The sequence below is a fragment of the Aythya fuligula genome, chromosome Z (genome assembly GCF_009819795.1).
Source record: "Aythya fuligula isolate bAytFul2 chromosome Z, bAytFul2.pri, whole genome shotgun sequence".
Taxonomy (NCBI): Eukaryota; Metazoa; Chordata; class Aves; order Anseriformes; family Anatidae; genus Aythya; species Aythya fuligula.
The window spans coordinates 1-113,812 of NC_045593.1; the positions used below are offsets into that span (position 1 = coordinate 1).

The window sequence follows — 113,812 nt, forward strand, 5'->3', positions numbered from 1 at the left end:
CCATTTCCAGTGTTAGCATTTAAGATCTAGAAATCACTATTTCCTCCCTCTACAAAACAAAGGAAAAGCAAAAGGCAAATAAAGCCCCTCTTTCCTTTCACCATCACTATAAGAACATCTACTGCATCCTGTTGCACAGGAAAGCTCACCCATGAAACTTAATTTTCAAATTCCAAGCACGCACAACATGTTTTGTGACAGAAGGCAGAAATTTCATTCTTTTCCTTCGGAATCTAGGGAAGGACGACTGACCCAAGAAACGATGCAAAGTCTACTTCCTCTCCCACACCGAGGACAGAAACACTACACTTAGGTGAATTAAATAGCTGTACCAGAATATTAATAAATAATTGTGTCCATTTACCTTCATCCTGCCCCACGATATCCCTGCGTGTTTTCAGAAGATTGGTTCTCATTCCGGTTAGCTGATCTAGAAGACTGTGACAAGACATATCATATGCATTTCTGAATGCCCGTGGCTTCAAATCCTAGTTTTATAATAAAACAAGTAACTTTCAGTTAACCCGCGAGTTCTCACGCACAAAGAAATTGCTCTGTGGGCTGTACTACCGTTAACTACTAAAAAAAAAACAAAACAAAACAAAAAATTCCAAAACAACTTCAGACATTCTGAACGTATTCTGAAACAACTTTCTTTCCATCTCTCTGGAAAGAGCTTTCCTCCTATCTGTGACAAAGGAAAAAAAAAAAAAAAAAAAAGTTGTGATCGCGGGAGTCGTTACACAAAGCCACACTCTGTGAATTCACTACTACAGTTAAGATCATTTTTAGTCAAAAATACCTCGGCAGCAATGCTATCACTGCAAACATAGCGTTGCCAAAAAAAAAAAAAAAATTCAACTCAAGATATAGGAGAGGGCGAGCTAAAAGCACAAATAACATGACCGATGGAGGCTGCAACAACCACCTGGTAGATGGTTGTCCACAGCCCTCGGATTGCATGGTCGTCTTTCCTGACAAACGAATACTGGAAGAACAGAAAAGATACACCGTGTGTCCGCAAAAGCCTTCGGGGAGACTACTGAAAGGAAAACCAAACCAAAAAATAAGGAACAGCAAGTGGCGTATACGTCGTTTTGTTAACAGAGCACCACTAATGTACCAGGAATTTCCACATTCTTCGCCCCTCCTCTACCTTGAAAATGTCACCCAATTCTGTCAGTGTCTTCACCATCAGCATTTATTTATTTATTTCGTTTTTCACGTGGACATCCGAGGAAAACATTTCGAGTCCCTGTCATCGAGGAAGAAGAGGGGGGGGGGGGGAGGGGGGGGGGGAAAAAAAAGAGAGATGAGGGGGGAAGAAGCACTGCCATTCCTTTCCTCGGTAACGCGAGCAAAAAGCTCAGGCGCTCAGCAACAACGTGCTTTGAAAGATAAAACACAGAAGAAACTGCACGTTATTTAGTCTCAGCTACAGAGTCACGTGTATTTGTACCTGCTCATTTATTCATCTGCCAGTGTATTTTAGTACAAACGCTACAGAACATAGAAACCGCAAGGTTACTACTACCTTTTGTGACCGACGCGATCTTTGGCAGGAACAGCTATCGAAAAAGAACCAACAAAATCCCCTTCGTCGACAGCCATCCGAACCTTTATCGTCTAACAGCAGTCCTACAAACATCCCCTGGGATGCTCAACTCCTGAAACTTTCTGTTCAACTTGAGGCAGAACAAGCCCTTACCCTGGGCACCTTCACCCAGCTCTCCACTGCTAGCAGAGTAGCACCCTGATACTGTCCAGGACGCGCTGCAGCAGCCTACTCGCTTACGCGTATTTACTGCAGCCTGGTTCGAGACGCGCACAGAGGGACCCACGAAAAATCCACCCTTTCCTTCAGGGAAGTAAATACATACATACATACGGACGACACGGTAAGGAAGAAAAGCTGAACACACAGCATGCGGTCCTTTACCGTGGGGCAGATCCAGCATCAGCACGAGGAGCTTTGGGGCACGTGAGCGATCATCTACACCGGCCATCGCGACAAGCCAAACTCACGCACACAAGCCTCGACCTAAAAACACAGAACACACTAAGTTCCTTTATAGCTTATGGAAGTAACAACCAGCATCTTAGATGCAGTTGGATAGTTGGATTGCATCAGCTTAGGGACTGCCTCCTTCAAAACGCACAGGGGGGTGGGGAAACCAGTCTTGGAAACCTGTTGCCTAACAGGAAGGAGACTGTTGTCTTCTCCTCCATAGGTGACGTTCTTCCAAGCATCGTCCTGCTCCTGGATTTTACCAGCCGCGACGGGATGGTCCTACCGGCGTGAGTCGGGAACGCTTCCCACGGGGTTTCTGTGACACTGAAGTAAGTTTTCCGCAGGTACAAGTAACGCAGCACGAGACGGCAAGGAAGCTAAGGCACCGTCTGCAGCACAGCACGTGTGCGATATTGGGCCTGAGGGGACCAGTCAAAGCCTGCAGTAATCGCTGAACAGGTGGGCAAGCAGGGAGCCCTACGGGAAACAAAGCTCACGTTCTGCAAAGCTCTTTTCCCGTCAAGAAGACGGCCTTTTCTATTCAGCGCATTTACTGAACTTTAGGCTACTTCCCATTCGCTTTGGCAAGTTAGCCTTTGCGTAAGCCAAGAGGTTTTAAACTGCCAAGCACCACTGATGGTTCTTGTTCTCCAACAACAGGGAATTTCAATCAGGGCACTCGTTAACAGGAAAGCCTGGCTCTGTTTCACACAAATCACGTACCTAAACCACGGAGACAGGAGTCTGCAGGAAGAACTCTTTAAAAGGTGAACTTAAAGAGAAGGATACTACTCATTTTTCCACAACTTCTGCAAGGACTGCGGCAAAAAAAGGCTGAACCAGGGACGTCTCTATCATCATCCCCTCTAGAATTCAGCAACTCCATACAGTTATGGGGCAAATACCACAGCCGCAGCGCAAGACAAACAAAGACCTCGAAGGTCACGTTTCTGCCTGCGTACCGAGTTCCGCTGGGAAGACCCCCCACCTCTGGAAAGACCCCCAGCCGCTCAACTCCCAAGCAACGTTGCCACGGCCAGTGCTTACGCAGAGTTTTGCTCTCTCTCGCTGCTCAGTACAGGCCCAAGGCCTCCTTTATTGCACACAGTTCAAGCAAAACTCTTGGGACATAACCAATAGACAGACAGACAGACAGAAATTGCCTCTCACGTCTGTCCTCACTGACCGCAACCAGCGTCCTGGAAAGCCCCGCAAGCACCGGTCTATTCCTAGGACAACTCCGAAAGCTGAGGCGGGACAAAGTTTAGCCTCTCGTACCAAAGACTGAGCAACAGACAGAGCCTGACAGGCCAGTTCATTCTAGGTCTAAGAGGCTACTACGACTCGGCAGGCACTACGTGCCTTCCTTCCCTTTGCGCTTCCCAGCGCCGAGCAGCTCGCGCTTCCGCAAATTCAATGAAGCCTTGGAGCCGGGGCTGCAGGAAGCTTACGAGCACGCCTTGATTCCACCCCGAGGTCGCTGCGACTTACCTGGGCAGTCGGGACGGACGGGCTGCTCTCTCTCCTGAGAACCCTGCGACCGCAGCACGCCAGCTGCGGCTTTCCTCGCTTTACCCGGTGCGCCACCTTCGCTCGGCAACAAACCCCGCAGGGGTCCTAGCGGCGGGGAGCTGCTTCTGCCCCGGTGAACCGCAGCACAAGGAGAGAGCCGGCTGTCAGGACGCAGGGAGAGGAAAGCCTCCGAGGCGCGGCGCGGCGCGGCGCAGCCCAACGATCAAGCGCAGCGAGGACCCGCGCCCGGCCTCAACACCCCCCCGCCCCTCCCGGCCCGACGCTCCGAGGAGGCACCCCCGGAGGCTCTCGCTCGCCTCACCGCCGGCAACCGCGCTCGCCGCCAGCGGCAACCTGCGCCTCCCGGCGCGCACGGCCCGGCCCCGGCCCGGCCCCGGCCCGGCCGCGCAGCCCGGAGCCCACGTGGCCGCCCGGCAGCGCAGAACTACAGCTCCCAGCATGCCTCGGGACGGAGCACTCCAGCCAATCCAGAGGGGCGTCGGCCACGCGCACGCAACGGCACCTCCTCCTGCTGCCCTCTCTGCCCCCCCCCGCCGCCGCAGCCGCAGCCGCCCCCCTCTCCCCTGTCCCCTCTCCCCCAGCCCCTCTCGTGCTCCGAGCATCTCCAGCATTTCAGGAACTGGAACCCTGGAACCGCTGACGTCTGGCACGTGTCAGAAACGTGGCAGGAGACGTACTCTGCTGTCGCAAGGCACTTGCAAAGCCGGCCCGACAGCTGAAGCAGACTCACACAGTCCACCGAGCAACTCGGGGCCCCTGTTATAAATTAGACCACACAATTTACTGGTCTATTGAAATTATTTTATTAATCAAGTAAGCAGACACAAGCAAAACAGCGCTGGGCGGCTGGGGAGTCTCCGCTCCACCACAGCACGCACCTTCCCTTTCCAGGGTAGCTATTTTATAGCAGTCGAGTTCCAGCTTATCGAGACCTATTGAACTGGCTGAGGCTGCGCAGTTTATTGTTGAGAGGGGGGGTCGTTGTTCCTCTGCTGGTGTTCACACGTTGTGCTCGTATTCAGGTGGGGGTAATGAAGCGGCAGACAGGATGTCTGGTTTCACTCAAGGATGTGTATCCAATACTCCCTCCTGTTATCTGCTTGCTTTAATCCTCCCCTTTACCAAGGCCGTTAATTTGTACAACCTTATCTCTTCAGCAGTTTCTCCAAATTCCTCAAAGACAATGAACAAACCCCCCACTAATTTATCACAATCCCTCCTTTTTCTTTTTCTAACATATTTTGTTCATTGAATTTTTGCAATATTTGCTTGCTGAGCATTAAAGTTTCTGTGTCTTCCTTCTCCTGCTCAAGAAATTCATACTCAGCTACGCACGAGCATAAGATGAGCTGCCTCTAATCGGCTTTTCACAATTGCGATTACTCGATTGAATATACATGGTCCAAAAGTCAGTGCTAATATTAATAACAACAAGGGCCCCGCTATGGTTGATAGCAGGGTAGTAAGCCAAGGTGAGTAATTAAACCAGGATTCATACCAATTCTGACGAGCTTCATTTTCCTTTTTGCGTTTTTCTAATCCTTCCCTCAATTTAGTCATTGTATCTCTTACCACCCCAGTATGATCTGCATATACACAACATTCTTCACGTAGGGCTGCACACAGTCCTCCTTGTTGTAAGAAAATCAAATCCAACCCTCTACGGTTTTGGAGTACCACTTCGGATAATGACCTAACCGATTTTTCCAGAGCTGTTATTGATTGCTCTATACGGGCCAGATCCTCATCTACGGCAATGCGTAGAGAAGTAAATTCCTGGCTTTGTTTTATCAGGGAAGCAATTCCAGTTCCTGCACCTGCAGCCCCAAGGGCCATTAAAGTGGCTAAGGTGACAGCTGTAATAGGCTCCCTCTTTACCAGATGGTATTCAGCCACTGTGTGATAGGTATACATATACTCTTCAGTGTGGTATAGAATCCTTGGTATAATGACCACCTGTACACAAAAATCATGAGATATGCTAAACAATTTTAAAGATAGGCAAGGAGTGACTCCCAACAATGAACATACCCACCTAGTATTATTTGCAGGAATTAACCATTTGTGTGTTTGGTCCATTTTTTCAGTGGCATGGCATAGATCATTTTTATCTCTTGGAACTGTGCCGATACATCTACCTTTTCCTGTAACTTGAGTCAGAGTTATCCCGATTTCCTGACCCCAACTGCACTTGGAAGGATTTGACTCATTTGAATATTCAGGCCTCCCCATATCTCCTATAGCTTCATAATATGGGGGCTTAACGCTTACACATAGCCAGCATCCTTCAGTTATCTCAGGATTAGTTTGATTTAGTACCTGGAAACTAGCATTTATAACTTTCCACATACTACTCTCGGGTACAACCCCTTTCCTTTTTACAATGCTAGGAAGCAGTGTGGGAAAGGATAACTTTGTCGTCTTATTAGAAAACACTGTAGTAGGTTGTGCAGTCCCAGGTATCTTTACAGTCTGGGCAACCAAACCTTCCCCTAATAACTCTTTATTAGGCCCTACTACCTTGGATATCTCGGGTTTTTCCTTCTTTATTAATATGAGTCCTCCCCTGTCAGTTCCGTGTTCGTAAAATCTGACATTTTTCCTAGTACCCAGCTAGTATCGTCCGAGTTTGTTATATTTATATATAGAACCTTGCAAATTTCTTTATTTCCGTGGAAGGTTCCTGTATACCCTATACCATGCCCTCACCACCTGTAACGGGGATCCAATTGTCGGTTACAACTTTGCAGCCCATATCCCACTTGTAAGAATTTATCCCGACCAGCCCCAAGTGTGCAGTCTGTAGCAATGGTTTCACACCCCCGGTATGCACAATAATACACGTTCAGGCATTTACAGTACCCCCTTCCCAGGTTAGAACTTGGGCAGAAATAAAATCCCACATATTCCCAGCATCGGGGCCTCGAGCCCCCCCCGATGTTATCTGGGTTGCAATAACCTGTTGATCTTCGAATCGACTTAAAGTCCATTTAAAAGGTTGGTGGGGGTGGTGTTGAGTCGCTATGCAGGATGAAATCACTGCGAGAACCCCCAAATACCGATAGGAATGGCTGAGGCCCATGTCTTTCCCCACTTATTCACTCCTCTGCCTCACTCGTCAGTTGGGTTGCAGCCAACTACGAGGTTTTAGTTCTTCTCGGCAGCAGTAGTGTTCTTCAGGGGAGAGCCTCTACCTTAACCCACGGTACCTATCGAGTTCGTCACAATGTGAGCTTCAGGTCTTTGTTTCCTGGAGCGATCTCCCACATCTTGTCACAGGTGGGTCCTTTAACACGGCTGGCATGTGTCCATCCTTTCTCCGCAGTCCAAACGGCTGTTTCTGTAGTAAGCAAAACAACATAGGGGCCTTCCCCATCGTGGTGTTAAAAAGAGTCTCTTTCAAAGTCTTCATTAGAATTGAGGGTGATCAAGTGGCAATTCCAAGTCATAGGGCATACTATATAGCATTTCAAAAGGAGAAATTCCTACATCAGTTCCGGGCTGCATCCATATGTTTAACAGTGCAAGGGGGAAGCATTTTACCCAAGAAGCCTTAATTTCCAGCATAAGTTTTGTTAGTTGTTTCTTAATTTCACCATTCATTCGCTCTACCTTTCCAGAAAAGGAGGGGTGCCAGGGGCTGTGAAAATCCCACTCAATCTCTAAGGCCTGCTTTAATCCTTGCAGTAAAACTTTACACTCATTCAGTCACATGGTCAATTAGGACAAACAAGTAACTCAGTAAAGTCTACCTGTATACTTTGGAAAGGTCAAAGCCCTGGCTCCCGTCCCCCTCTAGATAGGTTACAGAAGACCTTTTTTATTTACCTTTTGACATATGGTACATCCTCTGCATGTGTGCTTCCCTGAAGTATATATTCCTACACAGACATGCTTTCTTAGAACAACATCACACATTGCTTGCACCTCCCAATGACTCTTCTGATGTAAAACAGTTAATATTTGCCTCATTATCACTTTATTCAGCATTTCTCTCCCATTGGGGAGTATCCATTTTCCTTAAAATGATCCACATATTTGTAATATTAATACCTCCTTGGGAGGTTGTAATTGCTCCAAAACCTTTTTTAGAATTTACCCAAATAGATAGGTGGCCCTGTAAACCCCTGAGGTAAAATTGTCCACCTATATTGTTGCTTCCACCCCCATTTCAGAGTCTTTCCAGTCAGAGGTGAATATACGTTTGCTCTCAGGGCCTGAGAGCACTTCATTAATAACACTGTTATTCCAGTCTAACAATTTACTATTTGAATGCCCAATTTAATCATCAAATCCCTTCCCAACAAGTTAGTTTCCGCCTTGGATACATACAATAATTGCCCCGTGATCATTTTATCCCCTGGTCTCAGCTTAGTATTCCCCAAAAGTGGCACTGTTATCCCAGTACCTTCTACCCCCATCACATTTAGGGTTTCATTAGATAATTTAATCCCTGAAGCTTTACAAGTCAGTAATGACTTAGCTGCCCCAGTGTATTGGGTTTGCTGGCAAGGTTCGGGGGGGGGGTGTGTGTGTGGGGGAGTGGGAAACTGCAGTGGCAGCCCCCGTGAGAAAAACCCAGAAACCTCCCCGTGGTAGGTAAGGGACAATTTCATCTGGCCCCAAAGAGGACCACTGCTGCCCAGAGCCAAGCCATGAGCAACACAGTCCGTGCCTCTGTGACAGCACATCCACGAAAACAAACAGACAAAGAAACGAACAAAACCCTGCTGCTCAACAGCAGTTGGGAGAGCGAGAAACCCCCCCGCAGACACCAAAGTCAGTGCAGAAGGAGGGGCAGGAGGCGCTCCAGGCGCTGGAGCTGAAGCCCCCCTGCGGCTGCTGGAGAGGCCCCTGGTGGAGCAGGCTGTTCCCCCCCTCCCCGATGCTTGGGAAACTGAACAAACATCACAGCAAATATGCAAATATACCAAAACTTCTAGACTGTTACTTAGATAATGCCTACATCACCTTTCCCTGCTCATTCAATTTCAAACAGCTCTGTTAAATACTACATGCCACACCTTTAACACCTTCAGCAACCCTTTTAACACTTCCTTTATCTTTCTCAAGCCCGTACTTTTCTAATACCAACACCAAAGGCTCAGTCAGAGTCCAACTTAATTCCATACCTTTTCCCTCCAAGATACTGAAACAACATATCAATCAATATACCATATTTCATCCCATTTTCCTTCTTTCCACAAAAACAACATTAACTGTAATATGGTGTTATAATTAATAGTTCCATTTAGGGGCCACTCCGCTCCATCCTCTAGTTTATAAAGTGGCCACCATTGATTACAATATTTGATAAGAGTTCTTTACTTTCTGTACCCTCTCACCCCACTATATCCCTCCAATGTGTTAGTATACACCCTAGGGGGCTTTTCCTCGGGGTTTCTTTGCTTTGAACATTTCCTATTGTTATCTACAGTGGTTAATATTCCACTGTTTTCCTAGAAGCTCTTTACTAGTCAATCCCAATCCCTCCAAAATTCACAATATATAGATACACAAATAAAATCAAACCACTGTAAATTAACTGCCTGTTGACAATTACACTGAGGACATTTAAACCTGATGAGCCAATAATATGCCTGGGCAAATTTTGTTCCCTTAGACATACACCTCAATGGCAGTTCTTATATTTACATATTTACATATTAACATATGAATAAAAGAATACTTTAACAAAAATGCCCGGGCTTTTATATATACAATATACAATGTACAGTTATTATTCCAGTTAGAATTATTCCTCAACACTTGCAAACACTATGCCAGTTGCCATTAAAGCTTGCTTACCGTCCTCCTGTCCTTTTCTTAAAATCTCGGACATCCCCGGAGTTAATGGGGATGGCCACATATTCCATTCCTGGCTGGGGTCCGCCCAATTACTATTTCTCGTAGGGGATATAATCCCTCCCTTAAAGCAGATTTCTGATTTCTTGCCCTGCTTCTGGTTACCGGCCCCTGTGTTTCATGATCCGATTCAAATTCTCCTGGATTAGCTAATTCGGGGAGTCCATTAAGGACAGGAGCCGTTGGTGCGGGTGGTGGAATATAGGGCGGGGGTGGTGTCGGGACTTCTAAGTCCTTTCTCTTTTTATCCCGCCCTCCTTTTTCTTTTAGAGGATATAGATGCATCCTCATATCTGAATTTATCCAGAGGTGCGCATACTCACTTTCTTCTAGACTAAAGGGTTCCTTTGAGTTTACATAAATATTGAGGCCTGACAAACCCAATCTTCAAAAGACCCAAATACAGGCCAGTAAAGGTGGTCTCCTCGAATCTGTTTACCATCCCAAACTTCAACACAATAATGTATCATTTTTACTTTATTCCTTCCCCGCCTAAAAGGGGAATCCTGCCAATTTTTAATCATTAATCCCGGGGTAACCTAACATCAGACGTTACCCCACCCATGGGACCAGAAGGCTTACTCTTCTTCTGTCCCATCTTCCAGAGTGCCCTCACACGCACACACACACGCTCCCCCTTTTCGTGGCCCAGTCCCTCGCGGGATGTGGGAACCGCACTACCGAGGGGTCCGCTCTCGCTTCGTCCGCAATTGGACGTCTCAGTTGTCACACTCTGGGAAACCCAACCCCAACCGAACGGAACACTGGCCTATACTTACCCACCCCGTGGGTCTTCGTTCGGGCTTCGTGCACAAAGGTTGCCTGGGGTTTACCGGTTTTATTTGCTTGTGTCTAATTTTGGGTTCGTCGGTGAAGGGTTTGAATGAAAGTAGTCCTAGCGAAGGCCGCTGAAATCAGCGGGGCGCCCCCTCCGAAGGTCTTTCAATCAGATTTGCCTTCATCCGAGTCACGGCACCAAATTGTTATAAATTAGACCACACAATTTACTGGTCTATTGAAATTATTTTATTAATCAAGTAAGCAGACACAAGCAAAACAGCGCTGGGCGGCTGGGGAGTCTCCGCTCCACCACAGCACGCACCTTCCCTTTCCAGGGTAGCTATTTTATAGCAGTCGAGTTCCAGCTTATCGAGACCTATTGAACTGGCTGAGGCTGCGCAGTTTATTGTTGAGAGGGGGGGTCGTTGTTCCTCTGCTGGTGTTCACACGTTGTGCTCGTATTCAGGTGGGGGTAATGAAGCGGCAGACAGGATGTCTGGTTTCACTCAAGGATGTGTATCCAATACTCCCTCCTGTTATCTGCTTGCTTTAATCCTCCCCTTTACCAAGGCCGTTAATTTGTACAACCTTATCTCTTCAGCAGTTTCTCCAAATTCCTCAAAGACAATGAACAAACCCCCCACTAATTTATCACAGCCCCCACTGCTGTCCACTCACCCTCATGCTTCGTTCAAGCTTCCGTGCCTACGCCCTGAGCTACAAGAAACAAAGAGAGAAGGTCACATCCACAATGGATACGCAAACAGTGCGGCACATGCAGAGGACTCAAACACAGAGACCAGAGCCAGACAAATAAAAAAAAAAAAACAAACAAACAAGCTGAAGTCCACAAATGCCACAAGGCCATGAATGCATAGCAGCCCCGGCAGGGGTAATGACAGACATACCCTTTGCAGATGAAAAAGGTGACCCTGCTCAGTCTCTTGGTAATACTGCACCAACGCGGTCAAGCCTCTTGTAGCACGTCATCAAGCTGGTTTTAGTCCTCTGGAGAGTTACACAAGTGGGTTGATTCATCTAGAGATTAAAATACAGATCAAACACAGGAGCGTATCATCCCACCATCCCAAAAAAAAAAAGCGAGCCAGCAACCTCTGCTACATATCCCTCTATGAAGTGAATTCCAAGCCCTTAGAATTCCAGAAATCCATAGACTCCAGCCTGCCTAGAGAACCCGGCAACTGACTGAAGGAAAAACAAAGCACTTACCCCCAAAGAGCAGCCCAGACAGAAGGAGCTCTCTGACAGCATACTTGGGGCTCATATACCTTTTGGTCCCACCCAGCACCCAAACCCGATCACCTGGGAAAGGGGAGGGGCAAAGCACATGAAAGTAGAAAGAGGAGGAGCAGCAGCTGTGGTTTATTTACTTATTTATAAGGCTTAGCTCAACAGCATGCAGAGGGCAGACAGGAGAACTGGGGTGTTTCTAGAAGCAACAATCCCCATGCTTTCGCTGCAGCTTTGAATATTGAAAGGACAACACAACCAAGCAAGTAACTGAAGCTTTTTCAGCTCGAATTAGCTCAAACTTTTATTTACGCAGAAAGAAAAATCTAGGAGCAGAACAGATTATACGCCAACAAAATCAATTCCGTTCCACTCGCAGCAAAAATCACTTACTTCAGCAGGCTATCTGAGAACCAAAAGGCTATGCTGATGGGTCAAAACACACTACAGGACACTGGGGCCGGGCCCTCCGCTGCACCCGCTTAAAACCCATCCCTACACTCACCAAGGTGCAACCCCAACCCGAACACAGACGCAGCATTTCAGCCTCAACACAGTTTCCAGAACTGCTGGAAAGCAAGCTTCATCCTCAGCGAGGCGTGCTCAGGCTGCACAGGAGGGGGCTTCGGGCACCTCTTTGCCTACCGAAGAAGACCGCCATCAGCACCTGCTTTGTTCCGATCCTAAAGGCTAACATCACAGCCCACGTCGCCTGGGACACCTCATAAACAGAAGAGAAAGCAGCCATACCGTTTTCAAGCCGTCCCTGCACGTGTCGCTCCTCGATGATCTGCAACCTCTTCTCAAATCCTCAACCGCTTCTGTGGAGAGCCTGCCATGGCACCTGCAAAGCAAGACCCTTCGCAGTCACCTCGTGCTACTTGGCAGTTCTGCTCCAATCCAGCTCACAAACAGCCCGCCCTTCCCGTGCTGCTCTTCAGAGTGCAGCTTGGCCCCTCTGAGCCTGTGCGACACACCTGTGAAACAAAAAGAAAAGCATAGGCTGAAGCAGCATCCAAAGCCACAGCACAGCTGGGACAGTTACTCTCATCTGCTCCCTAACCTCTGCTCCCTCACCTGCCCTCGAGGCAGATGCTTCCATCTGCTCTCTTAGGCCAGCTACAACACCCCTGAAATATAAACAGGATTTTTACTGTACTTTGTGCAGTTAAGTAACTGCAGTGACAACTGCACCCCTAAAGTACCTGCTACATCTGTTCATCGCTCACCTTGCCAAAAGCAGCTCCGGTCAAGTCCCGCGTTGTACACTGTGTTTCAGCTTTAACAAATGAAAACGGTCACAAGATAATCATTCAGCTGCCAGCATTAGCACCCATCCCTCAACAACACAAAGGGACCCCGTTTACAATATTATCATTTCAAAACAGCAGCCCCCATACCTCAGCACACCTCAGAAGTAGACCAAGCCAGTCACCGAGCTGCCTACGGAGCGCTGAACAGTTCCGGAAGGAGCTCTTTCCTGCGACAGGTTCCTCCAAAGGTTTACACTCTACTGGGGACAGGAGAGAAATCAAAATAAAAGTTTCAAAAACCCCTTATCTGTAAGCTTTCAAGATTCCACAGACCTCCTCCTCAAGCACACCGTTCAAGCACTATGCGAGCAGCTGCTCACAAGCAGCTCAACTCTTCCCCCCCACACGCACATCTGACAAACACCACAGAGATGACTGTGCCTGCTGCCCTTCAGTACGTGCGCAGAGGCAGACCAGATGTCTTCGCCAACACAGTCCGGACAATGTATTAGCACACCCATGCACTGCCACGTTAGCTGTCATCACTAACTGCCAGGCAGGACAGCTCCAGACCAAACACATACACACACAGCCACGCCACAAACACTACAAACAAAACACACAACACAAGGCGCAAGAAAAAGTGACCCCCGGAGGGAAGCCCTATGGCAACAGCAAGTCACAACAGGTGCTCTGCACCAGACCCAAGGAGAGACTCAAATGTCACGACACGCGACTGGAAGACACTGCCAGAACTGGGGTGATGGAGGCCTAAAAAGCCTTCCTTCAAGACAAGAGACCAGAAGGATGGGGACTGAAAACCCCATATGATTCAAAGATTGAAGCCGAAATTCCTTTAAGCGGTATATTCTTTATTGCAGCGCTGGATGCACGGGGGGATCTCTCCACCTATCGTGCATACCCAAAGCAGAAAGCAGTCTTGAATTTATACAATCAATCTATCAATATTCTACCGGCGCCTATACATATTCATTGCCTACCCCCGCCTTCCCTCGCTTCTCATGCTAATTAGCCTTTTGGCACCTTGCGCCTGAGTAGAGCCTCCCAAGAACTGTGGGCAGGGGCCTTTGGGACGTGGGCAGGGGTCTTTGGGAGGAAGACCCCGAGTCTTCCTCACATTGTACTTTTCACCTTTGGTCAGGAATCCACTGAGTTGGCATGTTTCTTAATCGCAAGAGCTGGCTGTTGCTAATTCTTCCCTTTGTTGTGTCTTTATAATGAATTCCAACGTCCAGTTTTGAGATTTATAGTCCTTACATTTGTTTCTCTGTCCGTCTGCCGCTTCCTTATCGTGAGTTCCGGTGTCTTGTTTCGAGATATACAGTCCTTGTCTGGGGACTGTCCTTGCCTCCCCAATACCTCCTTAATCACATAAGACGACGCTTAGGAAATCAATTCCCAAGCAAGAGCTCCTGATGCGGCCCAGATGACTTCCACAAGAGCGAGGATGGAAACAGATGCGATCTCAAACCGAATATGACGCACGAGACCTGAAACAGAACTGCACTTCAAGCAGCGACTGCAAGACAAGAAGTGCTCGGATCAGAGCCACGATGACAAAACAAGCACTGAGGCCCTTCAGCACCGCTACCAAGTCGCCTGTCTGGTCAGTCCAGTGTAAAAAGCTAGAAGGATATCAAGACCCGAGAAGCACAGAACAGACATTGCAGAAGCAACACTACAGGACAGACGAACAGAAGGAAACTGTCCTGCCTGGCGCACGCACTCACGCTACAAAATAATCCCGCTGCTTCTATTAGCCTGGTGACCCGGCCACAAGCAGCCTGAACGTGACCCAGCCTGAACCACCCTCGCAGCGGCACCAAGTATTTTCAGCCAGCTGGCTCCACGCTGCTCTGGCTCCCAGCTCCCATTAGCCACCCCAGATATGCAAATACCAGGTGCCCCCCAACTTAGCTCTCAGGTTGCTGCATGGTAAATTCCCTCCGCCTCAAGAAATACACAGGCACTGGTCGTCATCTTAGTCAATTGCCAGGCTCATCATCAGCTGCAAAAACAGAGTACCAGCATTCACTAGCATGCCGGTCATGATGCCCACCTTCTCCACAACGCTGACTACTGCTGATGCAACATACAACTATGCTCACCCGATCCTCTCCAAATCCAAGCTCCAACAGTGCAACCAGTATCATCCACACCACCTGGGAAAACAAAGGGATTAAATGATCGTTGCGTTCACAACACATCACCCAATGGTGGTTTTTTTGTTGTTGTTGTTTTTGTTATTGTTGTTTTTTGTGTGTGTGTTTCCTGTATTTATTTATTTTTTAGTCTGCTTTAGCTCAACGGCATGCAGAGTGCAGACAAGAAAACTGGGGTGTTTCTAGAAGCAACAATCCCCACGCTTTTGCCGTAGCTTTGAATATTAAAAGGACAATACGACCCAGCAAGTAACTGGAACTTTCTTACCTGGAATTAGCTCAAACTTTTCTTCACGTTGAAAGAAAAATCTAGGAGCAGAACAGATTATACACCAACAAAATTGAGTCCATTTCATCCCCAGAAAAAAAATCACATGCTCTCATCCCCTCCTGTACCTCAGCCGCTTGCCTACCCCACGTGGCACACGCTTCCATCTGTTCTCTTTACCCACTTATAGCACCTCTAAAAGGCAAACTGGAATTTTACTCTATTGGCTGTAGGAAAATAACTGCAGTGACAACCGCACCCCAAACTGAGCCAGCAGCCCCTACTAAACATCCCTCTACTACGTGAATTCCAAGCACTTAAAATCCAGAAATCCATAGACTCCAGCCTGCCTAAACAACCCTGCAACGGACAGAAGGAAAAACAAAGCACTGCCCCCAAAAGAGCAGCCCAGGCAGAAGGAGCTCTCTGATGGCATGCCTGGGGCTCATATAGCATTTAGCCCCGCCCAGCACCCAAACCCAATCACCTGGGAAAGGGGAGGGGCAAAGCACATGAAAGTAGGAAGAGAGCAAAAGGAGCAGCTGTGTTTTGTTTTGTTTTCCTTTCCTTTCCTTTGTTTTTTAAAATCTGTTTTATCTCAAAAACATTCAGAGAGCAGACAAGAGACCTGTGGTGTTTCTAGAAGCAAAAATCCCCTTTTGCTTTTGCTGCAGCTTTTAATGTTGAACTGATAACGGCACCAAGCAAGTAACTGAAACTTCTTCAACTGGAATTAGTTTAAACACGCTCACCGTCATCTGCAAACACAGAGAACCAGCATTCACTAGCCCTAACCCTAACCCCAACCCTCACCCTAAACTCTAACCCTAGCCCCAGCCCTAGTCCCTAAACCCAACCCTGGTTCCCGAGAACTTCATTTCCAGGCATGCTCTGGGCGCTCAACATGGCCTCCCGGAGGTCCGGAGTCCCAGAACTACATTGCCCGGCATGCTCCGGGCACCCAACATGGCCTCCCGGAAGTTCGGAGTCCCAGAACTACATCTCCCGGCATGCTCCGGGCAGTCAACACGGCCTACCGGAAGCCTGGTGCCGGAAAACTACACCTACCAGAATTCCCTGGACAGCCAGCACGGCCAATCAGAGGCCGAGTTTTCGAGAACTACATTTAACAGCACTCACTGTAACCCTAGCCCTTCCCGCCCTTACACAAAAAAGCCTCAAGCCCTATCCCTAAACATCCTCGAAACCCCTACGGACCTAACCCAAACTATTTACCACACTAAACCCCTGAAGTCCTATGCCTAAAACCCCTAACCCAATAAATTAAGACGCTCAAATCCCAAACCCGCAAAATTGAGATGCTCAAATCCCAAACCCAAAAAAATAGGACGCTCAAATCCCAAACCCCCTTCCAAAAAAGAAAAAGAAAAATCAAGAAAAAAAAAATCAAACAAAACAAAAACAACAAAAGGGGTAGATCTGGTGGCATCTGCCCTGTAACCCTGCAAAAATCACGAGGGACCTAGAACAACAAAGCAAACGCACAAAGTAACATTGACATCCTATCCATAAACGTGCTATAACAACTAATCACCTCCAAAGAGCTTCAAGCAATAAATGCACATACTACTAGATCGGTTTCCTCTAAAAGATCGTACCAGACCCTGACCCACCAAAAGAACCCTGCATGTAGCTAACAGAAGCATCAACAAAGCACTGACCCCAAAGAGCAGCCCGGGCAGAAGGAGCTCTCTGATGCCGTGCCTGGGGCTCCTATACCATTTGGCCCTGCCCAGCACCCAAACCCAATCACCTGGGAAAGGGGAGGGGGCAAACCACAAGAAAGAGAGCAGGAGCAGCAGCAGCTGTGTTCTTTTATTTATTTATGTATTTGTTTTTTTTGTGCCTATCCCTAGTTTACAGCATGCAGAGTGCAGACAAAAGAACTGGGGTGTTTCTAGAAGCAAAATTTACCGTATTTATGCCTCAGCTTTGAACATAGAAAGGACAATACAACCAAGAAAGTAAATGAAATATTTTCCACGGGAATTAGCTCAAACGTTAGTGTTAGGTCAGAGGTTGGACTCAATGATCTTGAGGTCTCTTCCAACCTAGAAGATCTGTGATTCTGTGTGATTTACATATGAAGAAAAATCTAGGAGCGTAGGAAATTACACATCAAAAAAAACAACGACGTAATAAGCAACGCGCATGCACGGCCCCACGGCCGCCTGCAGTACTCGTTTTCCACCAGCAGGAGGCGGCAGAGGGCGCCCCCGGGCCCCACCGCGCATGCGCCCCCCTCGGCCGCCTGCAGTACTCGTTCTCCACCAGCAGGTGGCGGCAGAGGGCGCCCCCGGGCCCTACCGCGCATGCGCGCCCCCCGGCCGCCTGCAATACCCGATTAAAACCAGCAGGTGGCGGCAGAGGGCGCCCGCGGGCGTCACCGCGCATGCGCGGCCCCCGGCCGCCTGCAGTACCCGAATACCACCAGCAGGTGGCGGCAGAGGGCGCCCGCGGGCGTCACCGCGCATGCGCGGCCCCCGGCCGCCTGCAGTACCCGAATACCACCAGCAGGTGGCGGCAGAGGGCGCCCGCCGGCGCCACCGCGCATGCGCGCCCCTCGGCCGCCTGCAGTACCCGAATAACACCAGCAGGTGGCGGCAGAGGGCGCCACCGGACCCCACAGCGCATGCGCGCCCCCCGGCCGCCTGCAGTACCCCCTTCCCACCAGCAGGTGCGGCAGAGGGCGCCACCGGACCCCACGGCGCATGCGCGCCCCCCGGCCGCCTGCAGTACTCGTTTTCCACCAGCAGGTGGCGGCAGAGGGAGCCCGCGGGCGTCACCGCGCGTTGCGCGCCCCCCGGCCGCCTGCAGTACTCGTTTTCCACCAGCAGATGGCGGCAGAGGGTGCCCACGGGCGTCATGCGGCATTCGTGGCGCCCGGCAGCCTGCAGTACTCGCTTCCCACCAGCAGGTGGCGGTAGAGGGCGCACGTGGGCGTCACCGCGCATGCGCGCCCCCCGGCTGCCTGCAGTACCCCTTTCCCACCAGCAGGTGGCGGCAGGGGGCGCCACCGGACCCCACCGCGCATGCGCGCCCCCCGGACGCCTGCAGTACTCGTTTTCCACCAGCAGGTGGCGGCAGAGGGCGCCCGCGGGAGTCACCGCGCTATGCGCGCCCCTCGGCCGCCTGCAGTACCCGAATAACAGCAGCAGGTGGCGGCAGAGGGCGCCCGCCGGTGCCACCGCGCATGCGCGCCCCTCGGCCGCCTGCAGTACTCGTTCTCCACCAGCAGGTGGCGGCAGAGGGCGCCCGCGGGAGGCCTTGTCGGGCGGATCACAGCTCGCCTACTGTGCCATTCGGAGCTTGTGGCTGTATTTTTTCCAACGTATTTGCTACCCACACCCCGCGGGGCAGCTTGTCTTACAAAGAATTCTCTCTGTTAATATTCTCTTTAAGGCGGGCACGAAGCATCCACTGCTCTTCTAAGCAAGCAACCTTCCTTCTGTGCTCCCTTCGGGATGCAGGACTATGTGCACTCAGATTTATTCCACTCAGTTTTCTTCCCCTTTTCATTGGCACAGTCTCCAAGGACGCCTGGCTTTCTTCTCACAGACTCGCGTCCGTTTCAGTGTAAGGCATCTTTTCCCTCCGCTGCTCTAATCCAAATTCAAATTATCCAGATAAAACAATAGCGAGGTAAGAGAGAACTGGCTGAGTTCAAGTCACCATCTTTCTGTAACTAATTTAGCAGACAGCTGTACCACATCAGAGGAGGAGGTTTAGATGCTAACCAGGTCAGGCACATCACGGTCAAGTGAGCGCCCCCGGAATCACTAAAGAAACTTAAGGAAGAATCTACTAGAAGAAAGCTGTCTCCTCTTACCACCACCTATTTAAAAGATAGTGTAGTACAGGCAGTTCTACGTGCATAAAACCACATACACACAGTATACCTGACCCAAGTAAATTCCCTCTGAGAAGTCCACCATTAAGCAAAAGAGGTGTATTGTGGTGACATACAGCTGCCGTGTAATGATCCTGAAGGGATGAATCGCCCTATGTATTCCAAGGTACTCCTGTGGTTTTTTTTTTGTTTTTTTTTTTTTTTTTTTTTTGGTTTATTTTTTGTTTTTTTTTTCCCCCCCAAGTACGTTCAACGGTACAGATAAGTACGTTCCCGCTAAGAAAAAGAGTTCAGAATTGTTTATAACGAGTTCGTTCCACGTGTCACTTTCTCACTTAACGTAATAATAAAGATACGCTGCTGCTTTTGGATTTCATTTCCTTCTTGAATCTCACTGGTGTAATTCCAATGGTCAAACAACCTCTTCCAGAAAGACCAGCCCACTGCTTCACAGGAGAAGGAAAAGATGTCTCACACGCTGGCTAGTACTAAAAAGAGTAATGGGAAGAGAAGTTCAGGCCATCAACGTAAGTATGTTTCCCTGCCTCTTCTGCTGGCTGGTCAAGTGGAATCCTCAGGACAGCCCCAGTACCTTGTCAAGAGCTTCTTAACGCCAGCACAACTTCAACCTGTCTTTTAAAAGAAAGCTGTTAAAGGAGCAGGAGACTGTTTTTAAATGAGAACAACCGAAAATAAAATTATCTGAAGAGCCACTTACTACTGGCATATTACCGTTTAAAAGGAAAATATTAATTACGTGCAGGTGCTCCAGTCTTCGTTGCATTTTCTGTGATTCACAACATTACCTTTGAACAAAAGAGTAAGAGGAACGGAAGGGAGGATATTAACTCGGGTAACCAAGGATTTGGTAAGCTGGAACTTGGTGTCTTTAACACTTTAGCCTTGGAGCAAAAATGTACACCCTGTACAGGCTGAGCTGACTGATGAGGCAGGTGCTCCAGGGTACGTGCTACCGGGAGGTAAGTAACAAACACATTCCGCAGCTATTACCAGAAGTGGGGTTTCAGGATATGCAGACTGGTTTCACAAAAAATATTAGCGGTCTGTTGGTGACAGACAATTCGAGGAATTCAGCGCTGCCCATTACAGACTCCTCAGATCAGCACTTAACGAGAATTAATAAAACGGTTTTTTTTTTTTTTTATATATATATATATATACACACACACACACACACACCCACCTATGTTCTAAAAAATGTATACAGTTAAAATATCAAATTAGTGATCCGGTAACAACACTGTTCAAAACCAATCTCTTTTGTATGAACATTAAAATAAATGCACACTTTTAAAAGCATTTCTTTTTAGTGCTTCCAAAGCACAGCGTGTGCCAAGGCAAGGCCACCTGAAGAATCTCCGTCCTCCTCACGGGATGAAAGAGAACTGAAGTCAGGGACCTGGGAAGCCTCAGGTGCGCTTTCATAATGTCTGCAGATTAAAACAGAAGAGAGTCTGAGGTAGATTGTTTAGTAACCACCAAGTGGTAACAGTCACAGGGCTGTCTTTAGCTTTCATTAACACAACAGCAGTTTCTTTACTCTCGATCTACGCTGAATCTCAAGTTTAAAGGCATGGCTAGCAGTTCTCGGGAACAAGGCCCTCGTCTCTGTGCTGGCAACATGCAATATTACCAGTGCAGGTGTTTCTGGGAGTTTTGTTTGTTTGTTTGTTTTTTTATTGGGGGGGGGGGGGGGGGGGGGGGGACACACAACAGATGGGATCTCTCCACAATGCAGACACTGTGTGCATTTGACAGTGCCCCATTTTAGTGCGATCCACTGCCTATTGCACGTAAAACGGCTAATGACAGTATTCAAGTGAGTAAATTCTCACCACCTGCAGGAGGGGCAGCAATGGTTATTTTTTTCAGCCTGTTGAGCAAAGAGCACCCTCCACAGGAAAAAAGCCACACCTTTCATAGCACGTCCTTAAGGTTACAGCCCAGCTTCTGCCGATAGAGGTTCGTAAAGTTAAAGCTCTGCTGCTTCTTCTCGGACTCTGACAGTAAGATCACTTGACCGCCAGGATGGCGAGGGCAACAGCTACGTCCTCTTCCACTCTTCTGCGGCACAGCAAACTCATTCCCGGTCCGTATTCCTCTGGCTGGTACACTATTATCTACCGTTCACCTGATTAACTCTGTTGGGTAGGCTGTTGAACTCTAGCTCCTCTAGCGTTCTCTCTAAGTGCTGTATTAAGACACGATTTTTAAACCTAGGGAAGTAATTTCATTTCTTCTTCCAAAAACAGCAGTTAAATAACTCAGTATTATTTTGCCACGACAAACAGTATTAGCAGAGGCTCTCTGTTTCCAGCATGGAAGAGCTTCCCTCATTTCTGACATCAGAATGGCAAATTTAATTTGATACAGCCACCTTTCCCCAACCCACGCAAATTCTGGGTCTTTCTTCCATAACCACCCGTATCTTTCTATTTCACACTTCAGCTCTAGGTAACGACCATTTACTTCAGAAAATACAACGGCAGTTTGACCGCTGAAACTGTAATAATTTAAGTATGTCAAAACAAAACACTTGTTTTGGAAAAGACTGAGATTTGCTATCATGAACAACGTTAGCGTTTAACTCCGAATCATTCGTATCTATACAAACCTTGCTCCTTCCCTTATAGCAAATTCAATGAAATACTTCTGAGTTTCCATCCGTCCTTGTACGTACCTCCTCAAGAAGAGAGAAGATTTTTTTCACGATCTTAAAGAAGAGATCCAAACAGATATTAGAAACAGATCTTGTAAATGCATTTTCAGTAAATCTCAACAGCCAAAGGAAAAACAACAAAGCCTAGAGTTTCCCATTTCTGCATACAGTAATGCACGTAAGAAAAAAAAGCCAGCATACCAATAATTTGAAGTGATATCGATTAGCTGATATTCAAATGTAACGCTGAATTTTGTTCTCCTAAAAGAGCAGTATCTAGAAACACCTGCCCTTGGAAAATGCAGACTAGGTTTAATCAGCAGAGAAGCCTTGCATCTCCACGAACACGCTGCCATGATCAGCAGTTAATAGAAACAAAGGGATACCGAGCCATGTTTCAACCTAGAGCTGTCATTTTTGAAAGCAGAGGTTTAAGATAACTACTCTTTACAAGATGACCGATCTATGTGGAGCATGAGCACGATTGTCTCGTATAAAGTTTAACAAAAAAAAAAAAAAAAGTAGCGCAAAAGAATGAACCGGACACCTCAGATGTGAAACAACAGTATTTTTTCATTGGTTTCTGTGTTTTCTTCTCTGAACCAACTATGAAAACACGAATGGTGCTGTGACTAAGCCTGCTTAAGAGTGCTGCAGTAAGGACGGTGAGGATATAAAGTTGGACTGTGAATACATGTACTTACTTTCTTGTTCTTCCACTACTTGTGCACGAGTAATCAAAAATCATTCCAAATCTGAGGTTTTATTTTCAAAACAGATCCTCATTTCAAGAAAAAGTCTGCTGTACCCCTAGCCTATTTTTAATACACTAATAAAGAACTTACTTCTTCCACGTTTGCGAACCTCTTTCACCACTCTGATTTTAATATTCCCTCCAACATTGTAGGTGTTATTTTAAATCAATTTGGCACAGATTCAGAAGTAGACTCCATCACTCGTTTTTGGTCATCTCCAGCCACGCCGTAATTTAGAGGCCCTCGAACAAGTGCATTGGTACCAGGTTTACGATCCAAGCCATCTTTGCATCATTTAAGCAATTGAACTCATCATGTAGAGAGTCTAAGTCACCAGGTGACATTTCATCCTCTCCCTTAACAGCTGGAACCGAAGAAGCCATTTGCACAGACAAGCCATCAATTTGCTTTTCCAGCAACTGACAGTTTTCTGCTTTCTTCTCTCCATTACCATCTTGGACAGTACTGATACCAGTGTCTGAAAATTAAGAAGGAGCTTAGTAGTGCATATAACTGCAGGATCAAAAAACACAGAAGGACGTTATTCTGCATCCCTTCTTGTTGAAAGTACTGTGGAGAGAGTTACTCAGCACTGTCAGATCACTTCAGTAGTTTTATTCACCCTTTGACGCAACCACAGGAATGCCTCCTTTTGGGCTGCTACCGTCTCATATGACTGTCGTGAAGTTATTTGCTGTATTCCCATTTCAGTGACTAAAGTAAACTAAAGTTTCCCCTCCTTCCCCCAGTTCCAGCAAATTTTTCTTTCGACTCTGCTGCAACAGGTGGGTAAATTACTATTTGTGAGAAATTTAAAAATTTTTTTTTTTTTTTTTTTTTTTACACACTTTCCTTCCCCACTTCTCCCTTCCCCACTATAGAATACACAAATGAGAATTAAAAGCTGAAATGAAATCCTTGCTACCGCCAAACCATCGTGGTGAAAGGTTTCAGCACTTTTTAGAAACAGCTCCAAATTATTGCTCATTCAGGACTTCGTTACCTATAGCAACAGCCTGTTTGTCTAAGCCGACCAAAGAAATTCAGTCCCAATTAACTCTAAAAAACTTACGTGTCCTTTTGAATTAACACAGAAAGCACGGAGACCTTTTTTTTTTTTCCTGCACACTATGTCCATTTATGACCACACAAGTTCCTGTACTACAACAACTCCAACATACTTTTATTTGTTGGCATGCCTTTGAGGTTCAGATATGGTGACGGAGATCCAGCAGCACAGGGTGGCCCTTTCCCACCAACATGGTTTGTCACAACAGTGACTGTGGCCGTCGCAATAGCGGCGACGTGCTACGCCTTCTCTCTTTAGTGATGCTGGAGTATTGGGCTCTCCAGGACGCTTGATCTTATTCTGAGGCCCAGCAACAAATTTATCTGCTTCATCTATCATCGTACCCTGAAAAGACTTTTTTTTTTTTTAAATATAAGTAAAAAACAATTGCTTCGTCAATTCACTACCAGAGTATTTGCCTCCGTGTTACAATTCAGTTACTTTTCAAATAGTGATACAGCAGATAGCAAGACTTCTCCTACCTTCTCATCCTGTTTGAACAGACTGCCAAGTGTATGAAGAAGCCTTTTTGGTTGATCTGGATCAATCTCCCGAAGGGGTGAAGGCATCATTTTCAACTACTCCTGATGATTTCCCCTTTGAGCAACAGGAACGCCGTGAAGGCAGTCTGCAGCAGAACAAGGTATCTAAATTTAGTCTACCTTAAGACTAAGGAAATACAAGCCTCGCATGCTTCCATTTCCAGTGTTAGCATTTAAGATCTAGAAATCACTATTTCCTCCCTCTACAAAACAAAGGAAAAGCAAAAGGCAAATAAAGCCCCTCTTTCCTTTCACCATCACTATAAGAACATCTACTGCATCCTGTTGCACAGGAAAGCTCACCCATGAAACTTAATTTTCAAATTCCAAGCACGCACAACATGTTTTGTGACAGAAGGCAGAAATTTCATTCTTTTCCTTCGGAATCTAGGGAAGGACGACTGACCCAAGAAACGATGCAAAGTCTACTTCCTCTCCCACACCGAGGACAGAAACACTACACTTAGGTGAATTAAATAGCTGTACCAGAATATTAATAAATAATTGTGTCCATTTACCTTCATCCTGCCCCACGATATCCCTGCGTGTTTTCAGAAGATTGGTTCTCATTCCGGTTAGCTGATCTAGAAGACTGTGACAAGACATATCATATGCATTTCTGAATGCCCGTGGCTTCAAATCCTAGTTTTATAATAAAACAAGTAACTTTCAGTTAACCCGCGAGTTCTCACGCACAAAGAAATTGCTCTGTGGGCTGTACTACCGTTAACTACTAAAAAAAAAACAAAACAAAACAAAAAATTCCAAAACAACTTCAGACATTCTGAACGTATTCTGAAACAACTTTCTTTCCATCTCTCTGGAAAGAGCTTTCCTCCTATCTGTGACAAAGGAAAAAAAAAAAAAAAAAAAGTTGTGATCGCGGGAGTCGTTACACAAAGCCACACTCTGTGAATTCACTACTACAGTTAAGATCATTTTTAGTCAGAAATACCTCGGCAGCAATGCTATCACTGCAAACATAGCGTTGCCAAAAAAAAAAAAAAATTCAACTCAAGATATAGGAGAGGGCGAGCTAAAAGCACAAATAACATGACCGATGGAGGCTGCAACAACCACCTGGTAGATGGTTGTCCACAGCCCTCGGATTGCATGGTCGTCTTTCCTGACAAACGAATACTGGAAGAACAGAAAAGATACACCGTGTGTCCGCAAAAGCCTTCGGGGAGACTACTGAAAGGAAAACCAAACCAAAAAATAAGGAACAGCAAGTGGCGTATACGTCAGTTTTGTTAACAGAGCACCACTAATGTACCAGGAATTTCCACATTCTTCGCCCCTCCTCTACCTTGAAAATGTCACCCAATTCTGTCAGTGTCTTCACCATCAGCATTTATTTATTTATTTCGTTTTTCACGTGGACATCCGAGGAAAACATTTCGAGTCCCTGTCATCGAGGAAGAAGAGGGGGGGGGGGGGGAAAAAAAAAAAAAAAGATGAGGGGGGAAGAAGCACTGCCATTCCTTTCCTCGGTAACGCGAGCAAAAAGCTCAGGCGCTCAGCAACAACGTGCTTTGAAAGATAAAACACAGAAGAAACTGCACGTTATTTAGTCTCAGCTACAGAGTCACGTGTATTTGTACCTGCTCATTTATTCATCTGCCAGTGTATTTTAGTACAAACGCTACAGAACATAGAAACCGCAAGGTTACTACTACCTTTTGTGACCGACGCGATCTTTGGCAGGAACAGCTATCGAAAAAGAACCAACAAAATCCCCTTCGTCGACAGCCATCCGAACCTTTATCGTCTAACAGCAGTCCTACAAACATCCCCTGGGATGCTCAACTCCTGAAACTTTCTGTTCAACTTGAGGCAGAACAAGCCCTTACCCTGGGCACCTTCACCCAGCTCTCCACTGCTAGCAGAGTAGCACCCTGATACTGTCCAGGACGCGCTGCAGCAGCCTACTCGCTTACGCGTATTTACTGCAGCCTGGTTCGAGACGCGCACAGAGGGACCCACGAAAAATCCACCCTTTCCTTCAGGGAAGTAAATACATACATACATACGGACGACACGGTAAGGAAGAAAAGCTGAACACACAGCATGCGGTCCTTTACCGTGGGGCAGATCCAGCATCAGCACGAGGAGCTTTGGGGCACGTGAGCGATCATCTACACCGGCCATCGCGACAAGCCAAACTCACGCACACAAGCCTCGACCTAAAAACACAGAACACACTAAGTTCCTTTATAGCTTATGGAAGTAACAACCAGCATCTTAGATGCAGTTGGATAGTTGGATTGCATCAGCTTAGGGACTGCCTCCTTCAAAACGCACAGGGGGGTGGGGAAACCAGTCTTGGAAACCTGTTGCCTAACAGGAAGGAGACTGTTGTCTTCTCCTCCATAGGTGACGTTCTTCCAAGCATCGTCCTGCTCCTGGATTTTACCAGCCGCGACGGGATGGTCCTACCGGCGTGAGTCGGGAACGCTTCCCACGGGGTTTCTGTGACACTGAAGTAAGTTTTCCGCAGGTACAAGTAACGCAGCACGAGACGGCAAGGAAGCTAAGGCACCGTCTGCAGCACAGCACGTGTGCGATATTGGGCCTGAGGGGACCAGTCAAAGCCTGCAGTAATCGCTGAACAGGTGGGCAAGCAGGGAGCCCTACGGGAAACAAAGCTCACGTTCTGCAAAGCTCTTTTCCCGTCAAGAAGACGGCCTTTTCTATTCAGCGCATTTACTGAACTTTAGGCTACTTCCCATTCGCTTTGGCAAGTTAGCCTTTGCGTAAGCCAAGAGGTTTTAAACTGCCAAGCACCACTGATGGTTCTTGTTCTCCAACAACAGGGAATTTCAATCAGGGCACTCGTTAACAGGAAAGCCTGGCTCTGTTTCACACAAATCACGTACCTAAACCACGGAGACAGGAGTCTGCAGGAAGAACTCTTTAAAAGGTGAACTTAAAGAGAAGGATACTACTCATTTTTCCACAACTTCTGCAAGGACTGCGGCAAAAAAAGGCTGAACCAGGGACGTCTCTATCATCATCCCCTCTAGAATTCAGCAACTCCATACAGTTATGGGGCAAATACCACAGCCGCAGCGCAAGACAAACAAAGACCTCGAAGGTCACGTTTCTGCCTGCGTACCGAGTTCCGCTGGGAAGACCCCCCACCTCTGGAAAGACCCCCAGCCGCTCAACTCCCAAGCAACGTTGCCACGGCCAGTGCTTACGCAGAGTTTTGCTCTCTCTCGCTGCTCAGTACAGGCCCAAGGCCTCCTTTATTGCACACAGTTCAAGCAAAACTCTTGGGACATAACCAATAGACAGACAGACAGACAGAAATTGCCTCTCACGTCTGTCCTCACTGACCGCAACCAGCGTCCTGGAAAGCCCCGCAAGCACCGGTCTATTCCTAGGACAACTCCGAAAGCTGAGGCGGGACAAAGTTTAGCCTCTCGTACCAAAGACTGAGCAACAGACAGAGCCTGACAGGCCAGTTCATTCTAGGTCTAAGAGGCTACTACGACTCGGCAGGCACTACGTGCCTTCCTTCCCTTTGCGCTTCCCAGCGCCGAGCAGCTCGCGCTTCCGCAAATTCAATGAAGCCTTGGAGCCGGGGCTGCAGGAAGCTTACGAGCACGCCTTGATTCCACCCCGAGGTCGCTGCGACTTACCTGGGCAGTCGGGACGGACGGGCTGCTCTCTCTCCTGAGAACCCTGCGACCGCAGCACGCCAGCTGCGGCTTTCCTCGCTTTACCCGGTGCGCCACCTTCGCTCGGCAACAAACCCCGCAGGGGTCCTAGCGGCGGGGAGCTGCTTCTGCCCCGGTGAACCGCAGCACAAGGAGAGAGCCGGCTGTCAGGACGCAGGGAGAGGAAAGCCTCCGAGGCGCGGCGCGGCGCGGCGCAGCCCAACGATCAAGCGCAGCGAGGACCCGCGCCCGGCCTCAACACCCCCCGCCCCTCCCGGCCCGACGCTCCGAGGAGGCACCCCCGGAGGCTCTCGCTCGCCTCACCGCCGGCAACCGCGCTCGCCGCCAGCGGCAACCTGCGCCGCCCGGCGCGCACGGCCCGGCCCCGGCCCGGCCCCGGCCCGGCCGCGCAGCCCGGAGCCCACGTGGCCGCCCGGCAGCGCAGAACTACAGCTCCCAGCATGCCTCGGGACGGAGCACTCCAGCCAATCCAGAGGGGCGTCGGCCACGCGCACGCAACGGCACCTCCTCCTGCTGCCCTCTCTGCCCCCCCCCGCCGCCGCAGCCGCAGCCGCCCCCCTCTCCCCTGTCCCCTCTCCCCCAGCCCCTCTCGTGCTCCGAGCATCTCCAGCATTTCAGGAACTGGAACCCTGGAACCGCTGACGTCTGGCACGTGTCAGAAACGTGGCAGGAGACGTACTCTGCTGTCGCAAGGCACTTGCAAAGCCGGCCCGACAGCTGAAGCAGACTCACACAGTCCACCGAGCAACTCGGGGCCCCTGTTATAAATTAGACCACACAATTTACTGGTCTATTGAAATTATTTTATTAATCAAGTAAGCAGACACAAGCAAAACAGCGCTGGGCGGCTGGGGAGTCTCCGCTCCACCACAGCACGCACCTTCCCTTTCCAGGGTAGCTATTTTATAGCAGTCGAGTTCCAGCTTATCGAGACCTATTGAACTGGCTGAGGCTGCGCAGTTTATTGTTGAGAGGGGGGGTCGTTGTTCCTCTGCTGGTGTTCACACGTTGTGCTCGTATTCAGGTGGGGGTAATGAAGCGGCAGACAGGATGTCTGGTTTCACTCAAGGATGTGTATCCAATACTCCCTCCTGTTATCTGCTTGCTTTAATCCTCCCCTTTACCAAGGCCGTTAATTTGTACAACCTTATCTCTTCAGCAGTTTCTCCAAATTCCTCAAAGACAATGAACAAACCCCCCACTAATTTATCACAATCCCTCCTTTTTCTTTTTCTAACATATTTTGTTCATTGAATTTTTGCAATATTTGCTTGCTGAGCATTAAAGTTTCTGTGTCTTCCTTCTCCTGCTCAAGAAATTCATACTCAGCTCGCACGAGCATAAGATGAGCTGCCTCTAATCGGCTTTTCACAATTGCGATTACTCGATTGAATATACATGGTCCAAAAGTCAGTGCTAATATTAATAACAACAAGGGCCCCGCTATGGTTGATAGCAGGGTAGTAAGCCAAGGTGAGTAATTAAACCAGGATTCATACCAATTCTGACGAGCTTCATTTTCCTTTTTGCGTTTTTCTAATCCTTCCCTCAATTTAGTCATTGTATCTCTTACCACCCCAGTATGATCTGCATATACACAACATTCTTCACGTAGGGCTGCACACAGTCCTCCTTGTTGTAAGAAAATCAAATCCAACCCTCTACGGTTTTGGAGTACCACTTCGGATAATGACCTAACCGATTTTTCCAGAGCTGTTATTGATTGCTCTATACGGGCCAGATCCTCATCTACGGCAATGCGTAGAGAAGTAAATTCCTGGCTTTGTTTTATCAGGGAAGCAATTCCAGTTCCTGCACCTGCAGCCCCAAGGGCCATTAAAGTGGCTAAGGTGACAGCTGTAATAGGCTCCCTCTTTACCAGATGGTATTCAGCCACTGTGTGATAGGTATACATATACTCTTCAGTGTGGTATAGAATCCTTGGTATAATGACCACCTGTACACAAAAATCATGAGATATGCTAAACAATTTTAAAGATAGGCAAGGAGTGACTCCCAACAATGAACATACCCACCTAGTATTATTTGCAGGAATTAACCATTTGTGTGTTTGGTCCATTTTTTCAGTGGCATGGCATAGATCATTTTTATCTCTTGGAACTGTGCCGATACATCTACCTTTTCCTGTAACTTGAGTCAGAGTTATCCCGATTTCCTGACCCCAACTGCACTTGGAAGGATTTGACTCATTTGAATATTCAGGCCTCCCCATATCTCCTATAGCTTCATAATATGGGGGCTTAACGCTTACACATAGCCAGCATCCTTCAGTTATCTCAGGATTAGTTTGATTTAGTACCTGGAAACTAGCATTTATAACTTTCCACATACTACTCTCGGGTACAACCCCTTTCCTTTTTACAATGCTAGGAAGCAGTGTGGGAAAGGATAACTTTGTCGTCTTATTAGAAAACACTGTAGTAGGTTGTGCAGTCCCAGGTATCTTTACAGTCTGGGCAACCAAACCTTCCCCTAATAACTCTTTATTAGGCCCTACTACCTTGGATATCTCGGGTTTTTCCTTCTTTATTAATATGAGTCCTCCCCTGTCAGTTCCGTGTTCGTAAAATCTGACATTTTTCCTAGTACCCAGCTAGTATCGTCCGAGTTTGTTATATTTATATATAGAACCTTGCAAATTTCTTTATTTCCGTGGAAGGTTCCTGTATACCCTATACCATGCCCTCACCACCTGTAACGGGGATCCAATTGTCGGTTACAACTTTGCAGCCCATATCCCACTTGTAAGAATTTATCCCGACCAGCCCCAAGTGTGCAGTCTGTAGCAATGGTTTCACACCCCCGGTATGCACAATAATACACGTTCAGGCATTTACAGTACCCCCTTCCCAGGTTAGAACTTGGGCAGAAATAAAATCCCACATATTCCCAGCATCGGGGCCTCGAGCCCCCCCCGATGTTATCTGGGTTGCAATAACCTGTTGATCTTCGAATCGACTTAAAGTCCATTTAAAAGGTTGGTGGGGGTGGTGTTGAGTCGCTATGCAGGATGAAATCACTGCGAGAACCCCCAAATACCGATAGGAATGGCTGAGGCCCATGTCTTTCCCCACTTATTCACTCCTCTGCCTCACTCGTCAGTTGGGTTGCAGCCAACTACGAGGTTTTAGTTCTTCTCGGCAGCAGTAGTGTTCTTCAGGGGAGAGCCTCTACCTTAACCCACGGTACCTATCGAGTTCGTCACAATGTGAGCTTCAGGTCTTTGTTTCCTGGAGCGATCTCCCACATCTTGTCACAGGTGGGTCCTTTAACACGGCTGGCATGTGTCCATCCTTTCTCCGCAGTCCAAACGGCTGTTTCTGTAGTAAGCAAAACAACATAGGGGCCTTCCCCATCGTGGTGTTAAAAAGAGTCTCTTTCAAAGTCTTCATTAGAATTGAGGGTGATCAAGTGGCAATTCCAAGTCATAGGGCATACTATATAGCATTTCAAAAGGAGAAATTCCTACATCAGTTCCGGGCTGCATCCATATGTTTAACAGTGCAAGGGGGAAGCATTTTACCCAAGAAGCCTTAATTTCCAGCATAAGTTTTGTTAGTTGTTTCTTAATTTCACCATTCATTCGCTCTACCTTTCCAGAAAAGGAGGGGTGCCAGGGGCTGTGAAAATCCCACTCAATCTCTAAGGCCTGCTTTAATCCTTGCAGTAAAACTTTACACTCATTCAGTCACATGGTCAATTAGGACAAACAAGTAACTCAGTAAAGTCTACCTGTATACTTTGGAAAGGTCAAAGCCCTGGCTCCCGTCCCCCTCTAGATAGGTTACAGAAGACCTTTTTTATTTACCTTTTGACATATGGTACATCCTCTGCATGTGTGCTTCCCTAAAGTATATATTCCTACACAGACATGCTTTCTTAGAACAACATCACACATTGCTTGCACCTCCCAATGACTCTTCTGATGTAAAACAGTTAATATTTGCCTCATTATCACTTTATTCAGCATTTCTCTCCCATTGGGGAGTATCCATTTTCCTTAAAATGATCCACATATTTGTAATATTAATACCTCCTTGGGAGGTTGTAATTGCTCCAAAACCTTTTTTAGAATTTACCCAAATAGATAGGTGGCCCTGTAAACCCCTGAGGTAAAATTGTCCACCTATATTGTTGCTTCCACCCCCATTTCAGAGTCTTTCCAGTCAGAGGTGAATATACGTTTGCTCTCAGGGCCTGAGAGCACTTCATTAATAACACTGTTATTCCAGTCTAACAATTTACTATTTGAATGCCCAATTTAATCATCAAATCCCTTCCCAACAAGTTAGTTTCCGCCTTGGATACATACAATAATTGCCCCGTGATCATTTTATCCCCTGGTCTCAGCTTAGTATTCCCCAAAAGTGGCACTGTTATCCCAGTACCTTCTACCCCCATCACATTTAGGGTTTCATTAGATAATTTAATCCCTGAAGCTTTACAAGTCAGTAATGACTTAGCTGCCCCAGTGTATTGGGTTTGCTGGCAAGGTTCGGGGGGGGGGGTGTGTGTGTGGGGGAGTGGGAAACTGCAGTGGCAGCCCCCGTGAGAAAAACCCAGAAACCTCCCCGTGGTAGGTAAGGGACAATTTCATCTGGCCCCAAAGAGGACCACTGCTGCCCAGAGCCAAGCCATGAGCAACACAGTCCGTGCCTCTGTGACAGCACATCCACGAAAACAAACAGACAAAGAAACGAACAAAACCCTGCTGCTCAACAGCAGTTGGGAGAGCGAGAAACCCCCCCGCAGACACCAAAGTCAGTGCAGAAGGAGGGGCAGGAGGCGCTCCAGGCGCTGGAGCTGAAGCCCCCCTGCGGCTGCTGGAGAGGCCCCTGGTGGAGCAGGCTGTTCCCCCCCTCCCCGATGCTTGGGAAACTGAACAAACATCACAGCAAATATGCAAATATACCAAAACTTCTAGACTGTTACTTAGATAATGCCTACATCACCTTTCCCTGCTCATTCAATTTCAAACAGCTCTGTTAAATACTACATGCCACACCTTTAACACCTTCAGCAACCCTTTTAACACTTCCTTTATCTTTCTCAAGCCCGTACTTTTCTAATACCAACACCAAAGGCTCAGTCAGAGTCCAACTTAATTCCATACCTTTTCCCTCCAAGATACTGAAACAACATATCAATCAATATACCATATTTCATCCCATTTTCCTTCTTTCCACAAAAACAACATTAACTGTAATATGGTGTTATAATTAATAGTTCCATTTAGGGGCCACTCCGCTCCATCCTCTAGTTTATAAAGTGGCCACCATTGATTACAATATTTGATAAGAGTTCTTTACTTTCTGTACCCTCTCACCCCACTATATCCCTCCAATGTGTTAGTATACACCCTAGGGGGCTTTTCCTCGGGGTTTCTTTGCTTTGAACATTTCCTATTGTTATCTACATTGGTTAATATTCCACTGTTTTCCTAGAAGCTCTTTACTAGTCAATCCCAATCCCTCCAAAATTCACAATATATAGATACACAAATAAAATCAAACCACTGTAAATTAACTGCCTGTTGACAATTACACTGAGGACATTTAAACCTGATGAGCCAATAATATGCCTGGGCAAATTTTGTTCCCTTAGACATACACCTCAATGGCAGTTCTTATATTTACATATTTACATATTAACATATGAATAAAAGAATACTTTAACAAAAATGCCCGGGCTTTTATATATACAATATACAATGTACAGTTATTATTCCAGTTAGAATTATTCCTCAACACTTGCAAACACTATGCCAGTTGCCATTAAAGCTTGCTTACCGTCCTCCTGTCCTTTTCTTAAAATCTCGGACATCCCCGGAGTTAATGGGGATGGCCACATATTCCATTCCTGGCTGGGGTCCGCCCAATTACTATTTCTCGTAGGGGATATAATCCCTCCCTTAAAGCAGATTTCTGATTTCTTGCCCTGCTTCTGGTTACCGGCCCCTGTGTTTCATGATCCGATTCAAATTCTCCTGGATTAGCTAATTCGGGGAGTCCATTAAGGACAGGAGCCGTTGGTGCGGGTGGTGGAATATAGGGCGGGGGTGGTGTCGGGACTTCTAAGTCCTTTCTCTTTTTATCCCGCCCTCCTTTTTCTTTTAGAGGATATAGATGCATCCTCATATCTGAATTTATCCAGAGGTGCGCATACTCACTTTCTTCTAGACTAAAGGGTTCCTTTGAGTTTACATAAATATTGAGGCCTGACAAACCCAATCTTCAAAAGACCCAAATACAGGCCAGTAAAGGTGGTCTCCTCGAATCTGTTTACCATCCCAAACTTCAACACAATAATGTATCATTTTTACTTTATTCCTTCCCCGCCTAAAAGGGGAATCCTGCCAATTTTTAATCATTAATCCCGGGGTAACCTAACATCAGACGTTACCCCACCCATGGGACCAGAAGGCTTACTCTTCTTCTGTCCCATCTTCCAGAGTGCCCTCACACGCACACACACACGCTCCCCCTTTTCGTGGCCCAGTCCCTCGCGGGATGTGGGAACCGCACTACCGAGGGGTCCGCTCTCGCTTCGTCCGCAATTGGACGTCTCAGTTGTCACACTCTGGGAAACCCAACCCCAACCGAACGGAACACTGGCCTATACTTACCCACCCCGTGGGTCTTCGTTCGGGCTTCGTGCACAAAGGTTGCCTGGGGTTTACCGGTTTTATTTGCTTGTGTCTAATTTTGGGTTCGTCGGTGAAGGGTTTGAATGAAAGTAGTCCTAGCGAAGGCCGCTGAAATCAGCGGGGCGCCCCCTCCGAAGGTCTTTCAATCAGATTTGCCTTCATCCGAGTCACGGCACCAAATTGTTATAAATTAGACCACACAATTTACTGGTCTATTGAAATTATTTTATTAATCAAGTAAGCAGACACAAGCAAAACAGCGCTGGGCGGCTGGGGAGTCTCCGCTCCACCACAGCACGCACCTTCCCTTTCCAGGGTAGCTATTTTATAGCAGTCGAGTTCCAGCTTATCGAGACCTATTGAACTGGCTGAGGCTGCGCAGTTTATTGTTGAGAGGGGGGGTCGTTGTTCCTCTGCTGGTGTTCACACGTTGTGCTCGTATTCAGGTGGGGGTAATGAAGCGGCAGACAGGATGTCTGGTTTCACTCAAGGATGTGTATCCAATACTCCCTCCTGTTATCTGCTTGCTTTAATCCTCCCCTTTACCAAGGCCGTTAATTTGTACAACCTTATCTCTTCAGCAGTTTCTCCAAATTCCTCAAAGACAATGAACAAACCCCCCACTAATTTATCACAGCCCCCACTGCTGTCCACTCACCCTCATGCTTCGTTCAAGCTTCCGTGCCTACGCCCTGAGCTACAAGAAACAAAGAGAGAAGGTCACATCCACAATGGATACGCAAACAGTGCGGCACATGCAGAGGACTCAAACACAGAGACCAGAGCCAGACAAATAAAACAAACAAACAAACAAACAAACTGAAGTCCACAAATGCCACAAGGCCATGAATGCATAGCAGCCCCGGCAGGGGTAATGGCAGACATACCCTTTGCAGATGAAAAAGGTGACCCTGCTCAGTCTCTTGGTAATACTGCACCAACGCGGTCAAGCCTCTTGTAGCACGTCATCAAGCTGGTTTTAGTCCTCTGGAGAGTTACACAAGTGGGTTGATTCATCTAGAGATTAAAATACAGATCAAACACAGGAGCGTATCATCCCACCATCCCCCAAAAAAAAGTGAGCCAGCAACCTCTGCTAAATATCCCTCTATGAAGTGAACTCCAAGCCCTTAGAATTCCAGAAATCCATAGACTCCAGCCTGCCTAGAGAACCCGGCAACTGACTGAAGGAAAAACAAAGCACTTACCCCCAAAGAGCAGCCCAGGCAGAAGGAGCTCTCTGACGGCATACTTGGGGCTCATATACCTTTTGGTCCCACCCAGCACCCAAACCCAATCACCTGGGAAAGGGGAGGGGCAAAGCACATGAAAGTAGAAAGAGGAGGAGCGGCAGCTGTGGTTTATTTACTTATTTATAAGGCTTAGCTCAACAGCATGCAGAGGGCAGACAGGAGAACTGGGGTGTTTCTAGAAGCAACAATCCCCATGCTTTCGCTGCAGCTTTGAATATTGAAAGGACAACACAACCAAGCAAGTAACTGAAGCTTTTTCAGCTCGAATTAGCTCAAACTTTTATTTACGCAGAAAGAAAAATCTAGGAGCAGAACAGATTATACGCCAACAAAATCAATTCCGTTCCACTCGCAGCAAAAATCACTTACTTCAGCAGGCTATCTGAGAACCAAAAGGCTATGCTGATGGGTCAAAACACACTACAGGACACTGGGGCCGGGCCCTCCGCTGCACCCACTTAAAACCCATCCCTACACTCACCAAGGTGCAACCCCAACCCGAACACAGACGCAGCATTTCAGCCTCAACACAGTTTCCAGAACTGCTGGAAAGCAAGCTTCATCCTCAGCGAGGCGTGCTCAGGCTGCACAGGAGGGGGCTTCGGGCACCTCTTTGCCTACCGAAGAAGACCGCCATCAGCACCTGCTTTGTTCCGATCCTAAAGGCTAACATCACAGCCCACGTCGCCTGGGACACCTGATAAACAGAAGAGAAAGCAGCCATACCGTTTTCAAGCCGTCCCTGCACGTGTCGCTCCTCGATGATCTGCAACCTCTTCTCAAATCCTCAACCGCTTCTGTGGAGAGCCTGCCATGGCACCTGCAAAGCAAGACCCTTCGCAGTCACCTCGTGCTACTTGGCAGTTCTGCTCCAATCCAGCTCACAAACAGCCCGCCCTTCCCGTGCTGCTCTTCAGAGTGCAGCTTGGCCCCTCTGAGCCTGTGCGACACACCTGTGAAACAAAAAGAAAAGCATAGGCTGAAGCAGCATCCAAAGCCACAGCACAGCTGGGACAGTTACTCTCATCTGCTCCCTAACCTCTGCTCCCTCACCTGCCCTCGAGGCAGATGCTTCCATCTGCTCTCTTAGGCCAGCTACAACACACCTCTGAAATATAAACAGGATTTTTACTGTACTTTGTGCAGTTAAGTAACTGCAGTGACAACTGCACCCCTAAAGTACCTGCTACATCTGTTCATCGCTCACCTTGCCAAAAGCAGCTCCGGTCAAGTCCCGCGTTGTACACTGTGTTTCAGCTTTAACAAATGAAAACGGTCACAAGATAATCATTCAGCTGCCAGCATTAGCACCCATCCCTCAACAACACAAAGGGACCCCGTTTACAATATTATCATTTCAAAACAGCAGCCCCCATACCTCAGCACACCTCAGAAGTAGACCAAGCCAGTCACCGAGCTGCCTACGGAGCGCTGAACAGTTCCGGAAGGAGCTCTTTCCTGTGACAGGTTCCTCCAAAGGTTTACACTCTACTGGGGACAGGAGAGAAATAAAAATAAAAGTTTCAAAAACCCCTTATCTGTAAGCTTTCAAGATTCCACAGACCTCCTCCTCAAGCACACCGTTCAAGCACTATGCGAGCAGCTGCTCACAAGCAGATATACTCTTCCCCCCCACACGCACATCTGACAAACACCACAGAGATGACTGTGCCTGCTGCCCTTCAGTACGTGCGCAGAGGCAGACCAGATGTCTTCGCCAACACAGTCCGGACAATGTATTAGCACACCCATGCACTGCCACGTTAGCTGTCATCACTAACTGCCAGGCAGGACAGCTCCAGACCAAACACATACACACACAGCCACGCCACAAACACTACAAACAAAACACACAACACAAGGCGCAAGAAAAAGTGACCCCCGGAGGGAAGCCCTATGGCAACAGCAAGTCACAACAGGTGCTCTGCACCAGACCCTAGGAGAGACTCAAATGTCACGACACGCGACTGGAAGACACTGCCAGAACTGGGATGATGGAGGCCTAAAAAGCCTGCCTTCAAGACAAGAGACCAGAAGGATGGGGACTGAAAACCCCATATGATTCAAAGATTGAAGCCGAAATTCCTTTAAGCGGTATATTCTTTATTGCAGCGCTGGATGCACGGGGGGATCTCTCCACCTATCGTGCATACCCAAAGCAGAAAGCAGTCTTGAATTTATACAATCAATCTATCAAGATTCTACCGGCGCCTATACATATTCATTGCCTACCCCCGCCTTCCCTCGCTTCTCATGCTAATTAGCCTTTTGGCACCTTGCGCCTGAGCAGAGCCTCCCAAGAACTGTGGGCAGGGGCCTTTGGGACGTGGGCAGGGGTCTTTGGGAGGAAGACCCCGAGTCTTCCTCACATTGTACTTTTCACCTTTGGTCAGGAATCCGCTGAGTTGGCATGTTTCTTAATCGCAAGAGCTGGCTGTTGCTAATTCTTCCCTTTGTTGTGTCTTTATAATGAATTCCAACGTCCAGTTTTGAGATTTATAGTCCTTACATTTGTTTCTCTGTCCGTCTGCCGCTTCCTTATCGTGAGTTCCGGTGTCTTGTTTCGAGATATACAGTCCTTGTCTGGGGACTGTCCTTGCCTCCCCAATACCTCCTTAATCACATAAGACGACGCTTAGGAAATCAATTCCCAAGCAAGAGCTCCTGATGCGGCCCAGATGACTTCCACAAGAGCGAGGATGGAAACAGATGCGATCTCAAACCGAATATGATGCACGAGACCTGAAACAGAACTGCACTTCAAGCAGCGACTGCAAGACAAGAAGTGCTCGGATCAGAGCCACGATGACAAAACAAGCACTGAGGCCCTTCAGCACCGCTACCAAGTCGCCTGTCTGGTCAGTCCAGTGTAAAAAGCTAGAAGGATATCAAGACCCGAGAAGCACAGAACAGACATTGCAGAAGCAACACTACAGGACAGACGAACAGAAGGAAACTGTCCTGCCTGGCGCACGCACTCACGCTACAAAATAATCCCGCTGCTTCTATTAGCCTGGTGACCCGGCCACAAGCAGCCTGAACGTGACCCAGCCTGAACCACCCTCGCAGCGGCACCAAGTATTTTCAGCCAGCTGGCTCCACGCTGCTCTGGCTCCCAGCTCCCATTAGCCACCCCAGATATGCAAATACCAGGTGCCCCCCAACTTAGCTCTCAGGTTGCTGCATGGTAAATTCCCTCCGCCTCAAGAAATACACAGGCACTGGTCGTCATCTTAGTCAATTGCCAGGCTCATCATCAGCTGCAAAAACAGAGTACCAGCATTCACTAGCATGCCGGTCATGATGCCCACCTTCTCCACAACGCTGACTACTGCTGATGCAACATACAACTATGCTCACCTGTTCCTCTCCAAATCCAAGCTCCAACACTGCAACCAGTATCATCCACACCACCTGGGAAAACAAAGGGATTAAATGATCGTTGCGTTCACAACACATCACCCAATGGTGTGGTTTTTTTGTTGTTGTTGTTTTTGTTATTGTTGTTTTTTGTGTGTGTGTTTCCTGTATTTATTTATTTTTTAGTCTGCTTTAGCTCAACGGCATGCAGAGTGCAGACAAGAAAACTGGGGTGTTTCTAGAAGCAACAATCCCCACGCTTTTGCTGTAGCTTTGAATATTAAAAGGACAATACGACCCAGCAAGTAACTGGAACTTTCTTACCTGGAATTAGCTCAAACTTTTCTTCACATTGAAAGAAAAATCTAGGAGCAGAACAGATTATACACCAACAAAATTGAGTCCATTTCATCCCCAGAAAAAAAATCACATGCTCTCATCCCCTCCTGTACCTCAGCCGCTTGCCTACCCCACGTGGCACACGCTTCCATCTGTTCTCTTTACCCACTTATAGCACCTCTAAAAGGCAAACTGGAATTTTACTCTATTGGCTGTAGGAAAATAACTGCAGTGACAACCGCGCCCCAAACTGAGCCAGCAGCCCCTACTAAACATCCCTCTACTAAGTGAATTCCAAGCACTTAAAATCCAGAAATCCATAGACTCCAGCCTGCCTAAACAACCCTGCAACGGACAGAAGGAAAAACAAAGCACTGCCCCCAAAAGAGCAGCCCAGGCAGAAGGAGCTCTCTGATGGCATGCCTGGGGCTCATATAGCATTTAGCCCCGCCCAGCACCCAAACCCAATCACCTGGGAAAGGGGAGGGGCAAAGCACATGAAAGTAGGAAGAGAGCAAAAGGAGCAGCTGTGTTTTGTTTTGTTTTGTTTTCCTTTCCTTTGTTTTTTAAAATCTGTTTTATCTCAAAAACATTCAGAGAGCAGACAAGAGACCTGTGGTGTTTCTAGAAGCAAAAATCCCCTTTTGCTTTTGCTGCAGCTTTTAATGTTGAACTGATAACGGCACCAAGCAAGTAACTGAAACTTCTTCAACTGGAATTAGTTTAAACACGCTCACCGTCATCTGCAAACACAGAGAACCAGCATTCACTAGCCCTAACCCTAACCCCAACCCTCACCCTAAACTCTAACCCTAGCCCCAGCCCTAGTCCCTAAGCCCAACCCTGGTTCCCGAGAACTTCATTTCCAGGCATGCTCTGGGCGCTCAACATGGCCTCCCGGAGGTCCGGAGCCCCAGAACTACATTGCCCGGCATGCTCCGGGCACCCAACACGGCCTCCCGGAAGTTCGGAGTCCCAGAACTACATCTCCCGGCATGCTCCGGGCAGTCAACACGGCCTACCGGAAGCCTGGTGCCGGAAAACTACACCTACCAGAATTCCCTGGACAGCCAGCACGGCCAATCAGAGGCCGAGTTTTCGAGAACTACATTTAACAGCACTCACTGTAACCCTAGCCCTTCCCGCCCTTACACAAAAAAGCCTCAAGCCCTATCCCTAAACATCCTCGAAACCCCTACGGACCTAACCCAAACTATTTACCACACTAAACCCCTGAAGTCCTAATGCCTAAAACCCCTAACCCAATAAATTAAGACGCTCAAATCCCAAACCCGCAAAATTGAGATGCTCAAATCCCAAACCCAAAAAAATAGGACGCTCAAATCCCAAACCCCCTTCCAAAAAAGAAAAAGAAAAATCAAGAAAAAAAAAAATCAAACAAAACAAAAACAACAAAAGGGGTAGATCTGGTGGCATCTGCCCTGTAACCCTGCAAAAATCACGAGGGACCTAGAACAACAAAGCAAACGCACAAAATAACATTGACATCCTATCCATAAATGTGCTATAACAATTAATCACCTCCAAAGAGCTTCAAGCAATAAATGCACATACTACTAGATCGGTTTCCTCTAAAAGATCGTACCAGACCCTGACCCACCAAAAGAACCCTGCATGTAGCTAACAGAAGCATCAACAAAGCACTGACCCCAAAGAGCAGCCCGGGCAGAAGGAGCTCTCTGATGCCGTGCCTGGGGCTCCTATACCATTTGGCCCCGCCCAGCACCCAAACCCAATCACCTGGGAAAGAGGAGGGGGCAAACCACAAGAAAGAGAGCAGGAGCAGCAGCAGCTGTGTTCTTTTATTTATTTATTTGTTTGGTTGGTTTTTGTGCCTATCCCTAGTTTACAGCATGCAGAGTGCAGACAAAAGAACTGGGGTGTTTCTAGAAGCAAAATTTACCGTATTTATGCCTCAGCTTTGAACATAGAAAGGACAATACAACCAAGAAAGTAAATGAAATATTTTCCACGGGAATTAGCTCAAACGTTAGTGTTAGGTCAGAGGTTGGACTCAATGATCTTGAGGTCTCTTCCAACCTAGAAGATCTGTGATTCTGTGTGATTTACATATGAAGAAAAATCTAGGAGCGTAGGAAATTACACATCAAAAAAAACAACGACGTAATAAGCAACGCGCATGCACGGCCCCACGGCCGCCTGCAGTACTCGTTTTCCACCAGCAGGAGGCGGCAGAGGGCGCCCCCGGGCCCCACCGCGCATGCGCCCCCCTCGGCCGCCTGCAGTACTCGTTTTCCACCAGCAGGTGGCGGCAGAGGGCGCCCCCGGGCCCCACCGCGCATGCGTGCCCCTAGGCCGCCTGCAGTACTCGTTCTCCACCAGCAGGTGGCGGCAGAGGGCGCCCCCGGGCCCCACCGCGCATGCGCGCCCCTCGGCCACCTGCAATACCCGATTAAAACCAGCAGGTGGCGGCAGAGGGCGCCCGCGGGCGTCACCGCGCATGCGCGCCCCCCGGACGCCTGCAATACCCGATTAAAACCAGCAGGTGGCGGCAGAGGGCGCCCCCGGGCCCCACCGCGCATGCGCGCCCCTCGGCCGCCTGCAGTACTCGTTTCCCACCAGCAGGTGGCGGCAGAGGGCGCCCGCGGGCGTCACCGCGCATGCGCGGCCCCCGGACGCCTGCAGTACCCGAATAACACCAGCAGGTGGCGGCAGAGGGCGCCCGCCGGCGCCACCGCGCATGCGCGCTCCTCGGCCGCCTGCAGTACCACTTTCCCACCAGCAGGTGGCGGTAGAGGGCGCACGCGGGCGTCACCGCGCATGCGCGCACCCCGGCCGCCTGCAGTACTCGTTTTGCACCAGCAGGTGGCGGCAGAGGGTGCCCACGGGCGTCATGCGGCATTCGTGGCGCCCGGCAGCCTGCAGTACTCGCTTCCCACCAGCAGGTGGCGGCAGAGGGCGCCACCGGACCCCCACCGCGCTATGCGCGCCCCTCGGCCGCCTGCAGTACTCGTTTTCCACCAGCAGGTGGCGGCAGAGGGCGCCCGCCGGTGCCACCGCGCATGCGCGTCCCCCGGCTGCCTGCAGTACCCCTTTCCCACCAGCAGGTGGCGGCAGAGGGCGCCCGCGGGAGGCCTTGTCGGGCGGATCACAGCTCGCCTACTGTGCCATTCGGAGCTTGTGGCTGTATTTTTTCCAACGTATTTGCTACCCACACCCCGCGGGGCAGCTTGTCTTACAAAGAATTCTCTCTGTTAATATTCTCTTTAAGGCGGGCACGAAGCATCCACTGCTCTTCTAAGCAAGCAACCTTCCTTCTGTGCTCCCTTCGGGATGCAGGACTATGTGCACTCAGATTTATTCCACTCATTTTTCTTCCCCTTTTCATTGGCACAGTCTCCAAGGACGCCTGGCTTTCTTCTCACAGACTCGCGTCCGTTTCAGTGTAAGGCATCTTTTCCCTCCGCTGCTCTAATCCAAATTCAAATTATCCAGATAAAACAATAGCGAGGTAAGAGAGAACTGGCTGAGTTAAAGTCACCATCTTTCTGTAACTAATTTAGCAGACAGCTGTACCACATCAGAGGAGGAGGTTTAGATGCTAACCAGGTCAGGCACATCACGGTCAAGTGAGCGCCCCCGGAATCACTAAAGAAACTTAAGGAAGAATCTACTAGAAGAAAGCTGTCTCCTCTTACCACCACCTATTTAAAAGATAGTGTAGTACAGGCAGTTCTACGTGCATAAAACCACATACACACAGTATACCTGACCCAAGTAAATTCCCTCTTAGAAGTCCACCATTAAGCAAAAGAGGTGTATTGTGGTGACATACAGCTGCCGTGTAATGATCCTGAAGGGATGAATCGCCCTATGTATTCCAAGGTACTCCTGTGGTTTGTTTGTTTTTTTTTTCAAGTACGTTCAACGGTACAGGTAAGTACGTTCCCGCTAAGAAAAGAGTTCAGAATTGTTTATAACGAGTTCGTTCCACGTGTCACTTTCTCACTTAACGTAGTAATAAAGATACGCTGCTGCTTTTGGATTTCATTTCCTTCTTGAATCTCACTGGTGTAATTCCAATGGTCAAACAACCTCTTCCAGAAAGACCAGCCCACTGCTTCACAGGAGAAGGAAAAGATGTCTCACACACGCTGGCTAGTACTAAAAAGAGTAATAGGAAGAGAAGTTCAGGCCATCAACGTAAGTATGTTTCCCTGCCTCTTCTGCTGGCTGGTCAAGTGGAATCCTCAGGACAGCCCCAGTACCTTGTGAAGAGCTTCTTAACGCCAGCACAACTTCAACCTGTCTTTTAAAAGAAAGCTGTTAAAGGAGCAGGAGACTGTTTTTAAATGAGAACAACCGAAAATAAAATTATCTGAAGAGCCACTTACTACTGGCATATTACCGTTTAAAAGGAAAATATTAATTACGTGCAGGTGCTCCAGTCTTCGTTGCATTTTCTGTGATTCACAACATTACCTTTGAACAAAAGAGTAAGAGGAACGGAAGGGAGGATATTAACTCGGGTAACCAAGGATTTGGTAAGCTGGAACTTGGTGTCTTTAACACTTTAGCCTTGGAGCAAAAATGTACACCCTGTACAGGCTGAGCTGACTGATGAGGCAGGTGCTCCAGGGTACGTGCTACCGGGAGGTAAGTAACAAACACATTCCGCAGCTATTACCAGAAGTGGGGTTTCAGGATATGCAGACTGGTTTCACAAAAAATATTAGCGGTCTGTTGGTGACAGACAATTCGAGGAATTCAGCGCTGCCCATTACAGACTCCTCAGATCAGCACTTAACGAGAATTAATAAAACGGTTTATTTTTTTTTTTATATATATATATATATACACACACATATACACACACACACACCTATGTTCTAAAAAATGTATACAGTTAAAATATCAAATTAGTGATCCGGTAACAACACTGTTCAAAACCAATCTCTTTTGTATGAACATTAAAATAAATGCACACTTTTAAAAGCATTTCTTTTTAGTGCTTCCAAAGCACAGCGTGTGCCAAGGCAAGGCCACCTGAAGAATCTCCGTCCTCCTCACGGGATGAAAGAGAACTGAAGTCAGGGACCTGGGAAGCCTCAGGTGCGCTTTCATAATGTCCGCAGATAAAAACAGAAGAGAGTCTGAGGTAGATTGTTTAGTAACCACCAAGTGGTAACAGTCACAGGGCTGTCTTTAGCTTTCATTAACACAACAGCAGTTTCTTTACTCTCGATCTACGCTGAATCTCAAGTTTAAAGGCATGGCTAGCAGTTCTCGGGAACAAGGCCCTCGTCTCTGTGCTGGCAACATGCAATATTACCAGTGCAGGTGTTTCTGGGAGTTTTGTTTGTTTGGTTGTTTTTTTTATTGGGGGGGGGGGGACACAACAGATGGGATCTCTCCACAATGCAGACACTGTGTGCATTTGACAGTGCCCCATTTTAGTGCGATCCACTGCCTATTGCACGTAAAACGGCTAATGACAGTATTCAAGTGAGTAAATTCTCACCACCTGCAGGAGGGGCAGCAATGGTTATTTTTTTCAGCCTGTTGAGCAAAGAGCACCCTCCACAGGAAAAAAGCCACACCTTTCATAGCACGTCCTTAAGGTTACAGCCCAGCTTCTGCCGATAGAGGTTCGTAAAGTTAAAGCTCTGCTGCTTCTTCTCGGACTCTGACAGTAAGATCACTTGACCGCCAGGATGGCGAGGGCAACAGCTACGTCCTCTTCCACTCTTCTGCGGCACAGCAAACTCATTCCCGGTCCGTATTCCTCTGGCTGGTACACTATTATCTACCGTTCACCTGATTAACTCTGTTGGGTAGGCTGTTGAACTCTAGCTCCTCTAGCGTTCTCTCTAAGTGCTGTATTAAGACACGATTTTTAAACCTAGGGAAGTAATTTCATTTCTTCTTCCAAAAACAGCAGTTAAATAACTCAGTATTATTTGGCCACGACAAACAGTATTAGCAGAGGCTCTCTGTTTCCAGCATGGAAGAGCTTCCCTCATTTCTGACATCAGAATGGCAAATTTAATTTGATACAGCCATCTTTCCCCAACCCACGCAAATTCTGGGTCTTTCTTCCATAACCACCCGTATCTTTCTATTTCACACTTCAGCTCTAGGTAACGACCATTTACTTCAGAAAATACAACGGCAGTTTGACCGCTGAAACTGTAATAATTTAAGTATGTCAAAACAAAACACTTGTTTTGGAAAAGACTGAGATTTGCTATCATGAACAACGTTAGCGTTTAACTCCGAATCATTCGTATCTATACAAACCTTGCTCCTTCCCTTATAGCAAATTCAATGAAATACTTCTGAGTTTCCATCCGTCCTTGTACGTACCTCCTCAAGAAGAGAGAAGATTTTTTTCACGATCTTAAAGAAGAGATCCAAACAGATATTAGAAACAGATCTTGTAAATGCATTTTCAGTAAATCTCAACAGCCAAAGGAAAAACAACAAAGCCTAGAGTTTCCCATTTCTGCATACAGTAATGCACGTAAGAAAAAAAAGCCAGCATACCAATAATTTGAAGTGATATCGATTAGCTGATATTCAAATGTAACGCTGAATTTTGTTCTCTTAAAAGAGCAGTATCTAGAAACACCTGCCCTTGGAAAATGCAGACTAGGTTTAATCAGCAGAGAAGCCTTGCATCTCCACGAACACGCTGCCATGATCAGCAGTTAATAGAAACAAAGGGATACCGAGCCATGTTTCAACCTAGAGCTGTCATTTTTGAAAGCAGAGGTTTAAGATAACTACTCTTTACAAGATGACCGATCTATGTGGAGCATGAGCACGATTGTCTCGTATAAAGTTTAACAAAAAAAAAAAAAAAAAGTAGCGCAAAAGAATGAACCGGACACCTTAGATGTGAAACAACAGTATTTTTTCATTGGTTTCTGTGTTTTCTTCTCTGAACCAACTATGAAAACACGAATGGTGCTGTGACTAAGCCTGCTTAAGAGTGCTGCAGTAAGGACGGTGAGGATATAAAGTTGGACTGTGAATACATGTACTTACTTTCTTGTTCTTCCACTACTTGTACACGAGTAATCAAAAATCATTCCAAATCTGAGGTTTTATTTTCAAAATAGATCCTCATTTCAAGAAAAAGTCTGCTGTACCCCTAGCCTATTTTTAATACACTAATAAAGAACTTACTTCTTCCACGTTTGCGAACCTCTTTCACCACTCTGATTTTAATACCAGCATCGCTTCCCTCCAACATTGTAGGTGTTATTTTAAATCAATTTGGCACAGATTCAGAAGTAGACTCCATCACTCGTTTTTGGTCATCTCCAGCCACGCTGTAATTTAGAGGCCCTCGAACAAGTGCATTGGTACCAGGTTTACGATCCAAGCCATCTTTGCATCATTTAAGCAATTGAACTCATCATGTAGAGAGTCTAAGTCACCAGGTGACATTTCATCCTCTCCCTTAACAGCTGGAACCGAAGAAGCCATTTGCACAGACAAGCCATCAATTTGCTCTTCCAGCAACTGACAGTTTTCTGCTTTCTTCTCTCCATTACCATCTTGGACAGTACTGATACCAGTGTCTGAAAATTAAGAAGGAGCTTAGTAGTGCATATAACTGCAGGATCAAAAAACACAGAAGGACATTATTCTGCATCCCTTCTTGTTGAAAGTACTGTGGAGAGAGTTACTCAGCACTGTCAGATCACTTCAGTAGTTTTATTCACCCTTTGACGCAACCACAGGAATACCTCCTTTTGGGCTGCTACCGTCTCATATGACTGTCGTGAAGTTATTTGCTGTATTCCCATTTCAGTGACTAAAGTAAACTAAAGTTTCCCCTCCTTCCCCCAGTTCCAGCAAATTTTTCTTTCGACTCTGCTGCAACAGGTGGGTAAATTACTATTTGTGAGAAATTTAAAATTTTTTTTTTTTTTTTTTTTTACACACTTTCCTTCCCCACTTCTCCCTTCCCCACTATAGAATACACAAATGAGAATTAAAAGCTGAAATGAAATCCTTGCTACCGCCAAACCATCGTGGTGAAAGGTTTCAGCACTTTTTAGAAACAGTTCCAAATTATTGCTCATTCAGGACTTCGTTACCTATAGCAACAGCCTGTTTGTCTAAGCCGACCAAAGAAATTCAGTCCCAATTAACTCTAAAACTTACGTGTCCTTTTGAATTAACACAGAAAGCACGGAGACCTTTTTTTTTTTCCTGCACACTATGTCCATTTATGACCACACAAGTTCCTGTACTACAACAACTCCAACATACTTTTATTTGTTGGCATGCCTTTGAGGTTCAGATATGGTGACGGAGATCCAGCAGCACAGGGTGGCCCTTTCCCACCAACATGGTTTGTCACAACAGTGACTGTGGCCGTCGCAATAGCGGCGACGTGCTACGCCTTCTCTCTTTAGTGATGCTGGAGTATTGGGCTCTCCAGGACGCTTGATCTTATTCTGAGGCCCAGCAACAAATTTATCTGCTTCATCTATCATCGTACCCTGAAAAGACTTTTTTTTTTTTTTAAATATAAGTAAAAAACAATTGCTTCGTCAATTCACTACCAGAGTATTTGCCTCCGTGTTACAATTCAGTTACTTTTCAAATAGTGATACAGCAGATAGCAAGACTTCTCCTACCTTCTCATCCTGTTTGAACAGACTGCCAAGTGTATGAAGAAGCCTTTTTGGTTGATCTGGATCAATCTCCCGAAGGGGTGAAGGCATCATTTTCAACTACTCCTGACGATTTCCCCTTTGAGCAACAGGAACGCCGTGAAGGCAGTCTGCAGCAGAACAAGGTATCTAAATTTAGTCTACCTTAAGACTAAGGAAATACAAGCCTCGCATGCTTCCATTTCCAGTGTTAGCATTTAAGATCTAGAAATCACTATTTCCTCCCTCTACAAAACAAAGGAAAAGCAAAAGGCAAATAAAGCCCCTCTTTCCTTTCACCATCACTATAAGAACATCTACTGCATCCTGTTGCACAGGAAAGCTCACCCATGAAACTTAATTTTCAAATTCCAAGCACGCACAACGTGTTTTGTGACAGAAGGCAGAAATTTCATTCTTTTCCTTCGGAATCTAGGGAAGGACGACTGACCCAAGAAACGATGCAAAGTCTACTTCCTCTCCCACACCGAGGACAGAAACACTACTTAGGTGAATTAAATAGCTGTACCAGAATATTAATAAATAATTGTGTCCATTTACCTTCATCCTGCCCCACGATATCCCTGCGTGTTTTCAGAAGATTGGTTCTCATTCCGGTTAGCTGATCTAGAAGACTGTGACAAGACATATCATATGCATTTCTGAATGCCCGTGGCTTCAAATCCTAGTTTTATAATAAAACAAGTAACTTTCAGTTAACCCGCGAGTTCTCACGCACAAAGAAATTGCTCTGTGGGCTGTACTACCGTTAACTACTAAAAAAAAAAAAAAAAAAAAAAAAAAAATTCCAAAACAACTTCAGACATTCTGAACGTATTCTGAAACAACTTTCTTTCCATCTCTCCGGAAAGAGCTTTCCTCCTATCTGTGACAAAGGAAAAAAAAAAAAAAAAAGTTGTGATCGCGGGAGTCGTTACACAAAGCCACACTCTGTGAATTCACTACTACAGTTAAGATCATTTTTAGTCAAAAATACCTCGGCAGCAATGCTATCACTGCAAACATAGCGTTGCCAAAAAAAAAAAAAAAAGAAATTCAACTCAAGATATAGGAGAGGGCGAGCTAAAAGCACAAATAACATGACCGATGGAGGCTGCAACAACCACCTGGTAGATGGTTGTCCACAGCCCTCGGATTGCATGGTCGTCTTTCCTGACAAACGAATACTGGAAGAACAGAAAAGATACACCGTGTGTCCGCAAAAGCCTTCGGGGAGACTACTGAAAGGAAAACCAAACCAAAAACCTAGGAACAGCAAGTGGCGTATACGTCAGTTTTGTTAACAGAGCACCACTAATGTACCAGGAATTTCCACATTCTTCGCCCCTCCTCTACCTTGAAAATGTCACCCAATTCTGTCAGTGTCTTCACCATCAGCATTTATTTATTTATTTCGTTTTTCACGTGGACATCCGAGGAAAACATTTCGAGTACCCTGTCATCGAGGAAGAAGAGGAGAGGGGGAAAAAAAAAAAAAAAAAAAGAGAGATGAGGGGGGAAGAAGCACTGCCATTCCTTTCCTCGGTAACGCGAGCAAAAAGCTCAGGCGCTCAGCAACAACGTGCTTTGAAAGATAAAACACAGAAGAAACTGCACGTTATTTAGTCTCAGCTATAGAGTCACGTGTATTTGTACCTGCTCATTTATTCATCTGCCAGTGTATTTTAGTACAAACGCTACAGAACATAGAAACCGCAAGGTTACTACTACCTTTTGTGACCGACGCGATCTTTGGCAGGAACAGCTATCGAAAAAGAACCAACAAAATCCCCTTCGTCGACAGCCATCCGAACCTTTATCGTCTAACAGCAGCCCTACAAACATCCCCTGGGATGCTCAACTCCTGAAACTTTCTGTTCAACTTGAGGCAGAACAAGCCCTTACCCTGGGCACCTTCACCCAGCTCTCCACTGCTAGCAGAGTAGCACCCTGATACTGTCCAGGACGCGCTGCAGCAGCCTACTCGCTTACGCGTATTTACTGCAGCCTGGTTCGAGACGCGCACAGAGGGACCCACGAAAAATCCACCCTTTCCTTCAGAGAAGTAAATACATACATACATACGGACGACACGGTAAGGAAGAAAAGCTGAACACACAGCATGCGGTCCTTTACCGTGGGGCAGATCCAGCATCAGCACAAGGAGCTTTGGGGCACGTGAGCGATCATCTACACCGGCCATCGCGACAAGCCAAACTCACGCACACAAGCCTCGACCTAAAAACACAGAACACACTAAGTTCCTTTATAGCTTATGGAAGTAACAACCAGCATCTTAGATGCAGTTGGATAGTTGGATTGCATCAGCTTAGGGACTGCCTCCTTCAAAACGCACAGGGGGGTGGGGAAACCAGTCTTGGAAACCTGTTGCCTAACAGGAAGGAGACTGTTGTCTTCTCCTCCATAGGTGACGTTCTTCCAAGCATCGTCCTGCTCCTGGATTTTACCAGCCGCGACGGGATGGTCCTACCGGCGTGAGTCGGGAACGCTTCCCACGGGCTTTCTGTGACACTGAAGTAAGTTTTCTGCAGGTACAAGTAACGCAGCACGAGACGGCAAGGAAGCTAAGGCACCGTCTGCAGCACAGCACGTGTGCGATATTGGGCCTGAGGGGACCAGTCAAAGCCTGCAGTAATCGCTGAACAGGTGGGCAAGCAGGGAGCCCTACGGGAAACAAAGCTCACGTTCTGCAAAGCTCTTTTCCCGTCAAGAAGACGGCCTTTTCTATTCAGCGCATTTACTGAACTTTAGGCTACTTCCCATTCGCTTTGGCAAGTTAGCCTTTGCGTAAGCCAAGAGGTTTTAAACTGCCAAGCACCACTGATGGTTCTTGTTCTCCAACAACAGGGAATTTCAATCAGGGCACTCGTTAACAGGAAAGCCTGGCTCTGTTTCACACAAATCACGTACCTAAACCACGGAGACAGGAGTCTGCAGGAAGAACTCTTTAAAAGGTGAACTTAAAGAGAAGGATACTACTCATTTTTCCACAACTTCTGCAAGGACTGCGGCAAAAAAAGGCTGAACCAGGGACGTCTCTATCATCATCCCCTCTAGAATTCAGCAACTCCATACAGTTATGGGGCAAATACCACAGCTGCAGCGCAAGACAAACAAAGACCTCGAAGGTCACGTTTCTGCCTGCGTACCGAGTTCCGCTGGGAAGACCCCCCACCTCTGGAAAGACCCCCAGCCGCTCAACTCCCAAGCAACGTTGCCACGGCCAGTGCTTACGCAGAGTTTTGCTCTCTCTCGCTGCTCAGTACAGGCCCAAGGCCTCCTTTATTGCACACAGTTCAAGCAAAACTCTTGGGACATAACCAAGAGACAGACAGACAGACAGACAGAAATTGCCTCTCACGTCTGTCCTCACTGACCGCAACCAGCGTCCTGGAAAGCCCCGCAAGCACCGGTCTATTCCTAGGACAACTCCGAAAGCTGAGGCGGGACAAAGTTTAGCCTCTCGTACCAAAGACTGAGCAACAGACAGAGCCTGACAGGCCAGTTCATTCTAGGTCTAAGAGGCTACTACGACTCGGCAGGCACTACGTGCCTTCCTTCCCTTTGCGCTTCCCAGCGCCGAGCAGCTCGCGCTTCCGCAAATTCAATGAAGCCTTGGAGCCGGGGCTGCAGGAAGCTTACGAGCACGCCTTGATTCCACCCCGAGGTCGCTGCGACTTACCTGGGCAGTCGGGACGGACGGGCTGCTCTCTCTCCTGAGAACCCTGCGACCGCAGCACGCCAGCTGCGGCTTTCCTCGCTTTACCCGGTGCGCCACCTTCGCTCGGCAACAAACCCCGCAGGGGTCCTAGCGGCGGGGAGCTGCTTCTGCCCCGGTGAACCGCAGCACAAGGAGAGAGCCGGCTGTCAGGACGCAGGGAGAGGAAAGCCTCCGAGGCGCGGCGCGGCGCAGCCCAACGATCAAGCGCAGCGAGGACCCGCGCCCGGCCTCAACACCCCCCGCCCCTCCCGGCCCGACGCTCCGAGGAGGCACCCCCGGAGGCTCTCGCTCGCCTCACCGCCGGCAACCGCGCTCGCCGCCAGCGGCAACCTGCGCCTCCCGGCGCGCACGGCCCGGCCCCGGCCCGGCCCCGGCCCGGCCGCGCAGCCCGGAGCCCACGTGGCCGCCCGGCAGCGCAGAACTACAGCTCCCAGCATGCCTCGGGACGGAGCACTCCAGCCAATCCAGAGGGGCGTCGGCCACGCGCACGCAACGGCACCTCCTCCTGCTGCCCTCTCTGCCCCCCCCCGCCGCCGCAGCCGCAGCCGCCCCCCTCTCCCCTGTCCCCTCTCCCCCAGCCCCTCTCGTGCTCCGAGCATCTCCAGCATTTCAGGAACTGGAACCCTGGAACCGCTGACGTCTGGCACGTGTCAGAAACGTGGCAGGAGACGTACTCTGCTGTCGCAAGGCACTTGCAAAGCCGGCCCGACAGCTGAAGCAGACTCACACAGTCCACCGAGCAACTCGGGGCCCCCACTGCTGTCCACTCACCCTCATGCTTCGTTCAAGCTTCCGTGCCTACGCCCTGAGCTACAAGAAACAAAGAGAGAAGGTCACATCCACAATGGATACGCAAACAGTGCGGCACATGCAGAGGACTCAAACACAGAGACCAGAGCCAGACAAATAAAAACAAACAAACAAACAAACAAACTGAAGTCCACAAATGCCACAAGGCCATGAATGCATAGCAGCCCCGGCAGGGGTAATGGCAGACATACCCTTTGCAGATGAAAAAGGTGACCCTGCTCAGTCTCTTGGTAATACTGCACCAACGCGGTCAAGCCTCTTGTAGCATGTCATCAAGCTGGTTTTAGTCCTCTGGAGAGTTACACAAGTGGGTTGATTCATCTAGAGATTAAAATACAGATCAAACACAGGAGCGTATCATCCCACCATCCCAAAAAAAAAGTGAGCCAGCAACCTCTGCTAAATATCCCTCTATGAAGTGAATTCCAAGCCCTTAGAATTCCAGAAATCCATAGACTCCAGCCTGCCTAGAGAACCCGGCAACTGACTGAAGGAAAAACAAAGCACTTACCCCCAAAGAGCAGCCCAGGCAGAAGGAGCTCTCTGACGGCATACTTGGGGCTCATATACCTTTTGGTCCCACCCAGCACCCAAACCCAATCACCTGGGAAAGGGGAGGGGCAAAGCACATGAAAGTAGAAAGAGGAGGAGCGGCAGCTGTGGTTTATTTACTTATTTATAAGGCTTAGCTCAACAGCATGCAGAGGGCAGACAGGAGAACTGGGGTGTTTCTAGAAGCAACAATCCCCATGCTTTCGCTGCAGCTTTGAATATTGAAAGGACAACACAACCAAGCAAGTAACTGAAGCTTTTTCAGCTCGAATTAGCTCAAACTTTTATTTACGCAGAAAGAAAAATCTAGGAGCAGAACAGATTATACGCCAACAAAATCAATTCCGTTCCACTCGCAGCAAAAATCACTTACTTCAGCAGGCTATCTGAGAACCAAAAGGCTATGCTGATGGGTCAAAACACACTACAGGACACTGGGGCCGGGCCCTCCGCTGCACCCACTTAAAACCCATCCCTACACTCACCAAGGTGCAACCCCAACCCGAACACAGACGCAGCATTTCAGCCTCAACACAGTTTCCAGAACTGCTGGAAAGCAAGCTTCATCCTCAGCGAGGCGTGCTCAGGCTGCACAGGAGGGGGCTTCGGGCACCTCTTTGCCTACCGAAGAAGACCGCCATCAGCACCTGCTTTGTTCCGATCCTAAAGGCTAACATCACAGCCCACGTCGCCTGGGACACCTGATAAACAGAAGAGAAAGCAGCCATACCGTTTTCAAGCCGTCCCTGCACGTGTCGCTCCTCGATGATCTGCAACCTCTTCTCAAATCCTCAACCGCTTCTGTGGAGAGCCTGCCATGGCACCTGCAAAGCAAGACCCTTCGCAGTCACCTCGTGCTACTTGGCAGTTCTGCTCCAATCCAGCTCACAAACAGCCCGCCCTTCCCGTGCTGCTCTTCAGAGTGCAGCTTGGCCCCTCTGAGCCTGTGCGACACACCTGTGAAACAAAAAGAAAAGCATAGGCTGAAGCAGCATCCAAAGCCACAGCACAGCTGGGACAGTTACTCTCATCTGCTCCCTAACCTCTGCTCCCTCACCTGCCCTCGAGGCAGATGCTTCCATCTGCTCTCTTAGGCCAGCTACAACACCCCTGAAATATAAACAGGATTTTTACTGTACTTTGTGCAGTTAAGTAACTGCAGTGACAACTGCACCCCTAAAGTACCTGCTACATCTGTTCATCGCTCACCTTGCCAAAAGCAGCTCCGGTCAAGTCCCGCGTTGTACACTGTGTTTCAGCTTTAACAAATGAAAACGGTCACAAGATAATCATTCAGCTGCCAGCATTAGCACCCATCCCTCAACAACACAAAGGGACCCCGTTTACAATATTATCATTTCAAAACAGCAGCCCCCATACCTCAGCACACCTCAGAAGTAGACCAAGCCAGTCACCGAGCTGCTTACGGAGCGCTGAACAGTTCCGGAAGGAGCTCTTTCCTGTGACAGGTTCCTCCAAAGGTTTACACTCTACTGGGGACAGGAGAGAAATAAAAATAAAAGTTTCAAAAACCCCTTATCTGTAAGCTTTCAAGATTCCACAGACCTCCTCCTCAAGCACACCGTTCAAGCACTATGCGAGCAGCTGCTCACAAGCAGATATACTCTTCCCCCCCACACGCACATCTGACAAACACCACAGAGATGACTGTGCCTGCTGCCCTTCAGTACGTGCGCAGAGGCAGACCAGATGTCTTCGCCAACACAGTCCGGACAATGTATTAGCACACCCATGCACTGCCACGTTAGCTGTCATCACTAACTGCCAGGCAGGACAGCTCCAGACCAAACACATACACACACAGCCACGCCACAAACACTACAAACAAAACACACAACACAAGGCGCAAGAAAAAGTGACCCCCGGAGGGAAGCCCTATGGCAACAGCAAGTCACAACAGGTGCTCTGCACCAGACCCAAGGAGAGACTCAAATGTCACGACACGCGACTGGAAGACACTGCCAGAACTGGGGTGATGGAGGCCTAAAAAGCCTGCCTTCAAGACAAGAGACCAGAAGGATGGGGACTGAAAACCCCATATGATTCAAAGATTGAAGCCGAAATTCCTTTAAGCGGTATATTCTTTATTGCAGCGCTGGATGCACGGGGGGATCTCTCCACCTATCGTGCATACCCAAAGCAGAAAGCAGTCTTGAATTTATACAATCAATCTATCAAGATTCTACCGGCGCCTATACATATTCATTGCCTACCCCCGCCTTCCCTCGCTTCTCATGCTAATTAGCCTTTTGGCACCTTGCGCCTGAGCAGAGCCTCCCAAGAACTGTGGGCAGGGGCCTTTGGGACGTGGGCAGGGGTCTTTGGGAGGAAGACCCCGAGTCTTCCTCACATTGTACTTTTCACCTTTGGTCAGGAATCCGCTGAGTTGGCATGTTTCTTAATCGCAAGAGCTGGCTGTTGCTAATTCTTCCCTTTGTTGTGTCTTTATAATGAATTCCAACGTCCAGTTTTGAGATTTATAGTCCTTACATTTGTTTCTCTGTCCGTCTGCCGCTTCCTTATCGTGAGTTCCGGTGTCTTGTTTCGAGATATACAGTCCTTGTCTGGGGACTGTCCTTGCCTCCCCAATACCTCCTTAATCACATAAGACGACGCTTAGGAAATCAATTCCCAAGCAAGAGCTCCTGATGCGGCCCAGATGACTTCCACAAGAGCGAGGATGGAAACAGATGCGATCTCAAACCGAATATGATGCACGAGACCTGAAACAGAACTGCACTTCAAGCAGCGACTGCAAGACAAGAAGTGCTCGGATCAGAGCCACGATGACAAAACAAGCACTGAGGCCCTTCAGCACCGCTACCAAGTCGCCTGTCTGGTCAGTCCAGTGTAAAAAGCTAGAAGGATATCAAGACCCGAGAAGCACAGAACAGACATTGCAGAAGCAACACTACAGGACAGACGAACAGAAGGAAACTGTCCTGCCTGGCGCACGCACTCACGCTACAAAATAATCCCGCTGCTTCTATTAGCCTGGTGACCCGGCCACAAGCAGCCTGAACGTGACCCAGCCTGAACCACCCTCGCAGCGGCACCAAGTATTTTCAGCCAGCTGGCTCCACGCTGCTCTGGCTCCCAGCTCCCATTAGCCACCCCAGATATGCAAATACCAGGTGCCCCCCAACTTAGCTCTCAGGTTGCTGCATGGTAAATTCCCTCCGCCTCAAGAAATACACAGGCACTGGTCGTCATCTTAGTCAATTGCCAGGCTCATCATCAGCTGCAAAAACAGAGTACCAGCATTCACTAGCATGCCGGTCATGATGCCCACCTTCTCCACAACGCTGACTACTGCTGATGCAACATACAACTATGCTCACCTGTTCCTCTCCAAATCCAAGCTCCAACACTGCAACCAGTATCATCCACACCACCTGGGAAAACAAAGGGATTAAATGATCGTTGCGTTCACAACACATCACCCAATGGTGTGGTTTTTTTGTTGTTGTTGTTTTTGTTATTGTTGTTTTTTGTGTGTGTGTTTCCTGTATTTATTTATTTTTTAGTCTGCTTTAGCTCAACGGCATGCAGAGTGCAGACAAGAAAACTGGGGTGTTTCTAGAAGCAACAATCCCCACGCTTTTGCTGTAGCTTTGAATATTAAAAGGACAATACGACCCAGCAAGTAACTGGAACTTTCTTACCTGGAATTAGCTCAAACTTTTCTTCACATTGAAAGAAAAATCTAGGAGCAGAACAGATTATACACCAACAAAATTGAGTCCATTTCATCCCCAGAAAAAAAATCACATGCTCTCATCCCCTCCTGTACCTCAGCCGCTTGCCTACCCCACGTGGCACACGCTTCCATCTGTTCTCTTTACCCACTTATAGCACCTCTAAAAGGCAAACTGGAATTTTACTCTATTGGCTGTAGGAAAATAACTGCAGTGACAACCGCCCCCCAAACTGAGCCAGCAGCCCCTACTAAACATCCCTCTACTAAGTGAATTCCAAGCACTTAAAATCCAGAAATCCATAGACTCCAGCCTGCCTAAACAACCCTGCAACGGACAGAAGGAAAAACAAAGCACTGCCCCCAAAAGAGCAGCCCAGGCAGAAGGAGCTCTCTGATGGCATGCCTGGGGCTCATATAGCATTTAGCCCCGCCCAGCACCCAAACCCAATCACCTGGGAAAGGGGAGGGGCAAAGCACATGAAAGTAGGAAGAGAGCAAAAGGAGCAGCTGTGTTTTGTTTTGTTTTGTTTTTTTCCTTTGTTTTTTAAAATCTGTTTTATCTCAAAAACATTCAGAGAGCAGACAAGAGACCTGTGGTGTTTCTAGAAGCAAAAATCCCCTTTTGCTTTTGCTGCAGCTTTTAATGTTGAACTGATAACGGCACCAAGCAAGTAACTGAAACTTCTTCAACTGGAATTAGTTTAAACACGCTCACCGTCATCTGCAAACACAGAGAACCAGCATTCACTAGCCCTAACCCTAACCCCAACCCTCACCCTAAACTCTAACCCTAGCCCCAGCCCTAGTCCCTAAGCCCAACCCTGGTTCCCGAGAACTTCATTTCCAGGCATGCTCTGGGCGCTCAACATGGCCTCCCGGAGGTCCGGAGTCCCAGAACTACATTGCCCGGCATGCTCCGGGCACCCAACAAGGCCTCCCGGAAGTTCGGAGTCCCAGAACTACATCTCCCGGCATGCTCCGGGCAGTCAACACGGCCTACCGGAAGCCTGGTGCCGGAAAACTACACCTACCAGAATTCCCTGGACAGCCAGCACGGCCAATCAGAGGCCGAGTTTTCGAGAACTACATTTAACAGCACTCACTGTAACCCTAGCCCTTCCCGCCCTTACACAAAAAAGCCTCAAGCCCTATCCCTAAACATCCTCGAAACCCCTACGGACCTAACCCAAACTATTTACCACACTAAACCCCTGAAGTCCTATGCCTAAAACCCCTAACCCAATAAATTAAGACGCTCAAATCCCAAACCCCAAAAAATAGGACGCTCAAATCCCAAACCCCCTTCCAAAAAAGAAAAAGAAAAATCAAGAAAAAAAAAAATCAAACAAAACAAAAACAACAAAAGGGGTAGATCTGGTGGCATCTGCCCTGTAACCCTGCAAAAATCACGAGGGACCTAGAACAACAAAGCAAACGCACAAAATAACATTGACATCCTATCCATAAACGTGCTATAACAATTAATCACCTCCAAAGAGCTTCAAGCAATAAATGCACATACTACTAGATCGGTTTCCTCTAAAAGATCGTACCAGACCCTGACCCACCAAAAGAACCCTGCATGTAGCTAACAGAAGCATCAACAAAGCACTGACCCCAAAGAGCAGCCCGGGCAGAAGGAGCTCTCTGATGCCGTGCCTGGGGCTCCTATACCATTTGGCCCCGCCCAGCACCCAAACCCAATCACCTGGGAAAGAGGAGGGGGCAAACCACAAGAAAGAGAGCAGGAGCAGCAGCAGCTGTGTTCTTTTATTTATTTATTTGTTTGGTTGGTTTTTGTGCCTATCCCTAGTTTACAGCATGCAGAGTGCAGACAAAAGAACTGGGGTGTTTCTAGAAGCAAAATTTACCGTATTTATGCCTCAGCTTTGAACATAGAAAGGACAATACAACCAAGAAAGTAAATGAAATATTTTCCACGGGAATTAGCTCAAACGTTAGTGTTAGGTCAGAGGTTGGACTCAATGATCTTGAGGTCTCTTCCAACCTAGAAGATCTGTGATTCTGTGTGATTTACATATGAAGAAAAATCTAGGAGCGTAGGAAATTACACATCAAAAAAAACGACGACGTAATAAGCAACGCGCATGCATGGCCCCCGGACGCCTGCAATACCCGATTAAAACCAGCAGGTGGCGGCAGAGGGCGCCCCCGGGCCCCACCGCGCATGCGCGCCCCACGGCCGCCTGCAGTACCCCTTTCCCATCAGCAAATGGCGGCAGAGGGCGCACGCGGGCGTCACCGCGCATGCGCGGCCCCCGGCCGCCTGCAATACCCGAATAACACCAGCAGGTGGCGGCAGAGGGCGCCACCGGGCCCCACCGCGCATGCGCGGCCCCCGGCCGCCTGCAGTACCCGATTAAAACCAGCAGGTGGCGGCAGAGGGCGCCCGCGGGCGTCACCGCGCATGCGCGCCGCTCGGCCGCCTGCAGTACCCGACTAAAACCAGCAGGTGGCGGCAGAGGGCGCCCGCGGCCGTCACCGCGCATGCGCGGCCCCCGGCCGCCTGCAGTACCCGAATAACACCAGCAGATGGCGGCAGAGGGCGCCACCGGACCCCACCGCGCATGCGTGCACCCTGGCCGCCTGCAGTACTCTTTTCCCACCAGCAGGTAGCGGCAGAGGGCGCCCCCGGGCCCCACCGCGCATGCGTGCACCCTGGCCGCCTGCAGTACCCTTTTCCCACCAGCAGGTGGCGGCAGAGGGCGCCCGCGGGCGTCACCGCGCATGCGCGCCCCCCGGCCGCCTGCAGTACCACATAAAAACCAGCAGGTGGCGGCAGAGGGCGCCCCCCGGGCCCCACCGCGCATGCGCGCCCCCCGGACGCCTGCAGTACTCGCTTCCCACCAGCAGGTGGCGGCAGAGGGCGCCCGCGGGTGCCAACGCGCATGCGCGTCCCCCGGCCGCCTGCAGTATTCGTTTTGCACCAGCAGGTGGCGGCAGAGGGCGCCACCGGAACCCCACCGCGCATGCGTGCACCCCGGCCGCCTGCAGTACCCGAATAACACCAGCAGGTGGCGGCAGAGGGCGCCCGCGGGTGCCACCGCGCATGCGCGCTCCTCGGCCGCCTGCAGTACCACTTTCCCACCAGCAGGTGGCGGTAGAGGGCGCACGCGGGCGTCACCGCGCATGCGCGCACCCCGGCCGCCTGCAGTACCCCTTTACCACCAGCAGGTGGCGGCAGGGGGCGCCACCGGACCCCATGGCGCATGCGCGTCCCCCGGCCGCCTGCAGTACTTGCTTCCCACCAGCAGGTGGCGGCAGAGGGCGCCACCGGGCATCACCGCGCGTTGCGCGCCCCCCGGCCGCCTGCAGTTCTCGTTTTCCACCAGCAGATGGCGGCAGAGGGTGCCCACGGGCGTCATGCGGCATTCGTGGCGCCCGGCAGCCTGCAGTACTCGCCTCCCACCAGGGCCCCGGGGCGCCTGCAGTACCCGAATAACAGCAGCAGGTGGCGGTAGAGGGCGCCCGCCGGCGCCACCGCGCTATGCGCGCCCCTCGGCCGCCTGCAGTACCCGAATAACACCAGCAGGTGGCGGCAGAGGGCGCCCGCGTGCATCACCGCGCATGCGCGCCCCTCGGCCGCCTGCAGTACCCCTTTCCCACCAGCAGGTGGCGGCAGAGGGCGCCCGCGGGAGGCCTTGTCGGGCGGATCACAGCTCGCCTACTGTGCCATTCGGAGCTTGTGGCTGTCTTTTTTCCAACTTATTTGCTACCCACACCCCGCGGGGCAGCTTGTCTTACAAAGAATTCTCTCTGTTAATATTCTCTTTAAGGCGGGCACGAAGCATCCACTGCTCTTCTAAGCAAGCAACCTTCCTTCTGTGCTCCCTTCGGGATGCAGGACTACGTGCACTCAGATTTATTCCACTCATTTTTCTTCGCCTTTTCATTGGCACAGTCTCCAAGGACGCCTGGCTTTCTTCTCACAGACTCGCGTCCGTTTCAGTGTAAGGCATCTTTTCCCTCCGCTGCTCTAATCCAAATTCAAATTATCCAGATAAAACAATAGCGAGGTAAGAGAGAACTGGCTGAGTTCAAGTCACCATCTTTCTGTAACTAATTTAGCAGACAGCTGTACCACATCAGAGGAGGAGGTTTAGATGCTAACCAGGTCAGGCACATCACGGTCAAGTGAGCGCCCCCGGAATCACTAAAGAAACTTAAGGAAGAATCTACTAGAAGAAAGCTGTCTCCTCTTACCACCACCTATTTAAAAGATAGTGTAGTACAGGCAGTTCTACGTGCATAAAACCACATACACACAGTATACCTGACCCAAGTAAATTCCCTCTTAGAAGTCCACCATTAAGCAAAAGAGGTGTATTGTGGTGACATACAGCTGCCGTGTAATGATCCTGAAGGGATGAATCGCCCTATGTATTCCAAGGTACTACTGTGGTTTGTTTTTTTTGTTTGTTTGTTTGTTTTTTGTTTTTTTCCCCCCAAGTACGTTCAACGGTACAGATAAGTACGTTCCCGCTAAGAAAAAGAGTTCAGAATTGTTTATAACGAGTTCGTTCCACGTGTCACTTTCTCACTTAACGTAGTAATAAAGATACGCTGCTGCTTTTGGATTTCATTTCCTTCTTGAATCTCACTGGTGTAATTCCAATGGTCAAACAACCTCTTCCAGAAAGACCAGCCCACTGCTTCACAGGAGAAGGAAAAGATGTCTCACACACGCTGGCTAGTACTAAAAAGAGTAATAGGAAGAGAAGTTCAGGCCATCAACGTAAGTATGTTTCCCTGCCTCTTCTGCTGGCTGGTCAAGTGGAATCCTCAGGACAGCCCCAGTACCTTGTGAAGAGCTTCTTAACGCCAGCACAACTTCAACCTGTCTTTTAAAAGAAAGCTGTTAAAGGAGCAGGAGACTGTTTTTAAATGAGAACAACCGAAAATAAAATTATCTGAAGAGCCACTTACTACTGGCATATTACCGTTTAAAAGGAAAATATTAATTACGTGCAGGTGCTCCAGTCCCGCCCGCCTGGCACCTCGCCCCCTCCCGGCCCGGCCCCGACCACCATCCTCGTTACCGCACCGAGCGTCGGCGGCTAGGGCTGAGCCCGGCCCAGCCCGACCCGACAGCTTCCGCCCACAGTGCCGGCATGTCCTGACGCCACTTCCGCCCTCGACTCCCAGCCAATCAGGAAGTGCTTCCGCCCTCAGTTAAGGCACACCGTGATGACACTTCCGCCCTGGGTTTCCAGCAAATCAGGGAGTGCTTCCGCCCTCAGTTAAGGCACTTCCTGACACCACTTCCGTCCCCGGTTGCCAGCCCGGTACAGGCTCGGCCGGTGCTGCTTCCGCTCCGCAGAAGGGCGCTGCCGTTTTGCGGCGTGCGGGAGTCCTGCAGCGCCCCCCGGCTCCCTCTGCTCAGGCAAGGCGGCCGGCTCCGCGCATGTGCAGAAGCAGAGCAGCAGGCACGGCTTCACGGAGCAGCGCTGACGTGCGAGCTAAAAAAAGAAAAAAATAAATAAAAGCAATCAAACAAACAAAAAAATACCACTCACAGCTTTATGCGTTTACGCAACTTTCTAACAGTTTTTCCAACATTAAGGTGCAATATTCTTCCGGTGTCACAGGGGATGGTTGGGGGAGGAATTTCTCAGACCCCCCCCGTACCTGTACATGAAAGCGGGAAAACCTCCCGCCAATCGGAACCACGGCGTGCCCGACCAGAGCCACTCAGGCCCCACCTACAAGAGAGAAATAATGCAAGCTGCGTTCAGTGCAAGCGGATGTTAGGGAAGACACCCCCCAGAAGGACACCTTTCTGACTTCCGGGAGCAGTCGAAGGGCCGAGCCTCTCTTCCCCCTACCTGGCACCCTCCACCCTGGGTCACTGTGGGGTAACGTTTGAACGCTGCCCTTCAATGCACTGTTCCTAGCCGTGACAGTTCTCATTGAACACGACTAGAACGAGAGCGTGCTACCTCATTTAGGTGAATCTGTGACCGTGATAGTCCAGTACCCTGAATCCAAACAGTAACAGTCAGTCAAAGTTAATCAGCTACGCCCTTTAATGCGACCGTATTTCATAGGGAAAAAAACATTAAGCCTAAGATTTCTCGTCCCTAAGGCCCTGGGGGACAGGCAGAGCAGGAATCCAAGACTCCAGAAATGCTGTACTCTAAGGAACTTTTACTCATTCTAGCTTAGAAGTAGCTAAACTGTTTGGGATGAAGTATTCTAGGCGAGGAAAGGTAGTGGTAAGCTTGAAGCAGAAATGGACTGTGAAAACACTTCAACCAACTGACAGAAGTTTCGCAACTGAAGGTGACGCTCTGTAATGAGAGGAACGAGGAAGCCTTGAAACTCCCCGTGCTCTCAGGCTTCCCTATATAACTACCCTGGTTCCTTCCACTCACTTTGGGATTCTTTTTTGTTTGTTTGTTTGGTAGGATGGAATTGTCCATCCACACCAGATTTCACCTACGCCTGTCAAAAGCAAGTTTGCCTGTGTGTCTGATCTGCGCTTTTGCACAAAAAATTCAGCTACATATGTTTGGAAATCAAACTCTTTTGTTTTCTGGACTTTTCTATAGTTAGTTAAATACATTGACTTCTTGTTTGGCTGGTGCACTATAAAGTATTCTTTTTGTAAGCAAACCGTGTGCCATAGGGCTTCTGGCAAATGTCAAATAACTGATAATCACTAGTATCTCCACTACAATCGGTTAATTTAGTCAAGGGAAAATCTGACCAACTGCCACATCATCTGACATAAACCAACATGTGGAAGCACCCACATGTAGCATGCAAGAAGCCTGCCTGCTGGTCCCTTACACACCAAATTCCATCTCCCTTTCCACCAGACAAGAAAAAGCGCCTTCCCTGCCCTCCTTCTGAACGCTGTTTTTTCAAGCTGTTGCTGCAACCAGAACCACTCAGAGAGTTCAGCAGATACTTCGGAAATGCCCGGCTTTGTATGGCAGCCAACTGGGGAGCAGCCTGAATCGCGGGTTTCGGATGCTGGTTCATCTCTGATGAGATGATGGTCACTACACGTGCTCACTGGCACTATGGATGTTACATGAGGTGTTGAGGGGGGGCATTCGCACCAGCCCTGTCATTCAGTTACAGAAGGCACAGCTCACCTCAGATTTCAGCCTGGCTTTTCACTGCTTAAAGTCAAAGAGCAGCACCACTGAGAACGACAGAACCACACAGACAGTTATTGCACTGTGGTGGTTTTACAGTGCCGGGCAGCTAAACTCCACTACAGCCTCCTTCTCACTCCTCTTCAAAAGAGGGATGGGAGGGAGAAGAAAGTATGCTGAAAAGAAAAAGAAATGAAAAGGAAAAGGAAAAGGAAAAGGAAAAGGAAAAGGAAAAGGAAAAGGAAAAGGAAAAGGAAAAGCTCATGGGTTGAGATAAGGATAATTTAATTAAAAGGGGAAAAATATAAATAAATAAATAAATAAATAAATAAATAAATAAATGAGCAAACGCTGTGCAGAAGCATAAAGGGAAGAAAGAAATTACTCTCTACTTCCCATCAGCAAGTGGTGTTCAGCCAAATCCCAGGAAGCAGGGCCTCAATACACACAGCAGTTGTTTGGGAGGACAGCTATCTTCAAAAAGAGAGCCACCCCCCTCCTTCCCCTTTCCCACCTTGTATTGCTGAGTGTGACATCAGATGGTATGGAATATCCCTTTGGTTGGTTTAGGTCTGCTGCCCTGGTGATGTCCCCTCCCCACTTCTTACCCACCACAAGCTTGCTGGATCTGGGGGGTTTGGAGAGAGTCTTGGTGCTACGCCAGCTACAACAATCTACAAAACACTGATGAGGTACCAGTGCTGTTCTAGCTACAAGCGCAGAGCAGAGCACTGTATGGGCTGCTGCAGGGAAAGCGAACTCCATCCCAGCCAGACCCAGTACATGCAGGGAAAGATTTTCAGAAAAGAATTTCCCTTCACAACACCGTTCCCTCTGTTTTTCTTTGCATGTTGAGGCTGTTTCGGAAAAGTGTTTCTCTCCACGGCACCAGGAGAATTCCCAGAGCTTCTCTCCTGTTCCATAGCAGAGCCCTGCATGTAAATGCCGGGCAACCTACGGAGAGTGCCTGAGAAAAGCAGACGGGGGCACCTCTAAGCTCTACGCTTCGTTCTCGTCATTTACATGTTTTTCCTGTGGTCGTCTCCGGAAGACCGCCTAGTTTTTGGAAGAATGGACCGTGGAAGTTTACATGCGTGGACAGTACCTGTAAAATAAAATACACGGTGGGTAAGAAACGGCCTGTTACAAGCGTTATTTTTAGATAAAGCACCACACGAAACAAGGATGCGGTGGGTATCTTCCAACGACTTTCACAAGCCCTGGCACCACCTCACAGGAGTGAGAAGGAAAAAAAAAAAAAAAACTACAACAAAAAACGGAGCCGGCGGCCGGGCGGGGGCTGACGAGAAGCACGAGCAGCAGGCGGCGCCAGGGCACGGGCAGCCCGGGGGGCCGCGGAGCACGGCAGCGATGGCCCGGCGCTCACCGCCACCGCCGCGAGGGTCCCGCGGGCCGGGCGCTTCTCGCGCGGCCTCCCCCGCCCGCCTTCCTCCTCCGCACCCGGCCGCTGCGCTGCCACCCGCCCGCGGGCGGAGCCCGGCGCCTCGCGCTGCCGCTCTCACCGCGCGAGGCTCCGCCGACGCCCGGCGGCTCCAGCGCACCGGGCGGCACCTCCGGCCCCGCAGCGCCGAGCGCTGCCCGGGGCCCCTCCTCCGCACCGAGCCGCGCCGGGGCCCGGCCGCGCTCAGGGCGCAGAGCGCACGGCCCGCCCCGGGGCCCCCTCGGGCACCGAGGGCCGCGACGAGGCCCGCCCGCGGCGCTCCCTGCCCCGGGCGGCGCGGGCCCGGCGCCCTCAGCCTGCCTCCGCGGGGCAGCCGCCGACCGCGGCGCCCGCTCGGCGTCCCCGGGCCGGCAGAGCGCCCGCTCCCGCCCCGCCCGGCTCCCGCTGCCGCCCCGGGCCCCGCCGCGCGCTCTCGTAGCCGCGGGCCGGGAGGCGCCGGGGGCCGAGCAGCTGCTCCCCGAGCCGCCGGGGCCCGGAGCTCGCCCGCACCCGAGGCGAGCCGGCGGCGCTGCGCAGCTCCGGGCGTGCCGCTCTGCTCCGTGCCGCTCTGCTCCGTGCCGCTCCGCTCCGTGCCGCTCCGCTCCGTACCGCTCCGTGCCGCTCTGCTCCGCGCCGCTCTGCTCCGCGCCCTTCGCGAGCGCCGCGCGCGGCTCCTGCTGGCTGTGCGGCCGGGTCCGGCCCCGCAGCGCCCGGCGCTGCAGCCGGCGGCGGCCCCGCTGTGTCCGCGAGCGGTGAGCCCGGGTGGCGGCCTTCGCGCGCAGCCTTTTGCTGCTCGTTTCCCTTGTCGGCGCTGCTGCGGTTCCCCGATGCGGGTCTTCAAAACCGACGTGCATCGAGCGTCTTCCCAGCGGGAGCCGTCAGCCGCTTCGCTGCTTTTCTTTAACGGTGCTGCTGGTGCTGTCCGAAGGATCGCTGCCGCCGGTAACCCTCTCTGTTTCACACACGGGCACGTAAACTAGGCCCGAGGGAAGGCGAGCGCTCCCCGGCAAGGTACTGCGTCCTGCAAGCACTGCCAAGTCATGCCAGACCTTCTCCTGCTACCGGTTCCGGGCCGTTGCGCCCCGTTCCCCAGCGGTAGGTCGATGGGAATTTTCGACCTGCTTTTGCCACAACCACCGTATTGTTAGCGGTGTTGTGCGGGGGCCAGGCAGAATACTCGTGTTTGCACATTGCCGGCTCTGCGCGGAACACAGCTGACCTGCCTACAAGAAGCAGGTCTTTAGCTTAGCCCCACAAAGAATCTTTTCCCGTTCTTTCAGCTACCTTCAGTTCCCACAGGCCTTCATTATGAAGATTTCAGTTGATTGCTGCTAACACACACTTGAATCCAAATGTTTGTGCTATTCATAGTGAAACGCTCATTCAGCTAAATGCTTGTCTGTGTCAGGGCTCTTTTGATCAAACTGAATAAAAGACTTGACCAGGTTTTCTGCATAGCCCCGGGTCACATGAAGGAATTCACCAGTGCAGGGACGCCACGCAGTAATAAAATCTCTCTGATTTATGCAGCATAGGTGATGTCTGGGGTTCCAGCAGACAAAAGGAAAGTTTTTTTTTTTTTTTTTTTTGCCAGGGCAGGACTGTATCTGCCTTTAGAAACCTTTCAAGGGCATCCTGCTAGGTGGAAAGCAGGCAGAGGTATCTACGTGTACCTAAGACAATTCTTGTGAACCAGAGAGCAAAGTGCAGGCTCTGCACTGACACATCACTCACTCATTCTGAACATCTGAGTTTGTTCTCTTTCCTAAGAAGGACGTTTGGCAGTGCATTTAGCTCCCATTACCCATCTCAGTGATGGGAGCCTCCGTACCCTGACAGCTTTGCTGTCCCTGCAGCTCCTTGCTCCCTCCCCGCAGGGTGCAGCCAGCCCCCTCCACTCCCTGCCATCTCTATCCAGAGGCTGGGGAGGACAGGGAACACAGGGAACAGAGCTGTAGAGAGCAGTAGGGCCCGTTTGTGCCCGTAGGCAGAACTGCCCGTTGTCCCATCGGAGCGCCTGGCTTTGTCGGACCCGGTGGTGTTTTCTGTGCTCTTATGCTATGCGACAGAGATCTTCTTCCTCAGACTCTTCGCTATGCCTGAGCAATGCATGATCCTAGAGCCTGCTGATATCACACTTTTTTTTTTTTTTTCTCTTCCAGCATAATGCAGAAAGAGGTTCTGCTTGCTCACATTTCTGCCCTGTGGTTGCAGATGTCTCTTGATTTTCCTTGTACTGTTCTTCCAGTACCAGGGCTTTGTCAGCCACCTTCCTGCCTTTGTCAGCCTCCCATGTTAACAGGCTACTTTTCCAGCTAGCTGTAAAAGTCACCTTTCAGTGCTGTGACACCTTTCTTGTGATTCCCTTACAGCTCTCGAAGTCTCATTAGAACAAAAGGGGGCACTCGCACACTGCAGTCTTGTCTGCATGGACCATGCTCGCTTTAACACTCGCTGCCTGGAGTGTAAGAGCTCTGACCAGCAGTAATTTGTCACTGTGTAGTTAATTCTCCAGTTTGAAACTGACTTGCCTCTGTTAAGAATCCTTCTTCATAAATGGATGGTAAAAACATGCTCTTCAGGTGCACGTGCTTACTTAAGTTGCTCTGCACTGTCTCCTACTCGAGGAGAGGCTAGCATTTCCATCAGTGGCAAAGATCCTTTTGTCTTAGCCACTCAATGGCTTTAAACTAAAAGAGGGTAGGCTGACATTAGGCATAAGGAGGAAATTGAGGCACTGGAACAGGTTGCCCAGAGAAGCTGTGGATGCCCCATCCCTCGAAGTGTTCAAGGCCAGCCTGGATGAGTCTTTGAGAAACATGATTTAGCGGGAGGTGTCCCTGCCCATGGCAGAGGTGTTGGAATTAGATCTTTACAATCCCTCCCAACCCAAACCGTTGTATGATTCAGTGGTCGTGTGATCTCATCTCATCTCATCCTTCTCTGCTCCCTCCTGCCCAACAGTGCCAGTACACAGACAGGTGGCACAGTGCAATGAGTTGCATCAGGGAACTTGAAATTAACCTGTCAAAGAAGGGGGAAGCAGCTATTTTTAACCTCAGTTCCTTCACCTAACCCATGTTGTGGCCTCACAAGCAGTTTAACAGCACCAAGGTGTTAAGGTCTTTAACAGCACGCAGCAGCTGTCAGGGAGTACATGGCTGCTGCCTAACGCAGCATGTCTGTGCCATGAAGCACAGCCTCAAGGTGCCTGCTGTGGACCAGCAAGATCAGAGCCAGGCCAGCCCAGATCTTTGTGCAGCACAAGCTTCCCTGGAGACTTCTGTGCCTGGCCCATTGCCTCAGAACTCCGCTGGCCTTTTACTCTATGTACACCTTTCCCTCACCGATCTCCGTGTGCCTGCCCTGTATACCCAGAGTCTGCTGTTGCTTTTTGTTCCATACTTGCTGAGGAATGAAAATGTATGTCAACTGCCACTTCAGTCGATCCTCATAGTGGTTTTTGGTTGTGATTGTTGTGGCTCATACATCCACTTAAGCCTTCTGCCTGAGCATAGGCACATGTCAGATTCCATCTGCGTGTCCTACAGCGTTTTCAGGCTGTGTCTTGGGATCAGCACTCAGACTGCACCCAGTTTTTCACTGAGCCGCTATGCAGCCATGCAGATTTACTGGGTTCACCACGTACAACTAGCTCATTCGGTGAAAGGGCTCCTTAGCTGCTCTCCATGTCTGATAGTCACTGGACCAGATGGAGCAGAAGCTGAGCTCTTTAGGTGACTCCTACAATTGCGGTTATCCTGCAGCAAGGACACCTGCCCTAGAGAGAAGACTCCTGGCTCCTGGTCTCTGTTCCAAGTACTTTTTTTTTTTTTTTTTTTTCATACAAGCATGAAATACAAAGACAGCAGAGACCAAACGCACCTCCAGCTCCCAGCACAAGGGACCTGTCTGCCTTCTCTGTCTCTTTTTCTGCATAATGCCCTGCTTCAAAAGGAAAGAAGTGGATGGCAAGAACCATTCCTTACACTTTTTCCTAAAAAGCTATGGTGTGATAATTTGAAATGTGTGTACTTCCTGTAGATGAGGAGATAATTGGACTGGTTATCTTGCTTCTTGAGCACGTACTTCAGTCAGTAGACTAACATGGACCTGGGGGAGAATGCTGTTGGACGGTAGGAGAAGCCTAAATTTGGCAGTGTATGTTACACAGAAATATCCCTGGACTGAAGCCTTCACATGGCTTAGAGAAACACTTGTTACCCAACCTGTGCTAAATGGCCTTGTGGCAGAAAGCAGTTCTTGGTGCTGTTTCATCTGGAGCACAGACGTAGCCAACACAACTTCTGAACCAAAAGGCCAAACAAGCTGGTCCCAAAGTGCTGCAAAGGGTGGGAGACAGCAGAAGGGATCTTTTGCATGGCACTTCAAGGGTCACACCTGTCAGTCCCCTTCTCTTTCCTCAGCCACCTCAACAGCCTTCTCGGCCACATCTTCATTCCACACAAGGTGGTAACTGAACATATGCACTCTACAGGGAAAGGTAACCTGGTTACTCCTACAATAATTTTATGTAATTATATTGAATTATTTAAATAATACAAAACCAACAATATAATAATTGTACGGTATTTTGTGCAAATATAATGTATAATATGGAATAAATATATCAAATATTTATAATATGTAGAACACAAACTATGATAGGTTTATAATTGATGGCACTAGAAAACCTTATCATAACAAATCACCATATGATATTTAATGCTCAGATTGAAAACACGGTAATTTTCCTTGCTAAGGAAATTATTTCATATGGAAAAGTTTTTGCTATGCAGGTGGAACAGGGGCCAAGGGAGAGCTCCCCTGCCTTTCACAGTATTCAAAACTTAAAGGCCTTGGACAAGTGGACAAGGCTGTGAGCAAGCTGATGCGCCTGCACCTGCTCTGAGCCCTCCAGAGGCTCTGTCTCCATGGATGTGATTCTCTGATTTTTGACCTCTGGGAGCACTGCAGCCACACAATAAATTACAACACACACATGCCAGGCAGACTAGAGGTTGCTCAAGTCTTTTGACATGCACTTTTTTTTTTTTTTTTTGAGTGCATCTCTGTTATTTTGTGACATGGGTTGTAAAAATGAAAGGAGGAAGAAGAGAGAGAACTAAAGATCAAGGATCAGATGTTAAATCCTGCTTGCTCACTTGCTGGTATGAAAACAGTTTGTAAGTGTGCATTCACAATTAACAGCAGACATATTTTGTATCACTGAACTCTGCAAGCAGTCTTTTAACAGATTCTAATCGTGCCTGTAAGTGATCAAAAAACTGCAGTGGGAATTACTATAAAATTTACTAAAAAATTACTAAATTAAATTAATTTACTAAATTAAAAATTAAAATTTACTAAATTAAAACTTACTAAAGATTACTATCTATAAAAATATGAATGAAATTACTGTCATAATTTAGGCCTTAAAGCTGAGCAGTGGGTAAAGCCAGACTGAAATTTTATACCAAATCATAACCCAAAAATATCTCACCCTAAAGATGCTTCTCTTGCATGCTTCCTGCTATGGCTTCAAAGGGCAAGCCCAGTATTGTGGAAACATCAGTATTCCTGAAGACCAAAAACCAGAAGACTTCTATTTGCTTAAGGATTCTGCTGCATTCCTCCCTGAGGCAAAACAAACCAGTAATCCTCATTGTTACAGAAACACAGCACTTCACATCTGTTTATCTGTATATAAACATTAAACGATTAATAAAAAATAAGCACCAAAAGGCTTAATTTGAAATCTACAGAAGTTAATGCTAGTCCTCAGTACCCTGGGATACAGCTTCTCGTAACCCAGAACAGCAGAGTTTTCTATTAATGTTATCACACTTTTGCCTGTAGAAATGACCCCTTCAGCACAAGGTGGAAAGGCATGGGGAAGGCAAGCTTCTTTGCAACAACGTGGGGTACAGATGTCCATGCAGATCCAGGACAGCCCCTGCCCGGCTACCACCTTCACGGAGAGTTTCCGTACAAACCCACAGCCTCAAATGTCAGTACAGAAAACCATTGCTGTGAAAATACATTCATTTTTTTCCACACTACAGAAGAGAAGTGTTCAATATCCCTCTTCTTTTCGTTTCTTTTCTTCTTTTTATTTTTTTATTTTTATTTTTATTTTTTTTTATTCAGTTCTGTTTTAGGTGAAATTGTCCCCATCTCTGAAAAATATTATGAGACTGGTGCCTGGAAAGCATTACACAACTGTGGAGGAAAGAAAAAGTGCAGTCATGTGTGGCTGGGGTGATTTCTTCTTGACAACGTTGAGAACTGAGGAGCTCTTGCAAACGAAAGGTTCAATCCTGCTGCCCATACATAAACAGGTCTCCAGCTAGGCTTTGCATGACTGTGACGTATGGGATGAGACCCTGCATTAGCAGGAGGAACCAAGTGATGCGGTCAGTACAGCATAATGGGAAAAACCGAACTCTGCTACAACTAAATGTCATGTTGATAAATGCAACTTCACTGTTTTTTATAAACAAAATTAAACTTAATTTGCTTCACAGTAGCTAAGGTGCCGTTAATTCAAAACCCGCAGAGTAACTCATTGGACACAGTTAATAGTCAGCAGACCACATAGGCCAGGCTTTGAAAGCATTTAATATTCACTGAAGTGCTGCTTGTATCCAATTATAACTCACTACTTGCCATCTTAATAATTTAAATCTGTCCACTCTTTAGAGAGGAAAAAAAAAAAAGCACTAATCAAAGACATGAATGCACCTTTTGCTTTTGACAGCATTAAATTAAAACTAAATGGTAGATCTTGAATGAGTTACTCTGCAAGAATAAAGGCATTAATGAGGTAATTTCATTATAGAGGCTCATCCAAGCCTATGTGAAAACAAGGGAAGTAAATGGAGAGGAAAGCCACGGAGGAAATTAGGGTTCCTTCCACACTAATTAATGTTTTGGGGCATTTAGTACAGGCACCAAATTAACTGCTCCAAAGAACTCCATTGAAAAAAAAATACATTGTTGCCCTGCCATGTAATTAGAAGACAGTACAAGTAGAACACTTAATGAGTATAAAGCCGGCCTTTAACTTATTCTGCCCAGCTTCTGAAAACATGTCATTGTGGAGGCCTAAGTTTAAGGAAGCAACAGGCGTACAATATAGGATTGTTTAGGTCCTTCTGTTCGGTGAGCTGTAAACAGGTAGCCCTGAATGAGAGACTCTGGGACTCCTGGGAGGCCCGGCTTCCCAGAAGAAGAGAAAAAAAAAAAAAAAAAAAAAAAAGTCTTAAATGCATCCAGAGGAGAAAAAAAAAAAAAAAAAAAGGTGAATAGGCCCGGCACAGCTCACCCAGTGAATGCTCACTGCTGTCTTAAGAGATTACATGATGTTGTGCCACCCCCTCTCATTGAGTTATCTTTACACTGCTTTTGTCTCCTCTAATTGGAGCTGATGAGGTGCTAATTGGTTGCCTTTCTAAAAAGCGGTGCTTAAGCACTGGCAAACAGAGTAAGACAGCGTGAGTGGAGTTAATGAGGGCTTAGCACCCCCCACCCCAAAACCCAAGCAACCCCTCCGCCTCGTATGAGCACACGAACGCACGCACGGCCGTGCCCCTGCCGCAGCCGAGAGCTGAAGGGACGTGACCGACTTCGGGTACAGCCCTGCGCTGGCCCGAGCCGTGTGAGGAAGGGGCAGTGCCGGGCCGGCAGCCGCGCCCCGCTCGCCGCGGGCAGGCCGGCGGCTGGCTGCTGGCGGCGGGTGCCGGGTGCCCGGCGGGGCCGGCCGCGGGCCCCGTGGCCGCAGGGGCCCGGGTAAGAACCGCGCAGAGACGGTTCTCACCCGCCGACAGAGGCTGCGGGGGGCAGCTCACACTCACCTCGCGCAGAAAGGCACGGGCGGGGCGGGGCGGGGCGGCCGCGTTCGTCCCTCGCCGCTTTGCCGCCCGCGTGCCAGCCGCGGCCGCCGCCAAGGGAAAGGCCGGCAGCGCCTGGGCACGGCGGCAGGGCCCGGCACGGCGCGGGCGAGGCCGAGGCCGAGGCGGCAGCAGCAGCAGCAGCAGCAGCAGCAGCAGCAGCGGGCCGTGCCGGCGCTGCGCCCCGGAAGCACGGGGGGCTGCGGGTGCCAAGGAGCTCGCTGTCCTCGGGAAGCGAGGCACGAGCAGCTGCGGCACGCTCAACTGCAAGCGCCCCTGTAGAAGGAGAGGCGCCCGTGCTCGGGGGCGAGCGTGCTGCCGTTCTCCTTGCTTCGGCATTTGGCGTTTTGCAAGCTTAAACTTTGGTCTTTTGCTACTTAAAACAGGGTATGCAATTAATAACTCGGACGTCGTTTTCAGCAACAATTCATACATGGAAATACCCTAAATATTTTGAACCCATGAAGAAAAGAAAAAGATAGAAACTTCTTTTTTTTTTTTTTTTTCGTAATGCTTTGCATGTTTGTTACTTTTTTTTTTTTTTTTTTTTTTTTTTGCCAGTTTTACGTAAAGTATTTTGATTAGAGTACAGTGTTAAACCTCTTGCAAGAGGCTGCATGGTTAACTATAACTGCATCTGGAGCTCCTAGATCCCAGTTTTGCCATATCCATACACATTTCCTAAAAAAGGCTTTGAGTGATGCTGAGTAGTCTGTATCTTACACCTATTTTGAAGGTGGGCTGATATTGCCTCCTGAATTTCTACACCAATTCTGGAATTCCCTGCTACTGAAAGCGTTCCTGAGTCCTAGCGATAACGTACAAAAAAAAAAAAAACTGGTCTAGTGCTGATGTCACCTGGCAACAGGCAAAAATTATCCTGCAAGTTATTTGAACGGGACACTGCAAACATCACTGCTGAAAACAATCTGCCATTTCTGAATCTGTTTATATATAGTCTACACAGACATATGGCGTGATCTTTCAGTAGGTGCAAGGTTGCATTTTTCACATGTACGTCATATGTATGGGCTCCGGAGAGAAGTTGGCCGATGATGACAAGTTCGTCCCCTCTGTCACAGACTCAGTACCACCAGCCAGTTCTCTAAATCGTTCAAAACTGCTTGGCTGAACAGTTTCATACTGGACAAAAAAATAATAATAAAAATAAAATGAAGGACGAAGCAGATAAAACTATAAAACATACAAGAACGATGCATCTTTTGTTAAGACAACTCAGATGGTCTATTCATGCTGAGGAGAAATCAACAGTCAAGGCTCCCCCTTTCATCACTTTTATCTTTTTTTTTTTTTTTTTTTTTTTTTTTTTCCTCAGCAGTTGGAAAGACCAATTAGTTTGCAAACAGCCAGTTACATGGGGAGGTGTTTATGCCTGGTAATTTGTCCCCCTATTCACATTCTAAACAGGATTCTGTTCAATCTTATGCATGGGCACTTGCTTTTCTTTTGGTTGTCATGAAAACGAGGGATTTCTTGCTGGCTGGTAGAAAGAAACTTTCTAGTGGACAAAGTTACAATTAATTCCTCTAAACGTGTTCCTAGAGCCATCCACCTATTAAAGCTCAGCGGAGGTCTTGCTCTCAAAAGTCCCAGAAGATGCAGAACTAAAAACAAAACAAAACAATACAAAAAAAAAAAAATCATCTTGGTTCCCTTTAAGGCTAATTGAGCAAATATATTTTCTTCCCCCTGCTCCTAGTTTATGTACTTAAAAATTAAAAATCTTCATGTGTTTTCCACAGCAGGTATGATTGTGCCTGCAGAGATCGACGCTCCCACCACTGCTACCTGCTGTGTTCTCACAGAATGCTTGCAGGAGGTAGTCCCTTGGGTTTCCTGTGTTTCCCATGGGATTAATAGTTTCTGGTTTACCCCAAACCAGTATGACATGGGTTGTAAAATCACATGCCGCGCATGCCAAGATGTAATCCTTAAACATATCTTACCCTCTTTCCATTTCCTCCTCCAGTTTACTTTTTGCCTGGCTGCTGTTAGCAAGGTGCTTCCCAGGCCCCCTCCCTTCCTAATGAGCACGTGCACACATTTAAATAGGAATGACCTTCATTTTCTGAAGGTGAAGGTGATCCTGGTCCTAAGGAACGAAGAGGCAAGAGAGCCGAGGTCTCTACTCAGCTCCTACTGTTCCCAGTCCTGCTGGATGGTGGCGTTATTGCTCTGGCTGTTGCCGCATCAGAGGCAGCCTGGGGGCACATGCAGCACTACTACACCTAACACGGGAGATGAAGGTGCCTTAAACCACCTCCCCTCGTTGGTAGGTTTGGGTCTGGAAGCCTTATCTTTTCCTGCAGAAGTGGTAAACAGTTTAGTGGTTGCAAAGTGCATGGAGCAGATGTCACACGGCAAAGGCAGTATCACACCTGTAATTAGCATTGCACCTTTTGTTTCTGCTGGGACTGGTTCCTTGGTGTACCTTCAGGCCAGCTCACAGGTGAACCTGGGCCAGTGGCTCCTACCACCAGTGGACAACACATCTGTCATCTCTGACCTGAGAGGGGATTTGTCAGCTGTCCCTCTGTATCCCCGGTACGGTGGCACAGCACCTCACGTGGAAAAGCCACTTGCCTGCCACTGCTGCCGTTGGTAATGTCCCCAGGGAAAGCAAGTAGCACAGGAGAGGCAGGTGAGTGAAACTTCCCTGCCTTTCCTCATCCTTCTTCCTGCTGCTCTGTACAATAAAGTCTGAAAATGTCTCTTCCTGAATATTGGTCGTTTTGGAAATGTCAGTTCACCACAAACACTCTTAGGCTAATGTTTAATAATTAAGTCCTCTCCAAAGGAAGTAAAGCCTGTTCATGAAGTTCACGTGAAGGGAAAAGGCCCAAGGGGTGACAGTAAGGGACTGCTATTTCCAAAGAAAATACCTGAAGGGTATCACAGGAGACTGAAAATACAGCAAGTCTGGAAAGAACCCTAGGGAAAGGTGGGCAGGTTTTTACTCTTGTCCTTTCCAACCCCTCTTCTGCATAGGTTGCCCAGGACAGAGGTTGCTGGGGAGTCAGGCCCACATGCCCTGTACCGTGTCCTGAGACACCACAGGCACAGTGAGCAGCTGGAAAAGCTACAGGACTGATGGACTGATGGCAATGGTCATATGGTGAGCTGGACTGACTGACTAAAGGAAGGCATGGGAATGCAGGTTGCCTGAAAAAGCAAAAGCAGCAGTTGGTGAAGTGTGCAAAGCAAAAGGCACCTGATTTTTCAAGCTTCATCTTCTGTTTGTGTTTCCGTGCTATGCTCACTGGGGGAGTATCTCACAAGCTGTTAAAGTGCTCCCGTTACATGCTACTGCCTTTCCAGGAGTTAAAGTACAGCATCAGGCAAGGTGCTGCTGCTAGAGCCTAGTCATTTGGTTAGCGGTGACTGGAAACTAACAAGCATACCAGCAATAAGGAACAGACTTCACAACTCAGGAACTGGATTCTTCAGGATACTGCATGCAGTGCTAGTCACAAGCTCAGCATTGCAGAAAAAGTGATCATTGTTTCAGAGAAAGGTGAGAAGCGGCTCCTGTGAAACAACACTACTTAACTTCTTCTGGTAAAAAGAACAGAAGTGTAATGTTGGGAAATGCATGACCTCTTTCTATAATACTGATTGTACTAAGAAGTATCTCCATCCTTTAGGTAACACTGGATGCTAAAAACAGTTGCCAGGTAGCCTGAAACAGGCTTTGCAGCTTCCAGTGCAACTGAAGAAAGACAAGGGGGATGCAGCCAGGCTCAGTAGGAACTGCTGCAAATGGAAGGGATGGGGTTTTAATGCCACCAGAGAATACAGCCACAGTCCAAATGGGCACAGCGGGCAGGGCTGGGGCATGCACGTCCAAGGAGAGCTGGACGCGTGCTCTGGAACCCTTCTGCAGGGACCTGTGTGGTGACCCAGCGCTGCTGTGGGGTGGCTGGGGCAGCCCAGCCTGCACGGCTGCACGCTTGCTGCGGTCGGGAGCCCTGCCATCCAAGGTCCCTGGAAGCCAGTCAGTTGAGTGACCAGGATGCTGTGAGCATGTCTCAGTGCATAAGTGTATGTTTTCCCCTGAATTCTGCACATTGCTTCTACTTCGAGCAGTAAAATTCTTGACAAAGTTAAATTGAATGTGGCTTTTATCTGATTAGTTATCCTTTGGGTACCAAAATTACCAAGAGCTCCTTCCTGCTTGCATGTAGAAACTAAAGGGGGAAAGTGCATGCTTGCAGTGAACACAATCTGGACGGTCCTTCAGCCATCAAGCGATGCTTTAGGGATTGATCATTCCTTATATTGTCCTCCCCATTAGGGCTGACAGTTATATTGCATTAGAGAAACAATGAAGTATCTAGAAACGTGTCCAACTGCTGAGGGAAGGCCTGTTGTCAGGAGGCAGATAAGTATCCTGGAGAAAGCAAACAGGGGAAGGAGGGGAGGTGAAGTAAAGCAAACGAGAGAACGAATGTAGCAGAGGTGAGACTCCAAGCATGGGGTAGATGCCTGGCAAGTGAAAAGGACTCATCAAGTAGAGTGGGGAAGCAGTGAGAAGACTGCGTGGTGTTAGTTGTGTTGTGCTGTGCCGAGGATCACACGAGCAGCTTGTCCAGAGGCTGTGCTCAAGAAGCCAAAGTTCAAAGCTGGGGGTGCTTCCATGTTTTTCATGGTTCACTTCCAGGTCATTTGCTTTAAAAGATTCTAAATTTGTCAACTTTTAATGCTCAAAGAGGTTCAGATGTTTTTAAATCAGCTCAGCTCGTCCCTGCTTGAGATAAACATGAACAGGACAATTGCTCGTTTTAATAAAATATAACTCAAAATTCGCCATTCAAAGTTGCAGGAGAGTGTGTTAGAAGGGGGCTCACTGTGGTGAAGATGTTCGGTATTTAAAATACTCAACAAGATCTGGGAAGAGCTGACTGAATATTGTCAGTCTGCAGCCCTAGAACTGAGTAAAGCACAAAAGAAGGTAAGAATGAGACAGAGGATGAGCTTTTGTGCCACTGCACTTGCCTCCTGGGGTCCAAAAAGGATCCTTGCATGGTGAGATACCCCCACCAATTTCCAGTGGATGTGTATGAAAGCTAAAACTATCAAAATAACAATTACTACCATGGGTTTCTGCACCTTTAGGCCACATTTAGGCTAAGCCATTTGACTTTTAAAGCATGTTAGGCTCTTAGCAATTCATTAACTCATGTGTCTGTGGAATTAGCCAACCAATTTATGCATCTTTTTGAAATCTAGCCTCATCTACTAAGCAGGTCACAGAAAGAGCAATGCCCTTTATTATTTTATGACTAAGTATTATTTCTAAGGTTTAGTTTTGATCTGGGAATAATAATTAGCAAATGGTGTCTCCTGCCATTTTTTTAAATCTGTGATGGCATCCCTAAACTGGTGGCTGAAGAGGACGTGCCTTGCCTTCACCTCATACTCATGATTTTGCTAACTAGCCTGCTATTTATTTTGGGAACCAGAGCAAATATGAACACAAAGCCTTCTGCACAGTGAAAAGCATTTGCTTCCTTTACTGTGGAACACCAGCATTAACAGTATTTCCTTAATAAAAGTGCTAAAGAGAAAAGGGCTGGAATGGAACCATTGTGGAAGTTGACCGCTTGCTGAAGAGTATCTGAGAGCCATGTGGAAGCTACAAAGCTTCACCATAACCTTGTTCGCGCATTTTACACTACTTAAGTTGTGGAATGTCTGACTTGATCCTAGGGCTCACTTGTTACCCTTGGTAAAATTTTGGCTGGTACATCTGCTAGATCAGATGCTGAACTGAGTCCTGCCAGGAATCAGGTTAAGCTTTCCTTGTACCTCAGTGGCACTGGGATTCTGATCCTGCCTAAATACACTAATATAACCAATACGAAGATAGGTACAAAAATTACTTTGCAGCCTGAACTTTGTTAAGTCAGGCAGGATATTTTTATTTGTTCCATATCAAGATAAATTCATACCAGTGAACTTCCAAGCAATTTTTGGCACAGCTGAAGCTTTGCCTTAGCTCACCCAGAAGTCACCTGCAATAGCATACCGTGCACAACAAGGTGTGGTAGACAACTTGCAGCCAAGAGAAGAGCCACAGAACATTTTCTGCAACAAAATGGTATCATAATAATGTTTGAACAAGGATGCTTTATTTTAGAAACTCTGATGTTAGTCCAGGCCAGGGGAACCAAAGATGTAGCATGATAAATAAAATAGTAAAATAACCAGAGAAAAAATGTTCTCTGTCCCTATCTCAGTCTGTACAGCATTTTTACGTGCAAACAAATTATTACTAACAACACTGCTCAAGTCCTTTAACTGTCCTGGTAATACCACTTGAGGAACTAGATACTATTGTGACTTTTTTTTTTAGCCTGGAACTGTGAAATATAAAGAATAAAGCAGAGCAAGGATTATCAAGAAAGGAAGGAATTCTGAGAGATGATCTGTCCTGTATGTCTGCCAAGCAGACACTGCAGCACAGACACTTTTCCTAATAAAGCTTTTGCAGAGATGCTATGCCTTGTCAGCACTCTCTCCAGGTACTCTGCAGTTGTAACAAATACAAAATTTCCTGTTTAAAACCAATACTCATTTAAAGTCACTATTCTTTTTAACAGTTACTTGTTGACACAGAAGGTAAATTCCTTTGTTTTGTGTTTGTTTTTTTTTTTTTTCTTTTTTTTTTAAAGAACCATTTTTATGTTTTATGGGTTGTGGTGTGCTCCCCTTCATCTAATCTTCACTGATGTTAGAAGTGTGCCTTTACTGATAGCTGTGTTTTCCAGATCTCTCCTCCATGCAGTGCTCTCCTTTGGTCAGTTTTCTGTGAGCAGCAGTATACTTAATGCTCACTGCAGACTCGCTGGGGCCAGTGGCTGCCACAAACGTGACAGGTTCTCAGCTCACCTTCATCACAGTCTTCTTTTTATGGCAAGTTCTAACGTATATGTTTGAGAGAGTGGAGTGTCTCAATTCCCACAGTGCCAGCAGCGGTGGTCTAATGTGAAACAAAGGCTGCACATGAAAACAGCAGAGAAGGTGAAATAAAAACTGTCCTCATTTATATATCCACAATGGAGATGCATTTCCAAAAAGCATGGTATAAAGTTAGATGTACCTGCATTCCAGATCCAAGAATGGCCCAACTGTTAAAAGGGATAATATGACAATGTCATCTGACTTTAGCAAAAAGTAGAGAATGCTTATTTGTTCTGAAGAGAGCTTTGAAAAAAACCTGTGTGGTTCTTTCCCTCACAGATCACAGGAGATAGCTAAGGTACAAATGAATTGAGAAAGCATTTCATATCCAATAGGTCATTCCTACTCTTTGTACCCTATAATATTTTAGTAATGCTGCTTTATAGCACAATAATTGGATTCCCTAATGTTTCTTACATTAAGCAATGTCAGCATGTTAACAGAAAATGTTAACTTATTCGCTTTTTAAAAAGCCTCTTCCACTGGAAAGCCTGTATATTTTCATAGAAATAGATGCTGGTGAGAACAAGGAATTTCTGAAGTCAGGGGAGTTGATTTTAAATTGGATAGAAATCTGAAAGTTTCTCCAGAGCAAGAAAGAAAAACGGTTTTCTTGGTTTCAAAGCTAAAAATAAAAGGTACGTGTCCGAACGACCTGCTTGGATGTTTTAGCCATGCCTGTGGAGTTAACCCACCGTGCCCGCCCCAACAGATCTAGGAGATTGTCTCCGAGAGCCTGCAGCCCTGCGATGGGGAGCCATGCCCTGAGCTGGGGTGCCCTGTGCCCTGCTGCCCGTGGGCATGGCCCGCAGCCAGCCAGAGGCTGACGTCAGGCGCGGAGGCCAAGCGTTAGCGGCGGCAGCTTGCGCAGACACCGGCCGCTTCACACTGAGAGAAAGTCGTGGATGATGACCGAGGAAATTTTCGCTTACAAAGACATGGGGTCTGTCAAGCGTCACTGTTGTGGACTTCTCTCGACCTTGCTCGGCAGCACACTCCCACTGGTTGCAGCCTTTGTCCTGGAGTTTTTGGCGATGACCACCTTTGCGGGCATTTGTTTCCAGCACTGGCTCACCAGGTGGAAATGCAGCGCGGGCTTCAGTGACGGCCTGACCCGGCGCCAGCAGCTCTCCGCCGGGGTTGCTGTGGAGACAAAGCTTCCTGTGCGTAATCCAAGCTTATCCAGCTCCTTATCCTACATGTGACCCTTAATTACTTGCTAAATTAGAATGGTTTTCTGAAAATCACAAGGGGAGGTTAATATGTTCTTCCAGAGCTGGTCAAGCTAAGATGACACCAAATTCACAGGGAATTCAAATTACATGATCCCTGAAGGCGTCTCTTTCAGAAGGAAGACGAACTTTCCCAATGGGAGGCAGAGTGCCATGATAATGCTTCTGTCACTCACTTTCCTTGCCCTGCTTGTCTAGCTACAGCTTAATCCGGTAGGAACAATGTAGTAAGTAAATATCAGGTTGATTAATTATGGTGCAAGATTCAGTAACCGCTTGTCTTCTGTAATTAACATTGTAACTGAAATTAAGTAATACACTTCATACATGGATTCCTGGACGTGGAGGAGGAACAAGAGAGAATCCTCAAGGTTGTAAGAGGGAAATGAAGGAATTAATAACAAGGAGTCAAAATACTAATTGCCTCTTTAAAGCTACAGTACATTTTAAGATACTCTTAATGCAAAAAGAAAAATGATTTTACTACTTCTAGGTGTCCTTGTAGAGGTGAAACAAGGGTTATCAGTAAAAATATTGCTAAAGATTTCTGAAAATACACCCTTGTTTCACCAATTTGATAAATGGAAATTACAAGAGGTGCACAGTGGTTTTCCTTTCCTTGGTTTCCTGTGACACGCTACTTAACAAGGAGTGAGCCTTTCACTTGCATGAGAAGCTTTATAAAGCTGTGCTAAAAATGCAGTGTCATGGTTCCAAAAAAAAGCGCTGTCTGCCTCAGCACATGCCTGTCTATTGTGAAAGGTAAGGTAGTTCGGGTCTGTGCACATATGCTTGTTCACATGGATACACATAAAAATCAGTGACTAATCATTAAGATGGGAAGAGCCCCGACAGGTAAGTGCTGCCTATAGCCTGCAGTATTGTAGACTTCTCTTTAAGACCTGCTTGTATCTTACACTTCAGTTACGGATACAGTCGCTTCCATTCCTGCTCAGAATTGCTAAGTACAAGACAACACACCTCAGAAGTTTGTCACTAGCACAATAAGCAATGGTTCCCCCAGCACTTTTTAGAAAGGCTTCACTGTGGCCTAATTTTTTTTTCCATTTTCTTTCCCCTGTCTCCTAGGATTGTGGTCTCTGGCGTATCCAAGGGCTCACAGCATTGCAGGCTGAAGGACACATTCATGGGCGCTGGATAGTCACAGGGTCTTAGACTTCCCTGCTGAGACCTCTGAAAAATGTGATGGCATTTTTCTGAGAATAATGACAGAGAAACCTATGCCATCTATTGCTTGGCAGGGTCCGAGACAGTTTTTTGGTCCATTACGTTTATAAGAAATTTATGATCCTGTCGATGGATCTTTGTAAAAATAATTGTCTTATGAAGATGCATTTCTAGATGTGTGAGAGCTTTGATTGGTGAGCACTATATATTCACAGTTTCTTTGGCATCTCTGCTCATACTTCCAGCAATACGATCATGTTTTTCTGAGTGAGCATCAACCCACTAGTAACTGGACTGATGATGGCAAGTATTTTCTCAAATGAAAAGGCTGTCAGTCCCGGCTAGTTCAAGAAGGTTTCATTCCAGTGAACCATTTTCCGCTCTCTCTTTGCTGAACCATCACTTCCCTGTCACTGTATTTGAATTAAAATGTCATTTTCAGGACAGAAATGAAGAATTTTCTTACAATTAAGAAACATTTTCTGTTTCCTTAATAGGAAAAAAACAAAAAACAGTGAGCTCAGTAGTGAACTCATGTAGTCAAAACAGCTCGAAGGGATAGTACTCTTTCTTAACTGTTAATTTGTGTAATTTGGAAGTCTCTGGGTGTTTTCCTGTCTGTCAGGGTGGACTGCAGGGAAGCTTTCTGTGCATGGAAATACGGCCTTTAAAGGAGTGAGTTTCCATTTTCAGATGAGGTGTGGTGAGGAGTCCTCCATGCACAATTATTAAGACAGCCTAGTACCCATGATAAAATCTTTGGATGCCATCCAAATGACTGAAAGCCACCTAGTTATTTATGTGAGCACACACACAAATATGCACGCACCCTTTCCACCTCCGATAGAGTATTAGAATTCATACATTACATCTGCACTGAAAAACTCCTTAATGACAGGGTCTGGTGAGCCCTATGACATCTGGGGGTGTAAGGAAGCTTTCCAAGCACTTCTTCCAAAAGTTTTGATTTTCACAGAATTAGAAACCATTTTAAGATGTTTTCTTAAGCATTTGGAAATACATAGATACATATATTTTACATACACACTGTAAAAAAGAAAGCATTTTAAGATGATTTCTTAAGAAATCCACCCTTCTCTTCTTTCAGTTTCTGCATTCAAAGTATAGGGAGTTATCAGGATGGAAAAAAAGGATTACTGATATTCAGTAAGCTGCCCCCTCCCCTCCCGTCCCCCTTAAAATACCAGGAATAAGGAAGGGAACTTCCTGGTTCCACTGCCTGCTTTGGAGAAGGGTCTGTTAGAAACATGGGTCAGATCTTCACATTCATTACAGGAACCTCATGGCTACCATAAGAAAACAGACACACACACAAACCAGCAAATTAGAAGGGTTGAAGAGACAGAGAGAAACGGAGACCACAGGGTCTGGTGGCCAGAGGTGGGTGTGGTGGCCAGAGATAGGTCTGACACAGATTCCCCTGGGGTAAAGGAATTACCTTTCTCTGTCAGTCTAGTGGAAACACACAGAGGAACCTGCAAAATGTTGTGTCCTCTACTATCCCTTTGTGTAGGTTAAAGGAGTGGAAGAATAGAAAAGGAGAATATGCTGTCATCTAAAATAATCTTTTAAAGTGCTAAGCTACTAGGCTGTGACAAGCTGTGATTGGTTCCTCTCAGAGCAAAACCAGCAGGGGAATGAAGGTATCTGAATAAGAGATCACTTCTAAAAATGCTGATTCTGTTGTACCATTAGATTGACATCTCTACCAGGAATGAAGATAATCAATATGAAAAAAAAAAACAAAACACCACCACCAACAAAAAAATGATATCCTAAACACTTGAGATTGTGTTCAGCTGCTCTTGAGCTATTTCATCTCCACCCCTGGTTTATTTCGTTGGTTTATATCCTTTTGATCTCTATCTTGAAACGTGAAAAGAAAACAGTTGTACAATAACGCCTTATAGTCTATGGCATATTCCAATTCAGGTAAAAGATACATTAAGTACAGTTCAGCTTGGGATCAGTTCAGCCTGGAAAAACTTTTCAATTCTCCATGACAAAACTGAGCAAAATAGTTCAGAAAAGAAGAATAGCAAAGCAAACAGAGTGCTCCAGGGATCTAACAAGGCAGGCAGCAAGATCCTTTACTTACCCCAGTCTGGCAATTAACTCACATACAAAGAGTTTTAGGGGTCTCATGGTGACCAAGAGACTGTAGCAATGCGGTCTCCCAGAGTGCAGGGTATGGCAGATGAGCTCTGGGGAATCTGGCCGTGGTGCTTCAACCCACAGCCACGTCACAGTGTTTCTCCGGCTCTTCCAGGATCACCACTGCCTCAGCTGGGAATGGTAAGGGCTGCGTGCTGGCACATCAGCTGTTCCCGTTCTTAGCTCAGCATATAATTTCAAATATGGCTTTATCAGCAGTTTCCACAAAGAAATTTATCTGAGGCTTGAGTACACTCTGCTTGTGGTTACCTCTAGCACCCTTTTAACATCTTCACCAGAGCAGTCTTGCTCAGCAGGCTGGGGCATTTACTTTGTTTCAAGGGTGATGATGGAATATTTCTGTTTTCTAAAACATGCAGGTAGGATTCACTGTTGTTTTCAGTTCAAGTCAACAGCAAAAATTCCACTGATTTTAGTGGAAGCATCAGCTGATCCATGGTAATTTTTTATGTTGCTGCTGAGTATTGGTGTTGGAAAGACGTTGGGAGCTTTCCATCCAAAAGCAAGTAGGTTAATCCTGCAATTAATTTTAAGAACTACATTTTGCCAGCTTTTAGTCAGAACTCTTTTTCCTCTGACCTTTAAAGAATCAGCTAGCAATCTAACATGCATAAGGTTGTGCAAGCCACAAACTGCAAGAGCACTATCCTGTTTAATCTAGGAATAGAATGTAAATTGTTATTATTTACACGGTAGAGAGGAAAACCCATCTCCCCTGAGCTGCTAGTGACACTCTTCCTAATGCAGCCCAGGCTGCTGTTGGACTTTTTTGCTGTGATGGTGCTGTCGCTGTTCTATGTCAAACTTGTTGTCCACCAGGACCCCGAAGTCCTCCTCTGCAGGGCTGCTTTCCACCAGGTTACTCCCCAGCCTCTCCTGGTGCGTGGGGCTGTTCCACCCCAGGTGAAGGACTTTGCATTTCAGTTTGCTGAACTTCATGAGGTTCCAGCAGGCCCATTTCAGCAGCCTGCTCAGGTCCCACGGGAAACAGACCCACTGTCACAACCCAGGCCTAGGAAACAGATAGGCTTGGTTTCTTTCTTCTTCTAGGTGGAACAGCACTAAGAATGTTAAAGCAAGTGTGTGTGGGGGTTGAAACAGTGGTTGTTCATGGTTGTTCACGATACTCCATGTTCTGAACACAGCCTTAGCTGTGCAAAGCTGTGTTACCTCTTTGACTGTGTAATGCCTAGGGGTTTATTTCTGTTCTTGGACTGGATAGACAAAAACTTCAAATCAGGAGAAAGGCCTGAAAAAGCCACGAATACTGTTTATAGAAAAATGCAGTCTGTGATCTTCCTTTTCCAGAAAACTGCAAATACTTGGAGGAATCGTGTTCTGCTTTTGTACAGCCATGCACGAAAAGCTTGTTGAGATCCCTGGTCTACCATTTCTGGTCATTACCATAGGCACTGACAGAGAGTAAGTGAAATGTGCATGCTTTCTTTACAAAGTCTTCAAATATGTTCACCTCCAAATTAAAATTCCCTCTTGGAAAGGTGGTACATGACTAAAGCATTGCTGTTGGAGTGTCCTTGGCTGCTCCGAAGTGAGCTGAGTGCTCATCTAATGGATAAAACAAATTATTTTTGTTTCAACAAATGCAGATGATGTAGAGAAGTATACTCCTGACCACAGTTTGACTCCTGAACACAGTTTGAAACAAGCAGAAAACTCTGCAGAGGATGAAATAGGTGATGCTGCTGAAGGATGGTGAGAAAAAGAGAGGGGTTAGCTACCAAGCCATTCGATGTGAGATTCGACGTTTAAATGAAGGCATGGGATAGAGATGTCTACTGCAGACCTAGCTTGCTGTATTACTGATAGGAAGAAAACAGGACTCCTAAGGTACGTGCTGATGTCTTTTAAGCATCCACTTAAAATGAGATTACCCTTGCCCCTGAAGCGCTCACTTTTCTATGCTGGTTATACAAGGAGTCCAGAACAGCCATAACAGATGTAAATGCCTATCCTGTAGATGCAGATGTCTAAAAAGTGAGGTTAATCTGCTATGTAACCACAGACAAGCCAGTTACTAGCTACCTTAGGCTACCTTATGGACACATTCCAAAATTTTTCCTGCACTGAAGACAGGCCACACTCCTGTGCCAGGCGGTGCCGCAGCCCTGGCCCAGGCTGCCCAGAGAGGGGCTGGGGGCTCCTCGGGGAGGTCTCCAGCAGCTGCCGGGATGTGGGGCTGGGCACCCTGCTCGGGGGGCTGCTGGGCCGGGGGGACCAGAGGCACCTGGGACTCCCTGCCCTCCCTGACCAGTCTGAGAGTCTGATAAATATGATGGGATCATGTCCTCAACTAAGCTACACTGGCCAGCCTTCCCATGTGTGTGCAATTTTAATATGCAAAAAAAATGCTCATGCGACATTTACTGATAATTTATGCTGCTGCTGAAGATGACTTACATGCGTTAATGAAGGAGTCCTTTGTGCTGGCGTAAAGCGTGCACTGTACTGTGCATTCTATAGAAAAACGTGGAGGGGAACACCTTTGCAGACTTGGTACAATGATAAAAACGTTCACGTGAACAAAACATTGTACAAAGTGCAAGGTATGCTTGCAGAGCTAGATATCTTTGACAGAGATTTTCTGAGATAGAAGTTACGAGTGAGGCCGCAGTGACCTTGACAGTAGTAATTGCAATGAAAGTGGACTTGAAGGAAGATTTTTATTGCAGTTTGCTCTGCTGGGGCCTTCCCAGGATAGCAACGCTGTTACCCACACGTTCAGATGAAAGGGTCAAACTTCCATGGCATTAACCAAATCTTTCTGGCATGGCAGGGCTGAGAGTTTCACAGTATAAATGCAAAGGACACACAGGGAAGGTATGACGATAAATGGTTATTCAATATTCCTTTAAATAAAATATTTTGAAGTTTGACATCCCTAGAGTTTGTCATTTAGCCAATGTATATGTAAAATAAATATTTATATATGTAGTCTCTAAGATCATTTGTGTCTACACATGTTCATACAATTTGATTACTTCATTTTCTTCTTCAGCCGAGGGAAATGACTGGCTGAAGTGAGAGTTATTGCAATGTAGTGAAGTTTTCAGTGCAGAGTGACTGTACAAGCTAAGTAGAGTTTTGACAGAATGGCAAGAATTAAACAAATGGTGACCTGGGAAATCCTGTTCCCTGACTATGGACTGCTGTGAAACTGTCTGAGTTTCACATGCTGTGTGACAATTATGAAACAACTCTGAATTACTGTGTAAAACAAAGGGACACAATCGATCAAATGACAGGTGAATTGACAGCAAGAATGATGCATGGAAGAGTAACTGCATAACATTCTGTTTTATCTACTAATACAATTAGCTGAAACAATTTCATATGTCATGAAGTTTTGCAGTATACAGTGTCTGTTCTGCAAATCATGTATTGTTCTGTGCTTGTGCCTCTAAGTGGTAGAATTTCAGACATGCTTATGTATGTGGGTAGGTAAGAGATTTGTTTCAAGGCTAGTGCTTTCGGTTTTTATTCTTTTAGTGTGATTCAATTATTTTTTTGGCATGATAAATTCCAAGATTACTGCCAAACGTATGATGTGGACACAACAGGGCTTCTTGTCGTTCTATTCAGATCTCTGATGAATATGCCATTTTATCCTCCCGAAGTAATTGCAGCATATTGTATTGCCAGTGTGCTCTAGGGTTCTACTAGGAAAATCACTTTCTAGATCTTTACCAAAGAGAGAAACAGGTAAGTTTTCAGCCCAGTTAGCTGCCAGGAAGAAACTCTTGATTCCCTAAATATCCCCCACTGCTGTACTCCAAAACCCCCCACCAATATATATTCTTATTTAGAGATACTTTAGAATATAGTGGGATACTACACAGAAACAAAAATTGAGTGCTTCTTCCTCTATATTACCATTTAACTTATCAAGAATACAAAATATGCTTATTTAAGTTCTTCTAAAATTCATCTCAGAAATATTTTGCTGGCATACAACACCTGATCAGTGTATTTGCTTTGTGTAATTGAGGAAGCTCACATACCTTTCCCAGTTAATGTGTCAGGTTTTACTTTGTCTATGCTGAAGCACGTACACTACCAAAAAAAAACAAAAACAAGCAAACAGAAAACAACAGCACAAACCGAACTTGATCTCTCCCGGACGACTCCAAGGCCATCTCCTTTACGAGGCTCTGAACCCGCTTACCGTTAAGTCGCTCGCACTCCCAGGTTGGGCAAGCGGACTAGAAAGGAGCTCGGAAACGAGGGGCTACGAAAAGGCCGGGACGAAACGCGAGGGCGAAAGGGCCCCTCGCAACCGAGCGAGCACACGGTGCCCCCCCCCGCTGCTCGCTGCCTCCGGGAGCGGGCGGGGGCGAGCGGCGGGACCGAAGGCGGCTCCCGCGCGCAACCGGCCCCTGCCGACCGCCTGAGGCGGGGGCGCGGGTTCGCCCGGGGCCCGGCAGCGGCCGCGTCCTCACCTGGGCGGCTCCGCCCGGCCGGCGGCCTGCGGCTCCCTCGCGGCGGGGCTCGTGCCGTGAGGGAACCGTGTCAGTGCCTGTCTGCTGGGTTGCTTTCTACGGGGCTCGCGACCGGCCTGGAAGGCGCAGACAGAGCCTGCGTAAGCGGGGCCCCTGCCGAGGCGGCGGCGGCGAGGGCCGGAGCGCCCTTCTCCCCTCGGCCGCGTAGCGGGACGCCGGGCGGGCGGGCGGGCGCGGCGCGACCGCGGGGATGGCTCAGCCACGCTCGGCTCCCCTCGGCCCCGCCCGCGGCCAGGAGCACGCCGCCGGCCGGCGGGAACCCGGGGGGGCCCCCCGTGGCACGGCCCCTCAGGCGCCCTGAGGCAGAGGCCCGGACCCCGCTCCCGCGGGAGGGCCGCGCACCCGCCGGGCCGAGCAGCGGCGGCGCCGCCCCCGCTGGCTGCAGGGCGAGGCCCCGCCCCGCCCCGCCCCGCCCCGCCCCGCCGGGCCCGGCCCCGCGCTCGGCCAATCGCGCGGCGCCCTGTTGGCTGTGCCCGGCGGCCCGCAGCACGGCCCAAGATGGCGGCGCGCGCGCGGAGGGGCGGCCTGGCGGCGGCTCTCGTGGCCGGTGCCCTGCTCGCCCTCGGGCGGGCGGCGGCGGAGGGGGGCTCGGCGGCGGCGCCTCCGCACCGCCGGTTCGAGTACAAGTACAGCTTCAAGGGGCCGCACCTGGTGCAGGCGGACGGCACGGTGCCGTTCTGGGCGCATACGGGCAGTAAGTGCTGGGCGGGCGGCAACCGCGCAGGGGGCTGCGGCCGGCCGGCGACGGTGCCCGCGGAACGGAACGGAACGGGCGGGCGGGAGCCGCGGCGGGCTGGGGCTGGGGCCGGGGCCGGGAGCCACGGCGCAGGTGGCCGGAGCCGGCCGGCCGCGGCCGGGCAGGTTGCGGGCTCGTAACCGGGGGCGGTTACGAGGAGCCTGGGCGGTAGCGGGGAAGCGCCGGCGGCCGCTCCGGAGCTGCCCGAGAGCGGTCCGGAGGTGTCGACGTGTCCCTGCGGGCGGCCAGCCGCCAGCCCCCCGCTGGCCGCGGTGCGAGGGCCGCGCGGCTCGGCTCCGCCGGGCACCGGCTGCGCCCACGGGGCAGCGGCCCCCGGTCGCCGGCGAGTTCTCCGTCCCGACGCCCCCCTCCCGCTGTGAATCGCGGCGGCGCTTTGGGCCTTCCTGGCCGGTAGCTTCGGCCGTAGCGCTAACTGCTGCTGCTCGCTTTCTGCCAGATATTAATTCAGCTCGTTTTGGTTGGCTCGAGAGCGTTACGTTTGAGCTCTGAAGGCTATTCGATGTTAACGTGAAGTTACAGGTGACAGGGAGGAAACTGCACGTTACGTTCTTGCTTGCTTTTTTTAAGCCAAATAGATGTTATTTCATAAGTGTGAATGACTCCTCACTCCTCCCTTCTTTCTCCCTCAACTCGTGCCTCTTTTTTCTTCAAACCGCTAAACAGAAGGCTAGAACATCTGTTCGTAAAAAGCAGGAGGGAAAACAGTGATTTGTGGAAAAAATCACACGATGCTTAAGGCAGGAAACAAAATCTTTTTTTAAAAAAAACTTAATTAGTATCTTAACGACAAGACCCATGTTCTATTCACGTTGTACATCGCACTACCAAATAGAAGGTGAACAAGTACTCTGTAAAAGAACTGTAATTAACTTATTAGGAGTAAGGATGGTGTTGCGTGTTTTTTTTTTTTTTTTCCGTTTGTTTTGTTTTAATTCTCAAGTGATAGAGTATTCCATTAAAAAGCTGTTCTGAAAACTCGAGCTGAAGTGACTGGACAATTTTGTGAATTTAGAGGACTTGTTAAATGGCTGGTTGCGCATTCACAATACTTTTTATTCTATTTAACGTTGGTTCCGTTCTTTTCTAGATGCAATACCAAGTGCAGATCAGATTCGAATAACGACTTCTTTGAAAAGCCAAAGAGGATCAGTGTGGACAAAAAACAAGTCAATATTTGAATATTGGGAAGTCGAAGTGACCTTTCGAGTTACAGGAAGAGGCCGCATTGGAGCTGATGGACTGGTATTAAAAATTTGATCTAAGTTTAAAAAATAGACGTACTTCAAAAAGTGGCTCTTGACTTACAGCTCTTAATTTCTTTCTGCAATAGGCAATCTGGTTTACAGAAGAGCAAGGCATGGAAGGTCCTGTTTTTGGGGCAGCTGATAAGTGGAATGGTGTTGGAATTTTCTTTGATTCCTTTGACAATGACGGAAAGGTTAGTTGGAAGTAAACTCTTCTAGCAGAGAGATAAAATTAATTTCCTGCCTGTTTGGTACATATAGCTTTGTGGGGAAAAAATAGAATGCCATTTTCCTATTTCCCTCCATCTTTCACTTAAAGGGCTGGTTTAAAATAGTCATGTTTTCCTTAATACAATTTCAGCTTGACCTCTTCTATATACTTTTTCAAGTGTGTCACTTTTTCTTTTTTTTTGTGGGGGGGGAGAGTGGGTAGGAAGTTCAAGCTTGAAAGTTGGAGTGTAACACATAATGAATCTACTGAATATTAGCTCATCTGTTAGGTTTGGAGGGAAAATGCATTGCACATATATATAAGCTGAAATTTGGAATGTCCATGCACAGTTTGCAATGTTGATAAACCTGAAGAGTTATGCTTTGGAAGAGGCGTGTTGTACAAAATATGCTACTGTGGAAGCAGATTTATGTGTCTCTTAGCAGAGATGCTCTTTTTTTGTGGAACAAATCTGCCTTGAGCAGCTTGGTAGCATCTGTGGCAATGATGATAGTTGCTGTTTGTTGTTGTTTTTTTTTTTTTTTTTTTTTTTTCCCTACTTTCATCTAAAAATCAGTAACATTGCTATAGGTACCTGCTTTTGAGTTTTCAGTTTTCCAGTCCAGAATGCATCAAAGGTCCTCAGAAACTCTAACAATATGCAGTTGGTCTGCTTCGCTTTTCTGGTAGTGCTTTGGCTTTTTTCTACTGTTCTAGCTACTTATTTGTAGGTGTAAAGGTTTAGTGTGTTGTTTTTTCTTTTTCCTGCAGATGGGTTTCAATATACAGCAAACTTAAAAGCTGACAGACTGAAGGTGACGTTTATGATTTAGATCTTGAAAGACAAGAATTGGAGTGTTGTTCAACTTGCTAAGAATTTTAAAAGCTTTTCTGACTTCTGACAGGGTTGTGGACTTTTGCATAGTTTAGCTGGCTGAAAAGGCCATCTGTCAAAATTTGCATGTGGATGGTTCTGTTTTCCAGTTCCAGGACTCTTTTAGTAAAATAGTGATTAATTTTAGTCACTGATGTGAATTTTTTTTTTTTTTAAGAAGGTGATGATGTATCATTTCTAGTCAAAACGAAAGTGTGTGCCATGCCTGCATTGGTCTGACGTGTCTTAAATACTGGAGTCCATAAGACTTCTTTGATGATAGCCTGTTACTTTCTTCAGTCCCAGTATGGAGAAAACCTTCCTGGTACTGTTTTTCATATGTTTGCTGGAAGGTGCCTAGGATGTAGCTGAACATCAGCCTAATATGTTAGCATTCAGAAGTAGACTCCACCTAGTACTTCCAACTCAAAGCACCCTAGTTGTGACGTTGATTCTAAAAATTGCAAAGCCTTTTTTTTTCACTTTCTAAAGCTGCAGGCTATCCTAGAGTTGAATTTTTATTTCTCTGTAGACATGGTGAAAAGAGCTTTTCAAAAAGGAAAAAAAGTTTTATAGCTCTGAACAGCTGAAATAGTAAGAACCACACTAAATAGAATCATAGAATCATTTAGGTTGGAAAAGATACTATGTTAGTATCTGTCTACTATGCTCTAAAGGGTACTAGGCGTGGGTTGCATTCATTAATGCTATGAAATTGAACTGGTTTTACACACTTTCTGCAGAATATATGCAAATATGTTTGAAATAATACAGTAATACTGTTGTTACACTAGAATAGACTGTTAAGAAGATGCTGTTTAAGTATTTTGGTGGTACTGAGCAGGCGTAATGCTGATACTGAAGCAATTCATCTAATCAAAATCAATTGTTGAGAAGTAGAAACTATGGCGTATTTCTCTACACCATGCACAATTCTGTTGTCCCAGTGTAAGTGATGAGGGAAAGCAATCGCATACTTCAGTTGTAGTGGTCTCAAAGTATTAAAGAAGAAGGACCACTTGCTCCCTGTCACTGTGAATAGAGAAATATGTCATTTATTGGATTCTTGAAATCCACGTTTTGTTTTCTTAAGAGTTGGGAATCTGTCCAATTGGACAGTAAATTCCTGTGGGAAATAATGAATGGTAATGTTGAAGGGAAAGTAGAGATTATCTCTGAAAACTCATGCTCCTATAACAACTAGAGTTAACTTTCTAAACTCCCCTAGGCATCTGGAAGAGTGCTGTAAATTTGTTCTGCTCTTCCCATTTCAGCTTGTTCTCATTTTCTAGCAGTTTAAATAACTGGGGATATGTTTGTTTAGCCAGTGACAGATAGCTCCTGAGTTCTTTTTTTTAGTGACTGATAAAGTCAGCAAGATGTCAACATACAGCCTGTTTGAATGTTTTTCTGAGTTACATAGACAAAGTCAGATGTAGTAAGTCATCGAAGAGTTCTAAGATCTGTATATTTGCTACATATAAAATCCATAGATGAATTTATATTTCTGTATTTATCAAATGATGCTATTCAGTGGCATAGCCAAGAACTTATTTTTTTCCCCACCCCTAGCTATACAAAGAACATACCTGTCTCTTGCAAAGTATGCAGGATGACACACTACTTCAGTCATCTTGCTTTCTGTACTTAAAGATGACATAAGAATAACACCTAGAAGGTGTTATTCTTCTAGGTTTTCCTTCACAGGAAGGCTATCAGTGATGTCACATAGTTCTCTTTGAATTAAACTATCCCATTTGTTTGCTATTTGTTTTTCTAGAAAAACAATCCTGGAGTGATTGTTGTAGGGAACAATGGAAATCTTCTGTATGACCATCAGAAGTAAGTTTATTTTCAATGTTGACTTAATGACAAATGTTTGTTTTTGAATGATGAAGTGTTGCATGAAACTCTCCAAGAAACATTTTAAAGGGTTATTTTATATGGAACTCTGTTTATGTATTCCTTTATATCTACGGTTTTCTGTTTGTTAAAACACTCTTTTAACAGCACAGAAATGGGCAACTGATTTAAGTGTTATGTGGCCTTAGGTGTGGGTGAACTCAGAGAAGTGGAAGTACAGACTTCTTACCTCGTCATTGCTTATGAGGGTGTTCTGTATGCAGCTTATAGATGACGAGTGATTAGCTGAAAACTAATTGCCTCTTAGTAAATTAATTGGTTTAATTTTGATTTCTGATGGTCTGTTGTCAACAGCACAATTACTTTTTTTTTTTTTTTTTTGGGGGGGGGGGGGGGGAGGAAGGGAGGAGGTATTTTTGGGGAGAGAGGCATTTAGTTTATCTGGTGTGGTCCAGCCTATAGTTAGTTTATGGGTGCAGGAATATGTCTTAAAAGCAGACTTTCCCATTGCTGTTTCTACCTATAGTGTCCTGTGTAAACCACCTGGTACTGTTGAGCCCAGACTTCAGAAAAGCTCAATACAACTGAGAGACATCTTTTGCAACAGCTTTTACATTTTGAAAAAATAGTGTGATGCTTCTTAGTGATACAGTGATGCTTTTTTGTCTTAGCTGATATATCATAAGATATAGTTTTATGCAAGTTGTCTTCTTGCATAGTGATGGTTCCACTCAAGCATTGGCCTCCTGTCAGAGGGACTTCCGTAATAAACCCTACCCTGTTCGAGCAAAAATTACATACTACCAAAAAACACTGACTGTAAGTACTCTGAAATGATCTAATTAACTCATGTTTCTCAGCTTTTCAAGCGTGGGGTTGGGGGTTTGAAATAGCTGCTACAAAGGCCTCTTACGCTAATTTCAATATGCTTGAAAAAGTTGAGCTCAGTAGCTTGGAAGCTGGAATGAGGTGCAGTATGTTCGAATACTAGACAAGTTCTTTCAGCACATCTGTAGCTTTCTGAGCTGACTTTGCAGGTATTGCTGATTTTTCTGATGTTACGTGGGATTCAGTCATGCTGCTGTATTCATACATGTATGTGCTCTGACCCTGCTGTGTTGCTGTTGACCGGCCTGTAAATGTGTCCCAAAGCCAGCGTATGTTCTTCAGCTTTCACACAGTTGAGCAGTCCCTGAACTTGAGCATATTTCTCAAGCTGATCAGAGAGCTTCCAGTTGACTGTAGGGGATTCTTAAAATATGATTAAGAAAAGACAGCTCTTTGACAGCACACTTAAATTTGTTGCTTGAGAATTCCCACCTCCAAGAAGCAGGAGGACTTTGAATGTTAAAGAAGATAGAAAACCACTGGTGTAAGGGGGTATTTAAGACTTCTTAAATACTATTTGGATGATTGCCTCCTAGATACGGGGACAAAAATGCTAATGTGGTGCTGGGTTGGAATAGCTCTGAAGTATTTCTTTCTTGGCTTCTGATTTCTACTGAAAAGATACTGTTCATAGGCATTAGTCAGTTACAACATGCGGCTATCATTTTTTAGTAAAAGTTTCTCTAAAAGTAAACATGAGAGCACCTAAAAAAGTGGACCTTGTACTCAGCTGTAATGCTAAAAGCTATGTGTTAGTCTTTAATGAAAATTAAATTGCAGACTCTGAGGCTGCTCTCTTTTTGAATATGCCCAGTCGCTGATGCCTTATCTAGAAGCTCCTCACCCAAGTGGTACAGCTAACCTTAGCGGTTCTTGGAATGCTTTGGTGGAGGAAGGGAGAATCTCTAAGCTTAGGATCGATTGAAGAGCAGTAAGGATGACTGTACTAGGCTGGACCAAAAACACGAGTTGCCCAGAATCCTATTGGGATATATACTTGATAGATTGGCCTTTAGTGATCACTGAGTCACGGATTTCTTCAACAAGAGTTAGTATTATTAGATCTTGATGAATTTTTCCATGTATTAATCTGTTTTGCTGTTTCTTATAACAGGTAAGTAAGTTTTTATCTCTCTTACGTCTGTATAATATGTCCTCTTAAGCAATGAATAGAAAATACGGAATTCTGCTCATGTTGAACTTTGAATCAGGCCTTTCTTCTTTAAAAAAAAAAAAAAAGCTTATGCTTTTTTTCTAGTAGAACCATCTTCAGAAATTAAACACCTGCTTTCAGAAGCCAAAAAACTATGAAGTTGCCTGATAAGTTGTATTTGTGTCCATTAGTATGAATTAACAAAGCAATTAACCAGATTGTGCAAATAGCTTTGCCTGAGTAATTTCTCAAATAGATTTTTGTGGTTAAAACTATAGGTGTTTGTCTTTCTAGGTATTAATTAACAATGGATTTACTCCGGATAAGGAAGATTTTGAATTTTGTGCTAAAGTGGAAGATATGGTGTTGCCATCACAAGGATATTTTGGAATATCTGCAGCAACAGGGGGACTTGCAGGTAGAAAATGTTAAATTGTGGCAGACAGTGTGGAGACTTGCAAGAGACCTTTTTTTTTTTTTTTTTTTTTTTTTTAAAAACTTTTATGGCTGGTGTTGATCCATTACACTAATTTTTGACCTAATCTCTTCCTGTTTGAACTAATCTCCTCCTGTTCCCAAATAACTGAAATGCGTAGATCTTTTTCATGCCTAGAATAGAAATACCTTTAGTTTGTCCTGACAAAGATGTTGATCAGTCTCATTTGCTACTGCATAAACTTGGGAGGGGTTTGAGAGGATACTCTTAGCTGGAGATCCTTTACAAGTTGGAAGGTTGACCTGAAAGGTTGCAGGATATTTTATAATATGTAGCAGTACTCATTAGTATTGTTGTTTTTTTGTTTGTTTGTTTAATCCAGATGACCACGATGTCCTGTCTTTTCTGACTTTCCAGTTGACTGAGCCTGGGAAGGAAGTAGTAAGTGTCTCTATGCATAACTAGTAAAATGTGCTAATATATGTATAGCACCAGATCTTGGCATTTTTTTCTGCAGTCATAATTAGCATCCCTGTTTCTAAATTTTGGCATGGAGCTGTGCTGTCATCTGTTTTGGAAAAATAAGAGTAATACTATAGTATTTCAGTAGTTTAGTTACATTGAGGACCAGAACTCTTGAAGTAACACTGAATTGATGATAATCCTGATATTAAAACAAAAAATGCAAAGAAAACAAACAAAGGTACACTTTGGACAAATTTGTTTTCACTTTCAACTTTGCATTCCTGTAGAACACTTTTGTACTGTTAATCCTCATCTGTTCTTGTAAAACTTGACTTCTTTATAATTGCAGAAAGTAGGCTTTTCAGGAAAAAGCCATGAGTTTCCATGCGAATGCCTGGTTTCTTGCTTCCACGTTAATATATTGTTAACATATGTTAATATATGTGCTTCGCAAATTGTCATGCCATCAGACCTGAAGTCTAGACAGCATTTGCTGGACAGTGTGTCATATAGGAGTGGTAGAAAATCTTTTCTCTCCCCCTTACCTTTTGATAATGTTTTAAAGCCCACACCAGATGCAGAAATTCCTCAAAAAGATAAAGAAAAATATCAAGAAGAGTTTGAACACTTTCAACAAGAATTGGATAAAAAGAAAGAAGAATTTCAAAAGGAGCATCCTGATGTTCAAGGACAGCCAGGCAAGTTATTTGAGCAGTTTTTGAGTTTTCAAGGAAAATACTTGCTTTCCAGGATGTTCAAAACTAGGGCCTAATACTGTGGCATGCTGATCTTAACAAAGCTCCTACTGATTTTTATATCCCTGTACCATATTTAAGAATCTTTGGCTTTGTGTTTGTGAAATGGTTTCCGTAATATGAGATCTTTCCTCTCAGGCTTCCTGAGGAGAGGAAGTGGAAAGGGATGTGCTGGACTGTGTTCCTTTGGAGGAACACTGATGGCAGGATGCATGGGAATTGCAGAAAGCTGTTCAGATTGGATATTCAGAAAAATTTCTTCACTGTAAGGGTGGTCAAACATTGGAACAGGCTTACCAGTGAGGTGGCTGATGCCCCAAGCCTGTCAGTGTTCAACAGTCCTCAGTAGTATACTTCAAATTTTGGTTAGCCCTGAAGTGGTCAGGAAGTTGTTCTTTGTGATCTTTGAAGGTTCCATCCAACTGAACTGTTCTGATTCATGCCTGTATTGAGAACAAAACAAATGAACAGAAACATATACAGACTTTAGAGATATATCCAATTATTGGAAGAAATATATTTAATTACTGGAAAAGTATGTCAGTGTGGAAACTTCAAGGGTGCAAGAAAAATCCAGTGCAGCTTACTATGAATCCATATGTGTTAACTATTTCCTGTGCTTTTTTTTTTTTTTTCTTACCAGCGGATGATCCTTTTGAAACTGTAAATGATCGTGAACTGAGGCAAATCTTTGAAGGTCAGAATCGAATTCATCTTGAAATCAAGCAGCTAAATAGACAATTGGACATGATTCTGGATGAGCAGAGAAGATATGTCTCTGCAGTCACAGATGAGATTGCTAAAAGAGGAGCTGGTGTTCCAGGTCAACAAGTACAGGTAACTCAAAAAGTAAACTGCAGTTGATATCTCTGCCTAATTTCGAAAGTGCAATCAATTATTTTTTCCAAGATACGTTGATTTTTTTTTTTTCTCACCCGTTCCTGCCCCGACACCAGGTTTCCCAGCAAGAGATTGATACCGTTGTGAAAACTCAAGAAGAGGTCATTAGACAAGTGAATGAAATGAGGTAAATGCTTTCTTTTCTAAATATTAAGGCTGTTTTGAATTTTATTAGTTTCCACCTTTTAAGCCAAATTTGTTATTTCAGTAGAAGAATGTGGGTAAACTTGAAATTTCTGTATGTGTTCCTTAGTGATGATTGTTCAATTTCTGTAATAAACGTAAGTTTGTGTCCATACAGTGGTTAAGCCCCCCTCACGTGCAGCACTTTATCATGAGGTTCTGCTGCAAAAGCAAGGTAAGTCGAGCACCTTTGGAACCAGTTGGTTTCTGTAGAATGACTAGTTTGGTAACCTGCTACCTCATGAAAATTTTTTGCTCTGATTTTTAGAGCATTGATAACAACATGAGCATGAATGCCTTCACATTATAGCTGGTGAATCTTAATAAATAAATTATGTTGTATTGGAGTATCTTGTCATTTTATCAGGAGTATGCGGACAATAGGAGTTACATAATATATATATATATACATATTTTAGTGTAAGCAAAATCTGTTAAGGCATGTAAGTCTTCTGAAGGGAAGTTTTGTGCAAATTAAAATGTTCAGATTTCATTTCCACTGGGAATTCTTATTCATGGAGTTTATGAAAAGGTGGTTCTGTTTCTAAGAGTTCAAGAACAAACAACAACAAAACCCACAGATACCACTTAAAATAAATAAACAAAAATCTAAAGTCTTGCTGAACTACCAGGGTCAAAGAAAGGGTTGTCATCAGTGATGCAAGCTTCAGCTGGAAGGCAGTCACTAATGGTGCACCTCGGGTTGGTAGTGGGGCCATTATTCTTCAAGCATCTTTATTAATGATGTGGACAGTAAGACTGGGTGCATTCTCAGCAGTTTTACAGGTGATGCAAAGCAGGGAGTAGCATTTGATACTCACATGGTTGTGCAACCATTCAGTGGGACCTGGACAGGCTGGAAAAGTGTTCCAACAAGAATCTCATGAAGTTAAAGGCAAGTGCAAAGTCCTGCAGCTGTGTAACTCCATCTATCAGTACAGGCAGGGGACTGATCATCTGGAAGGCAGTTCTGTAGAAAAGAACTTTACTGGTAGACGAGTTGAATGTGGGACAGCAGTGTGCCCTTATGTTAAAGACCACGAATAGCATCTTGGGCTGCATTAGGCAATGTTGCCAGTGTGTCAAAGGTGATGACTTGCCTTTTACTCAGCATTGGTGGCATCACCTTGTGGGGTCTGGGTGGATGGTAGTAGAGGGAGTCCAGTAAACAACCGTGACAATGATTAAGGGCACACAATGAAAGATAAGGGAGCTGGGACTGTACAGACTGGAGAAAAGGCTCAGCAAGGTCTTAACAATGTGTGTAAACATCTGATTTTAGAGATGATGGGGGCTGGGGAAGATTTGGGGTGTGGGTGGTAGGGGAAGGAAGACAGAGCCAGTCTTCTCACTGGGTACCCAGTGACAGAATGGGAGGCAGTGGGCACAAACTGAAATACATGGAGTTCTGTTTGCTCTTCAGATGTAAAAAATAAATAAATAAATAAATAAATTTTTGCTTGTGATGGTAGTGAGACATTTAGTAGGTTGGCTGCCCAGAGAGGTTTTGCAGTCTCCATCCTTGGAGATGCTGGAAACCTGACTATGACTTAAAATACCTTTTTTGGTTTAGTGATAAGGGAAGTTGTCAAAAAATTGTTTTTCTGATTTGTGAGTATTTAATGGTCTAACGTTTATTTGCTGTGTGAAAACTGCCTATCAGCTGATACTGATGCATCTTTTTGTAGCAAAAGATAATCACAGTAAAGGAGACTGACAGACACAGAACTTGCCTGATTGAGTTCAGTTGTGTATCAGTCTTGTGGGACTTGTCAGAATCAAATGTTAAGGCTCCTGATTTTATTGTTGTCTTGTTTTGTCTTTTGTCACAGGACTTTTGCCAGGACTTTTAACTTTCTCAGGAATCTTCTATATCTGCAAGGGCACTTGCAAGTTCCCAAATGATTAATAGATTAGCTTTTAAGGTGTATATTTTTTAATCGATTGAGAGGTATGCTGTACTTTTCTAATTAAGTTACCAAATGAAGCAAAGATCTCCATGTTTAAGGTTCGATACTGCTAAAGTGGGTTTGAGAAAATGCCTGTCTTTCAAGGGGGTGTTTATATAATGCTTCCAAGATGTTTAACAATAGCTGTTGTTAGCTGGAATGTCTTTAAGTTGGTTTACTACTTCATTTTCAGTAGTTAAAACATTATTTTTTGGCTTAAAAAAAATAATCAATTCTACAACTTGATATTGTGTATTGTGTATAAGCAGTTGTTTTGTTTTGTTTTTTGTTCGTGTTTTTTTGTGTGTGTGTTTTTTTCCCCTCTGGTATTAGTTCAGGGGCAGATCTTGTCATTCATCTAAGTAGGTCAGGTTTTTGTACAATGAAGATTAGAGTGCTTCTGTTTTGTGTTTTTTTTTTTTTTTTTTTTTGCACTTGTTCTTCCACGGAAGCTTTAGCATTAATATTCTTGACAAATCTTTATACCTTACAAGCAAATTAGATTTTCTTGTTAACACTGGCAGTCTGCCCTTTCAGTGACTACTTACTAGGTATGAGTTTGTGTAACGTCGTCTTAATATTTTTCTTAGATTAAATAAATGTTTTATTTATAGATAGAAATGAACAGCCCGCTGTTGGTATTGCTGGTCATCCCAGAGGAAAAGGACTTACTGTCTTAAGTAATTTTCTTGTCAAGATTTGGGGATTTCTTAATCATCTGATTACAGAAGAATCTTGCATGTTCATACAGTAGAAACGAACAGCATGATATTGTTTATGCAAAAGTAAAGTAAATTAAATTTGATACAGACCATGTCTATTTAGGGAAGTTATTTTGCTTTTAACAAAGTGGATTAATCTGGGGGAAGGCGGGTATGCCGATTTCTGTTCATTACACAGGGATTCTGGTACAAGGAGGGAGATGTACCAAATGAGTCTCACTTGCATTCTAGCACTGAAAATAGTGGGCCGAGATAAACAATCAGCAATTATTAGGCAGTGGTCCCGCTGTTCATTGCATGGGTTTCCATGGGGTAGTTAGGAACAATTTCCAGTGGAAAAACTTTCTTCTAAAATAAGTTATTACAACACTAATTGTAACAGCAGGTAAATAGTAACCAATTGACTTTATATGTTAATAACATAAAAATATAAAACGTATGGATTATATGCTAATGCTATTCAGGATATGTTCATTTAATTCACGACAGATGGAAGTGTTTTTTTTTTTGCATTAATTTTGCCTGTATAAATACTATTGGTTCAAAGACAAAAATGTAGAATGAGTGATAGATGTCTTACCTATCTTTGTTTGCAGCAGCTTGTAGGAGCAAGCAGCTGTCTTTTGTTAAAGCCTTTTGATAACTTTACTTCAATAGCTTTGTTTTTAATATTGCAAGTACTGAGAGTTTTGCAGAAATCCATGCATACCTAGAGTGCAGCACATTATCTGTATTTAACAAATAAAACTGGAAAGTGGGTTGTCTTCCAGTGTGCTGAAGTGGGATTGACTTTTCACGAACATGGAAGGAAAAGGGGAATTCTTGGATCATTATTGGAAGTGAGGAGATTTTTTTTTTTTATGGAAGTATGCAGAATATTGTTTGTCTCATGTGAAGTTGATTGTCTGCGTGATACTTAAAAGGAAAAACTAGTAGTCTTTCATTTGGAGAAGAGTATATCGTTAATCCTACATTTAAGAGGGGCTACAATTGCTAAGTGCCTTTTTTCTCTAAAGTGGTGTATCTGCAGCTTAATATAATTGAGTAGATTAATTCAATGTGTAGCTCTGACTTAACATGTAGCTACTTCAAGTAGTTGAGCATGCTGCAAAATTTTTGCCATGATGAGACAGCAGCTGTGAAACTAAATAATAACGTATCTGCGTTTGCAGTTTTTACCTAGATTTGTGGTAGTGCCTTTGAATCTGTATGGTACCTTTTTTTTTTTTTTTAATTCTGTGTTTTGAACTTTAATGGCATAAAGAGCAACTGATGCAAAGCTAAAAGATGAGCACCATCTTTATGAAGATTCTTTGTAAACATCTAAGTTTTGATGCTTACCTTGCAATTTGCACAACGAATATAAACCATTTAAAATCAATAATAAAATTTTGTGAAGCGCTTATGTATTGTTGCTACCAGTTTTCCCAAGGAATGACGTTCTAGTGTTTTTTTTCTTAAGGTGCAAGTTAAATTGCTGACCACTGTACAAAGAGTTAGGACTTTACCTTGAAGGCATTAAAGTAAACTCTAATCTGAAGGAAAATGTGAAGTTTGAAGTAAATTAAACAGGAATCCAAAGACGTACATTTTGAGTGCTTATTCTGTTAATAACGAAGAGATTAACATTCACATGATAAATATTTTAGCTGAAAATAATCCTCTTTGCAACTGAAAAGAGACATCACAGTAAGGGAAAACTATATAAACATATTGACTAGAGACTAAGTGTTTTTCTCTCACTGATTAGTTCACCTCAAACAAAACTAGGTATGGAACCTCAACTTTTCAGGGATTTAATATGATTTGTTAGAGCAGCAAAATGAATTCACATGGTAACAATATTAAGTATTATGACAGTGCATATAGGAAATGAGTTTCTCATATAAGTGATAATCATGAAACAAGGATGTATCTAAATCTTTTCTTATCCCTAAAGCCGCTTCTTTATTTTTATTTCTTACATGACTGCTTTTATTTATTTATTTTTATAAAACAGCTTTGGCTTTCTTCAAAGATTGTATTATACTCTGTTTATCCTAAAGCCTTGGCAAGAGACTTAGATAAAGGACTTGTTTTAGACTTGATCAATCAAGCAAAGCAGATGTCTAGCAATAGAATATTTGCCAGATCTTGTTTTCTGTGTGACTTTGGGAGGTAGCACACTGTACAAATTGAAACTGTCTGCAGAATCAAATATTAAAGACAATAGTTTGGTTAAGGAATTGCCTCCTGAGAAGTATTCTTGGAAGCCAGAAGAATGTTTTCTGCCTTTTTGGGTACCTGTGTATTTCAGACTAATTTTAATGGACTGAAATGTGTCCAACATAAATGCTGTTTATATAAAAAAATGTTTTGTATTGAATGATGTTTTGTTGTCCGTCTTGCTTTAGGAATTCCATGGCTGATACTCTGAGGCTGATCAGTGGAGCTCAACATCCTGGTTCTGCTGCAGGAGTCTATGAAGCGACTCAACACTTCAATGACATCAAAGAACACCTTCACGTAGTAAAAAGGGACATTGAGCATTTAGTACAACGAAATATGGTAATTTGTGTGCTGTTAGTGTAAAGCATGACTGTAATGCTTCTTTATTTGGCTGTTGGTAAAAAGCTGGGATGAGCCAGCATGCAATTTACAGAGCAATTAATCCTTCATTAAGCTGCTTCGCTGAAACTGCACTGCCCTGACCCAACTGCATGATCTGTGTCTTGATGAGAAGTTTTGCACAAAGAGCATGATTTTTAGTCTAGCTTCCTGTGGAAACAAGGTCAAGCAATTAAGTTTTGTAGGTGCTTTTGTGTTTGTACCCCTGCTTAACAGTTCCATATATAGGAGACTTTGTAAGCTTCTGCAGAGAAGGGAGAGGTTTAAACAGGGGAAACTTAGGAAAGCTCTGCTTCAGATACGTAAATGTTAAAGATGACTGTGTTAACATTCAGGAACACATTAGTCTTACCTAGATAGCAATTAGGCTGGATTAGCTTATGAACGCATACAAGGTTGTTATTTTCTTTCTCCTGTGGTCCTTCGGTTATCGTTAGTCAGGTTATCTGAGAAACAAAGAGGAAAGGGGAAAGTGAAAAACAGGGAGTTAAATTAACTTTCTCAAAGTAGTTGTCATTTTTGGCTGATTTCTGATTGTTTCAATTTTTAGATCATGGTGCACAGACCTTGTTTTGTTTCTTGTGTAGCGATCTTTTGATGGCATGTTGTTTCTCTTCTCAGATAACGCTTTTCTTATTTCTTAGCCATCCAGTGAGAAGTCAAAGTGTCCAGACTTGCCACCGTTTCCATCATGCTTATCTACAATGCACTTCTTCATATTTGTAGCAGTGCAAACAGTGTTATTCATTGCTTATATCATGTATAGGTAAGTATATCTTTCTTGAAAGACAACAGGGCAAATGATTTTAGAACTTCTGAGTAGAAATGCAATTGCGATGATATGATTATATTAATCTTCTTTAAAACAAGCAATCATTCAGATTGGAAGAGACCTTTTGAGGTCTTCAGTTCAGCCTGTTCAAGTTCTACTTGATTGTTATCTATCATTGTCTTAACATGCATCTCTAAATAAACAGCTCCTGTCTCTTCAATAACATCTTCTGGGTATTGGAAATTGCCATGAGACCTCTCAAAACCTTCTTTTGTCTAGGAAGAACAAGTCTAGTTCCTCATACCTCTCCTCCTGAGGCATGCACTTCAGCCCCTGACCATCATTGTGGTCCCCTACTGGACTTACTGACATTTATTAACAAAATCTGACATGATCTGAGTTTTTGCTACATGTGCCTAACAGCTTTTGTCTGATTTGACAGATTTGTCAGTGAACTTTTTTATGATACATATCCTATGTAAGAGACAGATAAGGAGATACTGATGTTTTATGGAGTTCTTAGCATTGGAGGGGTGGGTTGTGTGTTTTTTTTTTTGGTGGTTGTTGCTTGGTTTTTACATTGGGATGTTTGCTGTATTCTCTTCTTCTTTGTAACATCATAACATTCAAATTAAATGTCAGTGGAAAGGGAAACCTATTGAGAATACGGACTTACTTGTTTGGTGGTCCTGTTTCTCTCATACATGGACACTTCTTTGGAATAAAAGGACCAAAATAGCTGCAGTGCTTTTCAAAGAGAAAATGCTGTTTGCTACCTTTATGGAAGAATAACTAGTATTAATATAATATAAATGCTGCTCTGATATCATCAACTTTTATTGTATGTCTGCTTCTTCACAAAGTAGGGAGGTTTTTTTTAATGTCATGTTATTTCATCAACTGGGAAATGACTTCCAAGATAAATGAGGAGCTGGTCACCTTCAATTCTTTCTGATACCCTTGTACTTCTATTTGTGTGTGTGTGTCTCTATCTAGTACAGTATCTATATCCACTAAAGAAAATAATTTTCTGTGCCAGAGTGAAAAAAGTCCTATTTCTATTTCAAGCAAGTTCTTATGCTGCTTAATTGCACGTTTCCTCTTCTGTCATGATCTTTAGGAAAATCAGATATTGAGAAGCTTTAGAGAATATTAATTAGAGAATTTTAATAATAAATTAATAAGCTCTTCCACAGTTTTTTCTACCCAGAATGTTTCCATCTGATGCAAAATTGGAACTATAGTCATGCTTCCTTTATATTTGTGAATAGAGTAACTTATATACTGTTTTTGTGATACAACTTATGTTTGATTTCTTTAAGCTTCTGTTGAAGGGGAATGGAATCTTTTAATCCCAAAATAAAAGAACGAACTATCTCAACCAGTTAGGTAATCTTTTACTGTACATCCATAATGAATTCTCTCCTGGTTTTTCTTTCAGGAGTCAACAAGAAGCAGCAGCCAAAAAGTTCTTTTGATGACCTCTTCCTTTTGTGTGTACATAACAGCAGTATGTATGCACAGAAAATCATACAGCTCTGTAAATGAGGGAAAACTTAGTGTTTGATATACTTCAATATTGTAAATTATTTAACTTTGTTAAACCATCTTCTCATTTCAACTGTTAATATTCAAGTTAAAAATGGACTGGGGAGCAGCAGAGCAAATGCTAGGAAGGGGAAGGCTGCGGACCCTATCTAGGGCTCTGTTCTCAGTTAGGTTTCTGATAAATACCGGAAGGTGTTTACTGTATTCCTCTTCTGTTAGAATTTCAGAGGAGGGATTTAAAATAAGCATGTTTGGTGGCTGTTGATAATGGGAATTTGTGAATTGATGATTTGTGCAGAAAACTTGCCACTAAGTATCCGTATCAGATTTAGAAAACAACAACACACACAATTCTCCAAAATCCTCTAAAACCAAAAATTTAAATCAAAACAAAACTACACCTCTCTATTGTGAGGGGAGGAAAACTTGTTATAAACATTTCATTTCTTTACTATTTGGATCTAATGGCTTAAGAATGATTTTGAAAATTCTAACTCCTTGTGATATACAGATTCTAACTTTTCTTTAGTACATGGATGCAAAGACAGTCCTGCTAACTGTTAAGTTAGACTGCTGATATCTGGTATAGAACAAACTATACAAGATAAGCAAACAAAGTCTTATCTCCTTATTTCGGGTACTGTTTTTAGGCAGTGAGCAAAAAAAACATGATCAAGTAGTTTCTTCAGATATATTTGGATTGATTTCTTTTTTGTAGTTTCAAGTCTGTCTGTAATCTTGTTTGGAGACTTTTTGGAACTTTTTCAACAGAGATGCCATTGCTTTATACCATTTCCTATCTGATTTCAAGATATGTTGAATTTGGAAATATGCCTTTACTGTTATAAAGCTGTCTTGTGTCTATCATGTATCAAATACAGATGCTTTGATTTAAATATTGACATGGCAAGTATTCTAAACTACAAATACTGAATGTTAACAACTTTCCTTGCAGACTGTTGCTTCAGAAATGTTTGTTAGTCCAGCAGCTATTGTAGAACCAGTATTGTGTATCAATTCCTGGTTTAATACCTAACGTGTAAGATTGAACGTGTTTTTCTTTTGATGTTGCTAATCAGATGAACATTTGTTTCTGAAACGAAACAAAGCAGAAAGCCCAAATTAGAAATGTGAAATTAATTTGTTTTGACTTGTTTACATATCTGTGGTAACTTTTGTCTTTAAGTTGTTTTCGTGTAGAGTTAGAATAGTTTTGTTTTTCTTCTATAAAATACACAAATGTCTCTGGATGTTTCTCTTTGAATCACAAATTTGTCTGAAAACCTGCAAAATTTGTCTGGAACCTAGTATACTACTCCTGCAGTTCTCCAGTCTGTTCTTCTGGGAGTGCAATGTGTGCTGCCAAATTCACTGTTACGAAGAACACTTCTAGCATTGTGCCTGACAATTTGGAGAAATGATAAATCTATGCAATACACTTTGTTACTGAAAAGGCAGTGCCCCAAAAGTGGGTGTCTGTGCTATACCAATAAAATTATACTACCTACACACCTATTTACATAGCTATGCTGTGTAGCATACTGGTATAGCTTTATAGATTCATTTCTGAAGTTGAGATTTTGGTGTACTAATTGGAGAAACTACTGCCTCAAGCTCATGTTGCTGGATAAGTAGGATAAGTAAATGAAAACCTTTTCAGAGAATGCAGAGTAACACACAGGAATTTATCCATTCAGTTCTAACACCAGCAAATATTTACAGGTGCCTTGAGTCCAAACTATTACAACCCTGACTTTTTTCACTAAGCTTAATATATTTTCTTAAATTGTTCTGAAGATATACGTTGTTATTCTTGTCCATTGCTAGTTTTCTTGCATCAGTGCAACACCTAAATGAACTCCCTCTCTCAAAGCAGGCTTTGCAAGACCCTTTGTACAGAAAGGCTAATGACTGTATCCTAGTGAATTAGGTGCATAGGTCTGGTGTAATGAGGAACAGCTCCAGTGTATGTATTGGAGGAAGCCTGTACTTCTTGTTACTGTGAACTTCTCCAATTATAACTGTTTCAAAGCTGGATGCCCCATACTGTTGTGTGGTTTCTTGGGAAAAAGGGAAGGCTGGGACTGGGGGTTAGGGACAAACTTGCATCAACAGCTATATCTCATATGGGGTTCAGCTTCTGTGTTTACCCTGCTAGTATATCTGACCTGTCTCCCATGTGGGAAACATTTGCATTAGGGAGCAGAAGGCCTGACGTGTAACATCCTACAAGCGATAACTTCGCTTCATGCTTCATTTCACAGTCATTGCTCCCTGGAACATCAGTAATTGCTTCACAACTCACTGGATCAAAGGAAAACTCCCAATTACACAGACCAAATTTTGTTCTGGCTACTCTTGAAGTGCTAGCAACAAATCTGGATTTTAAGAATTTTTGTCAGTTAATGTAGCCTTTTGATATGAAGTTTCTCTCAACACTGATAACATATTTCATTTTGTCAGGTAAGATTTCAGGACTAAGAGAAGACAACTTTCAATTCAATTTGACAATATGATGGGAGAGCAAATCTAATACCAGTATTTGAAGTGTGAATGATAAGTGGCAAATACTTTGCTGTGACAAGGGATTCTCATTGTATTAGAGTATACTAAATAAATAGTCATACCTGAATCTTTCAAGCAAAATTCAGTAGTTCTAAATTACCTAACTTCCTGTTTGAAGAAAATCTGACATTTATCATTGATTGCATCAATTACTGTAACACCGAAGACTGTCTACTGTTTTGTTTTGTTTGTTTGTTTTTTTTTAAAAAAAAAAAGTGAACAGCTGACATTTCCATATGTTTGTTTCTGAATAATGTAAATTGGTGGTTGGAGTTTGGAAATAACCTTATTTGAATAAAGATGCATATTTTTAGTAAACTTCTTTCTTTTAATCTGGTTAATCTGGTATGTGTTACTGAAGTCTAAGTGTATTGGAAGCATTCTTGATGCTGTTCTTCAGAACAAAAGACTCAAACATAACTCTAATCAGAACTGGATTTGCTCAAAAGCTTGTGTGAAGAGTATCAGATATGTAGGGTCAGGTGAAAAGTACTGTGTCAACTTCGAAGTCTCTTAACAGTAAATCAAGTTGTTTGCTGGCCGCTTTGATCATACAAAGTACCTAATTTTTTTGAGCTGAAGATTGCTGGTATGTCTGTAGTTCATTTTCCAAGTTCCCCAAATTGCCCTCATCTGCGTGCTCTGCCCTGGTTTATTAAAAAACAGCATGTCTACCCAAAACAAGATAGTCTCAATGGGTTTTGTGCGTGTGTGTGGTTTTTTTTTTGTTGTTGTTTTTAATTTATACTGTTCTGTCCAGTAAATCATCTGTAGTAATCTCTCACAGGAAGATTAAGCATCCCCTCATTGACTATGATTTTTCCCCAACCAGGAACAAATTGCCTGATAGGTGGGTGGGTCTTGACTTGAACCTGTTCAAGCTGAGAAAGACCTAAAATTCCTATTTCTGTCTTTCTCTGCAAATGGTCTGAAGTTCAAACTTACATAAAAGCAACATCCTGTTCTAGAGGGACGAAGAGGTGGGAGAGTCTGGGCCCTTTCAAAGAATGCTTAGCTACTTCTGGATGACGTGGTTGGTGGTGTCTGCTGTGACCCTGTTTTGGGAACACGTTCTCAGGTCTGGATGCTTGCCTGTCAATAGCATTTTTATGCTGTCTTGTCTGTGAGGCTTTTGGACTTTGCCCTTTGTGAATTGCCTGTTTCGGGACTCCAAATTCTATGCTGAGGTTGCAGGTGCCTCTGTTCTTTAGATACAGAACTTGGGCTTTTTTTCTTTTCACGTTGTCCAGTTCAGATAACATGGGAAATGAGCCTTTAATTAAGTTTTCGTTTAAGTTATAGGGGAAGGTCATTGATTTAAAGCCAAGGAAGTAGCAACACCAGTACTTAATAAGCAGCCGACTGTATGCTTTTATTAAGCCTGTGATTCCTGTAATCAACAAAAAGTTGTAAGTGGTTTGTAACCAGTACAGGCAGTGGTTACAGCACCTCTCAAGAGCAGGAATTACTTTGGAGATTCCAGTCCTTGACACCCAGGGTAGGTAACTAGGTAGTACTGCGAGCAATGTGTTCCTTATTGGACCGAGTGTTTATTATTTGCTGAATCCATAATGAAGTCAGCAGTTCACTAGTTAGTTTTATTTAGTCTTAGAAAGTTTCACAGCTAGTCTGTGTTTCTTAGGGTTTCCAGTGCCAGTAGGGTCAATAACTTTCAAAGTACTTTTCTGTTATCTTCCGTTTCAAATCAGACATTAGAAACCCTTTTGCTCTTTGGTTCATGAGACCTATCTCAAGACCTGGAGGGCAAGATCTCAGGTTCATAGCAACCACTTTCCAAGACAGTTTTCAGCTTTCTTGCCTTCTCAGTCTCTCATTGTGTGAATGCATCTTATGCAACCTTCCTCTCCTTTCTCTTTTAGGCAGAAAGGGGTACCAGCAATATTTCTGTAGTGATTGAAGTCAGGGAAAGTTCTCATCAGTAAAGACCAGTAGCTCAAAGAATAACAGAAGTAGAAGTCTCTGAAACCTATTAATTGAAAACAGTGCTGCATGTCACATTTTTGAGCGCACTGTGCAAACGCATTGCTCCTGTTGGAGTTTTTGATACAGATGAGCCAAACACTTCAAGAGGACTTGAGAAGCAGTTGGCACTAAGTGGTGATGTTGTGGGCCAGCATTCTAACAACCCAATGGCTGTCAAAGCTCAGAGAACATGATAACAATCAAAAGGTAATTTTATCTGATCTTAAACTTCTCTTGTAGCATGATTGTCTGTGATGCCTAACATACTGTTACTGAACTTAGGTGAATTTTAGGATCTGTGCATAAACACTGCCTATGTATGACTTTAGGCTGCCCAATCAAATGCTTCTGCAAGCCACTAAAAGCCTCTTTGTGATACGTACATGGTTTGTACGGTACCCTTTTGTCCTGTGAACTTGGGTGAGATATAGCTTGGAGATGAAGCAGATCAAGAAGACAATCCTCCAGCTTCTGATGTTCACATTTCTGTTAGCTTTGCTCAAGCAGTGTGTGTGAAGGTCAGCAGGACAAAAACTTTTATCCAGAGTTGTGATGTCCTCTTTCTCTAGCCACCTCTATTGCTAGATATACCTGAACTGATGAAGCACCTTCTGCTCTCACTGTGTTATGAGGAACATGGGGCAAGACACCTTTGTGAATCAGGTTACACTTCAGGAAAAAATTATAGTTATTTATTTATTTATTTCCCCCCCCCCCAGAGGCTTCTGCTTAGAGCTGTCAACTTCAAGTCAAATGATCTATAAATAGCCCTTTCTTGTTGCTTCTTCCCCTCAAAGCTGTCTGCGTAAGGGAAAGGGGGTCCTGTGGTCTTGTTCTCTGTATTGGGTGGCTGTACTGCTCACAGTCATAGTGGTCACCCAAAGGCCGGCTTCTTCCTGGCAGACTCTAGATTAGGCCAGTTTGCTGGGCTTTCCAAGTACCACCAAAATGAGTGAGGTCTTGGCTTCAGCAGAAGGCAGAAGAGTTGCAGGTTAGAGCCATTCCTGCTTGTATACATCATGTCAAATCCAGTAAATGGAGAAAAAAAGTAGAAAAGCACCACTTAAAGCACAGGTGCAGAATGATGAGGCAATAACATGTCACATTCTGGTGGAGCTAGCATGCCTGCACAGCTACAGGGGACCAGCAGTAGGCCCACAGTGCTGGCTAGTTGTTAGCTCGCTTGAACAGTCTTCTCTAAAATGCAGAAGGATGGGAAATGCAGGATACCATCAGCCACTCTGCCCTTGGATGCCTCAGAGGGTCAGCAAGCTGAAACAGGGAAGTCTTTGGGTGCTAAAGAAAATCAGACCGACTATTGCCAGGTCCATTTTGAAGTAACTCTCTGTGAAGTAGAAGCAATGACATCTTATGTATAAACTAAATGCTGGATCTTTAGTTTTCAAATTTTGACAGGTCATAAATTGTGTTTAGTTTTACACTTTCAACTTCAGAGTAAGGTATAATCAGGTTTAGCATTCTCTACTTAAACTGGGATGAACTATCTGACCTGTATGATCTCAGTTCTGTTAAGCACTTGGACAAGTACAATAAGGTTTGGAAATCAAGGTCAAAGTTGATCAGATGCAAAAAGGTGATTCTTCCAACAAATTCTTGCAATTTATGCATAGCTCTGAAGGTGCAGAGTGATTATCAAAATCAATTTTGATTAAAAAAAAAAAAAAAAAAAGCAACTGTTTCATAGGTATAGTTATTCTATCAAAGAAATTTTGTTGTGACTTTGAGTTCTTGCTGCTGAGTGATACTCTGTTTCAAAAATAAATTCAAAGGTTCTTGTTTAATCACTAATAATCCAGGATTACAGAAGGTCCTGGTATTTTTTTTTCTTTTTCCATTTTAAAATAGTAACAGGTCTGCTTTAATTAGAAAGGCTCTAATGCAGATTAAGGCATTAGGCAAACTAGAAATCCTCCCATCTCTCAGTGAAATTATGAGAGTGCTAGGAGAACCACTTAGATAATCAAGACGACAGGATATTTCATTATGCCACATGCAGCTAGTCGAAGTACAATAAATATTCAAAACTCCAAATCATGAACATTTGAGGCTTAGTAGGTAGTCAAATAGCCTATGATTTAGGTAGCAGATCTTGCAGATCTTCAGCTGAATAAACCTGATGAAGCTAACAATGTGAACAAAAGTTTGACAGATTAGAAACCTAGCACCAGCAGCCCACATATAATAGCTCAGAAAAGTTTGACAGATTAGAAACCTAGCACCAGCAGCCCACATATAATAGCTCAGTAAGATTTATTTCTCCTTTATTGTATGCAGCACCAGTCAAGGTGGTGATCTAATTGGATAGAGCCTAGGGAAGAGTGAAATAAACCACAAGGTATGAACACTAAGAAAACACAATGTGATTCCCTTCAAAAGAAAAAAAGTAATGATGACAGTAATGCCCCATTCATCTGTGAGACAAACAAATCATATGAAAAGGGAATTAAAATTCCATGTACTTTCTGTCCAATGTGATAACATATTACTGGATAAA

At 45.9% G+C, this 113,812-nt stretch overlaps 1 protein-coding gene, 6 long non-coding RNA genes and 1 pseudogene across 29 annotated transcripts; 1 reads left to right on the top strand and 7 right to left on the bottom strand.

Annotated features, from left to right (window-relative positions):
* Positions 1-42: 42 nt before the first annotated feature.
* LOC116500716 lies at positions 43-13,584 on the bottom strand. Of its 5 annotated transcripts, XR_004254331.1 has the most exons (11): positions 12,841-13,584; positions 12,670-12,719; positions 12,191-12,284; positions 11,946-12,081; positions 11,098-11,227; positions 10,868-10,906; positions 3,503-3,648; positions 2,160-2,327; positions 1,940-2,041; positions 1,157-1,255; positions 43-438 (listed from the first exon to the last, which is right to left on the bottom strand). It is a non-coding gene; the product is annotated as an uncharacterized LOC116500716 (long non-coding RNA). The 5 variants fall into 5 exon arrangements; XR_004254330.1 differs by lacking the exon at positions 2,160-2,327; XR_004254328.1 differs by having other exon boundaries at positions 1,940-2,327.
* A 452-nt stretch (positions 13,585-14,036) lies between these two features.
* LOC116500700 lies at positions 14,037-16,497 on the bottom strand. 2 transcript variants are annotated; one of them, XR_004254326.1, is made up of 4 exons: positions 16,002-16,497; positions 15,145-15,185; positions 14,823-14,876; positions 14,037-14,722 (listed from the first exon to the last, which is right to left on the bottom strand). It is a non-coding gene; the product is annotated as an uncharacterized LOC116500700 (long non-coding RNA). The 2 variants fall into 2 exon arrangements; XR_004254325.1 differs by lacking the exon at positions 16,002-16,497 and having other exon boundaries at positions 15,145-15,629.
* Positions 16,498-20,182: 3,685 nt separating this feature from the next.
* LOC116500375 lies at positions 20,183-37,277 on the bottom strand. 15 transcript variants are annotated; one of them, XR_004254290.1, is made up of 14 exons: positions 37,046-37,277; positions 36,875-36,924; positions 36,394-36,487; positions 35,623-36,284; positions 35,302-35,431; positions 35,073-35,111; positions 27,709-27,854; positions 26,146-26,533; positions 25,371-25,469; positions 24,580-24,653; positions 24,002-24,147; positions 22,541-22,928; positions 20,951-21,749; positions 20,183-20,466 (listed from the first exon to the last, which is right to left on the bottom strand). It is a non-coding gene; the product is annotated as an uncharacterized LOC116500375 (long non-coding RNA). The 15 variants fall into 15 exon arrangements; XR_004254288.1 differs by lacking the exon at positions 20,183-20,466 and having other exon boundaries at positions 20,724-21,749; positions 26,146-26,247; positions 26,366-26,533; XR_004254296.1 differs by lacking the exon at positions 20,183-20,466 and having other exon boundaries at positions 20,724-21,227; positions 21,651-21,749.
* A 964-nt stretch (positions 37,278-38,241) lies between these two features.
* LOC116500376 lies at positions 38,242-39,836 on the bottom strand. Its single transcript, XR_004254300.1, has 3 exons — positions 39,352-39,836; positions 39,028-39,081; positions 38,242-38,927 (listed from the first exon to the last, which is right to left on the bottom strand). It is a non-coding gene; the product is annotated as an uncharacterized LOC116500376 (long non-coding RNA).
* A 5,808-nt stretch (positions 39,837-45,644) lies between these two features.
* Positions 45,645-54,557, bottom strand: LOC116500436 (annotated as a pseudogene).
* A 1,143-nt stretch (positions 54,558-55,700) lies between these two features.
* Positions 55,701-57,295, bottom strand: LOC116500437. The gene is made up of 3 exons (XR_004254310.1): positions 56,811-57,295; positions 56,487-56,540; positions 55,701-56,386 (listed from the first exon to the last, which is right to left on the bottom strand). It is a non-coding gene; the product is annotated as an uncharacterized LOC116500437 (long non-coding RNA).
* A 3,765-nt stretch (positions 57,296-61,060) lies between these two features.
* Positions 61,061-72,090, bottom strand: LOC116500717. Of its 4 annotated transcripts, none has more exons than XR_004254335.1 (4): positions 70,917-72,090; positions 64,996-65,077; positions 61,911-62,568; positions 61,061-61,703 (listed from the first exon to the last, which is right to left on the bottom strand). It is a non-coding gene; the product is annotated as an uncharacterized LOC116500717 (long non-coding RNA). The 4 variants fall into 4 exon arrangements; XR_004254336.1 differs by lacking the exon at positions 70,917-72,090 and adding an exon at positions 66,023-66,041; XR_004254334.1 differs by lacking the exon at positions 70,917-72,090 and having other exon boundaries at positions 61,911-62,325; positions 62,495-62,568; positions 64,996-65,211.
* Positions 72,091-89,920: 17,830 nt separating this feature from the next.
* On the top strand, positions 89,921-107,347 carry LMAN1 (lectin, mannose binding 1). The gene is made up of 13 exons (XM_032205609.1): positions 89,921-90,116; positions 91,267-91,421; positions 91,510-91,617; positions 94,289-94,350; positions 95,091-95,190; positions 96,707-96,830; positions 97,231-97,289; positions 97,879-98,011; positions 98,712-98,905; positions 99,025-99,095; positions 104,216-104,369; positions 105,074-105,195; positions 106,643-107,347. The coding sequence occupies exons 1-13, from the start codon at positions 89,921-89,923 to the stop codon at positions 106,677-106,679; spliced, it is 1,515 nt and encodes a 504-aa protein (XP_032061500.1). The 3' UTR covers positions 106,680-107,347.
* Positions 107,348-113,812: the final 6,465 nt, after the last annotated feature.

Coding starts and splice junctions, on each gene's coding strand:
- LMAN1 (XM_032205609.1), top strand. CDS start 89,921: ATGGCGGCGCGCGCGCGGAGGGGCGGCCTGGCGGCGGCTCTCGTGGCC. Junction 91,422..91,509: donor GCATTGGAGCTGATGGACTG/GTATTAAAAATT, acceptor TTTCTGCAATAG/GCAATCTGGTTTACAGAAGA. Junction 105,196..106,642: donor ATTGCTTATATCATGTATAG/GTAAGTATATCT, acceptor TTTTTCTTTCAG/GAGTCAACAAGAAGCAGCAG.